Raw genomic sequence first — 144,179 nt, forward strand, 5'->3', positions numbered from 1 at the left:
AATTCACTTTATTTGTATTCTTATGGTTATATTCTAATAAATGTACTTTTCTATAAGTTTATCAGTCTAAACTCAGAGCCTGAATCTGTGGATATAAATCACCTTAAAGAAGGTCACCAGCACACTTAACCAGTCTCATTTGCTTCTGTTTTTCTGTGTGTGCATAATAAAGTCAACTGACCAAGTGACTATGAGGAGGACTGACTAGGGTTCCTGTCTTTTTTCTAGCAGCTGTTCCTCTTTATCTCTGACCATGTTACTGTGTGATTATCTCAACTGGGTTTCACTGAGACAGAAACTGAAGCTCTAGCAATGAACTATTTAAAACTAAGTTTATTGTTTGCAGTTCACAACAAAAACTCTTTGTTTTATTGCTTTACTAATTTGGTGGTGGTGTTCAGTCGCTCTGTTGTGTCCAACTTTCTGCAATCCCATGGACTGCAGCACACCAGGCTTCCCTGTCTTTCATTATCTCCCAGAGTGTGCTCAAACTCATGTCCATCGAGTCGGTGATGCTATCCAATCATCTCATCCTCTGTCATCGCCTTCTCTTCCTGCCTTCAATCTTTCTCAGCATCAGGATCTTTTCCAATGAGGCGGCTCTTTGCATTGGGTGGCCAAAGTATTGGAGTTTCAGCTTCACCATCAGTCCTTCCAATGAATATTCAGGAACAATTTCCTTTAGAATTTACTGGTTTGATCTCCTTGCAATCCAACTGACTCTCATGAGTCTTCTCCAACACCACAGTTCAAAAAAAAAATCAACTCTCTGGCACTCAGCCTTCCTTCTTTATAGTGCAACTCTCCCATCCATACATGACTTCTGGAAAAACCAGAGCTTTGGACCAGATGGACCTTTGTTGGCAAAGTAATGTCTCTGCTTTTTAATATGCTGTCTAGGTTGGCCATTCTTCCAAGGAGCAAGCATCTTTTAATTTCATGGCTGCAGTCACCATCTGCAGTGATTTTGGAGCCCAAGAAAATGAAGTCTGTCAGTTTCCATTTTTTCCCCTCTATTTGCCATGAAGTGACATCATCAGATGCCATGATCTCTTTTTTGAATGTTGAGTTTGAAGCCAGCTTTTTCACTCTCTTTCACTTTCATCAAGAGGCTCTTTAGTTCCTCTTCATTTTCTGCCATGAGGCTGGTGTCATCTGCATATTTGACGTTATTGGTATTTCTCCCAGAAATCTTGATTCCAGCCTGTGGTTCATCTAGCCCAGCGTTTCACATGATATACTCTGCATATAAGTTAAATAACCAGGGTGACAATATACTAATTTGGTAGAGTCAATATATTTAGGTCTTTAATAATTCTAAAACAAGTCAAATTACAAACTGTAAGATTTGGCAGATCATCAATTCACAATCATCTGTCTTAGTCTGTCTTCATGTAAATACTTTTATTATTTTAATAGCTCTAAGAGTTCATAAACTATATGTATATCTCTTCTATAATTCTTACAATGAATTGATGTTATACTAGATAATGACACCACATTATTTTCTTTCAATTTTCTAAAGCAGATCTGTATCCATAATTGTCTCAAAATTGCTATAATTCCACAAATTATCCTCATTCTTTGACCCTTCCACTAACTGATTTGAGCGCAGTCCAACAGGCATTATTGTAGAGTAATACTATAAGGTAAAATAAAGGAAAAAATAAGAAAAGAAGTTTTAAGATAGTTAAGTAGTTACTGTCAGCTGGAAATAGAAATAAACATGTTACATATTTTAAATACATAAACTCTAACACCAATAATTATTGGCAGTATAAAAACAGTGGTTTAATATAAAGCATCCTACATTAAGAGCTGAGATTCGAGTTCTGACTTGCTTAGGCGCTAACTCTCCCCATGACTTCATGTAAGACATTTAGTATTTCTAGCACCCAGCATATAATGTTTAATGAAAATCATTATATAATTAGAACCTCTCCCCTCACTACATGAAAAGATAGCTCTTCAGATTCAGTTATGTTCAGCAAACAATAGTGATTGTGTGTCCAATGCACTGGGCTTCCCCAGTGGCTCAGACAATAAAGAATATGCCTGCAATGCTGGAGACCCAGATTTGATCCCTGGTTTGGGAAGATCCCCTGGAGAAGGGAATGGCTACCCACTCCTGTATTCTTGCCTGGTAGTGAGAAAGACCAAGTACAAAAATAAAGAGCATAGCTTAATAATTAGCAAGATTTCTAAACTTGGATTCTGACTGGAACTATGTCACTTGAATCCAACAACTGAGTGTCCTCCTGTCTGTGCAAGTGGGAAAATGTCCCAGGCAGAGGAAGAGCGGGGGATTAGGAAAAAACACTGCATTTGCAAACAGAGATAACAGTATAGCTGTACTGAAAGTGTGGGGGTACAGGGGCAGAGAAACAGTGGCAGCAGCTGTAGTGAGAAACGCCAGAAGAAACTAGGAGCAAAGTTACACAGGCTTTGTAAGCCGTATGGGTAACTTTGGACCTCATTCTAAGAACAGTGAGGAATAATTAAAGGGTTTAAGCAATGGTATGACATGATTTGTTTTCCAGTTATGAAAACTCTTTCAGGCTGAAGTAGACAGAATAGATAGCCATGGACAAGACTGGAGACAAGGAAACCAATTAAGAAACAGTTTTGAGATGAAGGAGGCCTGAATTAGAAGGCAGTACAACAGTAATAAGAAGTAAGACTTCTAAAGTCATATGTGTGTGTATGTGTTAATTGCTCAGTTGTGTCTGACTCTTTGCGACCCCATGGACTGTAGCCCACCTGGCTGCTCCATCCATGGGATTCTCCAGACAAGAATACTGGAGTGGGTAGCCATTCTCTTCTCCAGGGAATTTTCCTGACCCAAGGATTGAACCTGGATTTCTTGCATTGCAGCCTGATTCTTTATGGTCTGAGCCACCTGAAGTTATTTGCCTGCATTCAAGTCTCAGATTTTTCACTTATCCAGTTGCTTACTCTCTATACATGTTTTCCTATCTATAACCCAGAGAAAAAAATCCTCACAGGGTTGTTGCCAAGGCACAAATAATACTTAAACAACAGTTAGCATGTTGCTTGGTACATAGTAAGAATGCAAATGTTTACTATCATTAATGTAAGGTTAATGGGATGGAGAAATGAGAATATAACAGGAAGATGCTTAGGAAACAGAAAATGACAGTTAAGGTACAAGAAAAAGGGGAAAGGAATGAGTGGACAAACTCTAGTTTCTAGCTTGCACAGTAGCACTATTGATAAGATGAGAAGCACAGAAATTAAACTGAAACATAGAAACTTTTTGAAGGTTTTGAAGGAGAAAATAGTGTTCACTATTTAATAAATTGATTGGGAGAGACAGTCATTCCAGTAGGCAGGTATATCTATCACTCTAAAGTGAAGGAAAGAGATCAAGGCTGAAGATCTGAGAATGAGAGAGACAGATGTAATTAAGTCCATGGGGGTTGATGAGAGCCTTTAGAGAGAGAATACACAGAGTGAAGAAATGCTGACAAGGTAGAAAGGTGAAACACCAACATGTAAATGATGGGCAGAGGAAGGGAAACCTGCAGAGGACACTGAGAGAAAAGGAGCAGAGGAGTAAGAGAACAATAGTGGGAGAACTCAAAAGCCAAAAGAAAAAAAGTGTTTCAAACTAAAGGGAGCACCCAAGAGTGTCAATGGAATTAGGTAAGAACTGAGTTTTTGCTGAATTTAGCAACAAAGTTATTCATTCACCTAATAAATAATAAATGTGTCAAACACTGTACCAGGCTCTGGAGATACAAAGGTAAATAAGACAGAACCTTGCACACAAAGACTCTTAAGTCTTGAAGAAATACAGTAAACTAATAAACAGATAAAATACTCATAGATTATAATAACATGACAGGATTGAGTAAAAGGCAGAGACCAGCTTTAGATACAGAGCTTGGGAGGGCATCTCTCTGAGGAAAGAACATTTAAACTGAGACCTAAGGTGGGAAAGGGTTTAGCTTAGTCAGAGAATTGAAAGACACCCTAAGGCTTCAGCATAATGATGGAAGAGAGACAGAGAGAAAAGCAAGACATGTTTGTAGATTATGCTAAGGGCATAGTGAGAAGTTTACATGATGACCTGTTGAGCATTAGTAAGTAGGGAAGCGAAGGTTACTCTAGCTCACAGCACTGATTAGTTTGCTTTTCCTCATTTATACTAGTCTTAATAATCAGAAATAGGACACTATACCACTCTTCAACCATTAACTGTTTATTATAATATCAGAAGAAACGTTTCTATTTTAATAGGTACTACATGATTACAGCATGTTACCTGTTACATTAATTCACCTATTTTAACCTTCTTCCATAGATACTTCTGATATCTACTTAATTCTATCACTAAATTATATTTCTCTGAGATTACTCATTTTTCAGAATTTGAATGTTTTATAACAAGAAGACTCAGCAAAGTGTTACTAAAGTGTTATGGGCCAATAATACACACACCAAAAAAACTGATGGGCTTCATCAAAAAAGGGAAAAAGGAGACTATATTCTGTAGTATTATTATATGCCACAGTTTCAGGTTCCTATTGCCTTAATCTATGCATTTATATACATGTATAAGATAAAGAAAACCTATACAGAAAACTTTGGCTTGATTCTGACCAGCCAAATTATATTTCATGTTGTTTTTTCATTTCCTTATCTGCAAGAAGGAGAATTCAGACCTCTTCCACATTTCACAAAGATATCAAGAGTATAAAATGCTACCACTTAATATCTACTATCAGACAGTCAGCTAGGCCCACTACATTAATTACTTTTTATTGTCCTCATACTCCAAAAAGTAGGTATTCTTCCAATTTTAAAGATGAAAAAACATGACCTCAGTGAGGTCAGGTGACTTGCCCAAGACTGCAGAGCTAGAATTCAAGCCCAATCCTATAATCTTGAAAACTCTCAGACTATTAACAGATTTGGGTTCCTTTAAAAAAACCTATCAGATATAAGGTATTAAATCATAAAGATGAATTTTTAAATGATAATAAATGGTTATTTTATTTAATTTTTAACAAACCATATATAACTTAGAAATACTTGCCATATACACCATTCCTGTATATTCCTTCCTTTGGCATAACTTGATAGTTTTTTCTTAGTAATAGATAAAAAGAAAATAGAAAAGATAACAAGAATTACTATTCTGGGTCGAAAAAATTGCCAGTTAGTCCTTAATACACATATTAAATCCAATGAACTACTAGTAATTAACTGCCTATTCTCACAAAACTATGTCTCTCAAAATTAAAAACTACAAATGGCCTAAGGTTTTCCTGAATCAGAAAAATCTAACCTCGGATTAGAACCTCTAAATGTCACTAATTCTCTGAACTTGAAAGGTAACAAATTTGAATAAAAAGATCATAATTTTTTCTCAGCATAATTTATAGATTTACTGAATCGTGAGCTCTTCCTACTAAGACTTTTCAGGCAGCTAAGTCATCTACCAAGCTATTGTCTGAAGAAGTCTAGATATTTAACGAAAAGAAATTGCTTCCAGATCATCTTTATTTTCCTTAACAAAATACACATACGAGCACAAAATTCACTTATAATAGCATTATTTTACAAATATAAATAATGTTCAAAATTCAAGTACAGTCAAGTGCAGAGATATTTCCTATATGTTAATATGTAAACATAAGCTAATTATATACATCAGGTACCTCTGGCCCAGCTGCAAAATAAGAGACATCAAAAGTAACACTGCACTTGACTGTTTGACTGCATTCTTACTGAGAATTCACACAAATGCCTATATTATTACTGTAATAACTTTCACACCTCTTAATGTAAATGCCTAAATAGATTTTTACCCCCTGGCAAATATCACAAGAGTTAAAATTCTATCCATTTTAATAATGAAGTATTAAAAATCTTAATTGAGTTTCATTCCTTAAAACAAATGCCATACATAAAAAAAAAATAAAATAAAAAATAAAACAAATGCCATTAGAACTTATTCCTAACCAAAGTTCTTCCTATGCCAAATGTATTTACACGTCACAAGAAGGAAACAAAACTTCTATTATATTTGTTTACTTTTAGAACAGAAAAAAATACCTAAACGTTGTCTGAACAGTGTGGGTTTCTGTACATTCAAAAGGATTTTACTTTACTGACACCATTTGCTTTTAATTTTAATAGCCAGTAGACGTAAGTCTGACATATTGAAATAGCTAGGCAATTTGAAATTCAAACGAAACCAAGCATGTCTTTGGGGGGGCGGAAAAAAAGAAAGTACCACCTAAAAAAGCAATAACTGACATCAGCAAGACTACAAATATCCAGTTGAAGGCACATGGAAGTATTTACTACATTGTCAAAGATTCTCCACTTAGTTCAGGATTAGGAACAGCACTAGCTCTGGGAACTGCTGACTTGTCTTCATTCATTGAGGTTTCTTCATTCTCGGTCTCTTCTTGTTTCTCCTCTGGTTCCTCTATGCCAGATGCTTGTTCAATCACTGGGTTTGTCTGCTCTGTATCTGGTATTTTGTCATCTGTCTGTTCTGTACTATTATCTAGAACATCTTGTTCTTCTAAAGATTCTGAAAAGATAAAGAGTAAAAACTTCAGGAATAGTCAATGTTAATAACTACTAAATAAGATAAGCATGTGCAAAGAAACTAAGAAACAGAAGAATAGTCTAACATTATCCTTAAAATATATCTTTTTAATGTACTTAAGTACATCATGCATGCATACTCAGTTGCTAAGTCACGTTGACTCTTTTGCAATCCCTGGATCTCACCAGGCTCTTCTGTTCACAGGATCTTCCAAGCAAGAATACTGGAGTGGGTTGCCATGCCCTTCTCCAGGGGATATTCCCAACCCAGGGATCAAACCCATGTCTCCTGCATTGGCAGGCAGATTCTTTACCACTGAGCCACTTTGGAAGCCTATCCCTAGAGCATACCATATATGAAATGGTATGAATGAAGGAAAAAACAATTTGGGGGAAACATACCCATAAACATAATTTTACCTAAAGCCCCATCGTTCACAAAATAAATGAACTATCATAATACTTAAGAACTTTCCTAAAGATGGATTTGAAAGCTGAATGTCTGAATATATCAAAATTAAAATAGAATTATGTATTATAAGACAACAGCCCAGGAAAAACAGCAAATGCACTAACTCCCAGATTATGTGTCCTGAAGGAACTAGTGTCTCTTGCGTCCAGGCAACACTGTGACCAATGAGTAAATGTGTACCTTTGTAGGGTGCATATGTGTGTTTAGGTGGTGTGATTTCCCACACTGATTTACATCTCTATTATCCATGACTGTGGGGGTCTGGATCCACCTTTTCCAAAGACAAGACAAGTCTTCCTTCATCCCTGTGCAAGACAAGTCCTTGGGATTTAAACCTCTGGGTCAGAATATGCTACATACCTTGAATGCTAGGGAGCGAAAGGGAAGAGTCTTTTGCCTCTGTCTCCATTAGCAGAGGCCAAGTAAAGGCATTGGTTCCTAATCTGAAAGTTTACTCCCTTCAAACTCTCTTTTGAGTGTCATTAAACTCATATCTCTTAATAATAATTTAATAATAATAACTTTAATTCTTCAAAGTTTAAAGAATAGGAAAGGGAAGGAAATGACAGGAGCAGAGTTTTGGGCCACTCAATTTCCAAATCAAAGATAAACACCTAACTTTGAGGTGTTTCTGTGTTTTGTTTCTGTAATAATAAATAGCAACTAATATTACTGCTAGGAGAAATATGGTTAAACTACATCAGCAAAGCAAATAAGGACATTTTCATACCCTCACAGATGATCCCTTATAATATATTACAAATGCTACTGATTCAAAAATCTGGAGGACAGGCCAGTTTACACTAGTAAAAAGTTCTAGTTTTGTTCCTTGTAGAATAGTAACCCACTCCAGTATTCTTGCTGGAGAATCCCATGGACAGAGGAGTCAGGCAGGCTATAGACCATAGAGCTGCAAAGAGTCGGATACAACCAAAGCAACTTAGCATATAATAAATGCCAGTATTTTGATAACAAAATTAATACTTTTTAAAGAAAATATGCTTACATGGAGGTTTTATAAATTCATGGTTTTATCATATCAGTTTTAATAAATATAAATTATATCACATACTCTAGGTGGATTTGAAAATAATTTTTTAACTTATTTTTAAAGATATTGTCGACTCTAGTTTATGGAATTAATCACAATCTCTTTCTCTCTTTTTATATATAGAACAAAAAGCCAAAATTGCATAGCTAGGGACATCTAAGTTAACGAGGTTTACTGTATGGAAACTTCATATGCTCACAAAAAGATGAGGAATGTTCACATGTCACAAAAATGCTATTTTTATTGTAAAAGGAACATAAAATGGCACTGTCACCACTTGGAATCTTACAAAAATCCAAAGTTGAAAAGCAGGAGGTCGAGTCATGTTGTACAAAGTTGTGTTATATCCAGTGGTCAAAGGAAAAGCAGAAAGTGAAATGAAACTCTATGGACATGTACAGACCATTTCTGCTACAAGGGCAAGCAAACTGTTCAGTGGAACACTTCAGGAGTCAATAAGTGAAAGTCACTCAGTCATGTCCAACTCTTTGCGACCCCGTGGACTATACAGTCCATGGAATTTTCCAGGCCAGAATACTGGAGTGGATAACCCTTCCCTTCTCCAGGGGATCTTCCCAACCCAGGGATTGAACCCAGGTCTCCCGCATAGCAGGTGGATTCTTTACCAGCTGAGCCACAAGGGAAGTCAATAACCATTTGTAATTCTACCTTCAAAGAATTTATCCAGGGTAGAATTTTAAGAGTCACTGTTTTCTACAACTCTCTGGCCATAGAGCAATACTTACTTGCCAAGAATTTTACAAGTGGTTATGATTTAGTAAAACCTCCAATAAAGTTACACGAAATGAAAAAACAAAAAGCTCAGAACTCAGGACTCAACTCATCAATAAGCATGCTTCAGTGAACATGGGCCCACATAGTTTGTTATCTGTTTTGATAGATTAACTCAGTATTAAACAGGAGAGGTATCAAAGTTTATGATTTATCATATTAAAGCTTTGTGATGTAATTATTTTCAGAAATAGACACATCGCCAGTCAAATACAATACAAATTTTAAAATTCTGGAATCTTAAAGAAGCAGTTAATACAAAGAGAAAAATTATAATACTTAATTTTGTTAACGTATATAGAGGTGAATTCTAAGATATACACGTGAATTCTACAAAAGTCAATTATTTTCATAACTAGAAAATAGCATTATACACAAAACCTGCTCATCAATACTATATTGTATTTCAGAAAATATACAGAAGACTAAAAAATGGTGAAATGATGAAAAGGGTTTGAGAACAAAAAGCGTATTAAATGACTACTTTTCTTCCCCCAGGTTAATCTGTAGAAAAGTAATATTAATAGCAGTTAATGTTACAAAAATTTGGTACGTGTCATGATACCTATAATGCAGATATCAGCTAGTCTAAACAACATAGATATTCAGTGTATGTATGTCAGTGTCTTTTTGTGAGAGGTCATCACTACAAGCTTCAAGTGAACTAGATGCACAAGATTAACAGAAATTTAATTACATACCAGTTTAATAACTAAACCACAGAACTTTATAAAAAGATAATTAAATATATTCCAAAAGTACTTACTTTATTTCTGCGGGAGAGTATCATTTGCCACAGAAGAAAACAGTAAATTTCTTCTGTGAAGCTGTAGTTTATATATAATAGTTGGTGGTATAAAATTCATTACAGTAGATGTCAATATTTGGGCATAAAATACCAAAAGAGAAACCATATTTCATGTTCACACTAATTAAACAGGTCTACTCTTCCCTGTGCAGCACCAGTTTAAGACTAAAATTAATACAAGGTTACTCGAATGACCTAATTCCATCTGTAGGAAAAATTTTTAAATCACCTTTGACATCTGTAATGCCAAGAAAACAATCTATCACAATGTGATAAAACAAAAATGATCCATGGGATTTGTTCCTTACCTGACTCCTTCCCCTTCTATTCTCCTACCCCAATATTCTTGAGAAAAAAGCTTTTCCCACCAAACTGTTAACAATTGGCTTCTGGTTGTTTGGGTAAAGCTTCAATTCAGCTAGATAGCTCAACCTCATAAAACTGAATGTAACTGTATAATGAACACTGCCACTGCCTCACCTATAAACCACAAACATGCAAAAACATTTAAGAAGACCACCGTCCATTTAGGTTTTTATTCTAGCTCTTGAAAGGATAATTCTCTAAAAAAATTAAAGAATAGTTAACAAAACAATTTCATACATCTCCAAAAGAAACACATAATTTCTGCAGCAAAATACATGAGTCTATTTATATTATGTATTCCAAAACTCCTAATATTTTGGTGATTTAGATTCTTACTTCTTACTCCTTTTTACAATAACTTTAAAAAAATTTTGCCTTGCTAACATATCAGAACCTACTATATGTACAGACTATAAAACTCACCCAAAGGAAATTTGTTAAATTAAAATGGACAATTTGTCTTTAACTCACAGATTTTCAAGTTTTTTAAAGATTTTTCTGCCTTAAGAAAAACAGCCAACTTATATTCAAGGACCAAAGACACAAATTTCATCCCAAAATGCAACTTACTGGCTCAATGAATAAAATTCAAATAAATGATAACCACCTATGAGAAAATAGCTCATTTTAAACATAAAGATATTGTGTAATTATTTACCATTTGTTAACAAATCCATTAGAAGAGTCATTAGAATGTCATTATTAAGCAATAATGTAAAACTATTAGATGAAGGTGTTTCAGAAAAGGAAACCAACAGGCTAAAAGATCTCTATGTCTAAAACAAGCATGAAAAAAACATAATATAGGCAAGTTTACATCTTGAGTAAGCTATACATAGCTAAAAATAAAGACATAAGTTTTTCTGATCTGATACATAGAATTCAATAAAATCTACATTATCAAATAGTACAATTTCCTAAAGCACCTAATAAGCAAAACTAAAAACAGAACTTTCCTTAGTTCAACATAACCTAATGGTAACAGTATTATTGTTGAAACAAAAGAAAGGGAAGAGCAAAAATCGGATTATCAAGATAAATTTCACCTTATATAAATTGTACTTGCTATTTTTGATAGTACTAAGTAGATGCCATGAGTTTTATTACTAGCAAGTTATTTCCAGTGAATAAAGCTATATTCTACTAAAAGAATTACATAAGATCTAACTAAATATAACTGAACAACAAAAACAATATTAACATTTTTTAAACATGCTAACTCCAAATCACTATACTGGAATATTAATAGTGTAGTAACCTTGTACTCTAATTATTATCACATCTAACAAAAAGAATACTATGAATCAATTATTTTGAAAAACACATTTTAAAAAGAAGAAAAACTGATAAACTGACTTTAACATGGCTTAGCAGACACTCAAATATTACTGTACTATTCATTTCACAATAAAAGAAACCAAAGAAACTAAAAACCAGCTCATTACTTTGACATACCATATCTAGCATGCTCTTAGAATAAAGTGACAATTTTAATTTTTTTGTTTTCTCTAATGTTTTATTACCAAAACATCCGTGTACACAGTTTTAGAAAAAATTTTAGGAATTCAAATGAGCAGTTAACAGGAAGAATTTCTTTCTTCTAGCGCTCCTTCTTTGATGAAAACTTTCCAAGGTTTCATGTGTTGTTCCAAGAGTGGTCCAAAAATTTCAAAAGCCTTATGCCTCACCCTAAATGCAAAATATTCCAGTAGAATGAAGATAAAATTTAAAGTCTTGCATCATAAATTGAAAAAAGGATTTCTTGTATTAATTCTAGATTCACATAAATGGTTATGAACTATTCTTTGAAAAAACATTAAGACGAAAGAAAGTTACCTTTTGGTTCCATCTGTAAATTCAGTAACACAATCTCAAGAAGCTGGTTCAATACTTTTAAAAATATATAAAAATTGAAACAGGAAAGTTTTTCTTTCAGACCCTAAGTTTTGTGTAATTTTTCTACACAGAAGTGTAGAAATCAGCAATCTAAGCCCTTCATCACTCTGGCTGTCAACAGAGGGAGTAGCTGATTGAGATGATATGCTCCTTACTTCACAGTTCAATTTAATCATAAAGGTACGCCACCAGTGTTTAAATAAATGCAGCTTTATCTCTTCATCAGAAATACTTTCTGCCATTTACTAATGGAATCCAGCTTGAAATTGATAACCGTATATCACAGTGTTGAGAGACAGGAGTCTTGGAAAAAATTTTGTCTTCTGACAAACCAAAGAAGTAAAACGATGCTCATAATAGCCATTTTGATGAATCCAAAAAGAAGAATGAAGAAGTTACTACTATAGTGACTATCTTAACCAAATGGAATTGTTGCTTCAGTTTCTAGCATTGTGGAGCTATCATACCCTGCCTCAATGTCTTCACCTATTAACGTTACCTTATTAGGGTTGAGTTTGAGCCAGTTAGACTTCATTCCGGAGGTTTCTGACAGAAAATGAGACATCTGGGGTATTGCTCCTCCTAGATTAGATGAGAAGGAAAGGTATAGCTGGGTGTGGTTTGCTAACTTTGCATCTTGACCTTAGTAGAAGATAAAAGCATGGGACTCATTATCAAGATATCTATTTTGCTGGCTGTTTTTTCTTTTTTTGTCCCAACTATTGGCTTTCAAATATTCACTTTAGCTTTCATAAGCAAAGTTACTCATGGCAGGGACTCCAATTTTTCCTCTAGGCATCTTCAGGTTGGAATTCTTTAATTTTCAGTTCCAAGAGGCGGCAATGGCAAGGCAGATGATTTGCCTGTGACAGCATGCAGCTCAGAGCATGACTTAAGCAAAAGATAAAAGTCTGACATTGTGTTTGGAGTTGACGTTGCAGACATGGAGAAGACAAATACAAAGATTCAGCGTTCAAGTACACAGACCTCTTTGTCATGGCTATCTGTATTCAAATTCATTTTGATATTTGTTAGTAAGACAAAAGCCAAGCCCAAGTCAACACACATATTTTAGGTTCATTCTTCAAAGTTAAAAAAACAAACAAACATAGTCAAATTCTCATACCAAACTTCAGATACGTGAAAATTCACTGCCTTGTATATTATTCTCAGTTAAAGCACTTTTTCCACTACTCAGTGATTTTATAAAGAAATCAAATATATGTAAATGATAACTTCTAGAAGTTAAAAGAATGAATACTGACTGCTACCTTAAACTATGTGAACGAAACTTCCCATGTGGATTTTTTTTTCTGTACGGGGTGAAGCACCAAAATATCAGGGACTGTGTCATAACTTTAGCAATCTTCATAATTCAGAGCTGCTTAACAAATAGTTCCTCACCCAACATTAATAACAAGAAATAGTTGGCAATTAATAGTCAGATCTTCCATCTCATCTTTCCATGAAACTTCCTCAGGAATTCCTAAAACAGAACTGAAAGATAAGTTCTAAAACTCAATGAATCCTGATAACTTCCATTTCTTTAAAATAAGTTTGTTTTACAACAAAGGCATTAATCAGCAATATTAAATCCTATGGACCTTGATAAATTGTCTGTTTCAAAGGAACACCAGTCCTGTCAATATAGTCATCCAAAGAATGTAAGGCTGACTTTTCAACTACAGAGTTTCCTGTTTTCGAGTAACTTGTAGTCATAGAAATGCTAAGGCACAAACCTATATTTATCAGCGTTAACTACAATTATTATAAGAAACTGACCCTTATGAGTAGTGGCTTCATAATTGTCTTAAATCTGCTTCATTTACATAAATTGAAAAGCAATTCCATGTATTACTAGTTAAATCTCCCAACAGTTAATTAAAAAGATAACTCCATAAATAATATTTACCAAGCTATTTCTAGATCCTGCTTAACACAATATATATTTTAAAACTCAAACACATCAAACCAACTGCATAGGAGGCCATAATATCAGAGCAATACCTGATAATATGCATGCTGAAAAATCTGATCCATTCTTGTCTAAAACAATTATGCTTTTATTGTTGAAAGCAAACATTATCAAGAGACAAAACTTCTAAATTAACATATTCATACCTTCATTGATCTGGTTCTCTGATGAAATTACACTTTCTGAGGGCAAGGAACCAACTGTATTTGAGACTTCCAATGCCTGCCTCTTTTCAAAACTAAATTCTGGAAGTCTTGGAGCCTGGGGTCTGGTTTTTCTAGCAGGATTCAAGAAAAAACAGTAGGCACAACGAAAAGCTGTAGAGAATTAAAAAAAAATAAAACCATAAACCAAATAAACTTTAAGGACTAATCAAGTAACCCTCAAGGTTAATTTTACAAAGAATCTTTCAAAAGCCATTTATTCATTGTGAAATTACACATGGTTATAATAATATTATGGCAGGTGTTCTAACCAAAGTTTATTTTAAAGCATATTTAAAAATTATTATTAGAATTATAATACCAATTTAAAGCAGAAAAGATAATAAGTTACATAGCAGGTTAACCAATAGCAAAACAATAATAATGATCTAAATGTATTACAGAAATTACACTTCTAGTCACCATGAGGTATCTTAAAAGCCAGAACTTTACTCATCTGCCCCCCAAAATGTTGCATGTTATATATATTTGAGAAGCATGATTAATTTAGTTCAATGTTTTTAAATAGTAGCTGCACATGAAAATATTCTGAAGAGCTTAAAAAAAATGCTGATGCCTAGGCCCCACCTCAGATCAACTAAAGCAGATTATTTGTAGGTGGAACCTGGGCATCATAATGTTTAAAAGCTCTTCAGGCTAATTCTGATGCACAGTGAAAGTTTAAGAACAGCTAGCCTAGAAGTTGTACACTGTATGAAGAAAAAATCTGAGTTGTCTTTTCTGCTTTGCTGTGTATTCTATAATATGCCTGAACAACATATACAGAGCAATACCTAAAACAAAATGGCATTACATGGCAATTGGCACAGAATGAAATATTTAAGAGTAAAATATTTAAAATCTAACTGCCAAATAATTCTTACCAATGTACTCAAATTCTTCTTTCAAAGCCATGCCATTGTGAGAAAAACACTGCTGACATATAAGGGCGTACCTACAGCAAAAGGAAAAATGAACAGAGTAGTTACAAATGCAGACAAAACAAGTGGGAGAAGCTACTTTAGCCATCACAGATAAAGTACACAGTTAGATTACATAGCATTTACTGTAGCTAGATGTGCCATAATAGATATTACTTTGTAAACAATAAACAATACTCTTTATGACAACAGTCAAATTTTTAATTATTTTAAAATATTATATATCAAATTAAAAATAAACTAAGAAGCAGTCAAATAAAATTTTCTTAGTAAGCAGAAATGTATTTGATAACAGAACACTTAAATTTTAATGTTTCCTAACACATATTCCTGGGGATGACAGACCCCAAATCTGTGGTCAGATAAAGAGTGGAAAAGATGAAGCCTCTTACAGATTCACAAATGAGTATTCTTAAAACCGCTGTGAAGTCTTGTAGTAAAGAAATGAATTTAATTTTGTTTAGTCCAGTCCAAAGGTTAATTTCTGTATATCATGATTTCTTAGCTATCCCAATTACACTTAAACATCTTCCACATTTTCTATTTATATACCCTTTCTGTTCTCTGAGTAAATACTTAATAAATACCTGGCCCTATCAAACAACATTCTATCTGTTTTGAAGAACGTATAATTTTTCACATTAACATTAAATTCTAGTCTCTTTATTAAGACAATAATATTAACCAATAACCTTGTCAAATATCTATTCTTAAAATACCCTAAGAATTACTTAAAAGTCTATACTATGACAATTGTTCTGCTCATATCATCCTTATAATCCTAGAGTTATTATAAGGATCAATTAAAATAACTGGAGAAGCATTTTGGAACTCTAAGTGTCAAATACATGAAACTGTCCTCACTGTTATTAAAATTTTCACTATCATTAAGTCCAGTACTCACATCTATAAAACTCCATTTCTTATAACCTACCAACTTTTCACTTTTCACTATTTACAAACTCTTCAAATTCAAAAGATTCAACAAAATGATTCAAATTCTCTAAAAATAATGTTATAGCAGCGTTATAACATACCAGTTACAATATTTTTTTGTTATATATAATATGTTTTAAAATATTTTATCCAAATACTTTATCTAGATAATCTACTACTGAAAAATAACTGAGTATGTACTCTTTTGCAGGGCCATAAAATACTGCATTATGTTCTAAAATCAGGAAACAACTACAAAATCATAGAACATTTAGTGCATGTGCACATGTGTGTTGGAGAAGGCAATGGCACCCCACTCCAGTACTCTTGCCTGGAAAATCCCATGGGCAGAGGAGCCTGGTAGGCTGCAGTCCATGGGGTTGCTGAGGGTCGGACCCGACTGAGTGACTTCACTTTCACTTTTCACTTTCATGCATTGGAGAAGGAAATGGCAACCCACTTAAGTGTTCTTGCCTGGAGAATCCCAGGGACAGGGGAGCCTGGTGGGCTGCCGTCTATGGGGTCGCAGAGTTAGACACAACTGAAGTGACTTAGCAGCAGCAGCAGCAGCACATGTGTGTACACACACACATACACACCCACTCTGACCAATAAACTTTCTTCATTTTCATTTAGCTACACCCTAGTAAACATTACCTGTTCTGTGGACCATCACCAACTAAATATTCAACAATTCTATCCAGAGCACCTCGTTCTCGAGGCAGAATGGGTCTTGCTAAAGGTGGACCAGGAGGATGAAGACCTAGTAAATAAATATACACAAAATTTATATGTGTAAAATACATCTAAATTTCAATTCAGTTGCCAAGAACTACTTATGCTCGTTAAGAGTTTTTTAATGATTTTAACAAAATAAAAATGATACTATCATCTCTGTATTCAAATTTTCATTAAAAACACTATACTACAAAAATATATTTATCTATGTGCTATATTAGAACCAGAAACATAATCTATTTCGGAATAAAACTATGTTGAGTTCTGTACAAATTAATTTTTTAAATGCTCAGACTCTTAAAAGTTTATGCAATAACAAACTAGGAGACTTCCACTGTGTACCATAATACAGTAATCAGAGTCAGATTTAATCTCCCACTTAAAACAACTAAAATACCATGTAAAATATACTATGCAATGGTTTTAGAGACACTGGATATCAAGTAATGTAGGATAAAGATCCCTGAAACACATAAAGTAAATAAGATGAGCCCTACAACTGCCCCAATTTATTGCCTGGAGAGTTTTCCAGGTAGCAATTCAGGCAGAGTAAATCCCGGTGAAGTTCATTAGTCTCCCTGAGTTGAAGAGAGAAAGCTGGAACGCTGGAGAGGCCAAGACAGGTTGAATTCACTGGGAACAGAGAGGAGAGAATGCCGAGAGCCAGAACACCAAAGATCTGCCCAGGATGCAAATGAGAAAAACTACCTGAGGACAAAGAAAGAACTGCCCCCAAAATACTAAAGGTACCAGTGCTCACATGGGGCCAAAAATATCACATGTTCCCACCAGCCAGGATGGAAAACTTCATAACTCACAGGTCACTGGGTAAATATTCAGAGAGGCCTTGTACCGTAATTTTAAAATATCCTGTACCCAATAAGGCAAAATTTACAATGTCTGACATTAGATAAAAAATTATTAGTCATGCAAATTGGCAAGAAAATAAAACCTATAATGAGAAGAATCAATCAAAAGTGACCCAGAAATGATGGAGATGATAGCATTAAGAGACAAACATATTAAAACACTTATTATGACTATATTCCTTAGGCTTGAGAATCTAGACAAAAACTGTAATATGTTAAGCAGAGACATGAAAAAAATTTATAAAAGATCCAAATTGAACCTCTACAGATGAAATCTACAATGTCTTAGATTTTAAAATTCACAGATGAAATGAACAGCAGTTTGGACATTACAGAAGAATTAGTAAATCTGAAGACAGCAATAGAAGCCATGCAAAGTGAAACACAAAGACTAAAAAGACTTTTAAATGAACAAATCAGTGAGCTATGTAACAACCTCAAGCATCTAGTATATGTATAATTGGAGTTCAGAAGAGGAGAGGAAAAAAAATTGACTCAAAAAAATAATGCACAAAAATTTTCAAAACCTGGAAAACCGAAAACATACAGACCCAAGAATATCAACAAACCCTAAGCACAAGAAATAATTTTGCACCAAGATACAGCATAATCAACCTTCTTAAAACCAGTGACAGAAAATCTTAAAAACAGTCAGAAAAAGATACATTAGTACAGAGAAACGATAAGAATGACAGACTATTCATTACAAAATAAGCAAGCGAGAAGACAATGAAACAGTATCTTTAAAGTTCTGAAAGAAAAACTATCAAATTAGCGAAATTATCTGTATTAGTGAAGACATCTTTTAAAAATGAAGGCAAAATGAAGACTTTTTTCAGACATACAAAACTGAAAGAATTCACCACTAACAGAACTGTACTACAAGAAATGTTAAAAGAAATCCTTCACGTAGAAGGAAAATGACACCAGACAGAAAGCTGGATCACACAAAAGAAAGAGTACCTGAAATGGTTACCATGTGGGTAAATATATAAAACATTATTTATACCGCTTTAAAAAACAATTGATGGCTCAAAGAAAAAGTAATACAGGTTTCCCTTGCTATCCAAAAGTTCCCATGAAAGCTTTCGTAAGCCAAAATGGCATAAAGTGAAGAAGCAATTACCTTGGGACACATCTTGCTAACGGATGCACAAAATAAATTGAGACAAAGCACAGATGCTCACAGACAAAGTTCAAAGCTATGGCGGCTTGCTGATGAGATGCTGAGTGTAGTTCCCAGGAAAGGAGCTTGGTGGTGCCACTCTTGCTGCTCAGGATGCACGCTGCCTCTACAACGGCTCGCTGCAAAACAAATGCTGAACGCTATTTTCGCTTTTCATCTTTTTTTGTAAAAGCGAAACCTTCTTCCGATTCTTTCAATTAGTGTAAACAGGCACTAATGCTATTTTCGCTTTTCATCTTTTTTTGTAAAAGCGAAACCTTCTTCCGATTCTTTCAATTAGTGTAAACAGGCACTAATGTAGGTCTTTCATAAAAGCAAAGTGGTGTAAAGTGAACTTTCAAAATGCGGAGGATATCTGCAATTCCTTGTGGGGTTTATAACACATGTATAAGTAAAATATATGAAAACAATACCACAAAGGCCAAGGGGAGAGAAACATTAAGTATACTGTAGTTTGATTCTTAATCTGTATGAGAACTGGTGTCATACCATTTGAGATGAACTGTGATAAATTAACGATACATACTGCAAAGTCTAAAGTACCCACTAAAATAACAAAAAAAAAGCACTATAGCTAACAAGGCAACAACAAAAAAAATGATTAAAAGCAATCATAAAAGATACTCAACCCACAAGAGGCAGAAAACAAGAGAGGTAGCAGAACAAATGGGACAAATAGAAAACTAGCACAATAAAAGATTTAAACTCAAACTAAAACATACCAATCATTACATTAAATATAAGTGGCCTGAGCACCCTCACTATAAGGCAAAGATTGTCAGAACGGATAAAAAAGCAAGACCCAACAGATGTTGCTTACAAAAAATCCATTTTAAATATAAAAACACAAACAGACCAAAGGTAAATGACAGGGAAAACTACATAAATACGCTAACACTATTCAAAAGAAACCTAGAGCACCTGTATTAATAGCAATCAAAGTAGATTCTAGAGCAAAGAATATAAACAGGGATAAAAGTGTAATTTCATAATGACAAGGAGTCAATTCATCAAGAGGACATAATAATCCTAAACCTATGATGTATGTGCATTATAACAGAGTTTCAAAACACATTATGCAAAAACTAAAAGAAATACAAAAAGAAATAAATACACAATTATAGCTGGAGATTTCAACAGCATTCTCTCAAGCACTGACAGAATAAACAGACAAAAAATCATTAATGATATGTAATACTATCTACTTAACCAACTTGATGCAATCAACATTTACAGCCATTCTACCCAGCAGGAACAAAACATATATTCTTTCCAAGTGAACACAAAGCATATACCAAGACAAATGATAGTCTGAAACATAAATCTCAATACATTCAAGAAGATTCAATAATACAAAGTATGTTTTCTGACCACAACAGAATTAAACTAGAAATAAGCAACAAAAAGACATCAGGAAAATACTCAAATATTTGAAGACTCAGTAATATATAAATAATCCAAGCTTTAAAGATAAAGAAATTAGAAAGTATTTTTAACTGAATGAGAACAAAAAACCAACATATCAAATGTATGATATGCAACTAAAACAATACTTTGAGGAAAATTTATAACACTAAACACCTATACTGCTAAACACCTACAAACGAGGATAGATCTAAAATCCATGAATTCAGTTTCTACCTTAAGAACCTAAAAGGAAAGAGCAAATGAAACCCAAAGTAAACAGAATAAATGAAATAATAAAGATCAGAGTGGAAATTAATAAAAATATACTAGAATAATAGAGAAAAGCTAGTTCTTTGAGAAGACCAAACTGATAAAGCTCTACTCAGACTAATCAGGATAAAAAGGAAAGATATAAAATATTAACAATGAGAGAAATGACATAAATCCAGATAGTAAAGATATTCATAGAATAATAAGGGTATATTATGAATAACTTTATGCCAATAAATTCTGTAAGTTAGGAGAAACAAATTCCTCAAGACTACCAAACTACCAAAACTTACTCAACAAGAAACAGAAACTTCAACTTGCTAAAATTTTGTTAAGAATTTTTGCATCTATATTTATAAGGATATTGGTCTGTAGTTTCTTTTTCTTTAAAAAAGTTGAATTTTTTTTAAAAAAAGAAAAAACCTTCAGCAAAGAAAACACCAGGCCTAGCCACTTCAACCTGTAACATTTAAATTTATTACTAAGAAATAATACCAATTCTATACAAACTTGTCCATAAAACTAAAGATAAGAAAACGCTTTCTCATACTGAGGCCAGCAATACTCTTATACCAAAACCAGACCAAAAAAATTACAAGAAAACCAAAAAAATTACAAGAAAACAAATAAAGAAAACAGATAAAACAAAATTACAAGAAAAAAAACAAAAAGCAAAAACAAAACAGACCAGTATCTTTAAGGAAAATTGATGTACACATTTCTAATAAAATTTTAATAAACTGAACCCTATATATAAAAATTAAAACATCATGACCAAGTCAAATTTACTTCAGGAAAGCACGGTGGTTTAATGTCTAAAAAAAAGTCAATGTTAAAAAAAAAAAAATCAATCAATGTATTTCACCATATGAAATAGTGATATTAAAAAAATATATAACTAAACTAAAACCCTATAAGAGCATCTCAATAGATGTAAAAAAAAGATTCGAAAAAATTCATCATCTGTTACTGATAAAAACCTTCAGCTAACTAGGAATGGAAGGGTATTTCTCAATCTGATAGAGGCTATCTATTTAAAAAAAAAAAAAAACCTATAGCTTACACTGAGTTGAATGGTAAAAAGGTAAATGCTTTCCTCCTAAGATCAGCAATAAGACAAGGATGTCTGCTCTCACCACTTCTATTTAACACTGCACTGAAAATTCTAGCTAGTGTAATAAGGCAAGAAAAAGAAATGAAAGGAATCTACATTTAAAAGGAAGAAGTAGAATTGTATTTAGTCACCAACAATCTGAAGCCTGTTTAGGATATATTATGGAATCTATATAAAAGTTATAAGAACCAGTGACTTTAGCAATATTACAGGATATAAGATCACTATACAAAAATCAATTTCTGTTACATTACCAGTGAACAATGGAAACAGTTAATAAAGTATTTAAACTAGGATAAAAACATGAAATAATCAGACGTACATTTAATCAAAAAAGGTACAAAAGCTATGAACACTGCAAAACATTGCTAAGAGAAACTAGAGAAGATCTAAATAAATGGAGAGATACATTGTATTCCTATAATAAATTAGCCAGTATCAGAGATGATGAATGGAGAGTCAGGAGTAGAGGAATAACTTAGAATTTAGTTAATATTACATTATATAAAAACAGTAACAAAAATAAAGTTACACATTCAAAATTAAGAATTGTAACTCCACAATCTCTGAAAACTGAAACAGAACTGTTTGCAGGAGATATTCTAAAATTAGAGACTACACAGAAGGCACTGAGAAGAAAGTTAGAGAATAAAATAAACAAGATGTGATGTTTGCCTTTGTAAATCAAGGCCAGATAAAAGTAAGATAGGCAGCAATGGACGTTTACATGGAGACCTTGTAGAAGACTTCCAAACAAAATGAGGTCTTGTTGAAACAAGCCCTGCAATACATGGATTAAAGGTCTTCAAAATGACTGTGACAAAACCTTTAAAGCATTAAAAAATGACTTTAGGGCAGCAATATGATATTACTATTCTAAAAGATAAGAGATTTGCATTGTAAATAGTCACAAATCTTAAGGCTGTTACCATCTTAAAAAGGGGGGAATGATATAGAATTATAGCTAGTAAATGAAATTAGGTTCTAAAATAAGTTTTCAGTACTAGGAATCAAGTGCATTTTTCATATCTCATTGGCTATTGGTATTTCTTTGGCTAATGTTAAGTACAGTCATACTTAACATTCAATCACTAGCATCAAAAAATAAACTTGAATGCAGACATTAAGTGTCATCCCTCATTATCAAACTTTCAACTTAAATAAGTACGCCAAATTAAATTCTGAAAGCATTTAAGCCAGCTTAACTTTTGCTGGAGTATTTTACTTCTACCTACTTAAAATGAAAATGTCCATAAGGGAATCTGGATAAATAAAACAACAGATTTCATAAAAATATCTTAACTCCCTTGCATATTAATAACTTTTAAAATAACACATCTTTGTATTCATGCTGTTACGGGTAACAGTAATTAATACAAACATCAAGAGCAATCATTGTAGGAATACTGGTCATTTTTACACAGCTTGGCAAATTATCAAGTACCTGCTGGTTATTAATTTTCAAACATATGGGAGCCCTGTGGTAATACACATTAAATTGATTCTCTTTCACAAATATGGCATAATGAAAAAATGAATTATTAATCTTCTCTATAAGAAATCACTTAGCTCACTCACATTTTTGGCAATGTACAACTTAAATACAAAGTCTTTTACACAGAAACTAATTAAAAACTTTAGTAAAATATATTATGTTTACATGATCATGAAATGGTAGGCTACTGAAACCCTGTTCTTACGTGTGCTATTATATAGTTTTTATTACTCTGTATAAGTTGATAAACTCTAATTTCTTTAAAAATAGATATACAAAATACATTCTTACAAAATTAGTTCTTCCATTAAACAATTAAGAGCTTTACAAGTCATGGGTATCTCAAATCAACCAGTAACAACTGAAAGACGAAAAATTTTCAACCAATTTACTCAATTTCACAAAATATACAATTGCCCTGAGTGACATCATTATATGTTAAGTTTAAAAGTATTTTTTCAATAATCAACAATTAAAAGTTATGATTTGTATTCATTTCATTTGTAGTTAGCTTTCATAATATATTTATAAATTAATAGTTTTTTAGTTTTCTAAAATCTTATGCTGTTTTCAAAGAAAAAGGAGGGGGAAAAAATCTACTGTATTAGTAACATTTAGATTGCTTACTGATTTTAGTAAGACTGTGTAAATGCCCTGAATATCTAATATCAACTTCTGACGAGGCTCAAAGTCATAAATTATATGTAATTAGTCATGAAATATGAAATTAATCTAAATTAAAATTAAATATCCTAAAATAAATAATTTATTATCATATTTAAGAATCTGACATGGGACTCTACATACAATAATGTGATCTGCTGAAGAAGAAGACTTTCATGTCCCAATCATACTCCAAAAGAAAGCTGCAGGGTAATATAATCTATTACACTCCTAAAATGGGATCTTCCCCTAGAGATCTACAAAACTGAAAAAGGAGAATCCAAAGAGATGAAATAGTAGTAAAGGCAGTATGTTAATTCAATAGGACTTTATGTTAAAGTACCTGTCAGAAAATATTGAGGCTCTACGGCTTAAAAAAAGAAAAAATCTACCAAGCTCACATTAACATTAGTAGCATTACACACTACAGTACATGAATATTCTTCCTGAAATGTTAATCTGTCAAGTTTAAAAATATATATGAAGGGTTTAGCAAAAAGCATGAATACATTCCCAAAATGTTCTCTTCTATCCTCATTTTATATAAATCTGGAGCCATTCTAAAGCTGAATATAAAGATACGCTACACTGTTGACTACAGAATACTACAAAGTTTTATTGCCATTTAAACAAAGAAGCCATAACAGTTAAATGAGCTCAAGAAATAGGTTTCAGTATCACAAGGTGCCAGCTGTAAAGAGTTATGGCTAATTGAATATGGAACTCCTGCTTAATCAGATAACTGCTCTGCTATTTCCAAATGAAATGCCATTTCCATACTGTCTGAAAATGGCCCGTTTTATTGGTAACCAGAGAAAACAATATAAACTGTAAATAACATTAAGTGCTCTGTTTACCCATTCCAGGCACTGAAGTAGCAGGGGATCCAAAACGTCTTGGTAACACATTTGATGATAAGGCTGGAGTAACAGTTCTTTCTGGGGGTCCACCAGGGGCTGAAGTGTCCTTTGGTGGTCCAGGAGAAACTGGAATTTGCAGAGGAGGGCCTTGGCTGGAGCCTGCTGGTGTTGGAGAAAGGTTTCTTTGAGCGGCAGTTCGCTGACGAATCTCTGAAAATAAGAATAAAAAGTATTTATTAGGTTTAACATTGAGCATACCACCATCAGTCAATATCACAAGTGACTTTTTACATTCAATAAAGCTTTGCAGCACTAGAAATCATCTACAAGGTCAAACTGCTTGTAAATAAGAAATCTGTACAATGTAACACTGAAAACTGACTACAGAGTACTCCATTTCTGAACCTAAAATTCAACTACATGTATATATTTACGTAAGTCTTGATCTAAGTGTACCTACTGATACTATTTTTCAAAATAAATTCAAATAAAATAAAATAAAATCACCCAATTATGCATATCTTTTTATAATCAATCCCTCCCAAGTTATGATAAAGTTTATCAGAATCAGTGAAAACTGCAGAATTGTTTTTTCAAGATAAAAAATGGTAATGCTAAGAAATGAGCTAATAAGTATATATGGAATTGTCATGTAATTTATGAAGTAATTAATCTAAGTAGTCATAGAAATGCTGAAGAAAGGTACCATTTCTATTCTCCTTTATACTACTATCTTTTGGGGTAAATTTTTTTTGGTCAATACATTCAACAGAGGAAAACTTTCACTCTGCACAAACAATACATTAGAATAACAAATTTTATCTTTTTGATGCAGAAATTACATGAAGTTGGTAAATGAGTCAAATCCAGGCTGCCGCCTCTTTTTGTAGTTTTTCACTGAAACACAATAACACAGTTCTTTACATATTGTCTATGGCTGTTTTAGAAGAGTCTGAGTAAACACACTAGAGACCATATGGCTCTCAAAGTCATTCACTATACTTACTATCTGTTCCTTTACAGAAAGTTTCATGATTCCCCTCTGTACTCAGTAACATAAAATTCAATCCTGTCATTCCCCATTCTCACCAATATCTTACTTGAATGTTGACAGTACGATCTCAAATAAAGATGCACCTCTAACTTTGTAATTCTACATATCACCTTAAATTATTACAAATCCTGAAATGGTAAGCTAAAGCTAAAGAAGTTATTAATAAATTTTAATTGGCATGATTGGTAAAAAATGCCGTTTCAGAAGCAAAATACTTTAGATTTGGACTCCATTTGACAGTTAAAGATTTTCATAAACAGCTCATTGCAATCACAACTTGAGCACCAGATTTCAGTTTACTACAACCTCTTCAACTATTAAGAACCTGGGTCCTGCGGTCAAAAAGGTTTGGTTAGAATCCCAGCTACAGCTCCATGACCCCAGATGGGTTAACTTTGTTAAGCCTCTATTTATTTGCAAAATTAGGATAATAATATCCTAACTCAGAATTGTTAAAAGAATTAAATAAGATAATGTCTGTAAGTTGACAGATCACATTTATTGAATACAGATTTCAGATGACAGTGCTTTCATACAATTAAGTATTTTCAAATCACCATTTAGCTGTAATTACTGGGACCAACAAATTTTCCATTGGTTGTTAATTTAGTCTCTAACCTGCTGCTAAGCTGCTAAGTCACTACAGTCATGTCCGACTCTGTGCGATCCCACAGATGGAAGCTCCCCCGTCCCTGGGATTCTCCAGGCAGGAACACTGGAGTGGGTTGCCATTTCCTTCTCCAATGCATGAAAGTGAAAAGTGAAAGGGAAGTCGCTCAGTCATGTCCAACTCTTAGAGACCCCATGGACTGAAGCCCACCAGGCTCCTCGGTCCATGGGATTTTCCAGGCAAGACTACTGGAGTAGGGTGCCATTGCCTTCTCCGAGTCTCTAACCTAGCCACTGCGATAATAAATTACAAGCATGTCATCACTATATAAATGGATATGTCCTTATATTTGGCTATTTTCCTTACAGTTTATAGAAAATTTTGAATATTTCCTAGATTAATTATATCCTAATTAATTCCAGCAAATTAACTGGTCACTTAATTATCTTTTATTCACAAGGAACTTCTTAAAAGATGGTTACACATTAGGAAAGCCATTAAATTCTACAAAAGGTACTGAAATCAGTGAAATCATATAAGGATCTGATTACTGGAATTATTTTAAAAAACAAGGCATCAACATTTTAAATTATTTCTTTAGCAGATTTTTAGGTAAAACGTAACTCCAAAGGGCTTCCCTAGTGGCTCAGTTGGTAAAGAATCTGCCTGCAATACAGGAGACCCAGCTTCCATCCCTGGGTCGGGAAAATTCCCTGGAGGAGGGTATCCTTGCCTGGAGAATTCCATGGACAGAGGAGCTGGGCAGGATACAGTCCGTGGCATCACAAAGAGTAGGATACGACTATGCGACTTTCACTTCACTTTCAACTCAAAAATGTATTTTTATTCCAGATAAATGCTTAACATTTATTAGACTACCTTAGTCTTTAACTTTTTGAACAAAGATTTGAGACCGTTTCCTCTGAGCGTGCATTTACCCAGCGAAAACTAACTAAAGCACACTTTTAACGTCACTCATATGCTACTGAAAGGTAAGGTCTATAACTAAAAGGAACACCATATCCAGCATTCCATAAAAGAGACTTGGCTTCATATTATTTCTAAATCTAAAACTAGGCAGACAAAAGGGAAAACTGATATAAGAGAGTCAGGAAAGGGAGAAAACACAGTTTCAGTATTTACAAAGGAAAAGAAGGTAACAAAGAGTTACAATGACTATGGTTGAAAACAGCTAGCAATACAATACCAAATCTATATTTGGTAAAGTACTATAAAATATTCTGGTAGTCTCAATGAAAAATAGCTAAGATTTATCTACTTTTAGCTATGTGCCATTTACAAATGCTTTGTATTATTAAATCTCTTAAAAAGTTTTTCTCACTCAACAAAATAGTCATATTGGATATATTGAACATTTCCCACATTCAAACGTAAAATACCATCCCCTAACAACATTTTCCAAGCACTCTACATAAGTCTCGTTAGGTACAAGGACTATCCCATAAAGTCACCTCTTGACTAGAGGATATCCTTATCAATGACCAATCAATAATTCAATAAAAATCACACTAAGTATGAGGACATTCGCTTCAGCCATGTCCGACTCTCTGAGACCCTATGGACTGTAGCCTGCTAGGCCCCACTGTCCATGGGATTCTCTAGGTAAGAATATTGGAGTGGGTTGCCATGCCCTCCTCCAGGGGATCTTCCTGAACCAGGGATTGAACCAGCATCTCTTAATGTTTCCTGCATTAGCAGGCAGGTTCTTTACCACTAGCACCACTTGGAAAGCCCAATTTTAAATTCAAAATGAATCAAATAGAATCAAAATGAGATCAAAAACTACTATTTTATGATAAACAAAAGGAAGAAAACAAAGTTTAAAGTAATGATACAGAATAGCTGTTAAAAACATAAATTCTGGAATCAAATTGTTTGGATTTAAATTTTAGCTGCTGCTGCTGCTAAGTCGCTTCAGTAGTGTCCAACTCTGTGCAACCCCACAGACGGCAGCCCACCAGGCTCCCCTGTCCCTGGGATTCTCCAGGCAAGAACACTGGAGTGGGTTGACATCTCCTTCTCCAATGCAAGAAAGTGAAAAGTGAAAGTGAAGTCGCTCAGTTGTTTCTGACTCTTAGCAACCCCATGGCCTGCAGCCTACCAGGCCCCTCCGCCCATGGGATTTTCCAGGCAAGAGTACTGGAGTGGGGTGCCATTGCCTTCTCCGTAAATTTTAGCTCCACCCTGTTTATTAGCTGTGTAGGAAGGCTTTTCCAAGTTGATGACATCTCTCAGTTCAGTTTCCTCATAATGAGAATACTTACCTCTTACAGTTGTTATAAAGAATAAATGAGATAAATCAACACAAAGAGCTTAGCCAGAGCATAAGAAAAGTACTTAATAAGTAATAACTATTAGAAGTGGTATACATTTAAAGGTTCCAGCTTGTACAATAAATCTAAAGCTGAGCAATCTAGAATTTCTAAAGTAATTATTAAAACAAAATATAGATATTAGTTTGCAAATTAAATGTTTTCCTAGAGTTATCTGTGAACTTGTTTAAATGCATTATATAAAACTTAAATCTATTACTCTAGCTTGCTATTAAATACTTCTTGAGATGAATGTTCTATAATACCAATAATTATCCCTTATCAGATTTTTAAATAATGATTCCTTATACATACAGGTAGAAGGTTTTGTCTTTGTTTTGGTATTAAGCTGTAGTAGCAAAAACATCATACAACAGTTAGGGGCCTATATTTTCATCCTAGCTGATACCACCATTTCCTTATGTGAACTAAAAGTCTTTTATCCACGCTGGGTTTCAGATTTCTTTAAAAGAGTGTTGGCAGAACTGCAAAGACAATCCTCATATTTTCCCTAATACTGGTTTAAAGGCTTTCTGAACTATCGTGTTCAGTCCTAAGCGTCATACAAAGAAATTTCATTGACTAGGATTTTAGCAATGAACAGAAAAAGGTCTTTAAGTCTATGAATGATTAGCATATGCAGATGTGGACACTCAAATTTAGGGGAATTTGGTTCTTTATAAATGTGACCATGAGATGCAGTTAGGTGGAACACAGAGATATATTTTCAGGAGAGTTTCTATTTTTGAATTTATAGAAATTCAGGTCTCTTTTGTTTAAATTGATATGATTCCTTTAAATAAAATAACAAATATCATACATCTGATATTTCCTCCTTTTACTTTCTAAATGATCTAAAGTCTGCATTCACTGTATCATCTTCTTCACATCCTACCATACTGCTAAGCTGCTAAGTCACTACAGTCTTGTCTGACTCTGTGCGACCCCTTAGACAACAGCCCACCAGGCTCCCTCCTCCCTGGGATTCTCCAGGCAAGAACACTGGAGTGGGTTGCCATTTCCTTCTCCAATGCACGAAAGTGAAAAGTGAAAGTGAAGTCACTCAGTCGTGTCCGACCCTCAGCGACCCCATGGACTGCAGCCTTCCAGGCTCCTCCATCCACGGGATTTTCCAGGCAGGAGTACTGGAGTAGGGTGCCATTGCCTTCTCCACCTACTCATACTAAGCTCCTTTAAATTCGGCTGCTGCCCTACTTTTCTATCCGATTTGTTTTCTCAATATGTCAATCGCCTTTTATTAACAAAAATGACTCCATAACCTTTTTCTTCCCATATAGGCAAAGCTTTAAGGGAAAAAAGAAAAGAAGAAAAACTTTCCTAACAGTTCATTCTTCAACCCAATGCAGTATGGTTTTTGTCCTCCTCCTTAGCTACCAAAGTATCACCTACCACTAGAAGTACTATTGCTTTGGTTACCAACTTATAACATCACCATTACTGTTATTATACATGGTGGCAATGGTTTCGTCACTAAGTCGTGTCCAACTCTTGTGATCCCATTGACTACAGTCTGCCAGGCTCCTCTGTCCATGGGATTTCTGTTATTATATATATATTTTATCAAATCCCTACTATTTGCTAGGAACTATATGAGGCATTTTACTTGCGTTTACTAATTTCATACAGTACTCAGACCAACTTTTTGTGAAAACTCCTATCCTGTTTTCAAAAGAAACCAAAGCTCAGAAGTCAAGTACCTTCCCAAAAGTCTTACAGTATAATAAGAGATGGAGCCAGGATTCAAATCCAAGGTTTTATGGCAGATACCCTCACTCTGTTATATATCCTGTCAGATTCAATGGACTCATTTCTCTTCTATCCACTTGACCCTTTACAGAATATGGCAGTGGGTATCATCCCTACTTATGCTTCAACTTTCTAGATGTCCATTTAGTTCTACTTTTAATTCTGATCTTTTTTTTTTCCTGGGATGCTCTTTCTCCATCTACCCTTAAATGCTAATGTTCTTGCAGGTTTTCTTACTCCATTTTCTCTCCCTGGAGAGAAAATTTCACTTGATTGCATAGTTTCAATAAATATCACTTATACTTCCCAATGACTCCTAATCTGTATCTATAAATTCAACTTTTTTCTAAGCTCCACTTGAAATAATTATCTATACCTTTTATTACCTGGATTTAACTCCCACTTAACAGATACAAAAGCAAATTCATTATCTTTGACACAAATCTACTTCAATTCTTAATGTTCCTTATCTTGCTTAAAATACTAACATCTAAACAGCTGCTCAAGCCAAAAACCTTTACTCCTCCTTCCACTCCACACTTTTCAAATCTAATCACCATCAAGTCCTGTCAATCTACTCTTAAGTCTGAATTCTCTCTTAAATCTCTTCCAACATTGTTGCAATAATCTATCTAGTGCAGGCCCTTATCTTTTACCTATATTAGCTGGTATTCTAATTCATCTCCATGTGTTCAGCCTGGCATTCTGGAATCCATTATCCATGTTACAAAAAAAACAAACAAAAAGGCTGTTGTTTCTAAAACACAAAGCCTCCAGTGGCTTTCCATGTTACATCTAAAATAAAGTCCCAAGCTCTGTAATGTTGCACACAAAATCTTTTCATAATTACCCCTTTGTTGCTGCTGTTATTCAGTCCCTAAGTCCTGTCTGACTCTTTGTGATCCCATGGACTGCAGCACGCCAGGCTTCCCTATCCTTCACCATCTCCTGGAGTTTGCTCAAACTCATGTCCATTAAGTCAGCGATGCCATCCAACCATTTCATCCTGTCATCCCCTTCTCCTCCTGCCTTCAATCTTTCCCAGCGTCAGGGTCTTTCCAATGAGTCAGCTCTTCTCATCAGGTGGCCAAAGTACTGGAGCTTCAGCTTCAGTATCAGTCCTTCCAAATGAATACTCAGGGTTGACTTCCTTTAGGATTGACTGGCTTGATCTCCCTGCAGTCCAAGGGACTCTCAAAAGAGTCTTCTCCAACACCGCCTTCAAAAGCATCAATTGTGCGGTAGCTTGTACAACCTGTTTTTATTCCAATTCCAAAGAAGGGCAATGCCAAAGAATGTTCAAGCTACTGCACAATTGCACTCCTTTCACACGCTGCTGCTGCTGCTGCTGCTGCTAAGTCGCTTCAGTCGTGTCCGACTCTGTGCGATCCCATAAATGGAAGCCCACCAGGCTCCCCCGTCCCTGGGATTCTCCAGGCAAGAACATTGGAGTGGGTTGCCATTTCCTTCTCCAATGCATGAAAGTGAAAAGTGAAAGTGAAGTCCCTCAGTCCTGTCTGACTCTTAGCGATCCCATGGACTGCAGCGTACCAGGCTCCTCTGTCCATGGGATTCTCCAGGCAAGAGTACTGGAGTGGGGTGCCATTCCTTCAAGCTAGAGTTCAACAGTACATGAACTTAGAACTTTAAGATATACCGGCTAGATTTAGAAAAGGCAGAAGAACCAGAGACCAAATTGCTAACATCCATTAGATCATAGAGAAAGCAAGGGAATTCCAGAAAAACATCTACTTCTGCCTCATTAACTATGCTAAAGCCTTTGTGTTGGTAACAGCAAACTGGAAAATTCTGAAAGAGATGGCAATTCCAGACCACCCTACTTGCCTCCTGAGAAACTTCTATGCAGGTCAAGAAGCAACTGGACATGGAACAACGGACTGGTTCAAAATCAGGAAAGGAGTATGTCAAGGCTGTATATTGTCATGCTGCTTATGTAACTTACATACAGAGTCAAAGTGAAAGTGTTAGTTGCTCAGTCATGTCCTATTTGTTGCCTGCTACATTGAGAATTTCAGCCTAATTTCAGGAGACCATACAAAAAAGCTTTCTTTTTCAAACATTCTCAAATATTATTTTCTAATAGTACATATGACATGCCAACATTTAGTTGAGTTCACTTTTTTGTTGCTCTGCTTTTTAAAGAACTATAAAGCAAAATGTACTTTCAATTTATCTAAACATTTATTTTTCTTCATCACCTTGATAATTTATTTCTAGTTCTCTCTTATCTCTCAACGTTAATCAACCTGCACCTTACAGTTCATCAAGGTCTCATTTGGTTAGTCACATTTTTTATAACATTCAAACAAAATTTGTGAGTTCTTTAAAAAAAAGTTTCCTTTTATTTCCTTTAACAACACATTTATTAAGCAACCACTATGAGTAAGACACTTCAGAATGGGAGTCAGAGTTGTGTATAAAAGTGGCAAGCAAAAATAATACAAAATTACAAATTACACTAACTCAAGGTAAGTGCCACAAAAAAAGGAACTAACAAGGTACTATGGAGGGTTCAGGAAGGAGGATATTAAACTCAAAGATGGGCTGAAGAAAGGTTTTGTGGTAATAGTGGCATTTAAGATAAACACTGAAAAATGAATAGGGGTAGAAATGCCTTTGTTACCTGTATTACGGTATATGTGGCATTTTTAAAATAAAAGTCCAAAATTATTTGAGTTGCCTCCATTAAAATGGAAGAAAGAGAATGTCTATGTCTCCTCCCTTGAATCTGTACTACTGCTGTTTGACCAAGAGAATACAGGTTCTAGTTTTCAAAACTACTTTCTGTCTCTTGGGCAGCTTGCTCTTAGAATCCAGCCACCATATTAGGAAAGTACAAGTGGCTCCACTAAAGAGATCCATGTGGAGAGGAACCAATGGCCAGCACCAACTTGTCGATCATGTGAGTAAGCCATCCTGGTAGTAGTTCCTCCATCCCCAATCAGGTAGTTCCAACCCATGTTGGGTAGAGACGAGATATTTCTACCAAACTCTGTCAAAATTGTAAATTCATGAGCAAAACAAATAAATGTTGTTTTCAGTTCAGTCCAGTCGCTCAGTCGTGTCCGACTCTTTGCGACCCTATGAACCACAGTACACCAGGCCTCCCTGTCCATCACCAACTCCCGGAGTCCACGCAAAGCCATGTCCATTGTGTAAGCCACTAAGCTGTGGAGTGGTTTGTAATACAATAAATAAAAGCACAGCTATAACATGTAAGAACACCCAAAAAAGTGAATTTGCTATTTTATGTCTTCCCAGATTTTGTTAATCAAATGTACGTCCCCTGAAACCTCAAAATATGAAATATCATTGGGTTTGCTAACAAAAGCAAAAAAGATTAATGATTTCTACTTTAATCTTCCATATATGCCATGGAACACGAGTAAACTGTAAAAACCTATTTAAATAAGTTGTAATCCATTTGCCAGAACCATTCAATTTTTTTTCAAAACTTTTTGATTTCAAACTTAGCTGTGGCACGATTTTGACTTCTGACTGACCTTCCTTTTATTAACTTATTTATTAACTAGTTATTATTTATTAACTAGTAGAGATGCAGGGTTATATACAAAGGTAAAAGAGAATGTATGAGTGCCTTCCTTTTAAAACAAATATAAGAGGATCTGTTAAGGGTTTATTTTCAGCTATCAGATGACATTCTCCAAAAATCTTATCAGCCTTCCTACTTCAGTCATTCACTGTTACGGTCATAACCTAGTTCTAGAACCTTGCCATCAAGTTCAAGCATCCCACTCTCAAATCACACTTACATTTCCTACTTCCTTCCTCTATGACTCTTTTAATTCCAAGGGGATCTCAGTTCAGTTCAGTTCAGTTCAGTCGCTCAGCCATGTCAGACTCTTTTCGACCCCATGGACTGCAGCACGCCAGGCTTCCCTGTCCATCACCAACTCCTGGAGTTTACTCAAACTCATCAAGTCAGTGATGCCATACAACCATCTCCTCCTCTGTCGTCCCCTTCTCCTCCCACCTTCAATCTTTCCAACCATCAGGGTCTTTTCAAATGAGTCAGTTCTTCTCATCAGGTGGCCAAAGTACTGGAGTTTCAGCTTCAGCATCAGTCCTTCCAATGGATATTCAGGACTGATTTTTTAGGATTGACTGGTTGGATCTCCTTGCAGTCCAAGGGAGTCTCAAGAGTCTTCTCGAACACCAGTTCAAAAGCATCAATTATTCAGTGCTCAGCTTTCTTTATAGTCCAACTCTCACATCCATACATGACTACTGGAAAAACCAGAACCTTGACTAGATGGACCTTTGTTGGCATAGTGATGTCTCTGCTTTTTAATATGCTGTCTAGGTTGGTCATAACTTTTCTTCCAAGGAGCAAGAGTCTTTTAATTTCATGGTTGCAGTCATAATCTGCAGTGATTTTGGAGCCCAAGAAAATAAAGTCAGCCACTATTTCCACTGTTTCCCCATGAAAGTGCCATGAAGTGATGGAACCGGATGCCATGATCTTAGTTTTCTGAATGTTGAGCTTTAAGTCAACTTTTTCACTCTCCTTTTTCACTTTCATCAAGAGGCTCTTTAGTTCTTCTTCGCTTTCTGCCATAAGGGTGGTGTCATCTGCATATCTGAGGTTATTTATATTCCTCCCGGGCAATCTTGATTCCAGCTCGTGCTTCATCCAGTCCAGCATTTCTCATGATGTACTCTGCATAGAAGTTAAATAAGCAGGGTGACAATATACAGCCTTGACGTTCTCCTTTCCCAATTTGGAACCAGTCTGTTGTTCCATGTCCTGTTCTAACTGTTGCCTCCTGACCTGCATACAAATTTCTCAGGAAGCAGATCAGGTGGTCTGGTGTTCCCATCTCTTCCAGAATAAGGGGATCTATAATCCATTAATTATTAAAGAGGTCAGCAAACTTTTTTAGGTAAAAGATCACATAGTGAATATTTAAGACTTTGTAGATAACATATGGAATTCTGTTGCATATTCTTAATTCTGTGTTTTGTTTTGGTTTTTCTGGAACTTTTTTTTTTTTTTTTTTTTTTGGTGTATGGCATGGGGATCTTAGTTCCTTTCCTCAACCAGGGATTAAACCCGTGCACCCTGCATTGGGAGCACAGAGTCTTAACCACTCAATGGCCAGGGAAGTCCCTTGGAACACTTAAAAATGTGTAACTCTAAGCTCAAGCACCACAGAAAACAGATCTTGGCCCAGATTTGCAGACTGAAGACTGCAAACCCCTGTATTATTAATACTACTACCAATAGCTTTTGACTGTCCATCATCCCCCTGTTATATCATTTCCTTTATGATCATCTCAGATTCTATAATTACCTCCTTGCATACAACTTCATCTCCTTGCCCTTTGATAATCCATTACACTAAAGCCCAACCCTGCTTAAAATCAACTCTCTGCCTACTCCAAGCCTGCACTCACACAGCTAAACTCAACTGGAAAACATTCAGACAACTATTCTTTAAATACGTAACTATTAACTTTAAAGTGGACATAAATGTCCCCTGGTATTCCTACATTCTGAGAATTATTTTATTCCTTCTCTTCAGGTCCCTCAACATCTTCCTCATCCTCACTCTCATTGAGAAAATAAACACAATCAGAAAACAATTCCAATCACCTACCTATAACTGCCTAAGTTCTCTGTCTGCCTTCCTAATACAGATGAAGTGAGCACACTCCTATCAAGAGCCCACTCCACACTTGTACACTAAATCCCATTCCTTCTTGTCTCCTCATGGACGGTTCTCCACCAACCGTCGCACTCTCTCCAAAATCAATCATCTATGTCTTCTAGGCCATTCCAAGTAGCACATAAACATGCTATCATTTCTTCCACACATCATGTTCACCCATACATACATATATACATCCATACAAAATGCTCCAGCTACCCATGTTTTTCAAGTCTCTTTACTCAAAAGAATTGTCTCTTCTCATTGTTTACAACTTCTCTACTCTCTTACTTTCTTAAATCTACTCTAATGAATCCATTCCTCCACCAAAACTGTTCTTTTCAAGGTCATCAAGTTCCTCAAAATTGCTAAAATCAATGGCCAATTCTAGATCTTCAACTTATTTGGCAGCAGTATTTATCACAAATGATCACTACCTAGAAACTCTTCAATAAGTGTTCAGGACACCACATACTTTTGGGTTTCCTATCTCACTGACCATTTCTCAGTCTCTTTTTCTGGTTCTTCTTCATTACTCCAAATATCTTAATGTTAGAGTACCCAAGGGTGGCCTTGGTCCTTTCTCTTCTTTCTCCACATTTACATCCTTGATAACTTCATCTAGTTTCATGGTTTTAATACAATCCACAAACTGATGACACCCAAATTTGTACCTCTAATCCAGATAATTTCTGTTTGCCAGACTCATATTCAACTACTTCCTTAGAATCCCTACTTGGACACCTGTCTAATAGGCATCTCAAAGATACATATCCAAAATCAAACCCTGTTCTTCATCACCTCATCTCAACCCCCATTCAAAAAGTGCTTCTTTTTTTTTTTTTTTTTTATTTATTTTTTTTCCATACTTAGCTACTTTTTTTTTTTTTATTCTTCCGATTTTATTTTATTTTTAAACTTTACATAATTGTATTAGTTTTGCCAAATATCAAATTGAATCTGCCACAGGTATACATGTGTTCCCCATCCCGAACCCTCCTCCCTCCTCCCTCCCCATACCATCCCTCTGGGCCGTCCCAGTGCACCAGCCCCAAGCATCCAGCATCATGCATCGAACCTGGACTGGCAACTCGTTTCCTACATGATATTTTACATGTTTCATTGCCATTCTCCCAAATCTTCCCACCCTCTCCCTCTCCCACAAAGTCCATAAGACTGTTCTATACATCAGTGTCTCTTTTGCTGTCTCGTACACCGGGTTATTGTTACCATCTTTCTAAATTCCATATATGTGCGTTAGTATACTGTATTTATGTTTTTCCTTCTGACTTACTTCACTCTGTATAATAGGCTCCAGTTTCATCCACCTCATTAGAACTGATTCAAATGTATTCTTTTTAATGGCTGAGTAATACTCCATTGTGTATATGTACCACAGCTTTCTTATCCATTCATCTGCTGATGGACATCTAGGTTGCTTCCATGTCTTGGCTATTATAAACAGTGCTGCGAGTGCTTCTTTTGTAACTTCTACCATCTCAGTGGGGCTTCCCTTGTAGCTCAGTTGGTAAAGAATCTGCCTGCAGTGCAGGAAACCTGGGTTCGATCCCTGGGTCAGGAAGATCCCCTGGAGAAGGAAATGGCAACCCACTCCAGTATCGTTGCCTGGAAAATCTCACGGACAGAAGAGCCTGGTGGGCTGCAGTACATGGGGTCGCAAAGAGTAGGGCACAACTGGGCGGCTAACACTTACTTACTTACTTACTTACTTACCATCTTAGTAAATACCTTACCAGTTACTCAGGCCAAAATCCTGGAAGTTATCTCTGACTTCTCTCTGACCCCAACCATACCCAATCCATCAGGAGTTCTTTTGGGTTCTAACTTTAAAATATATGCAGAATCTTAAACCACTCCTATGATACTAAAAGGTTCAGGTCACATCAATGCTTTCCCAGGTAACTGCACTCCACTTTTGTTTCCTTTGCACCCCCAACATAATCACCTTTCTTTTAAAATATAATTTAAATCATGTCAATCCTCAGTTCAAAACAAAAGACAAAAAAAAAACTTTTTTAAAAACTAAAAACTGAAGTTCTTGCAATGGTCTGCATTCTACAAGATCCCACATGACACGATCCTTTGCTGCCTCTTTTATTGCCTCTCTTACTACTGTCCCAATTGTTCAACCCAGTCCCAGCCATATTGGCCTCCATGCTATTTCTAGAGTAATCCAGGCATGCTTTGTATTCAATTTTTGCACTTAACGATCCCTCTGTCTGGAATGTAACTTCCCTCAGGTATCTGCATGACTCATCCCCTCACCTCTTTCATGTGTGTATGTGTGTTAGCTACTCATTCATGTCTGACTCTTTGCAACCCCATGGACTGCAGTCCGCCAGGATTCTCTGTCCATGGGATTCTCTAGGCAATAATACCAGAGTGGGTTGCCAGTTCCTTCTCCAGGGGATCTTCCTGACCCAGGGATTAAACCCAGGTCTCCCACATTGCTGGCATATTCTTTACCATCTGAGCCACTAGGGAAACCCTTTCATAACTTTGATCAAATGTTACCTCCTCAATGTGGCATTCCCTGACAGCCCTATGTAACATTAAAACCCCATTCTCACTCAAGACACTACCTATGCATTATCCTTTTATCATTTTCCTCCAACATTATACAAATAAATTGATAAAATTGTCTACCCCCACCAAATGCATAAAAGGTGATTTTTTTTTACTATATTTTGTTCACTACTATGAACTCAGGGCCTAAAACAATGCTTGGCAGTACATACTCACTAAACATTTATTTTAAAACAAAACAACAACAACAAAAAATCAGATTAGCACATACAGGTCAAATTTATTCCCCTATACCAATTAAAACTTTAAAAAGAAATTTTTCACTAGCCCCAAATATCTATATTAATTTATCCTAGAGAAGCTATTCAGGAATCCACACTATAGCGAATTCAGTTTTTCACTAAATCCAAACTTCATTACTTTTTAATCCAGTAAGGATATAAAATTCTTCCATTTCTCAGTCCATTTTTTCTATAGAACTAAAATAAATGCTGCACATCTAGTAACCATATAACTCTACTTAATACATATATGTGTATATATACACACGGGCTCCCCAGGTGGCACAGTGGTAAAGAATCCGCCTGCCAATGCAGGAGATGCAAGAGATATGGGTTCAATCCCTGGGTTGAGAGGATCCCTTGGAGTAGGAAATGGCAACCCACTCCAGTATTCTTGCCTGGAAAATTTCATGGACAGAGGAGCCTAGTGGGTTACAGTCAATGAGCCACAGAGAGCTGAGCAACTGAGCACACACACATATATACACATATACCTATTTTTTTGTCATTTATATTGGATTGGCCAACATGTTCATTTCCATAAGATATTATGGAAGTTTTTGGCCAAATCAATAACTTCATATCAAATGACAATACTGATTTTCTAAGATTAAGTACTCACTGATTAAAATTCCTTATTAAAAAAGAGTCAGGGTCAAACAGTTAAGATTATCAAAACCAAAGAAAAGTCCAAGAAACTGGCACAGCCAAATGAAACCTAATAAACATAACAACTAAATATATGTGAGATCCTGGATGAGATCCTGTAACAGAGAAAGAACATTAGGGAAAAACTAAGGAAATTATTATAAACCATGGACTTTAGGTTAATAATAGTGAATTACTGGTTCATCAATTTTGTTACTGGTCCATCAATTTTAACAAATGTACTACATTAATGTAAGACATTAATAATAAGGAGAAGGCAGTGCAAAGGTATATGGGAACTCTTTACAAAGCTATTGCTTTGTAAATTTTCTGTAAATCTAAAAATGTTCAAAAAGATTCAATCTACTAAAAAGGGGGAAGAGGGCCTATATCAAGAGTACAGAGTAGGATAAGCATGAGCTCACCTCCTCCCACAGGCACACCAAAATTACAACTACTTAGAGAGCAACCATCTCTGAGAATGACCAGAAGACAAAAAGAAAAGATTTCCCATAACTAAGATATAAAGAAGCCACAAAAAAGCAGGTAGGAGGGGCAGAGACACAGTCTATTCAGGACCCACCCCACAACCCCAGTGTGGCAACCCACAATGGGGAGGAAAATCACAACTATAGACGTCCTCCCCAAGGACTGAGGAGTCCAATCTGCACATTGGGCTCCCCAGCCCATGAGTCCCGTACCATGATAAGCCCCCAAAATGTCTGACTTTGAAAATCAACAGGGCTCACATTTGGGAGAGCCAGAAGGGTGTAGGAAACTGAGACATAGCTCTTTAAAGGTGCAGGAAAAACACACACACAATCTGAAATTAAGCACAAGGCAGCAGTGTGAAAGACGCCAGGGTCAGACCTGTCTGCTGATCTTAAGAAATATTCTGCTGGGACTCCCCCTGAGTACTGAGACACTGTCAGCAGCCACTTTTGTGATCTCATATTACCTTGATGACACTAGAAGTTGCAGGTATTTTGGAATCCTCTCTTGAGCTTATTAACACCAGGGGCCTGCCCCACCTACCAGTGTGCTAACAGAAATTGCATGGCAGCAGGCCTCTGAGCCAGATGTGAAGAGGCTGCATTGTCCACCAATGTACCCCTGGTAATAACATGAAGCAGGTCATCTCAGCTACCTGGGCCCAGGGGCCAGCTCCACATACGAGCAAACCTGTATCGGTTGGTCCTACAATAGAAAGGTGCATATAGTCCACAAGGGTACACCCCTGAAGCATCTTCTGATGGACAGAAGCAAGCATGCACCTGGACACCTCCTACATAAGACCACTTCTCCAGGATCAAGAAATGTAATGGGCCCACCTAACACAAAGAAACAAACAGAGAATTAGGCTAAATGAAAATGATCCAAATGAAAGAACAAGATACTCTTAGAAAAATGACTAAATGAAATGGAAATAAACTATCTGATAAAGAATTGAAGGTAATAATTATAAAGATGCTCACCAAACTCAGAATAAGAATGGATGACCCCAATGAGAACTTCACAGAGACAGAAAATATGCTTAAAAATCAGAGCTGAAGTACAATAACCCAAATGGAAAACATACGAGAGGGAATCAATGGGAGATTAGATGATACAGAAGAACAGACTGGTTATCTGAAAGACACAGAAGTGGAAACCACCCATGCTGAACAGAAAAAAAGATAAAGAACTCAGAAAAATGAGAATAGTTTAAGGCAGGGGGTCTCAAACCTTTGGGATCTAATGTGATGTGAGGTGGAGCTGATGTAATAATAAAAGAAAGAAAGTGTACAATAAGTGTAATGTGTTTGAATCATCCTGAAACCACCTCTCCTCCCCAGTCCATGAAAAAACTGTCTTCTGCACCAATCCCAAGGGCCAAAAACACTGGGGACCACTGGTAAGGGACCTGGGGGACAACATCAAGTAAGTGCACTAACATTCACATTACAGGAATTCCAGAAAGAAGAGAGACAGACAAAGGGTAGAGAAGTTATTCGAAGAAATAACGGCCTAAAACTTCCCCAGTGTGAGGAAGGAAACAAATATCCAGGTCCTGGAAGAACAGACAGTCCCAAAGAAAATAAACCCAATGAGGTCCACACCAAGACACATTATATATAAAATGTCAAAAGATAAAGAGAAAATCTTAAAAGCAAGAGGAGAAAAACAACTAGTTACCCATAAGACTATTGGCTAATTCTTCAGCAGAAACTTGGGAGGTCAGAAGAGTGGCACAATATATTCAAAGTAATGGAGGGAAAAAAAGAAACTTCAATCAAGAAAACTACCCAGCAAGGTTATCATTCAGAATTGAAGGAGAGATAGAGTTTTACAGACGACAAAAAGCTGGAGGAGATCACTACCATTAAACCAACCTTATAAGAAAAGTTCATACTGTTCATGGGGTTCTTGAGGCAAGACTACTACAGTATTGAGAACCCCATGAACAGTATGAACTTTTCTTGTAAGGCTGGTTTGATGGTAGTGAACTCCTCCAACTTTTTGTTGGTCCACTAGAGAAGGCAATGGCAAACCACTTCAGTATTCTTGCCTTGAGAACACCATTAGCAGTATGAAAAGGGAAAAGGACAGGACACGGAAAGATGAACTCCCCAAGTCGGTACGTGCCCAATATGCTACTGGAGAAGAGTGGAGAATAACACCAGAAAGAATGAAGAGACGGAGCCAAAGAGAAAACAACACCCAGTTGTGTATGTCCCTGGTGATGGAAAAAAGTCCAATGCTGTAAAGAACAATATTGCATAGGAACCTGAAATGTTAGGTCCATGAATCAAGGTAAATTGGAAGTGGTCAACAGAAGATGCTAAGAGTGAACATCAAAATTTGATGAATCAGAGAACTAAAATGGACTGGAATGGGAGAATTTAACTCAGATGACCATTATATCTACTACTGTGGGCAAGAATCCCTTAGAAGAAATGGAGTACCCTCATAGTCAACAAGAATCCGAAATGCAGTCCTTGGGTGCAATTTCAAAAATGACTAAATGATCTCTGTTCATTTCCAAGGCAAACCATTCAATATTACAGTAATCCAACTCTATGCTCCAACCAGTAATGCTGAAGAAGCTGAAGCTGAACAGTTCTATGAAGACCTACAAGACCTTCTAGAACTAACACCCAAAAAAGATGTCTTTTCATTATAGGGGACTGGAATGCAAAAGTAGGAAGACAAGAGATACCTGGAGTAATGGGCAAATTTGGCTTTGCAGTACAAAATGAAGCAGGGCAAAGGCTAACAGAGTTTTGCCAAGAGAACACACTGGTCTTAGCAAACACCCTCTTCCAACAACACAAGAGAAGACTCTACACGTGACCATCACCAGATGGTCAATACCAAAATCAGATTGATTATATTCTTTGCAGCCAAAGATGGAGAAGCTCTATTTGGCCAGCAAAAATGAGACCAGGAGCTGATTGTGGATCAGATCAAGAAGGTATTGCAAAAGTCAGACTGAAAGAAAGTGGGGAAAACCACTATACTATTCACGTATGACCTAAATCAAATCCCTTACAACTATACACTGGAAGTAAGAAATAGATTCAAGAGATTAGATCTGATAGACAGAGTCCCTGAAGAACTATGGACAGAGGTTCGTGACACTATACAGGAGGCAGAGATCAAGACCATCCCCAAGAAAAAGAAACACAAAAAGGCAAAATGGTTGTCTGAGGAGGCCTTAACGTAGCTGAGAAAAGAAGAGAAGCTAAAACAAAAGAGAAAAGGAAAGATATACACATTTGAAGGCAGAGTTCCAAAGAATAGCAAGGCAAGGTAAGAAAGCCTTCCTCAGTGATCAATGCAAAGAAATAGAGGAAAACAATAGAATGGGAATGACTAGAGATCTCTTCAAGAAAATTAGAGTTAGTTACCAAGGGAACATTTTATGCAAAGATGGGTATAATAGAGGACAGAAATGGTATGGACCTAACAGAAAAAGAAGATATTAAGAAGAGGTGACAGATTACACAGAAGAACTATACAAAAAAAAATCCTCATGACCCAGGTAACCAGAATGGTGTGATCATCCACCTAGAGCCAAATATCCTAGAATGCAAAGTCAAGTGGGCCTTAGGAATCATCACTACCAACAAAGCTAGTGGAGGTGATGGAATTCCAGTTGAGCTATTTCAAATCATAAAAGATGATGCTGTGAAAGTGTTGCGCTCAATATGCCAGCAAATTTGGAAAACTCATCAGTGGCCATAGGACTGGAAAAGGTCAGTTTTCATTCTCAAAGAAGTGAAAGGAATTTGGTCAGTTTCAATCCGAAAGAAAGGCAATGCCAAAGAATGCTCAATTTACCACACAATTGCACTCCTCTCGCACACTACCAAAGTAATGCTCAAAATTCTTCAAGCCAGGATTCAACAGTACGTGAACCATGAACTTCCAGATGTTCAAGCTGGATTCAGAAAAGGCAGAGGAACCAGAGATCAAATTCCCAACATCCACTGGATCATTGAAAAAGCAAGAGGATTCCAGAAAAACATCTACTTCTGCTTTATTGACTACGCCAAAGCCTTTGACTGTGTGGAACACAACAAACTGGGGAAAATTCTTAAAGAAATGGGAATACCAGACCACCTGAACTGTCTCCTGAGCAACCTGTATGCAGATCAAGAAGCACCAGTTAGAACCAGACATGGAACAGCAGACGGGTTCCAAATCGGGGAAGGAGTACGTCAAGGTTGTATACTGTCACCCTGCTTATTTAACTTACATGCAGAGTACATCATGCGAAATGCTGGGCTGGATGAAGCACAAGCTGGAATCAAGATTGCCAGGAGAAATAGCAATAACCTCAGATACACAGATGACACTACTCTTATGGTAGAAAGCAAAAAACTAAAGAGTCTCTTGATGAATGTGAAAGAGGAGAGTGAAAAGTTGGCTCAACATTCAGAAAACTAAGATCACAGCATCTGGTCTCATCACTTCATGGCAAGCAGATGGGGAAACAAGAGAAACAGTGAAAGATTTTATTTACTTGGGCTCCAAAATCACTGCAGATGGTGACTGCAGCCATGAAATTAAAAGACTCTTGCCCCTTGGAAGAAAAGCTATGACCAACCTAGACAGCATATTAAAAAGCAGAGACATTACTTTTCCAACAAAGGTCCATCCAGTCAAAGCTATGGTTTTTCCAGTGGTCATGTATGGATGTGAGAGTTGGACAATAAAGAAAGTTGAGTGCCAGAGAACTGATACTTTGGAACTATGGTGTTGGATAAGACTCTTGAGAGTCCGTTGGACTGCAAGGAGATCCAACCAGTCTATCCTAATGGAAATCAGTCCTGAATATTCACTGGAAGGACTGATGCTGAAGCTGAAACTCCAATACTTTGGCCACCTGATGCAAAGAGCTGACTCATTTGAAAAGACCCTGAGCTGGGAAGGAGATCGAAAGCAGGAGAAGGGGATGACAGAGGATGAGACAGTTGGATGGCATCACCGACGCAATGGATAGGAGTTTGAGCAAGCTCTGGGAGTTTGTGATGGACAGCGAAGCCTGGCGTGCTGCAGTCCATGGAATTGCAAAGAGTCAGACACGACTGAGTGACTGAACTGACAAGAAAAGTTAAAGCCACTTCTCAGGAGGAAAAGAAAAAAAAAAACTAGAAATAAGAAAATTATGAAGGAAAAGTCTCACTCGTAATGGCAAATATATAGTGGAGGAAGTGGATCAGTCACTTATAAAGCTAGTAGAAAGGATGAAAGGCAAAAGTAGTAAAATCATCTTATCTACAATAAGTAGTTAAGGGATACACAAAATTAAAAATGTGAAATATGACATCAAAAACATAAAATATGACGTGGGGGCTAAAAATGAAGGGCTTTGAGAAAGCATTTGAACTTAAACAAGATCATCACTTAAAACAGACAGCAATATATAATACATATACAGAAACAAATAAAAGTACAAAATACACACACAGAACAAAAAAAGAATCCAAACATAATGCTAAAGACAACCATAAAATCTCAAGAGAAGAAGAAACAGAGAAGAACTACAAAAACACCAGAAACAAATAACAAAATGGCAATACTTATATATAAATGGACAAAAATACTGTAATCAAAAGACAATGGATGGCTGAAGGGATTACAATATCAAGACCCATACATAAACTGTCTACAAGACACTTCAAATTTAAAGATACTTATAGATGTAAAGCAGAGGAATAGGAAAACATATTCCATACAAATGGAAATAAAAAGAAAGCTGGGTCAACAAGACATACATGAGAAAAAACCAGACTTTAAAGCAAAAATTGTAACAAGAAACAAAGGGCATTACACAAGGATAAACGGATGAATCTAACAAGTCATATCGCTTGTAAATATCTATGTGACCAACATAAAAGCATCTAAAAATATAAAGCAAATATTAACAGACATAAAAGGAGAGACAATAACACAATAATAATAGGGAACTTTAATGCCCCATTTACATCAATAGATAGAATAGCCAGACAAAAATCAATTTAAAACATTGGTCTTACATGACACATTATACCAGAAAGACTTTATATATAAATACACTAAGCATTCCATCCAAAAGCAGCAGAATACATTCTTTTCAATTGCACATTGAACATTCTCCAAGATCACATGCTTGGCCACAAAACAAGTCCCAATAAATTAAGAAGACTGAAATTATATCAAGCATCTTTTCTGACCACAACAGTATAAGACTAGAAAACAATTACAAGAAAAAAATAGAAAAATACAAACACACGGAGGCTAAGCAATATGCTACTAAACAACAAACTGGTCAACAAAGAAATCAAAGGGGAAATTAAAAAATACCTTGAGATAAACATACCTTGATATGTTTGATAAACATATCAAATCTATGGGGCACAGCAAAAGCAGTTCTAACAGCTAAGTTTACAATGATACAAGCCTACTTAAGAAATAAGAAAAACCTCAAGCAAACCATTTAACATTACACCTAAAGAAACTGGGGGAAAAAAACAATAAACAAAACCCCAAAGTTAGCAGAAGGAAGAAACTAAAAAAGATCAGAGCAGAAATAAATGAAACAGAAACTAAAAAATAATAAAGATCAGTGAAACTAAAAACTGATTCTTTGAAAAGATAAACAAAATTGATAAAACTTTAGCCAGACTCATCAAGAAAAAAAGACAGGACCCAAATAAATAAAAGCAGATAATAAAAGAAGTTACAATCAACACAACCAAAACACCACAGAAAGAATCATAAAAGATTACTATGAATAATTATAAGCCAATAAAATGCACAAAGGCTTCCCTGGTGGCTCAGTTGGTAAAGATTCCATCTGCAATGCAGGAGACCACCTGGAATGTAGAAGACCCGGGTTCGTTCCCTAGGTTGGGAATATGCCCTAGAGAAGGAAATGGCAACCCACTCCAGTATTCTTGCTTGGAAAATCCCATGAACAGAGGAGCATGGCAAACTACAGTTCATGGGGTTGCGAGAGTCAGACACAACTTAGCAACTAACCCACTACCACCACCACAAAATGCACAAAGCAGGAGAAATGGATGAACTCCCAGAAACATACACTCTTCCAAGACTGAATCATAAAGAAACAGCAAATACGAACAGACTATAGTTATCAATAATGAAATTGAATTGGTAATCAAACAAAACCCCAACAAAAGTCCAGGACCAAATGGCTTCACAGAGAATTCTATCAAACATTTAAAGAAGAGTAAATACCTATCCTTCTCAAACTATCCCCAAAAAAAGAAGGATCACTCCCAAATTCATTCCAACAGTGTTTCCTTTACGCTTATACCAAAATCAGATAAAAACACTATAAAAATATTATAAGCCAATACTCCTGGATAAACAAAGATGCAAAAATCTTCAATAAAATACTAGCAAACCAAATTGAAGAATACATTAAAAGGATCATACACCACAATCAAGTGGGGTTTATCCCAAGGATGCAAGGATGGTTCAATATCCAAAAATCAATCAATGTTATACACCATGTTAACAAGACAAAAGATAAAAAGATAAAAATCATGATTATCTCAATATATGTAGAAAAAGCATTTGACAAAATCCAACATCCATTTATGATAAAAACTCTCAACAAAATGGGTATGGTGGAAATATACCTCAATATAATAAAGTCCATATATGACATTCTGCTTATTTAACTTACATGCGGAGTACATCATGAGAAATTCTGGGCTGGATGAAGAATAAGCTGGAATCAAGACTGCTGGGAGAAATACCAAAAACCTCAGATATGCAGATAACACCACTCTTATGCCAGAAAGCGAAGAAGAACTAAAGACCCTCTTGATGAACGTGAAAGAGGAGAGTGAAAAAGTTAGCTTAAAACTCAACATTCAGAAAACTAACATCATGGTCTGGTCCCATCACTTCATGGCAAATAGATGGGGAAATAGTGGAAACAGTGATGACTTAATTTTGGGGGGCTTCAAAATCACTGCAGATAGTGACTGCAACCATGAAATTAAAAGACTCTTGCTCCTTGGAAGAAAAGTTATGCCAAACTACACAGCATATTAAAAAGCAGAAACATTACTTTGCCAAAAAAGGTCCACCTAGTCAAAGCTCTGATTTTTCCAGTAGTCATGTATGGATGTGAGAGTAGGACTGTACAGAAAGCTGAGTGCTGAAGAATTGATGCTTTTGAACTGCGATGTTGGAGAAGACTCTTAAGAGTCCGTTGGGCTGCAAGGAGATCCAACCAGTCAATCCTAAAGGAAATCAGTCCTGGTATTCACTGGAAGGACTGATGTTGAAGCTGAAATGCCAATACTTTGGCCATCTGATGCGAAGAACTGACTCAATGGAAAAGACCCTGATGTTGGGAAAGATTGAAGGCGGGAGGAGAAGGGGATGACAGGGGATGAGATGGTTGGATGGCATCACTGACTCAATGGACATGAGTTTGAGTAAACTCCAGGAACTGGTGATGGACAGGGAGGCCTGGCATGCTGCAGTCCATGGGGTTGCAAAGAGTCAGACACTACTGAGTGACTAAACTGAACTGATGACAAACCCACAGCTAAGACTCAGCAGAGAAAGCTGAAACCTTTTCCTCTAAGATTGGGAAAGAGACAAAAATACCCACTGTCACCACATTTACTCAACATGTATTGGAAGTCCCAGCCACAGCCATCAGACAAGAAAAAGAATCCAAATTGGAAGAGAAGAAATAAAACTGTCACTATTTGCAGAGAACATGATATTAAATATACAAAACCCTAAAGACATCACAAAAAAACTTTCAAGCCAACTTATGAATTCAATAAAGTTGAAGAATACAAATTTAATATATGGAAGTCTGTTTCATTTCTATACACTAATAATGTACTATCAGAAAGGAAAAAAATTAAGAAAACAATCACATTTATAACTGCATCAAAAAGAATAAAATAACTAGGAATAAATTTAAGTAAGAAGGTGAAAGACCTGTACTCTAAAAACTGTAAAATACTAATGAAAAAAATTGATAATGAAACAAATAAAAGGAAAGATATACCATGCTCATGGGTTGGAAGAATTAACACTCAAAATGTCTATACTACAAAAACCCATCTACAAATTCAATGCAATCTCTATCAAAATATCAATGGCATTTTACACAAAACTAGAAAAAATAATCCTAAAATTGATATGGAACCACAAAAGACTCCAAATAGGCAAAGAAGAACAAAGAGAGTTAGCATACTCCCAGAGTTCAAATTATACTACAGAGCTATAATAATCAAAGAGCTTCCCAGACGGCACTAGTGGTAAAGAATCCACCTGCCAATGCAGGAGACATAAGAGACATGGGTTTGATCCCGGGGTCAGGACGATCCCCTGGAGGAGGGCATGGCAACCCACACCAGTATTCCTACCTGCAGAATCCCATGGACAGAGGAGCCTGATGGGCTACAGTCCATGAGGTAGCAAACACTCAGACACAATTGAAGCAACTTAGCACGCATGCCAATGCAAGAGACACGGGTTCAGTCTCTGGGTTGGGAAGATCTCTTGGAGGAGGAAATGGCAACCCACTCTAGTATTCTTGCCTGGAAAATCCTATGGACAGAGGAGACTGACAGGCTGAAGTCCATGGAGTCACAAAGAGCCAGACACAACGAAGTGACTGAGCATGCATGCACACATACTAATCAAAATAGTGCAGTGCTCACAAAAGCAGTCACATAGATCAATGGAATGGAACAAAGCTCAGGAATAAGCCATGATTAGAGTCAATTAATCTACGACAAAGGAGGCAAAAATATCAAGTGGTGAAAGTCTCTTCAATAAATAGTGTTGGGAAAATTGGACAGTTAAACGCAAAAGAATCAAACTAGACCACTTTCTTATACCATATACAAAAATAAACTCAAAATCGATTAAAGACTAAAAATATAAAACCCTTGTAAGAAAACATAGGCAATAAATCCTGACAACAGTATATCTTTTTGTATCTATCTCCTCAGCCAAGCGAAACAAAAGCAAGAATAAACAAACAGGACTTATAAAACTAAAAACTTTTGCATAGCAAAGAAAAACAACAACAAAAGAAAAAGGCAACCTTTTTATTGGGAAAAGATATTTGCAAGTGATATATCCAACAAAGGGCTAATATACAAAATATACAAATAATATACACGACTCAATATCAAAAAACCAAGCAATCTGACTAAAAAATGGGCAGAGGAACAGAAGAAACATTTTTTCAAAGATGACACACAGATGACCAACAGAAACATGAAAAGTTGCTTAATGTCACTATCAGGGAAATGCAAATCAAAATCACGATGAGGTATCACCTCACACATGTCAAAATGGCTATTACCAAAAAGACAACAAATAAAAAGCATTGCCAAAGAGAAAAAGGAACCCTCTCATGTTGGTGGGATAAATTGGTGCAGCCACTATAGAAAACAATATGAAGGTTGCTCAAATAATAAAAAGAACAACCAGACGATCCTGCAATTCCACTCCTGGGTTTCTATTTGAAGAAAACAAAAACACTAATTTGAAAAGATATATGCACACCTATGTTCATGGCAATATTATGTCAAATAGCAAGATATGGAAGCAGACTAAGTGTCCACCCATAGATAGATAAAGAAAATATGGTATACATTTATGTATACAATGGACTACTACTCAGCCATAAAACAGAATGAAATCTTGCCATATGCAACAACATGAATGGACCTATGGGTTATTCTGGTAAGTGAAGTAAGTCAGGCAAAGAAAGGTAAAAACCAGATGATTTCACTTATATGTCATACCTATAAACCAAAACAAACAAAACAGAAACAGACTCAGATACAGAGAACAAACTGGTAGTTGCCAGAGAAATGGGGAGTTGGCAAATGGTCAAAATAGGTGAAGGAGATTAAAAGGTACAAACATCCATCCAGTCACATAATAAGTTTTGAGGATATAATATAATGTACAGCATGAAGAATATAGTCAATAATATGATAATAACTTTGTACGGTGACAGATGATTGCTATAGTTTCCAAGGAGAGCATTTTTAATGCATATAAATGTTGAATCACTATGTTGTACACCTGAAACCAATACTGTATGTCAACCATACTTCAGTAATTTTTTAAAAAATAAACACAAGAGATAAAAAGGGGGTAGGAGGCTGGCAGTCAGGTTAGTATTATGTCAGTAAATACTATATTCCTTTTAGTGCTAAACCTAAACAAATCAAAAAATACTATTCACAAATTTCATAATAAATCTTAGTATAATATACATTGTGTTAAGTCATTTCAGTCATGTTCAACTCTTTTCGACCCTATGGACTATAGCCCACCAGGCTTCTCTATCCATGGGCTTCTCCAGGCAAGAATACTGCAGTGAGTTGCCACGCCCTCCTCCAGGGGATCCTCCCGACCCAAGAATTGAACCCACGTCTCTTACATCTCCTGCACTGGCATGCAGGTTCTTTACCACTAGCGCCTCCTGGGAAGCCCATAATATGTATCATTTACACCTAATAATAAAAAATGAGAGAAAGCTATCTATTATACATGAATCTAAGTTCTGGTTTAGTAAACATTAAAGAAAGGTAGTAAAATAAGGACACCCCAATTAGATTCAGTTTGGAGAGCAGATCTGTTCAAGGGCCACATAATGTACATACAAACACCCTTTAGTAGTTTTTCCCCTTTCCTATTATATAAGCTCAGAAATAGGTGAAAGAAACAAAAGCGAAAAAAAGGAGGAGGGAAGAGAAAAGAGTAACAGGGAGGGAGGGAGGGAGGAAAAAAGGAAGGGAGGGAGGGACTAACAATGGTTTAAAGCAAAGAAATAAAGACAAGTTTAAACTCACAGAAACACAGAACTTAAACATAAATAAAATGTATGACTAAGTCACCTATCAAAATAACAGTAACAAGATCAAAGTAACATGAAAACTGTAATTCTCAATAAGGGGAATAAAGTTGAGATATAGTTTATAATTTTTTTTAAATAGGGGGGAAAATTCCAAATAGTAATTAATATCTACAGATATTAATAAAGTTACGAATAAAGTTACAAATACTAGAATAGTGTACCCCAGAAAAAATACTTTAAAAAATAGATTATAAGCTTCTTAAGGTCAAAAGCCATACTATATTCATCTCTTTATTCCCCCTGGTGTCTACACATAAGAGTTATTTAATACCTTTTTTTAAGTGAACAATTCATTTGTATTATAGCTAAATGTTAATTTTCCCTAAAAGAATATCCAAAAGTAGTGCTTCAGGAATCCAAATCAGAGAGACCAGAGACGGTTTTTCTACAGTTACAATATGACATCATAAGAAAAAAAGTTTGAGTTTCAAAAGTTTCTAAGGAAAGATAAGTTCAGATTCTTAAATGAATTAATGCTGCCTAATTATTAATAAATGCTTAAGAAAGTCATACATATGTTCTTTTATAACGAGAGAAAATAGATTTAAAGTAACAGCATCAGCTTTCTGCAAAATATCACATTTTAAAAATACATTCATGAAGGTTATTTCAAAAGTATTTTTGTAAAGTTAGTTAATAGTTATATAAGTAAAAAGTATAGAAACCTGGCCTGCAGGCCACAATATTTTTTATAATTTCTAGTAAGAAGTATAAATTGTAAAAATATTTAAACTGATTATGAAAGTAGGTGTTACACTGTAAAATAATTTTCTTTTCTTCAGCCATGCCATGCAGCTTGCTGGATCTTAGTTCCCCAGCCAGGGACTGAACCCATACCCCCTGCAGTGGAAGTACAGAGTCCTAACCACTGGACCACCAGGGAATTCCCTAAGATTAATTTATTTTAATCATCTTTAAACTTTAACATAACTTTTGATAAACTTCTATATTCATCAAAAGAGCAGGCTAATATTTCTATTAACCAGAATTCTACTTATGAAAGATGGCAGAGATGAGATCCTTTCCACATTCCTCCACCAATTAGAACACCTAAAACTATTAAGGCTTATTAATACCCCTGGTCACTGTGGAAATTAATAAAAGTACTGACTTCTCAAAGTTCTAAATACCACCCTAACTTTATAAACCAGGCTCCAATTCTGATGATTTATAAGAGTAAAAATTAAATACAGTATATTCTGTATTGCAACAAAAGCCTTACAAACTACAGACATACCTCATTTTACGGTGTTTCACTTTATTGTGCTTTATGTATACTGAGTTCGTTTTTTCTTTTCTTTTTTTTACAAAATAAACTATACAAATTGAAGGTTTATGGCAACTCTGCATTATCAGATGATGATTAGCATTTTTTAGCAACAAAGTATTTTTTAATTAAGGGATATACATTTTTTTCTTGACATACTGCTATTGCACACTTAACAGACTACATTATGGTGTAAACATTACCTTAATATATACCAGGAAACCAAAAAATTCATGTGACTCACTTTATTACGATATTTACTTTTGGGGTGGTCTGAAACCAAACCTGCAATATCTCTGAGGTATATCTATGTATTATTATATTCTAGAGACGAGAACAAAAAGGGAAGCCAGTGCAAACTCAAAAATATCTTTTCACACACTAGTCATGGGAATTCTTTATATAATCACAATAATATTTTTTAAATTGCGTAATATTTAATGATATAATAGTAATGGTTTCACTAGTAATCTGGCAATATAACCTCAAAAAGAAAGAGTTAATGCTATTATATAGCAGTAATTCAATATTCTTCTCATTTCTAAATTATTTTCCTCTTCGTAACTAAAAGTGTTATTTTAGAAGAAACTCAAATTTGACAAAAATCTTCATTTAATTTCCTCAAAAATAAATCAGAAAAATGTAGGAATTTTCATAATAGCAGACATTCCAGGAGGCTCTTATTTAAAGGGGGGGGAATTACAAAATATTGGTGAAATCACTTAAATTTCAAAAGACTGTAACCAATTATATATTTAATCTCAATAGATAACATCTTTAATGAAAAATGAAATAAACTTACTGCCATCTACTTTAAGTCATATCTCAAATAACCAAATACAAATTAATATAAAAGCATTTTACATTTTTTCAGACCTCTATCACACTTTTGAACTCACTTGGGTAAACAGGGATCTTTCCAACAGCAGCAGCAGTTTCTACAAAGTTTATTTACCTTGTCCAGGTCTTGGAGTTACAGTTGCTCCAGCAGACGGTGGCTCAAACTCCTATCAAACACAGTAATGTTATTACAGTGTCCTACTATAATGGGCAATTTATAATAAAATGGTGATATCACAGCCTTACCTTTGCTTTCTTTGAATCTGGATCAAACCTTTCAAGAATTAATTTAGCTGTTTTATAAGTTTCTTTTTCCATGACTTCTTCAAGCTGCAAACAAAAATTTCCACAAATTGTCACATTTTAAAACATTCATACACTACATATTTTTATAAGTCCTATTCAAAAAGTATTCAAGTACAAGGCTTAAAATAAATAGCACATAATACATCCAGATAGCACGAAAGACTTCCTACATTCAAATAATAAAATTCAGAATTTAAAATGGCTTCTGACCTCTAATATGCTACTTGTATTCAACAGCTTTACTACAAGGAAATACCAAATATTGCTAATTGTTTACGTATAATGAGGAGAATAATTACATGCACCAACTTCAATAATGGAATGTGCAAAAATCTATCAGCCATCATTATTGGAAGTTATTAGACATGACAAGCAAATGACAGGCAATTCCTCAGATTTATTTCCTCATAGCACTTAATGCTATTAATTTAAAGAAGGTCGTTAGCCAAGAGCTTTACAAAATAAAATCTCTGTGCCAATTAGCTGCTGTCAGCATCGATTTTAGATTATTTATTAGCAGAAGCAATTAGCTTGCTGCAAATTCAGTGAAAACTCAGTAACTGGGAGAACAGCCATGCTCTCTCATGGAATTTCCTCAAATGACTTTAAAAGGTGAAGCTCTCCCTTTTTTACTTAGATTCAAACAACTTTAGAGGTAAAAAACAGAACACAGTAAGAATTTAAGTAAAAAAATTTTACTGAGTTCTATGCTCACACTAGTGACTATATTTAAAGCACTTCATTATTATAGCATTTTATTTACAATTCACTCAAGTCACTTTATGGCTTAATATGTGGGTTTAATTTCAAAAGTAATCACTAGTAAAGCATCATTTTAGCAGTTAAAGCCCAATATCAGAAAAAGTTTTACTTTAATACAAGACAGTCATAATTATGACAGATAGCTAATATACAGAATGAAAATTCTTTTGCAAAACTTGAAGAGGAATTTTCCTTTTCAGTGACCACTGACAGCCACTTAGATTCATTAAATGTCATGTTTATTACAAAGGACATTTATTTTAAAATGCAAAGCAGAGCACATTTACCAAGTTAAACTATAACTAAAATATGCTGCCACAATAGTAGTTAATAGATTTCTCATTAAAAACTCAATATAATATTTAAGAAGTAAAAGTGCTTAGATGAATGATTTATTATTAATCTTGGTTTAGTGAAACTACAACATTTTTCTAATTATTTCAAAATTATCATAAAGTCTTAAAACAAGCACATCTAAATTTCTGATGTAAAGAAAATGTTTGTAACATTACTTCTTTGCTAATGCTAAGTCGCTTCAGTTGTGTCTGACTCTGTGCGACCCCATAGACGGCAGCCCACCAGGCTCCCCTGTCCCTGGGATTCTTCAGGCAAGAACAATGGAGTGGGTTGCCATTTCCTTCTCCAATGCATGAAAGTGAAAAGTGAAAATGAAGTCGCTCAGTCGTGTCCGTAGCAACCCGATGGACTGCAGCCTACCAGGCTCCTCCGTCCATGGGATTCTCCAGGCAGAAGTACTGGAGTAGGGTGCCATTGCCTTCTCCGAACATTACTTCTTTAGGGCTGGGGAAAAACTGGGAATGGGGACAGAAGGCAAGACATGATCTATCCCCAAATGAACATAATCTACATGAAATAGCAAAGAACTGAATCCCTGACCTTTACAAATTGAGTTTTGATAGTCCAGACCACTGTTATAACAACAGAATTATATGTAATAATGAAAGTGGTTTATATGTACACAATACAATAGCTACAATACTATATGTGATAAATGATCACTTAAAATATTGCTTGTACAACTAAGGAATTCAACTGTAGCTTTTATTCTACTTTGTACTCAGTCACCCAGTCATGTCCAATTCTTTGGGACCCCTTGTACTGCAGCCTGCCAGGCTCCTCTATCCATGGGATTCTCCAGCATGAGTACTGCAGTGGGTTGCCATTTCCTCCTCCAGGGGATCTTCTTCCTCACCAGGGACAGAACCTGCATCTTCAGCATCTCCTGCACTGGCAGGTGGGTTCTTCACCACTAGGACCACCTGCTGCTACTGCTGCTGCTAAGTCGCTTCAGTCGTGTCCGACTTTGTGCAACCCCATAGACAGAAGCCCACCAGGCTCCCCCTGGGATTCTCCAGGCAAGAACACTGGAGTGGGTTGCCATTTCCTTCCCCAATGCATGAAAGCAAAAAGTGAAAGTGAAGTCGCTCAGTCGTGTCCGACTCTTAGCGACCCCATGGACTGTAGCCTACCAGGCTCCTCCGTCCATGGGATTTTCCAGGCAAGAGTACTGGAATGGGGTGCCATTGCCTTGTCCACCTAGGAAGCCTCTTTATCCTACTCCAAATAACATAAATTTTAAAAGCTACATGGGTCTAGTGGCTGATTTGCACAGCACAATTCTAGAGTAAGACTACAGCTAGGTTTAAAAAGAAGATTAGTTACAACTGTGATCTTTAAAACAATACACAAAACTAAAAACTAAAATGCCACTTTAACAAACGATTGTCGCTCCTAGTACATCATTCAGCAAATATTCATGCTTATGCCTATGTACATTAAAGTATCTTAAAATCATTCTAAAAAGCAAAAAATACAAATCCATTCTCTTTTGCATTTCAGTTCAGTCGCTCAGTCGTGTCTGACTCTTTGCGACCCCATGAACTGCAGCACACCAGGCCTCCCTGTCCATCACCAACTCCCAGAGTTTACCCAAACCCGTGTCCATCGAGTCAGTGATGCCATCCAACCATTTCATCCTCTGTTGTCCCCTTCTCCTCCTGCCCTCGATCTTTCCCAGCATCAGGATCTTTTCAAATGAGTCAGCTCTTCACATCAAAAATCTTTTTTCTTGTAATAGCTTAATTAACACATTTATTCCTACTACATTTTAAGCAAATAATCTGTTTCATATAGAGAGACATCTGATCAGTGGGAAGAATACAAACTTGAAACCACAGCATGAGAAAAGATCTAGGTTCAAAGTACATTTCCATTCTTAATTAGCTATAGAAAGACTTTAAGCAAATCTGTTAGCCCCAGTTTCTCCTTTTGTAAAGCTGAAGACATAATATTATTTTCTCATAACACTGTTGTGCAATTTAAATAATATAGGAGAGTCTACAATAGCACCTAACACAAAACACACAATCTTCAGAGATTACATCAATTTTTCAGAGTGGATCTGAAACAAGGTTTCAAACACGTTTTCAAGTCCCGACATATTAATACCAGGATTCAGGAATGAGAAATTGAATTCTCAGAATACCCAAAATTATAAATTACTCTGTATTCTTCAAAATATTTTACATACTTTAAATAATAATGAATGATGTAACAAAGAATGGATTGCTTTCCTGTGATATGATTATATTGAAAGTTTCAGAGTTTTTTATTTAATATAGAGAGGGAGTCCCTGGTTCAGTTCAGTTGCTCAGTCGTGTTCGACTCTGTGCGACCCCATGGACTGCAGCACGCCAGGCCTCTCTGTCCATCACCAACTCCAGGAGTTTACTCAAACTCATGTCCATTAAGTCGGTGATGCCATGCAACCATCTCATCCTCTGTTGTCCCCTTCTCCTCCTGCCTTCAATCTTTCCCAGCATCAGGGTCTTTTCAAATGAGTCAGCTCTTCACATCAGGTAGCCAAAGTATTGGAGTTTCAGCTTCAGCATCAGTCTTCAAATGAATATTCAGGACTGATTTCCTTTAGGATGGACTGGTTGGATCTCCTTGTTGTCCAATGGACTGTCAAGAGTCTTCTCCAACACCGCAGTTCAAAAGCATCAATTCTTTGGTGCTCAGCTTTCTTTATCATCCAACTCTCACATTCATACATGACCAATGGGAAAACCATAGCTTTGACCTTTGTTGGCAAAGTAATGTTTCTGCTTTTTAATATGCTGTCTAGGTTGGTCATAGTTTTTCTTCCAAGGAGCAAGCATCTTTTAATTTCGTGGCTGCAGTTACCATCTGCAGTGATTTTGGAGCCCCAAAGAATAGTCTGTAACTGTTTCCCCATCCCTGATGCTCTGTGGTAAAGAATCCACCTACCAATGCAGGAGATACAGGTTTGATTCCTGGTCCAGGAAGCTTCCACATGCCACGGGGTAGCTAAGCCCGTGCACCATAAGAACTGAACCTGTGCTATAGAGCCGGGAGCTGCAACTACTGAGCCCATGTACCACAAATACTAAAGCCTGAGCCTGTGCTCCTCAACGAGAGAAGCCACAGCAATGAGAAGCCTGTGTACTGCAAGTAGAGAGTAGCCTCCATTTGCTACAACTAGAAAAAAGCCTGTGCAGCAACAAAGACCCAGCACAGCCAAAAATTTAAATAAACAATATAAAAAAGAGAAAAATAAACACAAGATTGCTTATTTATTATGAATCAACATTATTTTGCCAAGCTTATATATTTTGAGAACATATAAATTTATTTCTACCTGATACAGAATTTCATCAGAGAACACTAAAAGAAGGGAACACTAACACAAAATGTCAATTTTTTTTTATTTTGAGAGATAATTCTTATAATATTTAAATTATAATTCTTGAAATAAAATTTTAAAACACACAAAGCATTAATTGCCCTATCCAATATTCTTGATGCTTATTTCTTAATGAATATTCCACACGTAGAAAAATGTCTTTTGGGGTTTCCCTGGTGGCTCAGTGGTAAAGAATCCATCTACCAATGCAGGAGACACAGATTCAATCCCTGAGTCGGGAAGATCCCACATGCCTCAGAGCAACTAAGACCATGTACTACAACTACTGAGGCTGTGTTCTAGAGCCCAGGAGCCACATCTACTGAGCCCACATGCCTTACAGCCCATGCTCCATAACAAGAGAAGCCACTGCAATGAGAAGCCTGCATACTGCAACTAGAGAGCAGCCCCCGCTTGCCATAACTAGAGAAAAGCCCGCACAGCAACAAAGACCCAACGCAGCCAAAAATATATTAAAAAATAAAATTTTTTAAAAGAGAAAAATGTATTTTGGACTTCCCTGGTGCTCCATTTGTTAAGAATCCTCCTGCCAATGCAGGGGACACCAGTTTGACCCCTGGTCTGGGACGATCCCACATGCTACAGAGCAACTAAGCCGAAGCACCACGACCAGTGAAGCCCACAAACTGCAGCTACTGAAGACTGCATGCCCAAGAGCCCACGCTACACAACAAGAGAAGCTACTGCAACCAGAAGCCCACACACTACAATGAAGAGCAGCCCCTGCTCACTGCAACTAGAGAAAGCGCACACACAGCAAGGAAGACTCAGTGCAGCAGAAAATAAACACATAACATTTTCTTTAAAGACGTCTTTTGTTTTGCATTGACTTTGGTCAAATTATTAAAGAGTGTGCCCCAAAGCATCTTCAATTCACAGCTTTAGGGTACATGTTTCACATTTAAACACATATTTTTAAAATGATAAAATAATGTCTTGCTGTTGTTGTTCAGTCTTTCAGGCATGTCCAACTCTTTGCAACTCCATGGACTGAAGCATGCCAGGATTCTGTCCTTCATCATCTCCCAGAGTTTGCTCAAACTAATGGCCACTGAATCAGTGACACCATCCAACTATCTCATCCTCTGTCATCCTCTTCTCCTCCTGCCTTCAATCTTTCCCAGCATCAGGGTCCTTTCCAATGAGTCGGCTCTTCTCATCAGATGGCCAAAGTATTGGAACTTCAGCTTCAACATCAGTCCTGCCAATGAATATTCCGGGTTGATTTCCTTTAGGATTAACTGATTTGATCTCCTTGCTGTCCAAGGAGCTCTAAAGAGTCTTCTCCAGCACCACAGTTCAAAAGTGTCAATTCTTCCACATTCATCCTTCTTTATGGTACAACTCTCACACCCATACATGACTACTAGAAAAATCATACCTTTGACTATATGCATCTTTGTCAGCAAACTGATGTCTCTGCTTTTTAATACATTTCTAGGTATGTCATAGCTTATATTTCAAGGAGCAAGCATCTTTTAATTTCATGGCTGCAGTCACCAACCACAGTGATTTTGGAGCCCAAAAAAATAAAGTCTCTCACTGTTTCCATTGTTTCCCGATCTATTTGCCATGAAGTGATGAGACCAGTTGCCATGATCTTCATTTTTTGAATGTCAAGTTTTAAGCCAGTTTTTTCACTCTCCTCTGTCACCTTCATCAAGGGGCTCTTCAGTTCCTCTTTGCTTTCTGCCATTAGGGTGGGTGTCATCTGCCTATCTGAGGTTATTTATATTTCTTCTGGCAATCGTGATTCCAGGTTGAGCTTCATCCAGCCTCATTTCACATGATGTACTCTGCATATGAGCTAAAAAAGCAGGGTGACAATATATAGCCTTGACATACTTCTTTTCCAATTTTGAACCAGAAAATATTGTCTGCTTATCCTGATTTTAGTTTTGCTGTTGAAATCAATATTTTTTCTAATAATTCAGATTTTAAATTATTTTTTGATTTCACATAGGCATATTTCACAATAACACTAACTTCTCTCTCTGTATTTCTTCTGTTAAAGTATTTACAAAGATATGTAGCCTATAGTGAATATTCAAACACTGGAAAATGCCAGCAAATATTACTGGGTAATATAAAAATGTAACATTTGAAACTTCTAGTGAGGTTAATAGCCCCACACAGAATCATATGCTAAAATTGTCAATTTAAGGACTTCTTTTGCTTCCAAAATTTATTTCATGGAATGTCACTTTGTACAGGATTCTGTGCAGAGTATACTACAGTATACTGTGAGTGACATTCCATGAAATAAACTTTGGAAGCAAAAGAAGTCCTTAAAAAATAATAAATAAACTTACTAACATTTATTTGTAAGAATAACTCACTATTATAAGAGACAAGGCCCATAACATACTTGTAACATGGCCACAAAAGCAAGACTAAGTAGACTGTGCCACTTCTATGTGCTCTGTCCTGTCACCTGAAACGTCCACATTAACCTACAGCTCAGCATGTCAGCCGCTTTTGCTCCTGCTTTCAATTGGCAGTGGATTCTTTTGAACCAGTAACATTTGTAGTGATTGTTAAGTTTTAATTCTCAGAGAATTATAATACTTCTTCCCATGTTCCCAGTTTCTCAAACGATTCTCCTCAGGACTTGGAAAAATATAAATTGCCTGAGAAATGCCAGGAAGGACTTACCACACAGAAATACCTGTTCTACTCAGAAAAAAGCACAGAATTTTCATGAAGCCACTTAAAGAGGTCATTTTGACTCATGTTTTGCTGGATTTTGACTTTGAACTGTTTTAATGGAATGCTCATGGATACAGACGGATTATCTGTTGAACAGTGATTTTTTTTTTAAACTAAAAGTTAAAAAAAAAAAAAGACCACAAAATATGTGAGTGGCAAAATGTTCACATCTAGACTTGGGAGAGTTTTTAGGTAACTAAAGATTAATTCCTAGCTTTATTTTAGTAAGTAAATACTTAGATTAAGTCCTTAGATTTAAAACATTGTTTTAAAAGATTGTTCTTACTCATTTTCCTTTCTAAGTAATTTTTAATCAATTGATAATTCATGTTTACTATTACAAATTACACTTTCACATATTACAAATTACATTACAGATCTATCTAGATTAAAGAGATGCATCCCTGAGAAAACCACCTTCAATAAAATGTCAAGTAGTAAATACAATTTATATTAATTTTTTTAATGAAAGAGTTAAGAGTTGAGTAGTTTTAAACTAATAGGTATTTGTCATGTCAGTATATTTAAAGCTATAAATGTAGGGTAAAACATATGGTTACATTTTGTTTTTGCTGAAAAGCAATGTCCCTTCTTTCTCCTCTCATTACCAGTACAATCATTAGCTAACACTGTGCTCCTTACAAATTCACCCTTTAACACCCATTGTTCTAAACAAAATATAAAGTACTTCTGAAACAAAGCAGCTCTGGTGAGGGCTTGAGCATTAAAGACAAGGGACTAGTTCCCAATAGCAACAGTACTGTAACCTCTAACAATCAATTTAACGTAAACTGTGTTCCCTTAGAGTGCAGCCAACTTATTTTTCTCTAATCATACTGCAAGAGAAATGCCATTCTGAACTATTCTGTAATACTGATGCCTCATAAACCATTTATACATACAAAACAACTGAACTTTTAACTGAATTTCCCAACTGGCAGACCTAGATGCACATTTTCTATTTTGCGATTCCATCAAGGGTTATTTAAGAAGTAAATAGCTTAGTTTGCTCTCTCGTAGAATTGTCTAAGTCTGTTCTGTTCCTCTACTGATAATTTTTCCCCAATCATGTGTTCTCTAAGATTCTGTTTTCTGGTCATGTAATTCCACTGACATTGAATCAGCTTCTCATCACTTAGAACTTTTTTTTTTTCCTTTTTTCTTTTGTCTTCCTCTTTGCCTTTTCTATGTTAATCAGTATTTCTCCATTTTGGTACAAGTAGGGCTTGGCTTTCATCAACACTATCAGATATTCTTCATCACATCAGCAAACCAATCATATCACAACTTCTATATTATTGAGAATCGTTGGCATTTCCTCATTTTGAACTTCTGGCTGTTCCATAACATGCAAAATGCCAGAAATATAATAAGATACAATGGGAATATGTTTACAACTCAATTTAGGACCATCAAAAATGTCAATGCAATTTTGATAAATACCTCACAGAACACTGAGAGACATCAAACAAAAAAAGATTAAGGAATCCTTTCAAAATTAAAGCTTCTTTATTTTTCAGGTACGTAAATCCCTTGACTAGTGTTGTCTTTTCTTATCAATTCACAGAACAATTTTTAACATTAACCTTAACCTTCATAACTTTTATTAGTTTCATCCATAATTGTTACTTATTACATTGTTGTTGTTGTTCAGTCGCTAAGTAGTGTCTGACTCTTTGCCACTCCATGGACTATAGGACACCAGGCTCCTCTGTCATCCACTATCTACCTGAGTTTGCTCAAATTCATGTCCATTGAGCCGGTGATGTCATCCAACCATGTTCTCCTCTGACACCCTCTCTCTTCTCCTTTTGCCTTCAATCTTTCCCTCAATCAGGGTCTTTTCCAATAAGTCAGTTCTTCGTATCAGGCGGCCAAAGTATTGGAGCTTCGGCTTCAGCCTCAGTCCTTTCAATGAATATTTAGGGTTGATATCCTTTAGAATTGACTGGTTTGCTCTCCTTGCAGTTTGCTCTCCTTGCAGGGACTCTCAAGGGTCTTCTTCAGCAACAGTTTGAAAGCATCAATTCTTCAGTGTTTAGCCTTCTTTCTGGTCCAACTCTCACATCAGTACGTGACTACTGGAAAAACCATAGCTTTGACTACACTGACCTTTGTCAACAAAGTGATGTCTCTGCTCCTTAACAGGCTATCTAGGTTTGTCACCACTTTTCTTCCAAGGAGCAAGTATTTTTTAATTTCATGGCTGAAGTCACCATCCGCAGTGATTTTGGAGCTCAAGAATATAAAATTTGTTACTGCTTCCTCTTTCTCCCCTTTTATTTGCCATGAAGTGATGCGGCCAGATGCCATGATCTTAACTTTTTTTAATGTTGAGTTTCAAGCCACCTTTTTTACTCTCCTCTTTCATCCTCATCAAGACGGTCTTTAGTTCTTCTTAAACTTCTGCCATTAGAGTGGTATCACCTGCATATCTGATGCTGCTGATATTTCTCCTAGCAATCTTGATTCCAGCTTCTGATTTATCCAGCCCAGCATTTCACATCGTGTACTCTGCATATAAGTTAAATAAGGAGGGTGACAATATACAGCCTTGTCATACTCCTTTCCCAATTCTGAACCAGTCAGTTCTAACTGTCACTTCTTGACCTGCATACAGGTTTCTCAGGAGGCAGGTAAAGTGATCTGGTAATCCTATCTCTTTAAGAATTTTCCACAGTTTGTTGTGATCCACACAGTCAAAGGCTTCAGCAGAGTCAATGAAGCAGAAATAGATGTTTTTCTAGAATTCCTTTGCTTTCTCTATGATCCAACGGATGCTGCCAATTTGATCACTGGTTCTTCTGCCTTTTCTAAATCCAGCTTGTACAACTGCAAGTTCTCAGTTCACATACTGCTGAAGTCCAGCCTGAGGGATTTTGAGCATTATCTTGCTAGCATGTGAAATAAGAGCAACTGTATGGTAGTTTGAACATTCTTTGGCACTGTCCTTGTTGGGATTGGAATGAAAATGAACCTTTTCCAGTCCTGTGGCCTCTGCTGAGTTTTCCAAATTTGCTGGCATATTGAATGCAGCACTTTAATAGCATTGGGTTTTAGGATTTTAAATAGCTCAGCTGGGACGTTAGACTAAATTACATTAAACTGATTTTGCATATGATTAAATATCATTAAATAAGTTTCCATATAACATGATACTCCTGTCAACTATCATTTTTATATTTCAAAAATAATTATGCGAAAAAAGTATATATAAATTCAAGTCAAACACCAAGTTCAATTTACTTAGTAAAACTAATAAATATCAACCTCTAAATATCTGAAGTCCTTCCTCTCTCTTGGTCCTTGTCTTTCCAACCCATCTGAAGGATGCATTTAACTGGCCCCACAATAGATGCCCATGTAATTAGAACTGCTGATAGAATGGACAATGACACAGAACGACAATGGAAGAAATCAAATAAGAAATATTCTCTTCCCCACCCCCACCTTTTCTTTAGGGTTATTTTTCTTTTTTCATTGTTAAATTTCTTTTATAGCCAATCCTCTTGATTCCCCTCTCTCTCAGCCTTATTATGTCAAAAAAAATCTGAGAACTGACATGATGTTTGGTCCTTTTTTGGCCCTAATAATAAATCTAGATATTCACCTTTTTACCCCTCTGCCTCATTTAGTGCTCCAAAATGATTCATTTACTAACTTCTCAGCTTCCAACTGACATGGACTCTGAGAATCTCGTAAGTCCACCTAACTACTTTTTCCTGTCAATCATTATTTACTAGCAAAAATATTCATAATTTAGCTTCACCATTAAATTGCTATTTAAAAGCATACGTGTTCCTTGGAGAGTCATTACTTACAGCATATAAACATTAATTATTCAGTCCTTAATTCATTAGCTTTATACAAATTAACTTAAATAAAAGTTAACTTACTATTTTTTTCTTCTGGGATTTTAAATCATCCAATGCTTCATCTAGAAAACAAGATTTAAACCAAAACTAAATCAGATACTAAGATGCTCAAGATACAAGAAAAAAATCACGTCAAATGATATACATTAAGCAACTGCAAGAAAACATTCTCATTTTAGGATTTTTCACTGATGTGTACAAACAGAAGTTATCTCATCTTTACCCACATATATTTTATATGTTTGCCTATATTATATACTACAAGCTCAGCTGGGAAAAAATGGACTTTACATAGAATAAAACACTTTCCCCAAATGTAAAAAAATATATATTTTTAAATATTTTCAGAAACATTACTTTCTATAATTTCTCCTTCCTTTCAACATCCCACTCACTGATTCTCTTTTTATACATTGGTTATAAAAATGTTCTTTTTATTTATAAGGAAAGAACATTTTATTAAGCTATTTGATCTCAAGAAAATGAGCACTAAAAAGAAAACCTTTGCAAACCTACAGTATTATACCTGAGGAGGGACTTGAAAAGGAAGATGATACTAATTACTTTTCAAAAATTAAACTTTTCCAAGATTTGCATGCTTAGTTAGGTTGCATTGGTAGAACATAAACAATTATTTCAAAGAATATAATTTATGTAATTTATGAACATCAGTATCTGCTTTACAAATTTATTTTAGGTTTCTAGTTTTTCTCTAGAAATATTGAACTAGCATAAATAGGAATACTATCCCAGGGAGAAAGAAGAGACTTAAAACTTGATTTAAACATTTTACCACCATATGTAAAATAGATAGCCAATGGGAATTTGCTGTATGGCTCAGGAAACTCAAACAGGGGTTCTGTATCAATCTAGAGGGGTGGGATGGGGAGGGAGATGGGAGGGAGGTTCAAAAGGGAGGGGATATACGTATAGCTATGGCTGCTTTAGGTTGAGGTTTGACAGAAAACAACAAAATTCTGTAAAGCAATTATCCTTCAACCAAAAAATAAATTTTTAAAAATTTTACCAAATAGAATTTAAATAATTGTTCTTAATTTTTCGTTAAATTTACTTACAAAATTATCTCTTCATTGAAGTTTTGGAGTAGCAAACATCTAAATATCAATTCAAATAATATTATTTACATACAAATTCAAAGAAATATAAACTTCTGAAAAGATGATTTTACTATATTTTTTCCAAAATGTATTAGGTAGTCTTTAATGTTATAGCTGACTTATTACTGAAAGGAGAAAAAAACTACTGACATCTTTAAAGAGAACAATCATCTTTACTTAGATAAAGTGAAGTCGAAAGTGAAGTTGCTCAGTCGTGTCCAACTCTTTGCAACCCCATGGACTGTAGCCTACCAGGCTCCTCTGTCCACGGGATTTTCCAGGCAATAGTACTGGAATGGATTGCCATTTCTTCTCCAGGGGATCTTCCCGACCCAGGGATTGAACCTGGGTCTCCCGCATTCCAGACAGACGCTTTACGGTCTGAGCCACCAGGGAAGCCCTTACTTAGATAAGACCAAGCCAAATATTTAGCCTCTAATGCAGAGATCAGCAAACTTTTTCTATAAAGGGCCAGACAGCAAATGGCTTTATGGACCAAAAGGCAAAATTAAGTAGGCAATTTTAAAGCAAAAGAGTAAATGAATTCCCACAAAACTTTTAATGACAAAATTCAAATATAATAATAATTGTGGTCAATTGTTCATAACATAGGTCTACCAATGAAAAGAAAAATTTTAGGAGGTAGGTGGGGGGATAACATTTCACTTAATTGAGATTCAAAATTAGTATCCCCTACCAACAAAAATGATTGCAAAAGTCAATCTGTTAGTTTATCTGTAATGAGATTTCAAACATTTTATTTTTGAAAATTTTTTCACATAGATAGGTGCTGCTAAATATTTAAATCAATCGATAACCACATGATTTTAATTGAGCATATTCACTGTATGAAGGGCATTTATAAAATTCTTTAGATTCTTCTCTTGATATTTGTCTTTATTATGTCACTGCAAATTAATCACTTTCAGTTAAATGGATTTTGAAATATGGAAATTTCCTTTGTACTTGCATGAGGTGTGAAAAACACTGCTGGAACTGCAGTTTGAGCTCATATAATATAGCTGCTACAAATCTGTGTGGGAATGGAGATCTTCTTAACTTTTCATAGCACTTTTTAAAAAATTACTTTTTGTCATTAAATTGTTATTTGCTTTCTAAATCACTTTTATAGCACTATAGGTTTCACATATGAGGACTGTTTCACCTTGTAATCTTAGGCTGAGTTCATTAAGAACCATTATCAAGTCTGCAAGACCTAATTTCCAAAGCCCAGTTCATTCACAATGATTAAAGGCAGTTTGCCTCAGAAACATTTCGATCCTGGTCGAGCTCAAAATATCATAATAAAACTTTACTACTATTACTAATCCATCCAACTGCTTCTATTTCTTTTATTTATTTGACTGTGTCAGGTCTTAGTTGTGGCACGCAGGATCTTCACTGCATCATGGAGGACCCTTTTTTGCGGCACACAGACTCCCTAGTTGTGGCTTGCAGGCTTCGTAGTTGCAGTGCATGGGCTTAATTGCTCCGTGGCAAATGGGATCTTGGTTTCCCAACTAGGGATTGAACCTGCACCCCTTGCATTACAAGGCAGATTCTTAACCACTGGGCTACCAGGGAAGTCCCCCCACTTCTATTTCTGATAAAAGATCATATAACTGATGATGATGAAGTCTGTGAGAGCACATGAAGTTCCCCACTGACTATATGAGTTCAATAACCCATGACAGGTTCAAATATGCTCTGCAAGTATTGATACCTGCTGTTGAGTAACAAAGTAAATAACCACGGAATTTAAACACCTCACAGTTTCATGAGCTTTGTAAATTAACCCACTAAGCCTTTTTCTGCTTCACACATATTTTTACCACAACAGTTGTAAATGAATCTCGGCAGAGTCCATTTCAGGTTGTATTAAATTAGTGCTTTTTCAACTTCTTTAAAAAAATTCTCTCCCAGCATGTTCTCCACAGACTGTTTACAGAGGCTAATTCTTGCTGTATCAGTAACATGTGTCAACTCATCAAGAACCAATGACAGGGAATTTCCTAGCAGTCCAGTGGTTAGGACTCAGCACTTTCACTGCAATGGTCCAGGTTCAATCTCTGATCAGGGAACTGATCCCACAAGCCAAATAGTGTGGCCAAAAAAGAAAAAAAAGAGCCAACTGACAATCACTTGAAATCATCTGTCTTGTTTTTAAATGTTGCTATGTTTAGGAACATATTGGAATTATGGACATAATGTTATATAACATATTCATCCATATGAATATATGAACATGATGGAACTATGTTGCTTCCAGTGTTCTTAACTCTTCAACCAATTGTTCTTGCTAAAAAGGCTACTAGCCAAGTAAGGATTTTCCCTAAATACGTGTTTTTCATCTGCTGCAATTACATAATTTAATTAACTCACAACTGGTAAATAGCTATCTTTACTTCAGAAATAAGCCACTGAGAAACTTACTTTGAAGTTCCATTTTCACTTTTTATTTTTATGAAGAAATTCTTCTATGATGAGATATCCCATTTTAAATGTTCTAATTTTTCTAACATTGCTTTTCTGTGTGTTGGGAATATCATGATGAATAGTTAACATGGTAGTCAATATATATGTGTATTCTTTTAGTATAATTATACCGTCAATGCATAAAAAGTACAATGCTTTGTGTTTTGGTAATAATACATTCCACACTACTGTGAGACTGAAAGGAATAGACGCAACTAATAGAATAAATCAAAAGATGTTTAACTATATTTTACTCCCTAATAACATAAATTTTCTATAAAGATAACCAGTATAATTTCTCTTCACCTAAAGAAATGACTTATTTTGTGTATTGAGTAAAAAAAATTCTAAATGGACAAGACAGAAATAATACAACTGAAAAATAGAACCAGTTTTATCATTCATAAACTTTCTTATGCTTTAAAGTGAACAACTTCTCAATATTTACCACTGTCATTTCAGTATACCATTTCATAACCTGTCATTCAATTACAAACCAATGCACCATATAAGATGGGTTTTTTAAATGTATTTATAAAAACTTCAAAATTAAACTTACTATTTCTTTCTGTTCTCTTGGAAAAGAAGAAAATAAGCACTGTTCTTATGCTCCAGATGCTATAGAAGAAGCAAAAATCGGAAACAAAAACCATAATTAGGAGACATGGATTAGAAGCCACATTAAATGAAAACAAATACACATTTCTAATTACAGTCAGAGACAACGTTTCCCTTTGTATTTTGAAAATAAAAAAGCACTCCTTTCAGAAGCCACCAGAAATCTACCTGTGCTTTCAAAGGAGGAATTCTCAATCTAAAATTCACGGACCTCCTGATGGTCCCTCCAAATTGTGAAATTGCCTTTGTGCACCTAAGTGCCTTTCTCTGGAGGGACCGTTGCCCTTATCATTCTCAAACGGATCTATGAATCCTCCAAAAGATTATGAACAAATTATAAAATTCCTTCTTACTAGGTAAACATGAACTCTAAAACTTTATCTATTTCTATACATTAGGAAAAACACATTTTACAAATCCAGAGCATTATACAAATGTAAGTTGATACTCCTTCCCTGTTATTGAATATTAGAGGGAACTTTACCAAATAAGCTATCTTGAGAAAAAACAAAATATTACAATCAAATAAATAATTGACAAGTAAATTCAGCTAAACATCTCCTTTCATAAATTTTGTGAGTAATTCTTTAGGCTTTACATTAGTAAGACATCAAATGATATTAAGAGAATTAAAAGAAAATCGAAGAATGATCCTCATCACAGACTTGCCCAGGTCATCTCTTAAATTCAATGTAAATAAACCAAATTCCTTTCTCCATAGAACATATCAGAATAAGTATACAAACATTATCATTTTATAAAAGAAATACATTGTATCTATATGTAAATTCAAATAATAAGTATGAAAACTAGTTCTTCACTCTGAAATACATCATTGCTATTCCTGGAATCAGCCTTCAAGGTCACCACCAGTGAACTCTGTCTCCTGGTATTCACAACTCTGAACTTTGTGTAGCCCTCTCTCACCAGCGTTGGTCTGTGTGACCAATAGCATACGACAGAAGTGATAGTATGTCACTTCAAGATTAGGTTATAAAAATACACAGTTTCCATCTCAGGCCTCTTCAGCTTGCTATCTTTCTCTCTTGGATTACTCACTCTGAGAGAAGCCAGCTGCTATGACATGAAGACCTTCAGGGAACTCTACAGAAAAGCCCATTTCATGAGAACAGAGGTCTCTGGCAAACAGCCAGGAAGGAGCTGAGTCCTGCCAACAACTACATGTGTGAGCTCAGAAGTAAATTCTCTAGCCTTAGTTAAGCCTTGAGATGATGATTGTAGCCCCAGCCAATAGCTTAACTGCAATTTTTATATGAAAAAAGACCCTGGGCCAGAACCATCCAGCTAATAAGCTGCTCCCACATTCTGCCCCTCAAGAACTGAAAGAGAAAATAAACATTTGTTAAGCTACAAAGTTCTGGGGCAATTTGTTACATAGCAACAGATAACTAGTACATGTTTTTTGTATTATGACAATTTATTTTTATGATATGAAAACACCAAAATAACCAGCAGCAGATTCCTGCATAGTACTTGGACAACTACCCTAGTACTAAAAAAAAAAGACACTGGCCTTCTTTATCCAGGGAAGGGAGATGAAAAAAAAGGTTAAACATACAACTCACAACCCTCAAAGATTCTACAAGAGTAGAAAAGTCCCATAATATTTCCCCACTGCAAATCCACTGAAACAGCAGCAAACTGAGAGATGATTTGGGGGTGGGGAAAAAAAAAAAGTACAGAGGAAGAAAACAAGACACAGGAGAAGGAACTGCAGAGATAAAGACTAAAACTCTGTAGGAAATCTATTAATTTTCTTAAATGGTAGATATCTGTAAAAGTATATGTAATTTTCAAAGTGTAAAAGTTGTAAGAATGAAAATACAGTCCCTTACTTCATAATAAAACTTACTAATACCCCTTTGTGGACAACAAATTCTTCTTTTGGTTTTTATCAGAACAACTGGTGGAGAAAAGGAGCTGTCAAACAATACACATTTCTAACTGTCAAGTCTTTAAGACTTAAAAAGACAGACTATAATACAGTTAGCTATTTTTTAAAGAGAAGTTAAATGAAATTCTTTTAAATAGCTAATTCTTTAAAATAAAATTTAGGAAAAGAACTAAAGTACTTCTGGAATATGTGTTCTAGTTATCCCAATAAAGATGTTGCACTCCCAATAATTAAACATAACTTATGACAATACAATAACTTGTTTGTCAAGATATTAAGGATATTTCTACTGACTCCTATACTTTGAGAATAGTGGCATAGTCTCCATTTGCCCCTTCTCGGAAATCATCCAAACAGAAGGGAAACAAAAACACAAATTCATTTTCTGATAAAATTAAGATAAGCTAAAACTCATCTCTCAAAATATGTGAATGGGCTCCCCAAAACAATAGAGATCATGCTGGGGCTCAAAAGAATAAAAGCAGAGAAGGAAAACTGCTTATCTCACTAAAAGACAGGAAGATAAACTTCTCAAAGTGTAAAGGTTAGAACTCATGTTTATTACAGTGAGAACAAGATACACATGCTACAGGCAGAAATTCCCCAGTTTGGTTCCAACAGTGAAACAGAAAAGTCAGGGCTTAAAGAGAAATCACTCATAAATGCCCTATTTACAAAGAATATTCTGTTTCTATGGCAGCATGGCAGAGAAGTTTGAATTATGAAAAATTTTATACACAGTTGCCTAACCTTATTAGCCAGAGACAAATAAAAGCTGAACAAACTAACATACTAAACCCTGGATCATATGGAAAATTATAGATAGCCTAAAATGTAGGAAGACTTGCCTCTATACTCTCACATAAACCTCTTACAAATAACTGGACGAAAGTAAAGTAAACATACCACCTACCTATAGATTTTGTTTGTAAGTTATAAAAACCAAAATCAAAATAGAAAATTATGTTTCAAAACTTAGACCAACATCTTTCATTTAAATGAATGTAAATGAACTAAGCTCACCAGAGCAAAAGAAAAAGACTTTCAGACCAGATCATAAAATAAAAACCAACCCTATAATGTAAACTGACACCTAAAACTAAGTTTTTTGAAGGTTGAAAATTAAACAATGGACAAAAAATATAGTAGGCAAATACACACAAAATAAGGTTTGATCATAATATGACACAAAATTAAATTCAAGACTACCCCCCCCAATCAAACAAAGCTTCAAACTAGAAAAAGGTATTTTATAGCATTAAAAAGGATGAAGTTTCTTTCCAACAAATACAGCTGAAGCAACTGAGCATCCACAGGCAAAGAAAGAAAGCAACAGACAGGATCTCAATGGAACCTCACATCTTATATTTAAAAACAGGCTCAAAATGGATTATGAACTTAAATGTAAAATGTTAGAAGGAAAAAAGCACAGCAAATAAAGAAGAAATTCTTCAAGACCTACAGCTACAGGGCAGTTTTTTGTTTTTAACTTTTTATCTTGCATTGAGATATAGCCATTAACAGTATTGTGATACATTCAGGTGAACTGCGAAGGGACTCTACCATACACATACACATATCCACTCTCCCCCAAATCCACCCTTACCATCCAGGCTGCCACGTAACACTGAGCAGAGTTCCATGTGCTATACAGTGGGTCTTTGTTGGTTATCCATTTTAAACACAGCAATGTGTACATGTCCATCCCAAACTCCTGAGGTATCCCTTCCCCCGTCCTTCCCCCTGTCAAACATAAGCTCGTTCCCTAAGTGTGAATCTGTTACAGAGGGGTTCTTGATAACGAATGCACAATCCATAAAAGGAAAATTGTAAATAATAAATTTGGCTCTGTGAAAAACCGTTTATAAGGATGAAAAGACAAACTACAGACTGGGAAAAAATATTTTAAAACCATATATCCAACAAAAAACTTCTATCTAAAATACATAAAGAACTTTCAAAACTCAACAGCAAAAAGACTAATAATTCAATTAGAAAATCAGACAGCAAACATGAATAGAAATTTCACTGAGAAGATGATACAAATCGAAAATAAACTCATGAAAATATGTTCAACATCACAGCCATCAGGGAAATGTAAGTTAAAACCACAGTGATCTATCAATCCACACCTATCAGAATGATCAAATTAGAAAACAGTAAACGCTGGCAAGGATGCAGAGAAACTAGACCACTTAAACATAACAGTGGGAGTGTAAAAAGGTACCTCTACTCTGAAAAAAAAAAAAAAGCCTGTGGCTCAGATGGAAAAGAATCTGCCTGCAGTGCAGGAAACCCAGATTCAGTCCCTGGGTTGGGAAGATCCCCTGGAGAAGGGAATGGCAATTCACTTCAGTATCCTTGCCTGAAGAATTCCATGGACAGAGGAACCTGGCAGGCTACAGTCTATGGAGTCTCAGAGAGTCGGACACAACTGAGCGACTGAATACACACACACTCTGAAAAAAAGTTCAGCAATTTCTTATAAAAGTAAACATGTATTTACATGTGGCTCTGACATTACACTCAGGTATGTACACCAGAGAAATGAAAACTTACATTCAGACAAAAACCTGTACACATATATTCATGGAAGTCTCATTTGTGAGAGCCAAAAACTGGAAAACATCCAAATGTCCTTCAATAAGAATATGACTAACAAACTGTGCTACATTAATGCCATGAAATACTACTCAGCAATAAAAAGGAATTATTGTCATACTTAACATTTTGAATGGATCACAAGAATATAACATTTTGGATGGATCTCAAGAATATGCGGAGTTTAAAAAGCCAATTCCAAAAGGTTACATAGTATGTGATCCGATTTTATAATATTCTTGAAATAAAATTATAGAGATGGAAAACAGATTGGGGTGGCAGGGGTTAGGAATGGGGCAGGTGGAAGAGAGCTGTTATGACTATAAAGGGGAAGCAAAAAGGAACTCTGCACAATTCTGGATCTAAATTGTGGGATAGTTATATGAAGCTACACATATGATAAAACTAAACAAATATAAAATACATACACACAAATGAGCATATGCAAAACTAGTGAAATCTGAATAGGCTCTATGAATTGAACCAATAACGATATCCAGCTGTGTTATTTAACTATAGTCATGCAAGATGTAACCACTGGGGAAGCTAGGTGAAGGAGAAATAGGACATGCTTGTATATCTGTTTTTTCCAATTTTCTATGAATCTGTGATTATTTCAAAGTAAAAAGTATTTTTTAAAGGATGTGCTTTCAGTTTAGGAATATCTACTCATCAAATAAAAAAGTATCAACACTCATATAAAGGAAAACTAAAGGAAATATAGCAAGAAGTAAAAGTACATTGTTACTAGGATACAGAAGACCTATATAACACAGCAAGGTCATTTTCACTGATACTATCAAACTCTGTGTATGTGGGGAAAAAAACACTATCTTCAGGTATTCATGAAACACAGCAAGTAACCAAACAGCATGCCACCAAAAAGTCTCAATAAGATCAAAGAAGTAGAAATATTATTAAACAACATTCTCTGAAAGAAATACATTAAAACTAGAAATAGGGTCTTGGTTCAAAATGGCGGAGTAGAAGCATATGTGCTCATCTCCTGCAAAAGCACCAAAACAGCAACTAACTGTTGAACAACCATCGACAGGAGGACACTGGAACTCACCAAAAAAACAGATACCCCACGTCCAAAGACGAAGAAGCCACAGCAAGACAGTGGGAGTGGAGCAGCTCCATCAATGAAACCAAACCCACTGGGTGGGTGACCCACGGACTGGGGAACTGTAATACCAAAGAAGCTTTCCCACTGTTGTGAAGGTTCTGAACCCCATGTTAGGCTGCACAGCCTGGGGATCTGACAAAGGGACTGGGAATCCCCAAGAAATCTGGCCTTGAAGGCCAGTGGGATTTGATTATAGGACTTCTATTGGACTGGGAGAGAGACTCCAGTCTTGAAAAGCACAAACAAAATTCTGCATGTACCAAGACCCAGAAGAAAGGAGCAGAAATCCCACAGGAGACTGAACTACCTGCTCGTGCTGAAGGGTCTCCTGTGGAGGCCTGGGTCGGCAGGAACTTACCGCAGGGACACTGGCAGCAGCAGGCCAGGAAGGTCCTTCTTGGCATAAGTTCTCTAGACACCAGGGCTGGGTCGCCTCAGGCCAAACAACTACCAGGGAGGGAGTGCAACCCCACTCATCAGTAGATAATTTAATTAAAGCTTTACTGAGCAAGGTCCTGCCCACCAGAGCAAGACCCAGTTTTTCCCATTGCCAGTCCCTCCCATCAGGAAGCTAACATAAGCCTCTTAGCTTCATCCATCAGAGGGCAGAAGGAAGAAGCACAGTTCCACAGCAGCTAAAACAAAAACCATATTATAGAAAACTAACCATGATGAAAAAGCAGAAAGTTATATCCTAGATGAAAGGACAAAACCCCAGAAAAACAATTAAATGAAGTAGAGATAGGCAACCTTCCAGAAAAAGAATTCAGAATAATGACAGTGAAAATGATCCAGGAGCGTGGGAAAACAATGGAGAAGATGCAATAAATGTTTACCAAAGACCTACAAGAACTAAAGAGCAAACAAACAAAGATGAATAGTATATTGAAGAGAAGTGAAGTCGCTCAGTCGTGTCTGACTCTTTGCAATCCCATGGACTGTAGCCTGCCAGGCTTCTCCATCCATGGGATTTTCCAGGCAAGAATACTGGAGTGGGTTGCAAGGAATCAATAGCAGAATAACTGAAGCAGAAGAACAGATAAATGACCTGGAGGACAGAATGGTGGAAATTACTGTTGCAGAACACAATATAGAAAAAAGAATGAAAAGAAATGAAGACAGCCTAAGAGATCTCTGAAAGTGAAAGTCACTCAGCTGTGTCCAACTCTTTGTGACTCCATGTCCATGGAATTCTCTAGGCCAAAATACTGGAGTGGGTAGCCTTTGCTTTCTTCCAGGGGATCTTCCCAACCCAGGGATCGAACCCAGCTCTCCCACATTGCAGGCAGATTCTTTACCAGCTGAGCAACCAGTGAAGTCCTAGGGGACAACATTAAACACATCAACATTCACATTATAGGGATCCCAGAAAGAGAAGAAAGAAAGAAAGGACCTGAGAAAATATTCAAAGAGATAATAGCTGAAAACTTCCCTAACATGTGAAAGGAAATAGTCAACCAAGTTCAGGAAGCAGAGTTCAGGCAGGATAAACCCAAGCAGGAACACATTAAGGCATACAGTAAACAAACTGACAAAAGTTAAAGACAAAGATAAAATATTAAAAGCAACAAGGGGGAAATGACAAATAACATAAAAGGGAACTCCTATCAGGCTATCAGCTGATTTCTCAACAGAAACAAGCCAGAAGGGAATGGCACAACATATTTAAAGCAATGAAAGGGAAGAACCTACAACCAAGAATACTCTACCCAGCAAGAGTCTCCTTTAGATTTGATGGAGAAATCAAAAGCTTTCCAGACAAGCAAAAGTTATGAGAATTCAGCACCACCAAACCAGCTTCACAACAAATGCTAAAGGAACTTCTCTAGGCAGGAAACGCAAGAGAAGCAAAAGACCTACAGAAAATAAATCCAAAACAATTAAGAAAATGGTAACAGGATCATACAGATCAATAATTACCTTAATTGTAAATGGATTATATGTATCAACAGAAAGACACAGATTGGCTGGGTGGATGAAAACATGTGCATGTATGCACTTTCACTTACATCACTCTGCTTGATCTTCCAAATTGTATGTAATTATTTTATACTGTTAGATTAATCATGTTCCCATTATGGCTTGCAACTATGACTATCTTTTATTTTTCAACTATTGATTGTGAAAACTGATAAATATATTTTATTATTGTAAAAAAAAAAAAACTGCCAATAATAACTAAGCCAAAAAACCAAACATACAAATACACCCTGCCATCTAGAAATAACCCTTAAATTATAAAAACTTATAAAAAAATGCAATGATGTCTTAAAAAAACCAAAGTAAATACACATCACCACATATTAAGTCCTGTGGGATAAAACTAAAACAGTCAGAAAATACCATGGCCTCAAATATATGCACCGTGTATTGTGTTAAGAAATAAGAATGAAAATAAATATATTAAAGCATTAATTTTGAGTAACAAGAATAAAGTAAACCTAAGCATGAAAAAATAATTAATAAAAAGAAGTCATTTTTTTAATCTGGTTCTTTGGAATAAAACAGCTAATAAAAACAATTCAATCAAAAAAGAATTACAAATATACAAAATAAGAAACAATAAGGAAGCAGCAATCATAGCTACAAGGAAGATTTTAAAAATCAATTAGAGACAGTGATTACTACTATTACAACACTGCAAATATATTTTAAAACTGCAGAATGATTAACAAAAGTAACCTTGGAAGAGAGAGAAAGCCTAAAAAATTAACTACTATTGAATTTTAAAAGTTGTTAAGAGCTAGCTGCTATTAAAAAACACAAAGCCCAAAAGATTTCAAATGGAATACTACTAAACCTGTAAAGGACAAATACTGCCAGTACTATTTAAACTGTTACAGACCATTTAAAAAGAAAGAAAAGCTTTCTAATTTTTTACAAAATGACTGCAACTAAGAAAGTAGAAATTTTCCTAGAAATCAACATTTTAGCATTTGAATTCAATATTTAATATGATCTATCATATAAAAAGGTGTAAGATGAAAAATTATCTGGCTATCTCCATAGATGATGAAATAGCATTTAACAAAATTCAATAATCTTTCTTTAAAAAAGCTAAACAAAATACAAAAAGCTAGAAAATTCCTTAACATAAAATATATGTCTCAAACCAAAAGTCAGAATAATGCCCAATGGGGAAATTAGAAGCATTCCCAAAGAACAAGTCAAGGATGACAACTATCTTCTCTGTAAGTTAACACTGTCCTGCAAGCATTAGCCAACAAAATTAGGAAAGAGGGGGAAATATTCTGAAAAGAGTCAAAAAATCTAAAAGGAGGTGGTAAAATTATTGCTGTTTACAAATAATAAGATTGCATACTTGTAAACTCTCAAAGAATCAACTAAAATATTTATTAGAAACTGTTCACCTGAAACTATCACAATATTGTTAGTAGGCTACACCCTAATACAAAATAAAAAGGGTCAAAAAGTAAAATTTTAAAAAGAAACAATAAGACAATTATTATGGTTGAATACAAAACTAGTACAGAAAATCAGTTAAGTTCATATACACAATCAGTTCTAAGATAGTAATACTAAGACATACTAAAATCCCTTAACTCATATTCATTAAATTATTTCTGTTGTTCCTTTCTGAATGAATCTGATGTTATTTGAAAAGTAAGTCAGAATGAATTTCTGTTGAATATTATCAGTGACTTGCACTGTAAATTTATAAAGGTGCTCTAACATGAAAAATTGGAGTTTCAATAAAACAGAACTACACCTTAGATTCAGTAAACATTTTAAATCCTTCATAGTAAGTGTTTTTACTATACTGAATTTAAAAATGATAAACGTTAAAATGCAGCAGAATGTCTAAAACTCAAACAACATAAACCTTCCTCATTTTTACTGAAGGATTAACATTCCATAAATCTCTGATGATTTTTTAGCAATAATCATATACAAAGGAGTTTTTACTTATTTGGTCCTTTTTGCCAAATTTAAGTGCTTTCTTTCTAACAACTGCACAAAACCCATCCAATTTATTGAAATGTTTTAAGATGAGACTTAGCAATATATAAAGCTAAAAGTGAAAAAATACAGATCTCAGTATTTATAACTATGTTGACTATTTTGTCAGTTTATTTAATCATCAAAGGGTTTAGCAAGAGTTATTTTTTCACATTCAAACAAAAATAATTTATATTGGTATAATGAACAAGCTTTATTTTTTTAAGAAAATAATTTTTTTATTAAACAATGTTGAGTAGAATTATTTTTTTAATTAACTAATTGGAGACTAATTACAATATTGTGGTGATTTTTGCCATACATTGACATGAATCAGCCATGGGTGTACATGTATCCCCCCTCCCTCCCCATCCCATCCCTCAGGGTTGTCCCAGTGCCCTGGATTTGAGTGCCCTGCTTCATGCATCGAACTTGAACTAGTCATCTACTTCACATATGGTAACACACATGTTTCAATGCTATTCCCTCAAATCATCCCACCCTCGACTTCTCCCAGAGTCCAAAAGTCTGTTCTTTATATCTGTGTCTCTTTTGTTATCTCATATATCGGGTCATTGTTACCATCTTTCTAAATTCCATACATATATACAAGCTTTATTTTTTTAATTTTATTTTATAATGGAAAGGGAGATATAACTCAATACCATTTTCCCCCAATGAGTTGAAATGTTATCTTTATCATGTATAAAAACCATATGCAATAAAAATTCCTTTGGAGATTTATTTCTGGATTCTTGTGTCTCTCTTCCTTTGGTCTGTGTCTCTATTTAGACCAAACTTTTACTTAATGAAATTTTATAATACATCTGAAGCCTGGTAGACCTCTGCTCCTTTTCTAGATTTTTCAAGACATTTTTATTTGCTTACTTTTCCATTAAAAATTATGGAATAAGTGTACCAAGATTTTTAGTATTTTTATTGTGATTACACATTTTTAGATTAATTTAGGGAGAACCAATCTCATTACAATACTGAATCTCCCTATCCAAGAATAGGATTTGTCTCTTAATTATGTCTCAGTACATAATTCTTTAAATACAAAATTATATCAAGTGAATATCTATGTTTTAATAGCTATCAATATTATAAAAGGGATGCCTGCAAAATTATTTTCTTACCTACAAAAACTAAGTAGTCTCCTTGAGTAAATATCAAGAGGTGTTCAGATACCTTCTTCTTTACAACTATAGTTGATGAGAGATACTTTATTATATTGACTATGCCAAAGCCTTTGACTGTGTGGATCATAACAAACTGTGGAAAATTCTTAAAGAGATGGGAATACCGGACCACCTGACCTGCCCTCTGAGAAATCTGTATGCAGGTCAAGAAGCAATAGTTAGAGCTGGATATGGAACAGACTGGTTCCAAATCGGGAAAGGAGTACATCAATGCTATATATGGTCACCCTGCTTATTTAACTTCTATGCAGAGTACATCATGAGAAATGCTGGACTGGATGAAGCACAAGCTGGAATAAAGACTGCCGGGAGAAATATCAATAACCTCAGATATGCAGATGACACCACCCTTATGGCAGAAAGCAAAGAAGAACTAAAGAGCCTCTTGATGAAAGTGAAACAGGAGAGTGAAAAAGTTGGCTTAAAACTCAACATTCAGAAAACTAAGATCATGGCATCTGGTCCCATCACTTCATGGGAAATAGATGGGGAAACAATGGAAACACTGACAGACTTTATTTCTGCGGGCTCCAAAATCACTGCAGATGGTGACTACAGCCATGAAATTAAAGAGACGCTTGCTCCTTGGAAGAAAAGCTATGGCCAACCTAGACAGCATATTAAAAAGCAGAGACATTACTTTACCAGCAAAGGTCTGTCTAGTCAAAGCTATGGTTTTTCCAGTAGTCATATATGGATGTAAGAGTTGGACTATAATGAAAGCTGAGTGCCGAAGAATTGATGCTTTTGAACTGTGGTGTTGGAGAAAACTTGAGAGTCCCTTTCACTGCAAGGAGATCCAACCAGTCCATCCTAAAGGAAATCAGTCCTGAATATTCATTGGAAAGACTGATGCTGCAGCTGAAACTCCAATACTTTGGCCACCTGATGTGAAGAACTGATTCATTGGAAAAGACCCTGATGCTGGGAAAGATTGAGGGCAGGAGGAGAAGGGGACAAAAGAGGATGAGATGGCTGGATGGCATCACCAACTCAATGGACATGAGTTTCAGTAAGCTCTGGGAGTTTGTGATAGACAGGGAGGCCTGGTGTACTGCAGTCCATGGGGTCGCAAATAGTCACGACTGAGCGACTGAACTGAACTGAACTTTATTATACTCGATACTTTATTACTAGAGTTCATGAAACAAACTTTTAACTTTCCTCAAAAGGCTACAAATTATGTCTGTTAGCTATCTAGATGGATTGAGGAAATATATATCACAAGCTGTTGGGAGAAGATAAAGTGGGAAAGAGGCATGAAAATTGTATCAGTATAAGATCAAAGCTCTATCCTCAAACAGCTTTCAAGCAGAAAACTAAGAAAACATAGCAAACAGCACAAAACCACCTTCCTCAGCTACTTTGCTTAAATTCTCCCCTTCATAAATTCATTTTAAGAGGAAAACACACATACAGGGAAAGAAAACATGGTTAAATCCTATGGGGAAGTCAACATTTTATGCTAATTGGTCTCTGAAATGATCTTTTGAATGGAATTTCTAGAAAGGTTTAACTAGTAAGAATAAGGTATCCAGAAATAAAAATTTATAAGGTTGCTCAAAGAGTTAGATAAGGATAGAGATGAACTTTACGGTTGTTCACTCAAAAAATGAGCCAGCTCCCAAGGTAATGCATGTATCAGCCAGCAAAATGTAGAAATATAAAAATTTAACTGTAACCCAAACCTTCCCTCACTATGGAGCACACAGTCTTAATAATTCCTATGAAATCAGTTCACCTTAATTTCAGTTTTAGTAACAGTTAAAGAGATCAGAGAAATATAAATATATTATCATATCTGAAAAGCAGAAAAACAATAGATTGGAATCTCACCAAGTCCCTCCATATTACATCCTAAAAAGAAGACATAATAAAATATTCTATAATAAAAGATAATTGGGGAATAGTTATGATTAGGCAATATATGCTCAGTCCAAAATCTATAACTTCTCTGCCAGTAAAAGCATTTGGGAAACTTGGAATGCAGAGGCAGCAGTCACTTCTTGTAGTTATTAGGTAGATGTCTAAACTTTACAATCAATGTAGACAGTGATGAGAGTGAAGCAATGCATTTTATTGCTTCTTCTGCCTCCATTTCTTTAAGCAAAACCTGGTTAAGACCTCAAAAAAAAAGTTTCCAAAGGAAAAAAACCTCAAAAAAAAAAAAAAGAAGTTTCCAAAGAAAAAAAGTCCAGGGGTAAGCTTGGGCAACAGCTCACATTACACTCAAAAGAAACTGTCCTGTGGTGAGTCTTCTTTCTATTTACCACATTCACTCTCAGGTTGCTGTATTTTATTTCATGCTTTTTTGACTGTCATCAATCAGAAGGACAATTCTATTCTTTGTTGGATAACTGGGCTATGCTTCCAAAAGTGACGAGCACACTGAAATAGAAACTGCAGCAGAGAACCAGGTCACAGATGTGAATGAGAGAGTGAGAAATAGCTCTGAAGTGTAACATGCCAAGAAATACTAGATGTAGCTGATGCAGAACAAGCAAAAGGACACAGTAAGGATAACAAAGTTCCATACTCAAAGAGTGGAAAGATCAAATGGAAGAAATAACAAACATTTTTAAAGAAACTAAGTATTTTTTACTTTTAAAAACAGTGTATGATTTATTTGGGAAAAAAAAAAAAAAGTCTTCTGAGTCAAAATAGCTGATGACAATCTATGGATAGGCACTGGAATTAACACAGTAGAGTTCCCTGCCAGGCGTTCTTTTACAACTAGATAAAAAATCTTTTATAAGCAGAAAATCAATTTTTATATGGAAATGGATGTCAAGTGAAGTTTAAGTATATAAAGACACTTAAATCAACTAATATTTCCACTTACTCACTTTCTAAATTTTTCTCTCTTCATTTAAAGGGAAAAAAATAGGAAGGAAACAAGGGAAAGAAGCTCAGCGTTATGAAATCTGTGACTACATGTGGGGTTAAGAAGCATTCCAATAGATTTCAAAAGAGAAGAAAAAACTTTTAAATGGCAGAAACAATTATTTTGTAATATGCATGCACTCGATTTTTGGCTCTTTAACCTACACACAAAGTTAAAATTGTATCAGCTCCAGGAGTTCCTAAAGACTAAACCAAACATGTTTACTATAGAAGTCCCAAAGAAAAAGATCCTACCCACCAAATGTCAAAGCAAAAAACTTGTTATCACCCTGATTCCTCCTTTTCCCTTACCTTCCATTTCTTCCCATCAAGTTGTCTCAGTTTCACTTCCAAAATATTTCCAAATCATTGTTCATCTCTACTGTCACTGGGAAGTCCAATCCACCTTCATTTTTAAATTAAACTTCTATAACAGCCTCTGAGCTGATCTCCTGGTTTCTACTCTTGTCCTCCTCTTACTCCATCTCCCTACGACAGCACACATGATCTTAACTTAGATATCACCATGCCATTTTCTACTAAAACCTTTACACATTTACCATTTCACCCAAAATGAAATTCAGACTCCTCTCTGTGATCTCCATGACCTAGACTGTGCAAGCTCACTTTGTATTGCTCTTCCTCTCCATTGCTCATCCTCTCCTCACACATTCCAGATATACCTATGTTTTTGATTCTCGCCTAAGTAATACTCTCTCATACTTCACAGCCTGTGCATTTTCTTTTGGAAAGATCTTCTTGGAATTGTGTTTTTAATTTGAAAAATACATTGATATTAAAAATTCAAATAACACCAAAAAAGCAAATGGAAAGAAATGACTACTTAAAATTCCAAAGCCTAGAGAAAATTACCATTATTATTTTGAGGATAATCCTTTCCTATATCTCTCTGTGGGTATACATGCTATTCTACATTGTGTATATAATCTTCCACATACTCCAACTGTTTCCATACTGGTTCTCTCTCATACTTTAGTTCTCACTTCAAATACCAGGTCCTCAAAAGAGGCCTTCTGGACCATCCTGAAGTATCCTACTCCTCTCTATCACATCACCTGTTTATTTCCCTCATTGCACTTATCTTTCTCTAAATTAACTTTGTTTGTTTACTTGTCTCTCATTTTTTGTCTGTCCAACCCCAACAGAATGCAAGCTCCATGACGACAAAGATCTTATTGCTGGGGGCTAGCTCCAAACCTAATACACTGCAGGTACTCAATATTTACTGAATAGACAAATGATGGCTTTGACTAATATTTATATACTTCCAAATCCTAAATTTGTACCTTCTATTCAAATTTCTCTCCTGAACTTCATAGTCATACTTAACCATCCTACTTGGCAGCTCTATCTGGATAGAACACAAGTATTTCGGTCTCAGTGGGTCAACTACCTGCTCGCTCTCATGTTGTTGCTTATTCAGATGAATGACACTACCATCAGCCAAATTTCCCAAGCTATGAACTTCAATTTTATCCTTGATGCAATTCACCCCCCCAACCCCATATCCAACCAATCACGAAGAACCTCTCCATATTACCTCAATTCTACCTCCTAAATCTCTTCAACCCATCCACTTCATTCAGACCATCTGTTCCTCTTCAATGCTGCTACCACCATTCAAGTGCAAATTACCACTATGTCTCTCTCGGACAGCTACAATAACCTTTTATCTTGCTGCTCCAGATTCATTCTTCAGTTTAGTTCAGTTCAGTGGCTCAGTCGTGTCCGACTCTTTGCGACCCCATGAATCGCAGCACGCCAGGCCTCCCTGTCCATCACCAACTCCCAGAGTTCACTCAAACTCATGTCCATCGAGTCGGTGATACCATCCAGCCATCTTATCCTCTGGCGTCCCATTTTCCTCCTGCCCCCAATCCCTTCCAGCATCACAGTCTTTTCCAATGAGTCAACTCTTTGCATGAGGTGGCCAAAGTACTGGAGTTTCAGCTTTAGCATCATTCCTTCCTTCTTACTCCCTTCTAATTTACTCTCCATGCTGTAGCCTCAGTGGTATTTTCAAGATAACAATACAATCATGTCATACTTCTTAAAAGTCTTCAGTGGCTGCCCACTATTCTTAGATTAAAAGCTAAAATCCTTATCATGGACTATAAGGCCCACAAGAAATATCCTTCGCCTAACTATCCAGATTTTTCTCCACAATCCAGTCTTCAGCTTTCTTTCACTTCTTTAAACCTACATGCTCTATCTTCCCTTGGCGTCTTCACACATGCCATTCCTTCTGCCTACTACACTACCTACCATATCACACAACCCTTGCTACACATATTCAACCTTCAGATCTCAAATTCAAACATCACTTCCTCAGGAAGGCTATGGTAGGCAGAATTCCAAGATACCCACCCTCTCTCTCCAACATTTCCATTCTCTGGTTATACAAACAGTTATCTAGGTACTGCTATGAAGGGGCAGACCGCCTGACCTGCCTCTTGAGAAATCTGTATGCAGGTCAGGAAGCAACAGTTAGAACTGGACATGGAACAACAAACTGGTTCCAAATAGGAAAAGGAGTACGTCAAGGCTGTATATTGTCATCCTGCTTATTTAACTTCTATGCAGAGTACATCATGAGAAACGCTGGACTGGAAGAAGCACAAGCTGGAATCAAGATTGCCGGGAGAAATATCAATAACCTCTGATATGCAGATGACATCACCCTTATGGCAGAAAGTGAAGAGGAACTAAAAAGCCTCTTGATGAAAGTGAAAGAGGAGAGTGAAAAAGTTGGCTTAAAGCTCAACATTCAGAAAATGAAGAGCATGGCATCCGGTCCCATCACTTCATGGGAAATAGATGGGGAAACAGTGGAAACAGTGTCAGACTTTATTTTGGGGGGCTCCCAAATCACTGCAGATGGTGACTGCAGCCATGAAATTAAAAGACGCTTACTCTTTGGAAGGAAAGCTATGACCAACCTAGATAGCATATTCAAAAGCAGAGACATTACTTTGCCAACAAAGGTCCATCTAGTCAAGGCTACGGTTTTTCCAGTGGTCATGTATGGATGTGACAGTTGGACTGTGAAGAAGGCTGAGCGCCGAAGAATTGATGCTTTTGAACTGTGGTGTTGGAGAAGACTCTTGAGAGTCCCTTGGACTGCAAGGAGATCCAACCAGTCCATTCTGAAGGAGATCAGCCCTGGGATTTCTTTGGAAGGAATGATGCTAAAGCTGAAACTCCAGTACTTTGGCAACTTCACGCGAACAGTTGACTCATTGGAAAAGACTCTGATGCTGGGAGGGATTGGGCACAGGAGGAGAAGGGGATGACAGAGGATGAGATGGCTGGATGGCATCACTGACTCAGTGGACGTGAGTCTGAGTGAACTCTGGGAGTTGGTGATGGACAGGGAGGCCTGGCGTGCTGTGATTCATGGGGTCGCAAAGAGTCGGACATGACTGAGCAACTGAACTGGACTGAGCTGAACTGAACTGAACTGATGAAGGGGCTTTGCAGATATAATTATTACTCAATTGATTTTAAGATAGGAAGATTAACGTGGATTATCCTGGTGGATCTAATATAACCAGCTAAGCCATTAAGCAGAAGTTTCTCCCAATCAAGGGCAAAATAGGAAATCAGAGGCAGAGAGAGCAGAAGTCAGGCAACACCTCGTTTGGGCCTAGAAGCAGATTCTTCCCACCAGAGACTCCAGGCCAGCTGATAACTGATTTAAACCTGTAAGACCCTAAGCAAAAAGTCCAAACTACCTGGACTTCTGACTTACTTCTGTGATATAATAAATGGTATTACTTTAAATCACTAAATTTGTGGCAGCAGTAATAAAGAAAACAAAGGACTGACCCCCACCTCCACCTCTCTGACCCCCACCTCCACTCCAGACTGTGTTAGGGATCCTGTCAAATGCTCCCAGACCATTTGACACTCTCATAATACTCATTATACTTAAGTTAATGTATGCAGTCTAAGATCTATGGACAAAGGTGTAGTGTTTTTGTGTACCATACACCACAATAATCCAACATCTACACAATTGGTACCTATAAACATTTGCTGACTGAACAAATTTTTCACTCAACTTTCTGTCAAAATTTTCAATCATGACTCATCTCCTGTAAAGTACTATATTACAAAATATTTCTATAATAAGAGTCAATTGCTTTATAGCAGTTACTAAAAAGAGGGGAACAGCAGGAGAATGGAATACATTCAGAATCACTGGAGCAATTGTTCTTTTTGTTTTATAAGCATTCCCTCACTTACCATTACCCACAATCAGAAATGCCCACTCCATGCCCAATACTCTTAGGAAGCATGACCATCTATTAGAGAATCACAAAAAGATTACCATATAGAACCATTATTACAAATGTCACTGGGTCATATTCCTCAAGTACACTGGACTGTAAATAAAAGTTTAGAACAACTGTTCTACTTTTTTAAAGAAACAGTTTTCAAACTGCAAAAAAAAGGAAATTTATTCAATCTGCAACAGTACTATATTTCATAATAAAAAGAAACTGACTATATTAAAACTATCTAGTCAGAAAGAAGAAAAGTCAACAAAAAGAATATTTTACTTACATTAACGGGAAAGCAAAAAATGGGAGTGTCATGGCAAGTCTTGCTGTAAGTTCATCCGGAAGATACCATAAGTATACAATTAAACATGTAAATAGATAGAGGACTGAAGAGTACAGAATTAATCTTCCAACCCATAATTTTTGTAATCTCTGATTTTTTTCCCTAAATTCTTCCAATGCTTGAATTTCCTGTGAAGAGAAAAATTCATAAAGAAAGTAAACTGTTTAAAAAAAATTTAACATGATAGAGAAGTTACAGAGAAACAACCCTTAAAATTCAATGAAATATAATACCTTGATATTTGAAACAGAACATAATATGAAAAGACAATTAAAAATGAAGTTTAAAATATATTAAAATGCCTATAATGATTTGACAAATCTTTTTATGGAAGATATTTAAAAATAATATTTGATAACCTATCAAACTAGCAAAGCTCAAGAGGTATAAAATTGGCATCAATATTCAGTATTTGTTAAAACAAACAAGTAGTAACTCTCTTTGTATAAGGCCAAACAAAAAGTGACTATAAAAAGGATTAATAAAAATTGAAACAGTGATCCATACTAGATTCCCTCAATCTATTCATCATTCTCAATATTCCCAAGGAATAAGTATTTTTTATGATAGAAACTGTAAAAAGCTGTGAAGTTTGCAAGCTGATATAAATAGTTTCAGACTATTTTATAATCTACTTATCTATGATGGTGTAACATTGATTTACACTATTACTTGACACAGAGTTCTTAAGTCACTGATAAGACTTTGGACTTTACCATGAACGTTCTCAGGCTTACTGTATATCACCTCTAAATTCCCATACCAGATCTAGTCTCCAAAGTAATATATACTAAAATAATATTTAGATAACACCCCAGAGCCAAAGAACATACCTTATCTATATTTTCCAGAACCTCTACAGTTGAAGGTTTCATCTGTTATATAAACAGAAATAGGAGACAGCATTAAAGCTTGTTATCACTAACTTGGAAACACTTTGACTTTTTTAATCATAAAAGAACATTTTAATCCAAAACTAAGTTTTTTCAATATTATCAAGCAATATGTATTCCTGTTTATTTACAAATGAGATTTAGATTTAAATAAAAATTATAAGTATAAACAAAGTTACACAAGACTAAAGAAATAAGATGCTCCTATTTAACTTATTTTTAGGCCCAAAAGTACTTTCAACTCTGTAGCTCAATTTTTACTCTCGTTAACCCCAATCAAACATACTTAGAAATTATTGAGAGATAATTCATTTAAATTTTCCTTTAAGGGAAATTTTCTTAGATATGATTATTCAAAAGAATTATATTATTATTATAAATTATTAATTCTAAATAATTATATTAAATTATTATAACTATAAATTCTATTTAAAAATTCAAAACTAAAGATGTTCTGATCTACTATTGCTATAAGTTCACTTAGGATGCTGGGGGTCAAAAATCAATAAGCTACCTTCATTCTGAATTCCTAAAGTACTTTTCTGAAGATCAGATTTTTAAAGGGCATCTAAGAATACTTCATTACAACAGAGCTTGTTTTTCAGAGACATTTTTTATATCACCTAGAATAAAAATCATCCAAAATGGCTCACATAACACTTGAAAAAATAATTACTAATTACATACTCAACCATCTAACAGGGTAATGATAATCAATTCATTGCAGCACCCACAGGAATTGTTAATATTAGATTAAACCATATGAAATTGCTGTTTATGGAGTCAGAACTGTTGAAGACTGATAATTTCATATGGTTCAACCTAACAAGAAAGATAAAGGAAGAACAGATAAATTCAATTATCAGATTTTAAAGGGGGGCGGGGTGGACAGTATCAATAAAACGTCAATCCAAAGCAAAGCAGTTCCAGCAATAGTTCAAAAACTAAACTGTATATCAAGTACTGCTAGATTCCGTTACTACGGTAAAAAGGAGTAAAAAAAATAAGCAGTTTGTCCTAGACTACATTACCTTCCCTTATTTTAAAGAAGAGCATTTACCAATATATTTTATAACCCTAAATTTAAAGACTTAGCCAATAAAATAAAACTATTTTTAATTGTGTTTAACCTAGTAATTCCTAAAAGTACATCTAGTATCACTTCAGTAAATATTTGTGATAAGCTTTAAGCAAAAAGATACAACCTATAAAAACATTAAGTACTGCATAGAATAATTTCAACTATCTTTTAAGTAAGACTGAAATTTAGGTGCTATGAAAACAATAAAAGATAATCATTTGTACATGAAGGTATAAAGAGAGAAATAAAAATAATTCGTAAGTCAAAGTGAAATAATCCTGTTAAACAGAGACATGAGACACCTATAAAGCAAGTATAACCATTAAAGTCCAAATAAAAAACAAATTCACAAGAAGGAGAAAAAAAATTAAATAGAGTTAGGGATAATATTAAACTACTACTCAAGTTTACACCACAAAGATCTTTACAAATAACTTGATGGGACACTTTTACATTAGACTAGGAACTGTTGTAAAGAAAACTAACTTACCCTCCATCGAGAAAATAATCCACCCATTTTTCATTTGTAAAAACTGGGCACAATAATAAATATCATCAGTTGTCCAAAGGAATTCACAGCTAGAAATAAAGAAATTATTTTTAAAGTTTAAGTTAAATATACAGCATACTCACTATAAAATTTAAATGTTGCAATACTATAAAATAAATAAAATACTATAAAATATTAATTTCCTTGGATTTCACTTATGTGAGATTTTAATTCAGATAGACTTGCAGATAGTCCACCTTTTAAAAAATCTTTCTTTCAAGGCAGAACATATTTAAAAGTGAAAATAATGCTGGAAGGACTTTTTAAGTGGCAAGGCATTTTAAAAGTGTATATTTATACCACTTTGCAATTTTCTGTTCCTTAAAGTAGGTCCTCTATGTTGTTCTTACAAGAAAAGTTCTGCTATACTTTTATTCTACATTCTTAAATACAGCCATATCTATCATTTAGCTGTCTCCCAACTAAACTAGTTATTTGGAGTTAGGGGTGCTCTACAATGTTCAGAAATAACATCACTTTACAATAATAGAAAGTCAACTGGATTCTGAGTAAGAAAATAAGGGTTACAAGGCTACCTGTGACAATGAGCATATCATTTAATGTTTCTGAGCCATAATTTTCTTTTCTGTACATTAAAGTTAATAGTAGTATCACTTTTCACAGGATAATCTTCATTACTACCATTTTACAGATAAGAAAATTAAGTAGAAAGAAATCAAGTCATTTGTCCAATAACTCAGAAGAAACATTACCCAAAGGAACTCTATCTTCAGACTTCTGATCTGTCCAGAACCAGTCAACACCCAAATAAGCATTTCTCTCTGAAACTCTGTTTGAGTCCCTCAAGTTAGTTAAAGAGTCATGTCAGGCAGTTGTATCTCCTATCCCCATCTTTTGGTTGTTTTTCTATGAGTCTCAAATGTATGCAATTCTCCAGGCAAGAATACTGGAGTAGGTTGCCATTTCCTTCTCCAGAGGATCTTCCCAACCCAGGGATCAAACTGGCATCTCCTGTGTTGCAGGCGGTCTCTTGAATTGCTGGTAGATTATCACTAAGCCACAAGGGAAGCTATATTAAATATTACCATACATTTTAAAAATGTATCAGCAATATTATAACCTAAATCAATTTACCAGTCAATAATTATATAATTTTTAATTCTTTTAAATTCAAATAGTTGAATTATATTTTCAAACTTACATATTTTTACAAGGTTACAGTTATATTCTACCAATATAAAACTGCTTCATTTCCATGCAAAAAAGTTAGGCCATAATTCTTACATTTTTTTAAACCCATAAATGTAATCACAAAATAATGCCAGTACCAAGTAAGTACATACACTCTGAAATACTATTTTTAGGTTGGAATTAGCATAAGGCATGCCTACCTTGAACTTTCTTGGTTACAGAAGTAACAAAAAATCTAATTATAAAACATACAAAGTGACTTTTATGGACAGAAATATCTATCATCTATCCTAAAAATTTCTGCAGTTTATAAATGTAATCAATGCTATAAAGTCACATTTAAGTTGCAATCTAAATATTATTATTAATCTTTCAATAGTAACTCAGTATTCAAATTTCTAAAATGTGGTTGTAGGAAACGCAGGAACTTTAATGAATAAAACTAAAAATTTCTAAGCTAAGACATTAAATAGATCTTAAAACCATATATGCTAAAAATCACCAAGACATGTGACTGGGGAGGGAAGATTCAGATGAACCACTTAACTTGTATACTTTCAAAGTATACATTATCCCACGTATGCATAGTGTATAGGACAGTGATTTGTATACAACTGACCTACACATTCTGGTTTGAAAGAGTGATGTGCCTCCAAGTTTATAGCTACCATAAACTAGATTTTTTAACATTTGAAATTAATGACAATAATATTTAAACGCTTAGTACTCAATCTTCTAGCAAGCCATAAAACAAATGTTTTTCATAAATTTTGTCATTTAGATACTATTATCAATCTGTTTTACAAATGAGGAAACTGAGGCTACAGAAGTGAAATAATTTACTAAGTTCCCAAAGACAGTAAGTACTAATAGAAGACCCAGACACAGTATTTCACTTTTGATTTTTTAAAAAGCAACAAGTTAGGGGTAGGGGATTAAGAAGTACAAACTACTATGTATAAAACAAATAAGTTACAAGGATATATTGTACAGCAAGGGAATATAGCCAACATTTTATAACTATAAATCGAGAATAATCTTTAAAAATTGTAAATCACTAAGTTACATACCTGCAATTTATATGATATTGTAAATCATCTATAGTTCAATAAAAAAGGCCAAAAAAATAAACAAGTTATTTCCAATAACTCAAAATCAGAAATAAAATCTTTCTGTAGATTACACTGAATTATTTGTACGTAAAAGCACCTCAGACATTCTCAAACATCTGGTAAACGGGCTTACTGCAGTGGAAAGTTATAAACACAAGATCCAGGATTGGTACAGTGTATCATGTAGCCCAATTCCTTTATTTGATTAAATTTGAATGCTTAAGTCTATACGGAAGAGAAGCTAAATGATGTGGCAAAATCATGTACCTCCAGGTAGGGGCAGAACTGGTACAAGAAGTCTTCAGTACTACTTCTACTTGTTTACTGCATATCACTTTTAAAATACATGTCATATGAAATATATGCATAATACTACAATTAATACCAACTTTCACATCAATTATTTGCTTGAGAATTGTTTTGGTATTAATGAAACATTAACATTACTATGAAACCTTGGGCAAATGAAGTACTTAACCTCTCAGTTACTCATTATCTTCATCTGCAAAACAGTGATAGATAAGAATCCTCTCAAATGTTAAAAAGCATTCTAAAGGATTTACAACAGTGTCTGACACATCCTAATTTCTCAACACAAATTGTTTTTTTACTGCTGTGGGTGTTGCCTTTCTCCAGTCCATCTCTGCTTCCTTTCAACACAGGGAAAATACATGAGAATCAAACTACTAGCATTTTTTTCTGAAGCATAAATCGATTTGCTTGCCCTTGAGTGGACAGATGGTTCAATCTCAACTGGCCTATTCTAAGAACTCTTCTATGAACATGTACAAAGAGTCTCCTTCCACTTTGATATAATGGGACCTGACATGACCATAAGAGCTGGGTGCATCTAATGTGTTTTTCAATAAATAACAATGCCCACCATACTATTCGAATGCTTTCTACTAACTGCTATTCACACTCAGGTTTAGGTGTCAGAATTTAAAATCTTGAGACATGTTATTCTTAAATTTTCAGCTTACTTCAAGTCATATTGAAATAAGGCAATAAAAAAGGTCTGGATTCAAAATATGACTCAACCACACACTAGCTATGCGATCTTGGATAAACTAAACTCTCTAAGCCTCAGCTCAGCATTTGTTTAGCCGTGAAAATACACTTCACATAATTGTTGCATAAGTTAAATGAAATCATACATTATTTGGCACAGTGTTCAACAAATAATGAAGTGTATAATAAACTATAGAACTTATTACTACTATTACCAGAAAACACATGTAGTACAGCAGTACTTCTCATATGGAACACATTTCTTTCTACTTTCTTATAAAGAAACTGTTTCATAATTTTAAAATTGGAAAACAAAATTAGTTTGCATTTTAAACTGAAAGTGTATTGCTCTCGTTTCCTCCAATATAAAAAATAAAGCAAAATACTCTAACAACTCTTCCATTAAAATAACCCTATAGGGCCTTTAACAGCAAAGGAAGTTTAGTTTTATCAAGTTCCAAACTTAAGTAAAAACTATTCAGTCACCATCAATAGAAACCTCTATAACACACTGGACTATTCAACTTGAGATTAAAAGGGTTTGTTCTAGAACTCTAACTTCCAAATATCCTAACTGAAAGGACAATTCTGAAATATCCCAAACCACATTTATTGCTCAAAAATAAAATTACTGAAAAGAAGTACACTTCTAAAAGTGTACTTTTATTATTTAATGATTAAGTTCTAGTCTTCACGGTAAGTCAATAGTCATTCTAAACTAAATACTACTCAAAAAATGACTATTTGATTGGAAAGATTTCTATAACAAATCATACCTGTTGTAAGCCATTTCTTCCTTATATTCTTTCAAGTTAATAATATATGAACACCAAGGTTTTTAACAGTATTGGGCTCATCCCAGTAGATGACAGAAAAACTGAAATTCTAATTGTAAATGCATCACTCGTTTAAAAATGTGTTCAAAATCAACTTGATTCTCCTAAAACTAAACTACGGGGGCTGCTGAGGACAAGAAATTAGCATTCCTTGCCAGTTTGAACATATCCCTGAAACGAAGCTTACTCACAACCACACAAACTGCTGTTGAATTTTGTGTGGTGACAATTTTGTCAACAGTGACACCCAGGCCACAGAGAAAGGAGAAAACAGTCGACAATGGGCACCACAAACCAGAAGCCTACTGGGAAAAACGGAAAATGGAAAATTCAGTGAGTCATAGATTTTACTTAGTACAGCGAGAGCACCATCAGCAAAACTGAGAGCACCAATCCCAACTTTCTCTTAATCCCCATACACAATATTCAGGAATTAAAACTATTGATGCGGTTTAGAGTTGCTCTTCTTCTGCCAGGCCTATGACACCCACGCAATCTCGCCCTTCCCTTCACCCCACCATCTCTCAAATAAGTACAACGGCAGAAGAGAGGCTTCTCTAAGCAGCACATAATCCACGCCCACAAGCCTGGGCCGAGCAGTATGACACTGACAGTTTTCGGTCCCTCCCGATCTCTCCCACTCGCGGCGCCTCTGCACAACTCAGCAAAATATGACAAGGGTAGAACCCACGCAGAGCGATGGCTTACTGTAGGACCTTCTGACCCTTCGCTCGGACAGAGAGGTGGGCCAAAGGGATGGTGCTCCGCTCAACCCAGCCACGGCACCACCACCCCCGCCTCGAATCTCTGAAAAAAGGCTGGGGAACCAACTCCCCTCCGGGGACAAAAAGGGGTCTCCAACACTCCAGAGCCATCCCAGCCACTGGACCGGGAAACCAAGGGGATCAGGCGGTGAGAAGAGGTCAGCACCCAGCCGGGCAGGAGCTCGACTAGCCGCCGCCGCGGAACTGGTAGGCCACTCGGCATAAGGCGGAGGCGCCTGGGAGAGGCAAGCGAGATAATCGGCAGCGTATTTCCCAGGGAAAAGCTCAGCGCGCCTCCCTTCTGCCGAACCTTCCCAATGACCCTCATTTTGAACCCTCTACCTTCAAGTAGAAACGGGCAAAGCCCGGCGCTGGCGTCCACCTCTGCCAGTTTCAGCCACCACCCCGCAGTCCGCCTCCAGAGCGGACAGCACCAGCCAGTGACAGAGATATGGGCCCGGCCAACTCCTTCCCATCAAACCCCGCGCTCCCTCCGCCGGCCAATCAGCGCCGTGGCCGGCGCGCGCCGCTCCCTCATCACGTGACCGTGACTAGGGTGGGCAGTTGGGGGAAGAGGTAGACAGTTGGCGGGAGGCGGTCTGTGCATCCCTGTGGCTTCCGCAGCCAAATGGGGTGCTCGTCGTCGCGTCTCACAGGTGGAGAGTCATTTGTTTTGACTCTTACCAATAATTACTTCTTACTCCTCCTCTGCCTCCTGCTTTTCTTTTGGAACCTGTTCTGCAAAGTCTCACTGGCTAAAGAAAACCCCCGAAATTGGTCTGGATGGCCCTAGACCGCCGCGAGAGAGAGGAGTGGGTTTGACGGTGGAGATAGGTGCACCTGGACACGAGCCCGCCCTGAAGAGTGCGGGATCAGCTGTCATCCAGCCGGCAACGGAGCCAGTTAACTACACAGCTTAGGAGAGACGGGTTCCCAACCAAGCTAGTGACGAAATTCAGCCTGGACTCCAGGAGTGCTTGAGACTTATGACTCATGGACTTCAAAAAGGGTCCTTTGATGACTGGGCCGCTTACCTCACCATTATGTGGTAAACGTCAACTGCCCGAGGATGTTGCTTTCAAACCGGTGGCTTAACAACATAAACTGAGTTTTCTATCTTAAAACGCTTAAGAACACTTCCTTGGCAGGTCTTGGTACTAGGCCCACGAATAAATCACCTAGGTTTTATTTGCCTCAGATTTTAAACGTTGGCTAAAGCACATTAAATTTACTAGTCAACTGAGAGTGACAAGTCTCAATAACAAATAGTACTTGAATCACACAAGGTAATGTTGGAGAAGCATAGAGAAACTTCAGCATAAGCTCTTGTCACGATTTACGCCTGTGTTCAAACATTTTTCATGGGATTTCTATTTTGTTCAGTTATATACACATTTTAAGTGCCCATGGTATTTTAAAGAGTATAATCGTTGTATTATGCTATGTTTAAACTTTGACAACCAAACAGGTAAATTATGAAAAGAAAGCAAAGTATTTGGTTAGTAAGAATAATTTATTATACTGGAAGCTACCAGATAGTTCACTGTAGAGTTGCTTAACTGCTAAAATGTTTAGTTACAGATTTGTAAATGTGAAGGGAAGGAAACCAAAGTTTCTTCTTATGCTCTGGGTAAGACACATTACATATCTAAAAGAAAATGAAACATTTCACTTATTTTGGTATGGAAATTTAAACATTTTGTTTTTCATCCTTTCTTATTTTAAAGTTTAAAAAAAAGGCAACTTAGAGAATGAACTTTTGGTTACCACAGGGGAAGGGTAGTGGGGAGAGACGGTTAGGCAGTGTGGGACTGACATGTACACACTGCTATATTTAAAATGTATAACCAAAAAGGACCTATGTATAGCACAGGGAACTCTGCTCAATATTATATAACAACCTAAATGGGAAAAGAATTTGGATATGTGTATGTATTTAAAATAAATAAATGAAAGGCCTGTGCAGTTTTGCAAATACAGCTCCTCACCTCAGAACAATCTCTCTAAGAGAACAAGGAAGAGATACTTTCTATTTGCTAATGATTTGTTTTCTAGTTTTAATTGATCCATCAAGACTTACTGAAAAGAGGACAAAAACAGGTGGGGGAAAACAAAAGAGCTAACTGGGTACAAGAAATTCCAAAAACCTAATCCTGAGACAAAATACCTTAGGTAGTTGATATAGAACAGGAGAAATTTGACCTGACAGGCAGAGACAGAGGAGTACTAATTAGATCATTAACTTTTTTAACCTTTCCAATAACCTTTTAAGGTAATTATCAGTTTTCAAATGAAACTGAAAAGAGAAAGGAACTGAATAAAAATTATACATATATTGTTGAAAGTAATGCTATCCTCCTCTATATCACTGCCTCCTCTGTATCAAGTGGTAAGAGTTTGTAGGCAAAGTGAGAGAAGATATTAGAAGCAGAAAGATCAGCATATGCACTGTATGGCTGAACTAAGGCTCCAACAGTCATTACAAATATTTATTGAAGACAAGACCATGTGTTAAGTGCTGAGAATACAGAGATAAGTAAAATAGCTGCCCTAAAGCCACTGACCGGAGAAGGCAATGGCACCCCACTCCAGTACTCTTGCCTGGAGAATTCCAGGGATGGGGGAGCCTGGTGGGCTGCTGTCTATAGGGTCGCACAGAGTCGAACACAACTGAAGCGACTTAGCAGCAGCAACAGCAAAGCCACTGACACTAGAGAGAGAAACCTTTGAGAAAACAACAACAACAAAAAAAAAAACACAATATAAGGTAAATAAGTGTTGTGGTAGAGGCAAATGTTCAAAAGATCGGAAAATGCTAAGGCAAGAACAGCCAGAGGTGTGTTTTAGCTGTAAATACTAATACTAAAAATTGTCCTGCAATAGATACTAAGGAAGTGAAAAGCAAAGAGACGATGAGCAAGGAAACAAACTGTTCTAGGCAAAGGAATTTGTAAAGATCTAATTCAACAAATAAGCGAGCCACGTTTATTTAGATAGATAAATGAAAGTTGCAAGAGATGGGTGCTCTGAGAGCTTAGAGTCAGTCACTGATCTGGTCAGAAAAGTTAGGTAAGGCATGCTTGAGGAGGTCGCCTGGAATACAGATCTGAAGGATGAGAAACTGAAGAAAGGAGAAAAGAAAACAGAGGGAACAATATATGTACAGCCTTTTGTCAGGAATGAACAGTGCAAGCCCAAGGGTCTGAAAGGAAGTCATTGTGACTAGAGCCCTGTGCAGGGAGACCAGACTAAGCAGGACTTGCTTGGCCATACTGAGAACAAAATGGGGTAGGGATTTAACCTGATCAGATCCGTGTTTGGAAAAGATTATTCCCGCTGCAGTGTGGAGATATGAACAAGGTCAGTCTTGGACCAAAGTAGTTCAAGTGGATTGGGATGGGCACAAGGAGATGGAGAAAAGTGGGGGAAATGGAACAATTTAGGAGGTGAAATAGGTCTAGAGAATGGATTTAGGTAAAGTAGAGGAACGAATGGGGATTGAAGGAGAGGAAGGAGTCATGACAGGATATCTGGCAGGCACAGTAGATGGAAAGCAATGTTCACTGAGGTGTGGAGAACACTGAAAGAGTCAGATTTGGGGGGAGATGGTGATTTCAATTGATTTCAACAGGCTGAGTCTCAGATATTTTCATGACTGCAAGGAGAGATGTCACATAAACAGATCTATGGGTCTGCAGCACTGAGAAGTCTGAGTTAGAGAAAAAGTGTTCGGGTTTGTAATATGTTCTTTTCCACAAAGTACTTATTTTTTCAAAATGCAAATATAAGTATTGTGGTAAAACAAAAAGTAAAAGTCTCTAAAGCTGTTTTCCTTTCAAATTACCTGGGGCCTTCATTTAAAAAAAAAAGTTCTCTAGTATGAGGCATCAAATTTTGAATTTTAACAAGTGCCACCAGTGAGTCTTCCTCTCAGGGAGTTTCTCTGGAAAGTGGTACTCCAGTGCCAGCAGCCACCTGCATGAGAGTTACCCTAAGTGCTTATTAAAAGCACATCCCTCTAGGGATGGAAGGATGGGAGAAAGGAAGATGATGCAGTACCAGGTAGTCCAAGATTTCACCCTCCATCCTTTACAGAACTGTCCTACGTGCTCCATCAGGCAGTTTAGAGGAAAGCTGGTGTCCTTTGTTGAATGATGCAAATGTAGGCAGCAGGCAGCCCTGACAGGCTGCTGTAACAGCTTCCCTGGCTCCTAGCCCAGGCCTCCTGTCCTGTCCACTGAAATGGTGCTCAGCCTACTCCAGTGCTCTCTTTTTCTACCACTCGCATCAAACCCTGTCCTTCCCTCACTGGGGAAGGTGTTATGGGTGTTATGCTCCATATACTCCTACCAATTCAGAGGTTTCTTTTAGCTAATCTGGCCAGGGTTAAGAGGGAAATAGGTTCGAATGCTATGTTTCACTCTCAACAAATTCTCAAGAACTTACATTGTAAGCATCTTGTTTTTTAAAGACTGAATTGCTTGTTCTCTGTGTAGTCTCACTGTAACATCTCTTTTTCTCTATGAAGCACTGTAGATGTAGAGGAAGAATCAGAAAGTAAGGGGGGGAAAGAGATTAGAATTATTTTTTTAATGGGTAATATAGCAAACAGATGTATACTACTTAAAGACTATAACCCAAAACACTCATGTAACCCACACTGAGTCAAAAAGTAGAATGTTACCAACACCTCAAAGGCCCCAAAGTGCCCCTTCCTTTATAACCCCCAAGCACCTAGAGTTAACAAACACTATCATGATTATTAAAATATTGACTTCCTTGCTTTTCTTTATAGTTTTATTGCTTAATTACTCAAACAGTATATTTCATGCCTGGTTTTTAACTCAATGTAAATTGAATCATAAATTTTTTTTCATGTCTTTATTTCTTTTACCCAAAGTTACGTCTTTAAGATTCATCCATGTGGCTGTAGGTTTTTATTCACATTTCTTTAATTGTGGGTATTAATTTCAGGGAGAATAATATCCTTCAACATGAGCCTCCCCTTTCTGGCTTATGGTATGACTCCACATTTGTTCAGGTATTCTCATGTGTTTTCCAAAAAATTTTTTCATTTTCATCACATGAATTTCATACCTTTATAGTAGGTAGAATTCTAAAGATGGCCCTCTGAGATTCCCATCCCCTGATCAATCAATAAAACGATAGTCTAGGTACTGCTATGAAGGACTTCTGCAGATGTAAAAGAGGTACTCTGAGCTCTAGAGAATCCAGTGGAGAAGGCAATGGCATCCCACTCCAGTACTCTTGCCTGGAAAATCCCATGGACGGAGGAGCCTGGAAGGCTGCAGTCCATGGGGTCGCTAAGAGTCGGACACGACTGAGCCACTTCACTGTCACTTTTCACTTTCCTGCGTTGGAGAAGGAAATGGCTACCCACTCCAGTGTTCTTGCCTGGAGAATCCCAGGGACGGGGGAGCCTAGTGGGCTGCCGTCTATGGGGTCGCACAGAGTCGAACACAACTGAAGTGACTTAGCAGCAGCAGCAGCAGCAGAGAATCCAGGCTCCAGGGACTACACCTTGAAGGGTGTGTTTGGGTTGGAGGGCCCATGTGTGGACCAGGAGGTGAGCAGGCTCCACTCTAAAACTAGCCTGAGGCTGTTCTGTGCATCCTTGGTGGACACAGGTGGCAGATACTGCCATGCCTGGGCCCTGCACCAGGCTAACCACATGCTGTTACTGCACAATAGCTGCAGCGTGCCTGGATTCCTGACCTACAGAACTGTGAGATAATAAATGAGTATTATTTCAAGATGCTAACATTGTGGTAATGTGTTACAGCAGCAAAAGAAAATTAATATGCACCTTTCTTATTGAGCAGAAATCTTGGTGGCTTATCAAGTTAGCCTTCACTTGAAGTAGGACGATAACCACAGAGGTCACACTACTCAAGACCTGCAGCTGAGATTGCTTCACCATTTAGAATTCAGACTAAAAATGCACCTGTATTTACACCTGCCTCTGAAGCTATGTTTGATAGATAGACAGTACTTGGGAGGAAAGGGACGGCAAGTCAGGGAAAGCACGGCACCAAAAGCCAAGCGCTTAGGGTGCCACAAAAGGAGCACCACAGCTCCTCAGCGTGTTTGCTCATATTACGTTCAGATGAGTCCAGCCCACACTCCAGAAGCAAATGAGCACTAAATGTGCTTCCTGTGTTTCAATAAAAGAGAGGCAACAGAAAGTCTAGATCGCTGTGAAATAACTGAAAATAAATATTGACATCAAGTCTAACGCTAAAGATTCCTATTATCATAAGTAATGCATAATTCCAGAGACCAAATGTGTCTGAAAGGCATAATTTAAAATTAGAATACAAAGTATCCTGGCATGTAGATAATTCCATGTAAGTCTAAACTAATTATTGTAAAAGGAACATTTCCTTCTTGAAAAGAAAAAAAAAAAAAAAAAACTTTGCTTGTTCTGGAAAATATATATAAACTAAGGTAAAATAAATTATTGGCTTTCTGTCCACTAAGTCCAAAAAAGATGGCATTCTAATGCTTCCTGAAAAATGAGGGTACACATGGCAAATCAGGGATCTGGTGAAACTTGAGTCTTCTCTTGTATGCATGTAAAGCTTACACATAAAACAAGGAAGATATAGCTTTAGCTAATTCACACTGAGATTTATTTTTAATAGGAGTCATAAGAGTACATGGGGTTTTACAAAGCATAAAATATGGAAGACAAATTTTCTGCCTTGAGCTTAGTAAAACACGTGTAGGTGGTAGCTAACAGGATAAATACTGAGTCATGATGATTTACAAGTGATCACCAATGGGAGACTAGATATATTTAAGAAAAAAAAAAAACATGTCTTATAAAAACAGAGAATTGGGACATGCCAGGGATTTGAAAAAAAAAAGCTTGAAGGAAGAATAAAAGATGTGAGAAATTAAAGCCAAAGTTCTAAGAAATGAGGAAGGAGAAAAAAACTGAAGATAAAAATAGAAGAAAAGACTTGCTGCTGTGAGGCATGAGCAAATACATGAGAAAAAAATGTAGGATTGATTTGCTTGGCAGAACTCTGAAAACAGACAACTGGAAATCCTAACTATACAATTCATTTCTTAGAAAGGTTAAGAGCTAAATTTCCCAAACAGTAGACACTAAACCAGACTTCTTGCTCAAACCATATTATTCCATCTGTAACATTTGTATATATAAATAAAAGTCCATACAACTCTATGTGCAGCTGAATTGTGAACAACTTCAAAACTTATTAATATTTTTGAGCTATAATGCACAAGAAACTTCATGTTAGACTATATATTCAAAAGCACTAGTTTTCTTAACATATACGTATGTTCTAGAAAAGTCCGAATGCTATGGCAATACTAATATCAGACCCAATATTTCTCTCCAAGATAAAGGCGACTGTGTAGTGTATGCAGAGCACAAACCACCTCCCTGTGCTACCTTTGTAGATACAGCAGCTCTATAGTTTTCTGTTTATTATCCAAATAGGTCATACTCAGGAAATTATCTGTTCAAAACATTTGCCATTTTTAAATGGCATTATTTGTCTTTTTATTAATGAGTTTACTATACCTTTACAGTGGCTTGGTGGTAAAGAATCTGCCTGCAATGCTGGAGACCTGGGTTTGATCCCTGCCTCGGAAAGATCTCCCGGAGAAGGGAATGGCTACCACTCCAGTATTCTTGCCTGGAGAATTCCATGGACAGAGGAGCCTGGCGGGCTAAAGTCCATGGGGTCCCAAAGAGTCCAGCACATTGAGCAACTAATACTTTCACTTGTTTCACATACCTTTACAGTAAACAAATGAGGTGGTGTGAGTCCTCCAACTTTGCTCTTTTTAAAAATCGTTTTGGCTATCCTAGTTCTATATGAAGTTTTAAGTAAATGTATCAATTTCTAGGAAAAACTTTGCTCTGGTTTTTATTGGGATTGCATTGAATACATAGAATAGCTTGAGGAAAAGTGGCATATTAACAATACTGAGTCTTCCAATCCAAAGACAGAGTATTTCTTTCTATTTGGATATTCTTTGATTTCTTTCACCATTATTTTATAGTTTTCAGCATACATGTCCTGCATATTTTTGTTAGATTTATATCTAAGTATTTTATGGCTTTGGTTCTATTTTAAATGATACTGTGTTTTAAAATTTGATTCCCAAATGTTTGTTGGCAATATGTAGAAATAAAAGATTTTTATATTTTGACCTTTTATCCTGTGACTTCTCTAAAATGGTTTATTAGTACTAGGAGGTTTTTATAAATTTCTTGGTATTTTCCATGTAGAAGAATCACACAGTTTTGACAGAGTTTTTTTTTTCTTCCTTTCTAATCTGCTTTTTTCATTTGTTTCTCTTGCTTTCTTGTACTATGGTACAATATTGAATAGAAGTAGTGAAAGCAGACATCCTTGCTTTGTTCCTAATCTTAAGGGGAAACATTCAGTCTTTCAATTTTAGTATATTAGATGTAAGTATTTTGTAAATCTTTTTATTATATTAAGGAAGTCCCTTCTTCGTTTGCAGAAAGTATTTATCATGCTGTTGAATGTTTATATAGTTAGGATTTCCAGTTGCCTAATTTCAGAGGTTTACCAATCAAATCAATCCTTTATTTTTTGTAGGAATTCCATTTTTGTATGGAATTTTATTTGTATATACAAATGTTATAGATGGGATAATATAGTTTGATATTCAATGTATGATTGAATATTGAATTTTGTCAAATGCTTTTTCTGCATCTATTGAGATGATCACATAGTTTTTCTTCTTTAGTGAGTCAATATGATTAATGATATTGATTTTCAAATCTTGAATCCTATAATAAGCTGTAACCACAGGCATAATAATCGTCAATGAGTTCTGAATGCTTTGAGTGAATTATTGAATGTGAATATACATTGGTGTCAGAAGTCTAGAGCGCTGAACCCTCAAATTTCACAGTTTGACCAACTCTAGGTAGCATACAATCAACATATTTACATTCAAGAACACAAGTTTCATCTCTTCTTCTGTCTTCACTGTCTGTAGGTCATGGTCCCAATATTAGTTTGGGGGGGGGTCTTTTGATTGATTGATTAATTTTTTTAATTTATTTGTAGGCTATTTTCTATTTTCTCATGTACCACTTAAAAGTTAGTGTGAGATTTGAGATTTGTAGATCCATTTACAAAGACTTAGCTATATAACTTGGTAAATACATGGTAAATATATGGTCCCACTATGGTAAAATATAAAATATACATTTGGGCTTTGTTCCAGGTTCTTGTCATAGAACTCCTAAAACCTTGGAATCTCGTATATAATAAGAATGCATTTGATATGTTGATGAGCTGATTCTTGGCTGAGGGGCTCCTAGATAATTTCAGAATGGGAGCAGATCACCAGAAAGACAAACCTTGATTAGAAGCTTAGAACTTTCAGACCCATCTCCTGACTTCCAGGGAAGGGATAATGGCTGGAGATTGAATTAATCACCAATGGCCAAGGTTTAATCAATCATGCTTACATAATGAAACCTTCATAAAAATCTCTAACCTATGAGTTGAGAGATCTTCCAGATTGGTAAACATGTTGAGGTACTAGGAAGAGGGCACACCTGGAGAGGGTGTGGGAGCTCCAAACCACCCACCTTCCCCATACCTTGCCTTATATGCATTTCTCTCATTTGGCTATCCCTTTCTAATAAACCAGTTGTTGTTGTTCAGTCATTCAGTCACGTCCGACTCTTTTGAGACTCCATGGACTGCAGCACGCCAGGTTTCCCTGTCCTTCACCATCTCCAGGAGCTTGCTCAAACTCATGTCCATTGAGTCAGTGATGGCATCCAGCCATCTCATCTTCTGTCATCCCCTTCTCCTCCTGCCTTCAGTCCTTCCCAGCATCAGTCTTTTCTGATGAGTCAACCCTTCACATCAGGTGGCCAAAGTATTGTAGTTTCAGCTTCAGCATCAGTCCTTGCAATGAGTATTCAGGATTGATTTCCTTTAGGATTGACTGGCTGGATCTCCTTGCAGTCCAAGAGTCCTTGGAGACTCCTTGCAGACTCAAGAGTCTTCTCCAAAACCACAGTTCAAAAGCATCAATTCTTTGGCACTCAGCCTTTTTTATGGTCCAACTCTCCTATCCATACATGACTACTGGAAAACCATAGCTTTGACTATACAGAACTTTGTTGGCAAAGCAATGTCTCTGCTTTTTAATATGCTGTCTAGGTTTGTCATATCCTTTCTTCCAAGGAGCAAGTATCTTTTAATTTCATGGCTGCAGTCACCATCTGCAGTGATTTGAAGCCCAAGAAAATAAAGCCTGTCACTGTTTCCACTGTTTTCCCATCTATTTGCCATGAAGTGATGGGACCGGATGCCATGATCTTTGCTTTTTGAATGTTGAATTTTAAGCCAGCTTTTTCACTCTCCTCTTTCACTTTCATCCAGAGGCTCTTTAGTTCCTCTTCACTTTCTGCCATAAAGCAGAAATAAACTAGTACAAGTGAGTGAAATATTTTCCTTAGTTCTACGAGTTGATTGAGCAAATTATTAAACCTGAGGGAGGGAGGTTATAGGAACCCTGATTTGTAGCTGTCAGATAGAAGCATGGGTATCCTGGGGACCCAATTGTTTTGTGACTGGTCTGAAGGGAGGGCAATCATCCAGGTGTGCATGCATGCTAAGTTGCTTCACTTGTGTTCAGCTCCTTGTGACCCTATGGACTGTAGCCTGCCAGGCTCCTCTCTCTATGGGAGTCTCCAGGCAAGAATACTGGAGTGGGTTGCCATGCTGTCCTCCAAACCCACATTTCCCATGGCTCTTACATTGCAGGCAGCTTCTTCACCACTGAGTCATTGTGGAAGTCCAGTCTTCCGGGACCTAGCCCTTAACCCTGTGCATCTGATGCTAATTTCTGATGATTAGTGTCAGAATTGAATTGAATCGTAGGACACTCAGTTGATGTCCAGAGAGTGGGAAAATTGGTTCATTTGAAAGGAAGAAAACCACGTATTTGGTGTCAGATGTATTGTGAGTAATAATACATCTCACCCAAACGTGTGCAATTCAGTGATGTCGGCTGGCATTATGCTGGTTTATCACAGATTTGGGGGAATCATCTTCCCTAAGTTTCTCCCTTCCAGGATTTCCCTCCCATTCTCCAGCCCTCTGAAGCCTTGTTTCCTGATCTTCTGGCCAGAAAGGTGGGATTTCTCTTGGATTTCTAGATGTCCATTTTGCTGCCAGTTTCCCGCAACTGGGGCGACCCACTGGGCAAGGCATTGGGGGGCGGGGAGAAAGGTTTTTAAAAAATGGAAATGCTCCCTACCTTCTCTGGCCCTCAGCTCCCCTTTCTCAACTCTTCTGGACAGAAAGACAGGAAACCCACTGCTTCAACTCCACTATAGGTCAGCCCTCTGTAAGACACAAACGAAAAAGGAAGTAAAATAAGAGAGAGAAAAGAGTGCTACCCCCATACTCTCTGGCCCACAGGGATCCCCTTTTCTGGTCTTATGGACAGAAAGATAGGATTTCTCTGAGTTTTAGCTGTCTATAGTACTGATGTGCCAGCTGTACCAGGAGCCTACACTTAAGACCATGAGCAAGAAAAAGGCAAAAATATGGGAAATTCACTGCCATACAGCTCACTTCCCCAGGTTTTGACTTCTTTCCCCAATCTGCCTGCTTTTCTTGACTTTCCAAAGTTCTAATAGAGCTGCTTTTTTGCATTTCATCTAGTGTTTTTAGATGTAATCAGCAGAAAGATAGGCTTTAGTAGGCTTATAATTTGACCACATCAGTTCAGCCTGCTAGTTTCTCATTGACTCTTTATGTGACAATAATTTTATAATATCATTTTCTATAAAGAGTGGAAAGATAATCCAGTCTTTTGTTGATTTAAATGGTTTGCATTATTGATTGTTTAGGAAAACATTTCAGCTTTCTGTTAATATGTAAATTTTAAGAATGGCTATCAAGTGTGGGAAAAGTGCTACCAGATTGCTAGTTTTTTTCATCTAGACACCATAAAATGTCAGAGTTTTCACGTTTCTTTGTGCAGTAATTAATTAAAAATAGTCTTTGAATCAATAACAGTTATTACTCATTCTTGATGTCTTTGTTGCAGTAGCATATTACGAGTTTTATATTACTTTTTGCAATGTAATCATTCTGTGTCAAATCAAAGAGTTATAAATCCTTTTCTATTGTGTTCACATGATTCTTTCCTCTCATTAAGTGCATGATCAAACTATACAAAAGCCTATTCATCAGTTCTATTTGAAATATATCTCTTCCATTGGTTAATTCCTGCCTTTGGTGATGATTTCAAATCTTTTTTGTTGTTGTTACAAATACTTCTTGATGTCAGAATAATTTCTATTGGCTTAATTGCTTACCTTTTCCACTTTTGTTTCATATTCCATTAATTTTTATCTGAATTTTTTCTCAGTTTTTTATAAATAGATTTAAGGATGAAGAAAGATGGTCCCCTTTATATAATTCAAAGATAGTGACTGCAATTTCTTAAATATCATATAGAAACATTTTAAAGTGTCTTTCTACATTACAGTTATAGTGATGTATTTGCTGGGTGTCAATTTTTTGAATAAACTTTTTGGTTTACTTTTGTAGTGGGGGTTTCCTTCCAAATCTTTGAAAAAAGTATTTTAGGGCCTATAAAATTTCCTTGACCCGTGTTGCAAAGCTTGAGCAACTTTACAGTGGATAACCCATTGTATTACCCTTAGACTTTTTTTTAAATCCAAGTTGATATGTTTATGTAAAATACTCCATTTATGAGAGGAAACTGAAATGAAAATGGCTGTTGTAAAATGCCAACATGGTTAACAACTGTGGAAGCAGCTTTTTCTCTTATAGATTAAAGGAATAAACTGCACGTGGTATACATCCTGCATACTTATTAATATCTTTAAAGAGTGCTGGGAGCCCTTTTCCTCACCTATGTCTAGACGGACAATACTCCATGAATGTTTTCAACCACAGGTTACTATTTCCAAAAGTTATTTCACATTGTTGAATAAAGCCAAAGGCTGGTTTTCAGTTGGTGAAAAATGTCAAAACCATATATAGAATTTTCAATCACAGCAGTAGAGCACAACAATGGCCAACTAATCAGTGTCAGACACATCCGGCCTAGAATCTACAAAAATGGAGTAACATTTGGTTTCTGGTTTATTTATCTGTTAACCCTTCTATTATATATTTTCCCATTACTTCTTTTCATTCTTCATAAACTGTTACTCCCCACCCCCCCCCCAATTTTGGGCATTTTTCCAAGTTCTCATGCAAAGATGAATTAAATTTAATAGTTATTTCTAGGATTCCCATTAAATTTCTGTTATATGAATGATTATATTTCATCATGACCTCTGAAAGTCCCCTTAAAAATGCAATAACCTCAACTACTTCTGTTTCAGCACTTCAAAATAATTTGGAATGTTCTTACTCAGCTGGTTTTTGATTTATGGGTAATCTAAGAAAAGATAGTTGTCTTGTGCTCCATAGAATAGTCACAGCTTTTGAGGGCTATCAATAAATTCATTTAGTCTGAAAAACCATCCAGTGTAAGTAATGTCTGTCTTGTTGAAAATAATTTACAAATGAAACAATATTTATCATCTCTTTTTGCCTTGGGATAAACTAGCCAGAATCTCATAAGAGTGTGACTCTTTAGAACTTTTTTCAAAATATCTTTTTGAGAAACATCTCTCTTGCTCATTTTATGTTCTGTTTGATTCTATATAAATATTATTGGACTCACAATTTTGAAGGAGAATTTGTCTTTAATTAAAATACTGAGTGACATTATTACATTTTAGCGATAGGGCCATAATAAAAAAAACCACAGTTCTTATTAAAGTCAATAAAGTCATAAACATGAAGCTGCTGCCAACATTTGCTGACTATACAAACTGTATTTTGCTTGATTATTTTCTGTTTCTCCAGATTTTTCATTTCCTCTTTGGGAGTGCCCTGAGTCTCATAATCTTTATCTCTTCCACTGTCACTATATTTTCTTGCCTCTAATGAATCCATCCTTTTCTTTATGATTTTGGCATTTTTAGCATGTATTCCAAGATAATAAGAAATCTTTTGGTATTTTGACGCTTTTGTGAGTCTTCAGTTTAAATTTTTGGCTTCTAAAAAGGACACTTTCTTAATGAAAATTCAACTTTCAACTCATAATTTTACTCATCTGATGATTGAAAGAATTTTCCACAAACTGTCTTCTAGTCCATACATTTCAAACCTTGTTTCTCCTCCACTAACAAGCCATTCCCATCATCCAGATACCATTCATCTGGCAGAAGCCCCTGGCCTTTGCACCTTCGTATCACCAGGTCAAGTGAGTTGGCAGAAAGGGCAACTGAAGTATGCTGAGAGGTTATTCTTATCCTGAGATGGTTAGCAATAAGCACAGGAGTGGCTGTGAAACATGTAAATATATCCCACAAACAGAAAACACAGAAGAACTATACAAAAAAAATCATCATGACCCAGATAACCACGATGGTGTGATCACTCACCTAGGGCCAGACATCCTGGGAAGTCAGGTGGGCCTTAGAAAGCATCACCATGAACAAAGTTAGTGGAGGTGATGGAATTCCAATTGGACTATTTCAAATCCTAAAAGATGATGCTGTTAAAGTGCTGCTCTCAATATGCCAGCAAACTTGGAAAACTCAGCAGTGGCCACAGGACTGGAAAAAGTCAGTTTTCATTCCAATCCTATCCCAAAGCAAGGCAATGCCAAAGAATGTTCAAAGTACCAGACAACTGCAGTCATCTCACACGTTAGCAAAGTAATGCTCAAAATTCTCCAAGCCAGGCTTCAACAGTATGTGAACTGTGAAGTTCCAGATGTTCAAGCTGGATTTAGGAAAGGCAGAGGAACCAAAGATCAAATTGCCAACATCCAATGGATCATAGAAAAAGCAAGAGAATTCCAGAAAAACATCTACTTCAGCTTCACTGACTACCCTAAATTCTTTGACTATGTGGATCACAAAAAAACTGTGGAAAAATTTTTAAGAGATGGGAATACCAGACCACCTGACCTGCCTCCTTAGCAACCTGTATGCAAGTCAAGAAGCAACAGTTAGAACAGGACATGGAACAACGAACTAGTTCCATATTGGGAAAGGAGTATGTCAAGGCTGAATATTGTCACCTTGCTTATTTAACTTATACACAAAGTACATCATGTGAAATGCTGGACTGGACGAAGCACAAGCTGGAATCAAGATAGCAGAGGGAAATATCAATAACCTCAGATATACAGATAACACGACCCTTAGGCAGAAAACAAAGAGAAACTAAAGAGCGTCTTGATGAAAGTGAAAGAGAAGAGTGAAAAAGTTGGCTTAAAACTCAACATTCAACAAATGAAGATCATGGCATCCTGTCTGATCATTTTGTGGCAAACAGACGGGGAAACAATGGAAACAGTGACAGACTTTATTTGGGGGGGGGCCTCCAAAATCACTGCAGATGGTGACTGCAGCCATGAAATTAAAAGACACTTGTTCCTTGGAAGAAAAGTTATGACCAACCTAGACAGCATACTAAAAAGCAGAGACATTACTTTACTGACAAAAGTCTATCTAGTCAAAGCTCTGGTTTCTCCAATAGTTATGTATAGATGGGAGAGTTGGACCTTAAAGAATGCTGAGTGCCAAAGAATTGATGCTTTTGAACTGTGGTGTTGGAGAAGACTCTTGAGAGTCTGTTGCACTTCAAGGAGATCCAGCCAGTCAACCCTAAAGGAAATCAATCCTGAATACTCATTGGAAGGACTGATGCTGAAGCTGAAGCTCCAATACTTTGGCCACCTGATATGAAGGGCTGACTCATTAGAAAAGACCTGGATGCTAGGAAGGATTGAAGGCAGGAGGAAAGGGGGATGACATAGGATGAGATGGCTGGAAGCCATCACTGACTCAGTGGACATGAATTTGAGCAAGCTCAGGGAGTTGGTGATGGACAGGGAAGCCCGGCATGCTGGCAGTCCATGGAGTTGCAAAGAGTCGAACACGACTGAGCAGCTTAACCGAACTGAATGGAGGAAAGTCAGAAGGAAAGACACTGCAATCTTCACTGGTTGGAGTTAAAATATCTTACTTGGGAAAATTTTGCAAAAATATGTAATTTTGAGAGCACCATCACTAAAGTTCCTATCAAGAAGCTTTATTAACATTTTATTCCAAGGAGTCTTGACATATCAACCTCCTTAGTTTCTTGGTAAATCTGCCTCTGGACATTACTTCCAGGCTTTCTCCACAATTTCCCCAACTGCCTGCAATGTCTTGTCTCTTTTTCTACTCCTAGCAAATCCCTACTCTTCTTTTGAGGCTTAATTCAAATGTCAATAATTCCCTGAGAAAGAACTCAGTGTATTGGAAAGAATTCGGGCTCTGGTAAATGACAGAAAAACGGTTTCAATCTTAGCTGAGCCACATGTTTTTTTGTATGCCCAAAGCAAAGTACTAACATCTTTGAGCCTCAATTTCTTCATATATAAAATATGGAGAAAATATACATATCTTGCTCACTTGTAAAAATTTTTTAAATTTAGGATTTCATCAATTCTATTTTTTCTCATTTTAATATCTCTCCATAGAATATTGGGAACATTGAGGAAATGGTACATAAGAGAGGCTTTAAATTATTTTTTTCTCTTCTTTTAACACTATTTTATTATTTGAGTGATCAAAAGAACTAGATGAAGTGAATGAGGCATTTGCATCAAGTCCAAACTATAGGGAGGTGTCAAAAAACTCAGTAATCAACACAAACTTTATACTTGTTAAGATCAATGCAAAAAAAAAAATCTGTAATTAATAAAATGTCAAAAAAAATTTAATGGAATAAATATTGTATATTATTCCTATGCCTTAGGCTCCAATATGATTAGCATTGGTAGTGGTGATCAAATCTTGATGAAAGAATTTAGAATATTACTTTTTTATAACAATTCATAGCAAATTTAAATTATTGTTTTTATATTCAGCTGTTTTTGCACATGCCATCTTTCAACACCTCCAGTACTAATTTCTCTGGCATTAAACTTTGACCCTCCATAACAAATTATGAGCAAATTATCTTTTTTTTATCCTAGAAATATCGTTTGTGTTATTGAAAAGTAGGTTACTGTTTTGGAAATCAATTTCTATTAGAGATAAATTCACTCTAGAATTATCTACTCCATTTTTTTCCTACACTGAAGCTATTTAAATTTCACTCTCAACCTTTTGCAAAATGGCTCATTTCAGAGTATTTCAGAGATCTTATGCTTCCTTTAGGAATTCTATTTTATACCAGTAAGTTGTTCTTATTTTCCATCTAAATTATTTAGCCAAATTTATTTATTTGTCCTTATTTCTCTGAGGTGATTGGAGAAGGGCATGACAGCCCACTCCAATATCCTTGCCTAGAGAATTCCATGAACAGAGGAACCTGGCAGGCAGTGGTCCATGGGGTCGCAGACTGAAGCGACCGAGCTCGCACGCGCGTGCTGAGGTGATGGAGTGAAACGTGTCAAATAGTCTACCTGAGATAAGTTCTGTGATGTGTACTGTCATACACTGTGGGTGAACGTGTAAATCGGCCCTTGCTTAGGTCAGTTTTAAAATAAACACCAAATTTGAAATATGCCTGGCATATCTTACTTTTATAATTAAAATAATAATTTTTTACAAAGTAATTTTGTCCTGTTTTATCTTTCTAGGTGAAAGAGTACAAGATCCTTGGCTTCAAGGACCTCATACTTTAAGGATGAAGGCAAAATGAATAATGTTGGTCTTTATATATGGCAATATATTAAAACTGTTTCAAAGTGGGTTTTCATATTATAAATAGTAATTATAACCCATAAATATAGCCCACATAGAAAGTACAAGCAGAGTCTAAAAAAGTTTGATATTGCCATAATTCTACACTTTGAAATTAAAGATAATTCTGTGTTAATGTAAACAAATCCTCAAACTCAGAATAAATGAATTATTCACAATATTTTTCTTTTTTAATAATTTTGTTTATTTTTTGAATAGGTAGCACACACATATGATACAAAATTAAAAGATGCACGATACTGGATGCTTGGGGCTGGTACACTGGGACGACCCAGAGGGAGGGTATGGGGAGGGAGGAGGGAGGAGGGTTCAGGATGGGGAACACAGGTATACCTGTGGCGGATTCACTTCAATATTTGGCAAAACTAATACAATATTGTAAAGTTTAAAAATAAAATAAAATTAAAAAAAAAAAAGTTGCAAAAGGGCATAAGGTGAAAATTGTCTCCTATCCTGTTCTCAGCACTTACAGGTCCCTTCCCTAGAAACAAACACTATTGCCAGTTCAGATATCTTTTGTGAATATATGGATATATTTCACTCACTCTTTTTTTTTTTTTGGCACATAGATTAGTTCATCCTATACACTATTAAGCATATATCTTAAGAATGGCAGTCTTTTTAATAACTGTGTTATATTCAATTAAAAGGATGTAGCATTCTTCATCATCAATATTTAGGTTGCTTCTGATCTTTTAACAGTTACAAGCAATACAAAAAAGCCCATAATCGTTTATATGCGCCATTTCTTTCTATGTCATGTACATCTGTAAGAAAGAATATTTAGAAGTAGAACTGCTGGGCTAAAGGGTCTAGACAACTATACTTTCAATAGATATTGCCAAATTATCCTCCATCGAGGTTGTACTAAGTTACATTCCCACCAGAAATGTCTTTCTCCCCAACCCTGGCCAACACAGTGTGTGATAAAAATGGTATCTCATAACACTGTAAGTCAAATATACTTAAATTTTTTAAAATGGTTTCTCATTGTAATTTTGTAGTTTTCTAATTATGAGGGAGGTAAGGAAATGGCGACCCACTCCAGTGTTCTTGCCCGGAGAATCCCAGGGATGGGGAGCCTGGTGGGCTGCCGTCTATGGGGTCGCACAGAGTCGGACACGTCTGAAGCGACTTAGCAGCAGCAGCAGATTATCACTTTATGTATTTAAGAGCAACATTTACTTTCAAAACTCATTACATTAAGAGCAGTCAATATTTCTTTCCAAATATGACTAGATTTTTTACTTTTAATGAAGAAAAGACTCCTACTGAGTTGTAACTTTACAACAGCTACCATTAAAATAAATGAATAAATACATAGAAACAAATAAATAAACAAACACTAAAACACCTTAGAATTTAAAGGGGTTTCCCACCTTTTCTGGAAGAATTCAAAAGTATATCTTTGGATTGTAGCAAAAATGTGAAATTTCACTAAGATTATTGAATTGCTTTTGTAGCCGTGATATTATTCAGTAATAAAAAAGTCAACTTCTGAGACTTAGGAATTCCCTCTTCTAATGAAAGCTTGTCTTTAGGGAACTTCTAACATTATTATTGATGAGTGACATAAGTACAGTTTAAATTCAATGCAATATCATAAATAGCATTTTTACATTGTTGCTAATGTTGCAAAACAATGTAAATAAATATAATGGAATGTCAATAGTAACATTTTTCTCTATTCTATGTCATTTCACTGTTGGTATTAAACCACTATCTTTTTTAATTTTTAAAACTTTTCATTAGAATGTAGTTGATTTATAATGCTGTCTTAGTTTCTGTTATACAGCAAAGTGAATCAGTTATACATATATCCACTCTTTTTTAGATTCCTTTCCCATATAGGTTACTACAGAGTACTGAGTAGAGTTCCCTGTGCTATACAGTAGGTCCTTATTAGTTATCTATTTTATATATAGTAGTAAACCATTATCTTTCAATCATTGTAGAAGTTAATCTTTTTAAATAAAATCTAGCACTTAAAAGGTATAAAAATCTTAGAACTCTTCTAGTTTGAATTGATAGTATGGAAATCACTTAGTATCTTAGAGTTGTAGGTGCAAACTATACTTTTTCATATCTTTTTAAGGGAAGGGAAAATTTGTTTTCTTATTCTCTACTTTCGACCCACCCCATCATCCCCAGCCAGAGAAATAGTTCTCTCAAGCTACAGATAAGAGATGCCAGTTAATCAATCTGGCTGGTCACTGGAGTGAAATATGTCACTGCCAGATCCCCTGATACCTTGTATAGTGGCACAGACTCCTGGAATTGAAAGGGAGCCGGCTCAAGGAGTCATTTAATCCAGACCTCTCTCTTCCTGCAAGGCTCTGCCTGAAATGTCTAAGACAGATGGTTTGTCCTTAAAATTCACCAGGGACAGAGATTCTACAATATTACTCTGGAGCCTTTTCTAATGTTTAATCACTATTACTGTCAGGTCAGTTTAAGCTCTTTCCTGAAGTTTTTCCTCTGCAGACATGGAAAACAGTTGGTCAGCAACCTCTTTATAATCACCTTTCCAATACGCAAAGACAGTTATCAAGGTGCCCTTCAGCCTTGTTTTTTCAAGTTTACACGATATATCTGCCATCCATTTTTAATATATCAGTATGTGTATCTCCATATCACTATTTTATCTCATTAAACATTTCGATTACTTTTCCTTAAACTCTTTTCATTTCTTTTATATCACTCTGAATTTAGTTTTATAGAAGATTCTATAATTATAATGTAGTTTTAAAATTTTTAATAATTATAGGACAAGGTAACTATGCTTTTGATTATTCACTAAATAAATACTTATTGAGTATTTTATGACAGCAAGAAAAAGAGAGATAAAGCTCTTGCTCTCATATAATATATATTAACAGAAGAAACCAAGAATAAGCAATTAAAATGAATCTATAATATAATGTTACTATAAGAATAAAGCATCTTGTATTAATTAGAAAATAGCTAGGCTGCTGTGATGAGTTGTTGTTGTTGTTGTTGTTTAGTCACCAAGTCCTGTCTGATGCTTTCGTGACGCCATGGACTATAGCCCGCCAGGCTCCTCTGTCCGTGTGACTTCGCAAGCATGCTAGAGTAGGTTGCCATTTCCTTTTCTAGGGGATCTTCCCAACCCAGGGATTGAACACGCAACTCCTGCATTGGCAGATTCTTTACCACTGAGCCACCAGAGAAGCCCTCGCAGTGATAAAGACCCAACAATAATTCAGTGGTTTGAAGAAGAGGTTTGTTTCTCCCCTAACAGTCCACCCTGACTGCTCTGGATCATTAAGAAGTCTTCCAGGGACTCCAGCCCTTCCATCATATTGCATCACCAAACCTTAGGTCATTGTCATTATTCTTATAGTATAAGCTGGATCACCCAGAGTTGCAGCCAGCAGAGAGGAGAAAGATAGTATGGGTGAAGCTATCCTAGGCCCAGAAGTGGCACATATCACTTGCACTCTGTTCCATTGAAGAGAACACAGTTACAGGGCCATGCTTGGCAAGGGAGACCCGCTAACTATGTGCTCATGAAGTAAAGGAGAATGGGTTTGGGGGGAGTGCCCAGACAGGGTGTTGCAAGCACTGCCGATGTTTCTCCCCAATAGCCTCAGATCCTGTTTTACCTGTTTATGTTTTTCTGCTTTCAAACTCGAACACTGGACTGTTTTTCAGAAGATGTCCTAGGAACACTGGAAAGTCTTAGGAATTTACTTCCCCCCTACTCTACCTCACCCAGGGGGCACTGATGTGTGCCACAGTATGAAAGACCAGCCCCCTTACCCTCTGCTATTAGGACAATCCTGAGGTTTAACTTACATTCCAGATTCCCCTGCAAATCACAGGCTGAACCTACTCTCTATCGGAGTTGGCCTGAGATTCATCCTTGCTTGTATGTCTTCTCTTTCCTGTCCTGCTTTCCACATCCCCTTCTTGGTTTCCCCCAGGAGTATTTTCTTAATGAATCACTTGCACATGAATCCTCATCTGATGGTCTGCTTCTAGGAAGCCTGATCTAAGACACTAGGTAAAGGGCTAAAGGTACTGGGTCATTTTCAGTGGCTTCCCATATAAGACCAACACATGTATACCTGTGGTGGATTCATTTTGATATTTGGCAAAACTAATACAATTATGTAAAGTTTAAAAATAAAATAAAATTTAAAAAAAAAGGAGTATCTGGAAAAGTAGGGAATGACTTAACTCGCAGCTACCACTATTACTATGGGAAAAAAGAAAAACTAAAATGTGTATCTCTGTTGCTAGGGGCACATTCATATATATAAATTTAGCTTTTGTGATGTGGATATCTACAATCTGTTCAAAAAGTGAATGAATCTGTATCTTGTGTATTATCAAATTGAACTTCATAAAAGCAATCTTCTAAGTGGATCTTCGAAGATAAAGGGAATAAAATTACTAGAATGGACAACAGAAGTGCTCAGTGACACTTCAGCACTGGGTAACCCTCAGATACTTAAGAGTCTTTCCAAATACAGAATGTCATGGATTCTAAAGCACTGACTTCTTTTGGGGGGCCAAATATATTGCCTGTCATTGTTTTGAATAAGGGTAATGATTGCTGAACTATATGGAAAAGGGGGTGGGGGGTGTTGGGTGTGAGGAGGAAGAAGGACTGCAGAAGAAGCAACTGGCAAAAGATTAGCTGATTTAGTTTTGACTTTACTAATTGTTACCATCTATGATTCTCTTCTATGATCCTAATTAATAAATTAACACAGAAGTTTATGTTACACAGTAGTTTTATAATAATACTAAAATATGTAAATATTAGACTTGTGTATTGCAGAATTAATAGGTTTTGTATGAGTAATTAACCCAGCAAGATAAAATTTTTAAAAATAGATTTCTAAGTTAAAGCATCACCTTTGATAAATACAAAAATCAGGAAATACAGATGTTACTTAAAGTAAAATTCTCTTTCGCTCAGGCCCATGGCGCCAGCAGGATGGGCAAGTGTCGCGGTCTTCCTACTGCCGGGAAGCTCCGTAGCCACCGACAAGACCAGAAATGGCATGATACACAGTACAAGAAAGCCCACTTGGGCATTGCCCTGAAGGCCAACACTTTGGGCGGCATTTCTCACACCAAGGGAAGTGTGCTGGAAAAAGTAGGAGTTGAAGCCAAACAGCCAAATTCTGCCATCAGGAAGTGTGTCAGGGTTCAGCGAATCAAGAATGGCAAAAAAATCACTGCTTTTGTACCCAATGATGGTTGCTTGAATTTTATTGAGGAAAATGATGAAGTTCTGGTTGCTGGATTTGGTCACAAAGGTCATGCTGTTGGTGACATTCCTGGAGTCTGCTTTAAGTAGCCAATTGTCAAAGTAGCCAATATCTCTCTTTTGGTTTTATACAAAGGCAAGAAGGAAAGACCAAGATCATAAATTTTGATGATGAAAGCACAATAGTAATAAATTTTCATATACCAAAAAAAGTAAAATTCTACAAGTTCTACCCTGTCAGAGCCCTGCAGACTCTTCTAAGACTCTGTGTTTTACTCATAGTTAAAATTGTATATCTATTATTGTGCTTATTTGATTAATATCTATCTCCACATTAAACTATAGATCCGCGAGGGCTACTTTTGATCATTGTTGTATCTCTAGCATCAAATACAATGCCTAACACATAATAGGTACTCAAAAAAATTTTTTGTTGATCCAAAGCAATTAATAAATATATAAATAAAAATAATTTATATTAAATTTCAAATAATAGAGTCTTTACCATCTAAAGTACCTGGTATAAGAATTCTCATACATTACTCTATAAATTATAGAAAATGGATAATGCAAATGATTCTTGTCCTTAGAAATGCAAATAAGTTATATACAACAGAATGCCATTGATTATTGCCCTATGCATAGATCAGTTTTGCATCATTTGCAAATATATTTTAGCTTTCCATATTGCCCACATGTATATGGTTCTTTGAATTCTTCTTTGAATTGCATGTAACATTATACAGTTTCCTTCATTAATCACTGCATTAAGTATTTGATAGGTCTTTGTATTTGTATGAGTCATGACTACTTTCTTCTAGAAAGTATGCTTTAACACCTTAAAAACATCTTAAATAAAGCTAATAGTCTATTTATGTATATGAAGATATATGAGAATAAACTACATGAGCAGTATGCTGGGCCTAAGCTGGAACTGACTATACTTCTTTAAAGAATTTTATTAGTCAAGCTACAAAGAGAGTACTAAAGGAACTTTTTTATCACTATTTTGCTTTTTATCACTATTGTTAGTTCATGTAACAAAGTACCAACACTGCACTGTATCATTCAGACTCTTCCCTAGCTTCCTAGGATTTTCATACTAGAGAAATATTTTACAGAGATCATCCGTACAAGTATTTCAAAATACTTGTCCTGGTTTGCAGTTAAATTTGTTCTTTTATTTTCTGTTTTCTTTTGTTGTCATTATTTTGCTCCATGTTATATACTTTAAAACTGAAGAATTTTCAAAATTGTGAAAAGAGACAGCTCAAACTTTGGAATTTCAACTCCATACATGTTTGAAGAGTGCAAAGGTTGTATTGGGGGTGGGCAGCAGGACTAAATTACATATGATTTTTTTCAAACAAATGCCAAACTGTATCTGCTAGTAAGTTTTACCTAGCTTGGAAACCAAACTCACATAGTATGAGAATGCCAGATATACGACAATAAATATTTTTGGCATAGTTTCAAAGCTACATAATGCCAGACATAGACATGTAAAAGTAATGGCAAGAACTACAAAGATTATAAAAGAAATAAAGTCACAGTTCGTAATTCATACGATTATGTTCAATAGCAGACTTAGACAGCTTTTCACATAATAAGATCCACATGTAAAAGCATCAGCTTATTTTACTCAGAAAAAGATAACAAATATTAAAATGGCTTTTAAAAGTAAAATTTTGTTGAGAGCTTGTAAATGTATGTTTGCGAGCTGAAGGAGAAAAACTTAAATTGTCTTTTTGTTTCTATTTAGATACCCAACTTCTGCTTCCCTTTTTGTAACACAGAACAATTGAATAAGAAAAGAAAATGGAGTTTTAAAGATTGGACTGTCTCTGAAATATTGTCACTGTAATCTGAATATTACAACTGGAAAAATACCATTCTTCTAAAATTAAATAAACTGTGTCTTGCATTTAGAGAAAGGATGAAGGAAATATAGTTGTCAGATGTTCAAACTCTGATTTGACTACTGGGTACAGATTGTAGGGCTCAAAGCCAAAGTTAATAAAGTAGTCCAAAGCAATTTCATTACATCCTCCATTGCAAGGTTAGTATCTCAGGCTGGTTTTTAAGTGCAGGCTTTCTAGCAACATTTTGTGCTACTTGTGATATCTTGTTTTGGACCTAAAGAACTCCAGCTAAATTGCATTTGTGATGGGTTTGATTTCCAGAGATAAAAGAAGCATACTTTTGTGTTTTCGTTTTGTTTAATTTATAGATTAGAAGTGGCTGGCCATCAGGGTGGGCTAATGAAAAGCAAGACTAAGGGGAAATGCTAGTGAAAGAAGGATGGAAGAAACCGTAGAATCTGAGATAAACTGTCAGTCCCTTAGGCAAGATAAGCCAGAACACCACAGTGCCAAGAACAACTAGCTCGGGTTTCAGTTCTCAGTCACAAGCAACACTGCGAACCGAAGTTCAATTTTTAAAAAGGAATTTTACCAGGATGGGAAATAATAATTTAGTAGGTGAACTGAAAATAGTCACATTTTGAGATTTCATAGTAAGGGCAATAAAATATTTCTTAAGACTATAGGTCTATATGGTATTGATTTTTTATTTTGTTGAATAAAATGTAAAAAATATTTTTGCTTCTTTTCAACCCAGTGAAAACTTATAATGTAGAATAAGTTATATGGCATCTCTTATCTACCAACTATTATAAAAGGGAAAAATGTTTTGCAGACATATTTTCCTTAGTTCCAAATTTTGCAGGAAATTTTTAAATACCCCTCTAGTGATGCACTATTTGTATTGAATACATGTGGAACGCACTGGTGGTGATGGGCACTCTTTCTTAGATGTGGGTGAAAACATTTGTTACAAAAAGACACTTTCAAACTGAGTTCTATCCCCATTTACACATGGATCCCTTTAATGGATGTTGAGAGACTTGATTTAGAACTTTTAATAGGCTCGTTTACATTTTGCAAATCTCTACCTTTGAAATAAAAATGCAGTGATCCACCCATCTGCAGACAATTAAGACCAGCAGCCAAGTATAAAAGGGTGGAGAACTTTTAATAGGTGTTTATAGATTGGAAGCATCGACCCGCTTTTAAATGAAAGAAGCCTAAGAAGAAATAGTAAGTGTTAAGGATAACCATGAAATTCATTTAACCCCCCAAGCAGAAGATCTGTTATCAAAGAATTGGCAGGATTCTACACCTTCCAACTTAAGGTTCTTAGCTTAAGTACTCAGCAAAAGTACTTAGAAAAGAAATATCTTATTTAGAAGTGTTTTGATTATAAATTCTTAACTGCTTTAAGGTCAAAAACACAAGCCCACAGGAAGACCGACAGTAAGGTATGTGATATAAAAACAAATATTTCCATAAAATCTTTGCCCTAGCAAAAAGGGAAATTCTTAGTAGGTTCAAGGTGGGAATTTAGGGAATAGTATTTTTTTACAGGAAGTACTGGTTAGGCGTTTTATATAGGGGTTCTGCATTTGTGAAAGGATAATTTGCTCTAAAATATGTGGGCAACCAGCCTAAATTCTCTAATTGAGTAGTTTGCTCATAACCCCAGGCCATTAGGTGAATGTAAACTGTTACAGGCTTAGTAAGAAAATAGTCCCATTAGGATTTTTGTATTTGTATGTGGTTGTGGGTTAGAGTAACTGTTTCCAAAATCATGGATTAATGAAAAGCTCTTTTTTCTGAGTTTGCAAATACCAGCTTTGAAATGCTCAAACTCAAATTAAGCCAAGGATTCTTTTTTTGCTGTTTTTTATTTTGTTTTTTACAGTTAAAAATTTTTTTACAAGATCAAGTCTGAGCTATAAGTTCCACTGGAAGTTATCTAAGGAAAATTAGAGATAATTGACTGGTTGTTAATAAAGGAAAACACTCAAGCTTTCTTTGATACTGTCATTCAAAAACTTTGCTCATATCCTAAAATTCTCCTCATTGGCCACTGCCAAAGAACTTGACAGAAAATGGGTATGACTTTTAGCAACTAAAGACTAGTGCAGAAATTCAAGGAATGTTGTGAGCATGTGTTTCATTTAGTACACGTGGGGTAGGTAAGCTCGGATTTCTGTGAAGGAGAAGACAACTTTATGTGCTGCTTCTTGCGTCCAGTCTTGGGCTCCTCTCTTGTAATGGATCCCTTCAGTTACATAGTCTACTTCTTTTCGTGTTCCAGGATTCTTGTTAACTCATCACATTGTTTCTTCCTAAGCATAGTATATTCGCATAGCAGAGCAAGGAAGGAACCCAAAAGAGACTATGTAATGCTCCTTTGAATCAATAACTATAAAACGCAGAAGAAATTCAGTCAAAGGAGGAAAATACCTGACCAAATATATTAAATTGACATATTCAAATTGAGATAATCTGTGTCTTGTTCGTGTCTCCATTTTCCCACTGAAACTGGCTCTAGTACTAATAAGCTTGTGGATGCTAGCTTTATATCAAACCTTCTTTTAAAAACTGAATTACACAAGACTTTTTCTTCACAATTAAATAAATAACAAAATCACAGAGCCCAATACCAATCTCTTAGGCCACCTGGGGCAGTGCTAGGTGTTTTCATAGGCTGGTTAACTTTTTACTGTCTAGTTTCCTTTTCGCCACTTAAAATGTTCCTATTTCAAAACATTATAACAGTACAGCCATATCACAAATATATGTTTGTCTAAATCCTTTAGTTGGAAAAATCAGAATGATATAATATGGGAGGAAATACAAAAATAAAAAGAAATCCTAAAAAGAAGATACCAAAGCAGAATTGTTCTGAAATAATAAGAAATGAAAAATTAAGCTCATATACAGGAGGATGTGAAGAAGGAATTTTAAGAGGGCTGTGCCCTACTGTGAAAGTACATGTAAACGCCATCCCTTGAAAGAATTCCAGAATAGTTGGATAGTTTTGAATAGCTTTCTTAAAAAATTTCTAAGAGATATAACAAAGAGATTGTATTTATTATCTTCTTTGGATTGAGATTGAAGCTAGAATACTTGAATAATAAATTCTGGACAAGTTGGGAGATGAGATTTGCTGAAAGAAATAACGATAAAGGAAATATAAATTGACTCTAGTAACAACCAAATGGAGAGAAAGGATTTATCTTCAAAATTCTTCCCTTAATTTATCATTTTCAAAAGTAATAAAATAATACTATAGAGAGGAAAGGCAGTGATTCATCAGATTCTTTCACATACCAGTTTACCAATATTTTTAATACCAGTATAACTATGAATTGTGTTAAGAGCAAAATGAAAATACATATGTAGGTATTTTCATGGACAACAATCCCACTTGGAGTGCCCAAAAGATGATAAAATGTTAATGAGAATTGAGACCTAACAGAGAAAAAAAAATCCATAAATATAAATATAAGGTTAGAAACTATTTGCATGTAAAGATGCTTCAAGAGGATCCTAGATGATTTTTTAGAAGATAGATGGGTGGAATTTCTAAAGAATAACTGTCCAATCTTTCTTAGTTTCATCTTGCACATAATTAATGAATATTTGTTAGATGAATGAGAAAGAGAGAAGAAAAGTAAGCCTATTACAACGCAATATCTATTTTGTGAGAAAGAAAATACTATAAATCTAAATATTTGCTCTTTCAAGTTTACTAAAATATATTTTTAAATGGATACATGGTAGATAACTATTAGAGTCAGATGAAGTATTTTCATTTTCTTCTCTTCTATAGGTTTGAAATCTTCCATAATAAATATTTAAAAAATGAAAAAGTGTATTCCTCAGGATTTGCAGAGTAAAGTGGCATATACAAATTCATATTTAGTAACCAAAACTTGGAGATTATTATGGAATTTCATCTCAAGGAAAGACTTGTTGGGGGAAGGGATAGCAACATGGGGTCTGCTCTGCCCAATGACAATGAAACAAGAAGGTGGAATGAAGCACGAAGGGAAGCCAGAGGGAGGGGCATGGCAGTCATTTCAAGCCTGGTGGCTATTTTAATATTACAAGACTTTGTTCTTCCGATGCTTCACCACCTCATTAACCTATATGTCATTCTGAAGCATTTTGCCATGCTCTGATGATTAGAGACTTGCTCGCTAACAACACAACATTTTAAATGCAAGCTCTTCCCTGGAGTTGTGGTGAATTAATTTTCAATTAGTTTTCATTAATGAACTTCATTTTATGGGTTCAATTGCTGTCCCAGCTTCAGGAAATCCAGCAAGTACTTTGGTGGGGTGGGAGGGGGCAGCTGGAGGAGTCAGGAATATCCTGGGCCCTTTGCATGAATCCTTACTTCACTTATCAACCAAAACAAAAAATTATAAATTAAACACTACCAATAGAATCCAGGCATCTTTTCTGGGATCTTTAGAGGTAAGTTTTATTGCTAGTTTCACCTGGTTTTTATCTCATACCCCAAAACCAGGCTCCAAGAAGGGGAAAAAATCGAATCTGAATAGAAAAATGCTCTGGGCAAGTCACTCATTCTTTCTATACCTTCACTTCCTCTCATGGAAAAAGGTTTAGTCCAGATTGACCAGATTCAAGAAATACGCACCTATAATAGTTGGCAAATGATCACAAACACATCTAACACAGAAAGACAAACCATGTAGTAAAACCAAAGTTCTTGGGTTGCTAATGAAGGACTAGTAGCCTGGGTAACGCTCCCACAGGCCGAAACTCTAGCTATTCCTCAGGGCAAGTGGGATGCTCCTATGCCCAAATACTATAAAGTTTCCATGGTCGTACCATTTCCATCTTAAGAACCTATAAGAGAGAGTTGTGATACATTCACACCTTGTAGCAGAAGACTTCACCTTAATAAAATTTAATAAACATTTTTTTCTTCATGATTTTTCTATAAAAATTGCTAAGTGGGCTGATAAATTAATCCTTTGGTGTTTGCTCTTAAGGAGGCACGTGTTTTTTTTAAGTACACTGGGATTTTAGAATTATAAAAAGGTATTTTATTCCATCTTATTTCTTTGACTCACAAGTAAAGCTTATTTCTGAATTAATGGAGTTAATTTTTCCCTTCACACATAAATGATTAATTATTCTTTTAGTAGGCATTTACTGAGTGCTAATTTAGTCATGATACCAGGATCTTCAGGATCATAATCTAAAAAACAAAAACAAAAAACTAGAAGACGGGGTTCTGTTCCAGTGAAAATGTAAAGTAGTTGAAATGACAAAAGAGGAATGTATGAAACTGTAAAAAGTGACAGAGCAGCAGATGAATAAGTGAAAATAATGGAGTCGAAATTAAAGGGAAAGTACCCAGGGATGATGACATAAACCTTAGTCGATGTTTAATTATCTCTATTTACTTTCTTCATCACAGTTTCTCTGTGTTACTGGTTATTTTCTTGTGAAAACAAACTCAAATTTTCGTTCTTTTTAAATGAGTAGTGTCTTATAGATAGAGCCATTTCTTAACATTTGGTTCCTTACTATGTAAGGATATAAGGATGAAATTGGGGATCTTATATAATGATGTAAAGAAAATGACTCCCCGCAAAGTCAGCAAGAAACTAAAAATGTAAAATACCTTCTTTTGTAAGTCACTGTTAAAGACCTGGAACATCACAGTACAGATTAGAATCTAGTCTGGAAAAACCAGAAAAATATAAAAGAAACAATAGATCGTAAAACTCAATTAGTGACGTACAGGAACAAAACCAACCCTCAAAAGAAATAGGTGACCCACCTGATAGTGCAATGAAGAAAAGAGAATTTGTCAAAGCACTTAGAGGTGTTTAATCTTTCATAAATTTATGTGTCTTTCACAAAATATGATGTATGTATTTTGTTATGAACTTAAGGTCTGGAGTCTGATGACAGCATAATAGGAAGAGCTCAGATTTTAGACTCAGAGTTGAATTAATACCACTTCTGACATTTATGAACAGGTTCTTGGACAAATATTTTAGCTTCTCTGAGTCTCAGTTTCATTATTGGTAAAGTATAAATAAAAATAATGCCAACATTATAAGGATTTTGTGAGGATTAAATGGGAAAATTCACATAAAATGTTTTGCACATGGTATTCAGTCAGTAAAAATGAACTATTGTTATGATATATGGAGAAGGCAATGGCACCCTACTGCAGTACTCTTGCCTGGAAAATCCCATGGATGGAGGGGCCTGGTGGGCTGCAGTCCATGGGGTCGCTAAGAGTGGGACAAGACCTAGCAACTTCACTTTCACTTTTCACTTTCATGCATTGGAGAAGGAAATGGCAACCCACTCCGGTGTTCTTGCCTGGAGAATCCCAGGGACGGGGGAGCCTGGTGGGCTGCCGTCTGTGGGGTCGCACAGAGTCGGACACGACTGAAGCGACTTAGCAGCAGCAGCAGCAGCAGCTATGATATATACTCAGCTAAACATTTGGAAGTAAGCAAAATTCTCTAGGTGGATAGAAAGTTATCTTACAAAGTCATCTCATTAGTGGAGTCCATAAAATATTTTTATTAAAACCACTAATAAATTTGGAGACATAACCAAATGAGAATTACGTGACTGCCATTACTTAGGTTGCCTGGTGATCAATTTAAAAAGTTGAAGAGATGTCACTAGTTTCCAAATCTCAACTTCTGGCACAAAAATCAAGTATTTAATATTATTTTGCCTTCATAATTCCACAAAACACCAGATTATTAGGTTCTGCCTTTTGTCCTAAACTCCCCTAAGTTATATCAACAATAATGTACACGTCCTATGTCTTCCTTTGAATAAAACATAAGTGGATAAATGTGGTTTTATTAGGTCAACTGGGAAAATAAACTTCCGTGCAGCCATCCACCTGTTTTCTACATATTCCAATATGGGAAACGTCAACTCTCTTTGAAAGAACTGGTGTGAAACTGGTCTCTAAGTACATTTTTCTAAACTCAACACAATCATGCTTTTTAAAAACATGATACATGTTTTTTCAAGTATTAAAGGACTTATCCAGGGTTCTCTAATCTTTGTCACAATGTTATCATTAAATGAATGATTTTTGCTACTTTTTCAAGAAATAACCATACTTAGTAACTGAGTGTCAAGCAGTAATTCCAGAAAAAAGCAATGAGATAGAACTGAGTGAAATTCTAATTCTAATTCTGCAAGCTACTTTTAAAATAAAGAGGGTATGTGTGTGTGTGTGTGTGTGTGTGTGTGTGTGTGTGTATATAGCTGATTAACTTTGCTGTACAACATAAAATAACATAACATTGTAAAGCAACTATACTCCAATAAAAATTTTTAAAAATAAGCCATTTTAGGTACAAATAAACTTTTTTATGAAACAGAAATAGAGTCACAGATGGTAGAAAACAAACCTATGGTTACCAAAGGGAAAAAGTAGTGAGGGATAAATCGGGAGCTTGGGATTGCCATATACACACTACTATTTGTAAAATAGATAATAAGGACCTCCTGTATAGCACAGGGAACTCTGCTCAGTACTCTGAAATGACCTATATGGGAGAGGAATTTTAGGAAGAGAGTATACAAGTATCTGTATAACTGATTCGCTTTGCTGTACACCTGAACACAACATTGTAAACAACTATACTCCAAAAAACAAACAAAAAAAGGTTTTTAAAGGCAAAAAATCCACTTTACCTATATTAAATAATAGAATATTATTGCCCCCATTCTGGCCTAAAAAATATTAATTATTTTGTTTTCTTTTTTTGGAAACAGTAATATATGTACATAATTTCAAAAATTGAAAAGTTTGAAATGATATAATACCTCACTTATCTCCCAATTAAACTTACTTCTTAAATTGGAGGCACTATGCAGTCATGTATATTATAAACATAATTTTACATTAATTTTCCTGATAGAAACTTTTACTTCTGGCTTAATATATGTAACATATATTATATTTTGTATTATAATATTAGTTAATAATATAGTATATTAAATCAGAAGTAAATTAACAAATAGGTCATAAGTTACTGCAAGTCTCTTGTGACTTGTAGTTTTGAAGAAAACATCTAACATAAATACTCTATTGTACTGTAAAAAGACTATTAAGAGAAGTTCTAAAAAACATTTCGCTTAAGGTTCTATTTATATGAAGTCTAAAAGAGAACTGAGAAAAATACCATAAGCTCCCATTTAGCCAGACCCAAATAACCAGAATTCTTTGTAGTCATAGGCAATAATTCATGTTCCTATAGATGATCCTATGACTCTGCAGGATGAAAGTGCCTTCTGAAGCACAAAGCATTACAATTATGTACTGCTTGACTTAGTCTCACTATTAAAGTCATCGTATTATTTCCTTGAAACGTATGATCCAGGATTAAAAGTTTCATGTATGTGGCAATGTCTTTATTATTCAGAATATTAAATTAATCATAATATTTCATTATCCTCAATTTCTTTTAAAAAGGAATTTCCTCTTAGTTTAATGTGGAAATATGAGGACGTGTGGAGAAAAGGGAAGAAATCTTAACCTACATCACGTTATGAGTAAGACCTCTGTCCTCATTCTTGAGTTCATTGGTATTAATATTGCCTTAAAGTATGCTAAGAAACTTCATCTTATTTTTAGTTTTTCCTAATAAATTACGTATAATCAAACATTCAGATATTTTCTTAATATATTTTGATTCCATAAACACAAAATTTTAAATACCTATGCAATTATTTTAAATGATTAAAGTGCAACTCTTCAGATATTTTCTACAAGGAAAAGTACCCTCTGTAAATATAAGTTATTGTGCTAAGATATCATAAATATACACTGAACATTTATGGTACTTAATTTTATAAGTTAACAATTTAATGCCATTTACCAGGGCTTTTTTTTTTCTTACATAATTTAACTCATTTCTTCAGAGCTAGTTACGTCTATATTTTACATCATTTTAATAATTATATATTGTGCATGGTATGAATAACCACCTTAAAACCTCACTCCCTGAATCCAATTTAGAAGATAAATTGTTAACACAGAAAACTGTTTTTAGAGATTCCTATGGAAAAATTTTTAAATATTTTATGTATCCTTTGCTTTGAGTTTTTAAAATATTTGGAGCAGGCTAAATTGTTCCATTATTAACTATTAAAATTTTTGTATTTATATGCATAACATTAGAATATTTCTATTTTGACAGACACAAAGGAAAGGAAGCAAGGAAATGCACAATTACACCAGAAAGATACTGTGTCATCCAATACTCAAACACCGCAGGATATGCTAAGAGAGTCATTAAAACAGCATTCGGCTGTGTTCCATTGACATATGGTAGGCTTCCAAAATTAACAGAGTATTTTGCTGCCTACTGGCTTGTATCACAGTCTTGATAGTTTTGGGGGTTTTGTTTTTGGTTTTGGTTTTTGTAGAGGGGGGGGCATTTTAAATGTCTTTGTTTTGATAGGTACTTTTGAGAGCTTATGAATCATTAATCTCTTTAGATGTGTGATTCTGGTTAAGGAAACAAAGATCATATTTCTTCCGTTTTCTTTGCAATTCTCTCCTCTACTATGTGCCTCTCTCTCCTCCTGGTGCATTGGGGTAGCCTCTCTGTTCTCTTCCTCTGAGCCAAACTGCCATTTTTAAAATATATTTTAAAAACATATTCAGGAAGGTATAAACTTGTTTGGCTGTGGACTTCCCTGGAGGTCCAGTGGTTAGGGCTCTATGCTTCCCCTGCAAGGGGGCAGGGGTTTGATCCCTGGTTGGGGAACTAAGATTCTGAATGCCTTGCAATGCAGCCAAAACAAAAAGAAAATTTTTTAATTTATTCGGTTGTGATATCTGTTTCTCATGCCTGACTGAATAGGTTGTAAGTTCCCCTTGAACTTTCACATGCGCAGCAGCGTCTCCAATTTTGTTCAAGACGTATGGGGTTAGCTCTGCCTCCGCACACCCTTGACACCCACAATGTAACTGGAGTCACTCTTAACTTCAGCTTGGTAAAATATTCAGTTTATAGCCCAGAATGTGTTCACTTTATAAATTATATTTCAATAAAACTCCAAAACAAGGAGTGTATTTCTAAACCGTAAGGAAGAGCAAAGATCTACTCTCAAACTCCACATAGCCAGGTCACTCTGTAGCACTGTTTTCAAAATGAAATGAAGGTTTTCAGAGTCATATAAACTCAATCTCAATGTCCATGTATACGCTTTCTAAATAGTAATTAGGATATTCTGCGGCTTTGATAAAGGAGAAGGCCTCTTCCTCCAAATTTCCACCACCATCTGTGTCTGAAGCATCCATTGGCCATTTGTTATGCCAGTGTCAAATTTCTTTTTGAGAGTGTTACACGGAGATTTCTGAATGAGATGGCAGTATTACTTAGCTCCTGCTTAACCCCTGCTTACTCCCAGAGGGATCAAAGGGCAGTACCTATTTTGAGGTCAATTACTCTGTCTCTTTAGTTTAGAAAGATCTTAATTATGCAGTCTCCAAGACACAAAAGGTAAAGGAATTTTCCTGCACCCAAAATCACTGACACCACATGGTGAGAGATTCCAGCCCTGCCAAATTCTTCTTCAGTGGTGTAACACAACACAGCACAGGCAGGAATACCAGGCAAAGGATAGCTGGAGGGATATTCAGTTGAGTTCAGTTCAGTCGCTCAGTCGTGTCCGACTCTTTGCGACCCCATGAACCGTAGCATGCCAGGCCTCCCTGTCCATCACCAACTCCCGGAGTTCACTCAGACTCACGTCCATCGAGTCAGTGATGCCATCCAGCCATCTCATCCTCTGTCGTTCCCTTCTCCTCCTGCGAGGGATGTTAGTTGCCTTTAACTGATTTTCTGCCCCTGGAGCTAGGTGAAGATTCAGACTTAGCATGTTTAAGAATACACGTATTAGGTTTAGGTGGCCAGGATTCGAATTTCATACGTTGCTAGCTGTGTGACTTTGGACAAGTTAATTATACTCCTTTATCCTCTATGAGAGTTAATAACAGCATCTATTTCATAGAGCTTCAATGTGATGATGCATATAAAGTGTCTAGCCTGTGGTGAGCATTTGGTAAGTGTTAACTATTCATGCATTCATTCATTCAATAAACACTGAGCACCTCTACAAAGCATTTTATGGATGAGGAAACTGAGACATGGAAATCTTGGGCAGTCACCCCAAATTCCTATTGAAATAGGACTGGGACCCTGATGTCCTACTGTCTGTTTTCACCTCACCAGGGTGAGCTAGTCAGTCCTCGTAACGGGATATTAAAAATCCAACTTAGATTTGGGAAACAGCCAGGAAAGTCTCAAAAAATGAAATATTTCAAAGAAATGCCAAGTTCCTGTTTCAGTTTTATGAAACATGTAATGATTGCAAACTTGTCTAAAATGTTTTCATGAGCAGAACAAAATAAGACTGAGATATAAGTGTGATTTACAAAGAGAAAATGCCAACAGATCCTGAAGCCATACAAAAATCCGTCTTACTTTTGTTGTATGAGCTGAAAAATATGCCTTGTTGTCAAGTGAGGGCCTGGGATGTTTAGTTCTTGTGTGTATTGTCTTTATTTCTTCATATAATGAGATTCTTATAAATTTTAACCAATACTATATATAACATAAGAAATAATCAATAAGGACAAACAATGGGTGAAGGGAAGGAGGAGATGATTTGAACTGACAGTTTATTTTCTCAAATGAGTGCTTACTCCCAGAGATTACACAACAAAATGAAGTTATTATACTAATAGGTTAGCCCACATCCACCCTACCAAATGCTGACTTTAGATTCCCTATGGAACAAATACTACCTAAAGCTTTAATTTCCATATTACTACTACTGAATTGAAAATGTCAGGCCCTATAAACCCAAAATAAGTTAAGAATACATAAAAGGCTGGAATGAAATCAAATTAAATATAAATTTCTTCACATATTCTGATAGGAATCTAAACATACAATCAGATCAGATCAGATTAGATCAGATCAATCAGTCCTGTCCGACTCTTTGCGACCCCATGAACCGTAGCATGTCAGGCCTCCCTGTCCATCACCAACTCCCGGAGTTCACTCAGACTCACGTCCATCGAGTCAGTGATGCCATCCAGCCATCTCATCCTCTGTCATCCCCTTCTCCTCTTGCCCCCAATCCCTCCCAGCATCAGAGTCTTTTCCAATGAGTCAACACTTCACATGATGTGGCCAAAGTACTGGAGTTTCAGCTTTAGCATCATTCCTTCCAAAGAAATCCCAGGGCTGATCTCCTTCAGAATGGACTGGCTGGATCTCCTTGCAGTCCAAGGGAGTCTCAAGAGTCTTCTCCAATACCACAGTTCAAAAGCATCAATTCTTCTGTGCTCAGCCCTCTTTATAGTCCAACTCTCACATCCATACATGACCACTGGAAAAGCCATAGCCTTGACTAGATGGACCTTTGTTGACAAAGTAATATCTCTGCTTTTTAATATGCTATCTAGGTTGGTCATAACTTTCCTTCCAAGGAGTAAGCGTCTTTTAATTTCATGGCTGCAATCACCATCTGCAGTGATTTTGGAGCCCCCAAAAATAAAATCAGCCACTGTTTGCACTATTTCCCCATCTATTTGCCATGAAGTGATGGGTCCAGATGCCATGATCTTCGTTTCCTGAATGTTGAGTTTTAAGCCAACTTATTCACTCTCCTCTTTCACTTTCATCAAGAGGCTCTTTAGTTCTTCTTCACTTTCTGCCATAACGGTGGTGTCATCTGCATATGTGAGGTTATTGATATTTCTCCTGGCAATCTTGATTCCAGCTTGTGCTTCTTCCAGCCCAGCGTTTCTCATGATGTACTCTGCATATAAGTTAAATAAGCAGGGTGACAATACACAGCCTTGACGTACTCCTTTTCCTATTTGGAACCAGTCTGTCCTTCCATGTCCAGTTCTAACTGTTGTTTCCTGACCTGCATACAAATTTCTCAAGAAGCAGGTCAGGTGGTCTGGTATTCCCATCTCCTTCAGAATTTTCCACAGTTTATTGTGATCCACACAGTCAAAGGCTTTGGCATAGTCAATAAAGCAGAAATAGATGTTTTTCTGGAACTCTCTTGCTTTTTCGATGATCCAGCGAATGTTGGCAATTTGATCTCTGGTTCCTCTGCCTTTTCTAAAACCAGCTTGAACATCTGGAAGTTCACAGTTCACGTATTGCTGAAGAAGAATTTTGGCTTGGAGAATTTTGAGCATTACTTTGCTAGCGTGTGAGATGAGTGCAATTGTGCGGTAGTTTGAACCTTCTTTGGCATTGCCTTTCTTTGGGATTAAAATGAAAACTGACCTTTTCCAGTCCTGTGGCCACTGCTGAGTTTTCCAAATTTGCTGACATATTGAGTGCAGCACTTTCACAGCACCATCTTTTAGGATTTGAAATAGCTCAACTGGAATTCCAGTAAAATAAGCAGCCTCCAATTAAAATAAATTGATTAATTTTTTTTTAAGTGAAGACAAAACCAAGAAAAAGAGCGGGAAAAGATCAATCTTCAGGCAAAAAAGTTCAGACAGAAGGGAAAAGAGAAGCAAAAGGAAAACAGGTGGCAGTGTCCAACCAAGAGACTATAAGAAGACCCACTTGCAGGAAATGAAGAGACTAAAAATAAGGAGAGCCCAGCCTCTGATGAAGCAGAAGTGAAAGAAGCTAATTCTGATTAATATCACACACCCAGTCCTGTCAGGGGTCCCTTCTTGTACAATCAGAGGAATATTTTTATCAATTATTTTGTAAATGCAAGTGTTTTAGTAGCTCTAGAAACATTTTAAAAAAGGAGGGAATCCCACCTCCTCCCATTTTTTAAGTGTAAAATGCCTTTTTTAAAGAGGTGAAATCATTTGCTGGTTGTTTATTTTTTGGTACAACCAGAAAATAGTGGGATATTGAATATGAGAGGCTTTGATTGTCTTGGCTGTCAGCTTAACATTCCATAGATGGGGGGTAGCTTTTATATCCTATAACACAAAGCATACTAAATGGCAATTTGGAGTCAGTTGCACGTTTAATGTTTTGAACACTTCATATATTTTTTTTGGAACACTTTAAATTACTTCTCTTTCCGTATTGTTTTGGTAGAATTATTTCCTACAGCAAACCACTCACTCCTTGATCTTGGTTCTCCTGGCTAGAATTTTGTGCACTCTATAACATCTGGTCCTGGTAGTCTAGTTTTCCTAGTAACCTTGTTGATGTGCTGTGAATGATTGCAGCTTGAGTATGTAGTGTATATGATACTAAATTGTGAATCAGTGGGACTTATGATGTAACAGCATATCAATATTTGAAGATATTGGTACTTGATACCCTGTTAAGGAAATTTCACCTCCAAATTTTAAGCTAGAAAGTCACTGGAATAACTGTTAAGAGAAGAATCACAACTACATGATTTTTTAGATTTTTAGTATGTATGTGAAGAATTGTGTACAAATTGAAATGTCTGTGTACTGATCCTCAAAACAACCAATAAAAATCTCAATTATGGGGGAAAAAAAAAAACCTATGAGCCTGAGATCCTGCGGTTATATAAAGTAGGGGTCCTTTCTGCACTGGGAAGAACAGGATACTTACCTTCTCTAGACTCAATACAAGTGTACTTGAGACCCACCCATAAATTGCATACTTTTTAAAGAGCTAATTTACTTAAATTACTAAAATTATCTCTTCTATTAGGAATCATTTTTCTCTATATGAAGTAATCAGATGATAGTAAAGAATTTTGCAAGTAATCAGAAATAGTGAGTGACCCTCCAAATCAAGCTTGAGAGGACATATTGTCTTCATTTTCAAAGAGGACCTATCAAACTGATGGTGATTATGTTCTAAGATTGAGAGGACTGTCTCTACCAATAAGAATTTTTTCTAAACAGTGTTCTCCTGTAAATATGGTGTCTTGGCTTATTGCAGGCAGCTTGATGCAAGAAAAACATGAGCTTTGGTATCTCCCAGGCTATGGAACCACATGCAGAATGCGGAGCATCAGTTTCCTCATTTGTAAAACAGGAAGTAGGAGAAAGTGATGCTTACTTACATGTTTGCCTATGAAAATCAAATAAATATAGTCTATACCCATTACAAAGAATGAAATAATGCCATTTGTAGCAACATGGATGGACCTAAAGATTATCATGTTAAGCAAAGTAAGTCAGAAAGAGAAAGACAAATACCATATGATATCACTTCTATGTGGAATTTAAAATACAACACAAATGAACTTATCTACAAAGCAGAAACTGACTCACAGACATAGAGAACCACCCTTGTGGTTGCCAAGGGTGAGAGTAGAGAGGGAAGGGAAGGACTGAGAGTTTGGGATTAGCAGATAAGCTATTATATGTGGGATGGATAAACAACTAGGTCCTACTGAATAGCACAGGGAACTATATTCCGTATCTTGTGATAAACCACAATGGAAAAGAATATGGGAAAAGAATATAAGACTCAGTCACTTTGCTGTACAGCAGAAATTAAACACATTGTAAATCAACTATATTTCAATAAAATTATTTTTGAAAAATGCTGTTTAACCACTCAGTTGTGTCCAACTCTTTGTGACCCCATGGACTGTAGCCCACCAGGCTGCTCAGTCCATGGGGATTCTCCAGGCAAGAATACTGGAGTGGGTTGCCATGCCCTCCTCCAGGGGATCTTCCCAACCCAGGGGTTGAACCCAGGTGTCCCACATTGCAGGCAGATTCTTTACCATCTGAGCCACCAGGGAAGCCCAAGAATGCTGCAGTACATAGCCTATCCCTTCTCCGGGGGATCTTCCTGACCTAGGAATCAAACGGGGGTCTCCTGCAGGTGGGTTTTTTTACCAGCTGAGCTCCCAGGGAAGCCCAGTGAGTCTCATATAAAACAACCAGCCCTGCATTTGGCATATAAAAGACACACACTACAAATGCTCAGTGCCTTTTCTCCTCACCCCACCACTCCCCCTTTGCTGTATATTTTGTATTATGGATTTAGCCACTGTTTGCAGATCTATTGCTATACACAACTCTTTGACTAAGACTTTGATCCAGAAAACCATATTCCTCGTTCCTTTGCATCTGGCTGAGATGTGAACTTCTCTATGTCTTATCTTCTTGCCCTTCTGCCTCAAAACTCCAAGACTTTTCTTCAGGCCCTCTTCAGCTCCTATCATAACTGTGTTTGTGTGTTTGCTGATGCTGTTTTTAATCTTATTATAATAATGGTCATTAAGCTGAAGTTATTTCTCTGTCCCAGTGAGTAAATGACACATGGGAATACTTCTAGGCAACAAATTGCCTTGTACTTAGACATTTTCTATATCCTAATTCTTGATCAATTCATCTTCCTTCTTAAAAACAATACTTTGTTCAAGCTAGAAGAGAAGTCAGAGGACATCCCCCAAGAGAGGCTGGTCAGCCAGTTAACAAGAGAGCCAAAACTGAAACCCAAGTCCCCTGCCTCATCCCATCATTATAAAGCGGATTGGCTAAATGATTTTAAAAAGCAAGTAACTGTGCTCTTTATCATAATTAAAGATCTCTAAAATGTATAAAACTCCCATGGTGAAGATTTTTATGGGTGACAGCACTTCAAGACCTCAGGAGAAAAGAAGTCATATTAATCCAAAGTTGTAGCAGCATTCGTTACTATTGTTATAGCTACTCAAACAATTGAGTTCTTTTAGTTCATTTTAATACTGTCTCTATTGGATTAAAGATGGTCACACATTTTTGCTAGCCCTCCCCTGGAATCTGGGCTGACCTTGCTGGCCTACCTGATCTATGAAATAGAGTAGAAGTAAAGTCCTAGGCCTTCTGAAGCTAAGTCATAAGTCTTGCAGCTTCTACCTTGGTCTCTTGGAATCCTCTTTCTGAATACCATGAGCTTGGCACGTAAGAAGTCCAAATATACAACTTAAAAACAAAATAATTCAATTTAAAAGTGGGTAAAAACAACTGGTGCACTGCAGGAGGCTAGTGAAGTGTAACTGTTTGGTTTGTTGGAATATACTGATCTGTGTGCCATTCTCACTAAGAGAGTCACCATCATGTCCAAAGACATCCAGTTGGCTCTTTAGATGGATGGGGTTGGGGTAGGGGGAGAGCTTTAAGTGAAAACAGTTTTTATGGTGTCTTGTAGTGAATTCTGTAACATACTTTGGCTTAGCTTGTGGCTCCTTTTGGTAAGAAATTATCTATAGTATGTTGCATTTGTATTTAAGTCATTCCATCTTTCACTCAGGATGAATGCAACAAGAGCTTGTTCACAGACTTTAGTGATGTGAGCACTGTTTCTCAGGAGTGACAAGTTGCTGATATGCAGAAGGGATGGGTGATGTTTCCTGCTTCTCATGATGCATGTTTCTGTATGTTAATGAGTTGTTGGGTAGCTATTATGGTACTAGAATGATAAACATGTACAAGGTCCTTCTGCAGTAAAACTGGTTATAACTTTTGATTCAAGTGTTAAAAGTTGGGGCTATGAAGTCTGACCACACATCACTGTGATAGAATGTGGGCTTTTTCAAGGGGTGAAGATACAAGTCTTAACCACAGTGTAACTTACGGTTTCCTTTAAAAAAAAAAAAAGAAAAGGCAAACTTGGCAGCTATAGAATACACTGTGTACATTTATAATAGCTATTTTATATATTGTAGTGTCAAAATCTTTAAATTAAATATTTCACATTGAAAAAATAAAAGTGGGCAAAGTACTTAAATACACATTTCTCCAAGGAAGATATACAAATGGCCAATAAGTATATCAAAAGATGTTCAACATCACTAGTCACTGGGAAAATGTATATCAAAACCACAACGAAACACCACTTTGCACCCATTAGAATAATTCTTGGGTTTTTTTTAAAGCAGAAAATAAAATGTTGGTGAAACTGTGTAGAAATTAGAACACTCACGCACTGCTTACAGAAATGTAAAATTGGTGCAGCTGTTATGAAGAACAGTTTGATGGCTCCTCAAAAAACTAAGCATAGAATTACCAAATTCTGTCACCCAGAAACAGATAAACTGTTTCAGAGCATGCTTCCCCTACTTGCTATCCACCTGATGGTTCTAATGACGGACCTACAAGAGTGGCATCAGTAAAAATACCACTCAGTCAAGTTTTAGGAGGTTTGGAGAAGCATTTGGTGGGTGTGCAATGCTGGTCCCCCTCACCTAGGGCAGAGACCACAACAATCTGCCTTCTACATTGTATCCTAAGGTTGCCGATAAACATCCTTTACAAACAAAGGCCAATTCAGTCATAAATTTAAAAGGTTACAGACTGCATTTTGTTTTCATTTGAAATTTAGTTACTTTTATTAAGTCCCACGGGAGGAGTAAATGTCTTAAAAAGTAAGATTACTCCCTTTACTAAAACGTCAATGAGCAAAGTGATACTACTTTTCCACATAAAATATTACTATTTGAGAAGCAGAATGATGAAAGCTGCTTTCTAATAACTTGTCCTAAAATTGAAAGGTGAGCAGGCTTAGCTGTACCCTGCTGAACTGGGGCCTGCTCCTCACTCTTCAACGGAGAGGGTGTCTGTTTGAGGCAAAAATGACTAGTACTACTCATATGCTATGAATAGGATGTTATAACAGATGCCAGGGGGCTGAGGCCTTTGTTCGTGTCCACCCACCATATAACATGAACAAGATGTGTGACTTCTCTGGAAGCCAGTTTCACCATCCGCAAAAATCAGCGCTCTGGAATCCGCAATCTAGGACAAGATACTTGAAATCTTGATATCCAGGCTACACCCCAGGTCAATTACATGAGAATCTTTGTGGGTAGGACTCAGTCCCCCAGAGTTTTTAAAATTCCCCCATACTTTTCATTAAGGCTGAGAACCACTGAAACAGAGGAATAAGACCTGGAGAAATCCTAAAAATTCCCTCCAGCTCTAAACATTTTATACTTTAGCTATTTTATCAGTGCCCTAGAAGAAGCTTGTCCTCTTTTCATGCTATGGCTCTTGGTCTCAAGAAGCATCTGAAGCATGCAGCAGCTGAAGCATCTTAGCACTGTACTAAGCACAATATTCATGAGTTCCGGGACTTCTATTCACACAAGTAAACTGCCTCGGAACATTCAAGGACCATAACGTGACAGGTCATTTGGATTTGTTCCATGTGGTCCTGCGTTAGAACTAGGATCAACGAGTGGAAGCCATAAAAATACAGACCTCGACTCAACCAAAGGAATAGCCACTAAAGAGGCTATGCTAAATGGATTGAATGACTTCTGGACAAAGTAAGTTTTCCACTTTTCAACATTTCAACACTTTCCTTTGTAGATTTTTACTCCCAAACTACTTAGAGATTAAGAACAAGGGGCAAAGATAGAATTTAAAGAATTCTGATTCTTTTGTTGTTGTTCAGTTGCTAAGTCATATCCGACTCTTTGTGACCCCATGGACTGCAGCACACCAGGCTTCCTTGTCCTTCACCATCAGTTGCTCAAATTCATGTCTATTGAGCTGGTGATACCTTCAACCTTCTCATCCTCTGTCATCTGATTCCTTAAGAGTTTGTTATTCCGCTCACTTACAGATAAGTCTCTATTTCCTACAAAATCATCAGGCAAAAAAAACATGAGAGAGAAGCTCTTCACTCAGATAAAATATAAGCTTCAACAAGTCAAGCACGTTGAGTTCAAATGGGATATGCAAAAGTTAGTAAGGTATACTTCACAAAACTCTGAGACAAAGTGATACTTGAAGCTTCTGCTCCAAGCTCAGTCTCCTCTTCTGCTTGTAGAGCTAGACTGGTGCCCAGAGTGCCAGTTCCAGCTAGCAGTCACTTGCCCAGGTGGGTTCTTGTCCCTTGCCATCCATCTAGGGAGCCCACCTACCCATGTGCTTTTGACTCTGAGCCTCTTGCTTTGACAGATGGTTTTAATTTCGATTTACAAATAATTTTCTCTCTGGGTACTATATCAGTCCGTAACTTATGTTTAACATTTTAGGTAATAGGCTGCCATTCATCATCTTAAGCAATTTACAGATTTAAAATTATACTGTATATATGCATGTATCTATAAGGAAAAACATGTGTGTTCTAACACAAATAACTTCCTGTTTCATGATTTTCTCATACAACATCCTGAAAGAGGAAGCCTCCAGTGAACTGAGGATTCCCCATACTCTTAGCACCATTACACCACACTTGAAGGACTGCACAACTCTATAACTTGTAGAAATGATGAAAGGCCTCCAAGTGCTAGGTGGGTAGTGGAACTAGCACCTGGATTACCTGGAATTGCTCACCTAAATCTAAGTATCTGTAATTTTCTGATGATTAACTTGAGTTGAAATCAGCCTTGAATATTAAAAAAATTAAAAAAAAAAAAGAAATCATCCTTGAAATGGGGATATTTCCTATATCTGTCTTTCAGTCACAAGTTATAAATCATCATGTTAGCTCACTGAGATCAGTGAGAACCAGGGAATGAATGGGAGGATCAGAACCCAAATGAGGTCATTGATTGATATTTGGTTGCAGTAAAGATCACAGAAATGGTTCTACGCCCAGGAAATTCATATCCTAGGGGAAACATAGCCACTCCAGGCTACTTTAGAACAATATGGCAAATAAAGTGATTTTAAAAAAAGATGTGTTCAAGGTGTCATGGGACCACAAAGGGCACCCTTTGGGTTGTCCTTAATGTGGGTTAAGTTGCAGAGTCTGGAAATCAGATGGAAGAGTTGATTACTAAAGTAGATCCTAAGTGGATCTTAAGGGAATTCCCTGGGGGTCCAGTGGTTAGTACTCAATGCTCTCACAGCCAAGGCCCCAGGTTCAATCCCTGGTCAAGAAACAAAGATCCCGCGAGCCACAAGCCACGGCCAAAAAATAAAATAAATAAAATGGATCTTAAAAGTAGGACTTCTATTGGCATGTAAAGAGAGATATCAGCATTTTGGCATTGAGTTGTGTTGTGTATGGAGGGGAAATTCTACTTTGGGAACAGAGCCATCAAGTCAAGCGTGAGTGAGAGATGGGGCTGGAGAAGACATGAGGGGCCAGATCACAAAAGGCTTAAATACCTCATTAGGGCATCTGGGCTTTACCTTGTTGGCAGGTGAGAGCCGTTGTTGAGTCTTAAGCAGGAGAATGACATAGTCAGATATGCCTTTCAGATAACTCTGGCATGACTTTGTAGAAAATTGATTTCAAGAGACAAGACAAGGGGCAGGCAGTAGTCAGGAGACTCTTGTATTAATCCAGAGAGGAGATGATTAGGGTCTGAACCTGAGTGTTAGTAGTTAGGGGAAAAAATAAAGTTGAGAAATACTACATGGTGAAATTGGAACGCTCACAAGATGGTTAGGCATGGGGAGTGTCCAATAAGGGTGGATTAGGAACAATCAATTTCCATGCATCTACCTACCATCACTTTCTAAGAGAGGTCTTTCTTGGCCACCCCCATAAAAACTACAACATCGTTCTTCCTAACATTCCCTATCCTCTTTCTCTATAGCTTTTTGACACATCATACAATTCTATTACCATCTATCTCCCCCCATTATTTTATATGAGGGTTTTAAGGGCAGAGATCTTGTCTCTTTGTTCACTGCTGCATCACCAACACCTGGAGCAGTCACTGGAACCCACTGTGGGTTCAGTAAGCATCTGCAGAATGAATGAATGCACAAGGGTAGCACTGAGAAGCTGAGAAAAAGAATGTAGGAAAAGGAACAAACTTAGAAAAGAAAATGTTGAGTTCAGTCTGGGAATTTCTGGACCACTCCAGGGAAGGCTCTGTAGAAAACATAAAGCTCTACAGAGTCTCAGAGTGTTAGATCTGACAGATGCCCCAGAAGACTTCTATACAGTTCCTTCATGTAGGGAAGAAAGAAACTGAGGTCCAAAGAAGAGAAGGGCCTTGTCCATGGCAACACTAACACTAGCCAGATACTGAGCCCAATGCCCAGCCTCCTGCTCCCAGCTCCCAGGCCTTTAGTGTTGTGCCTCACATTGTCTGGTTTCTGCTGATCAGAGAGATGCCTAAAAATCACTTGTCTTTGACCTTCAGCCAGAGCTTAACCAAACAGTTAAATGACTGTTTCTTTAGGGCCTATATGACCAGTTGTTTCGAGAAAGAAAACTTTGAGCCTGAACCAAATATAGAAAGATCTCGTCATGGAGGGCTCATCTCCCCAGGGATCCTACCAGGCTGAAGCTGCCTTAGCAGCTGTGCTAAAACAACAGACAGCTTTGCCTCTATGCCTCACACCAGGCAAGAGGTTGCCTGAACCACTTTTATTTAATATTTTTAAATAGAAGCATAATTTACACACAGTGAAATGTACAGATATTAAGTGCACAGGTCATGAATTTTGACAAACATATACACCCCTGTAACCACCACACCAGTAAAGATCTCTCCTGCCCTACTCATTCAAAACCCCTTCCCAGAGGCAACAATTTTCCTGATTTCTAGCACTACTTCATAGAAAAAATGCACTATAGATTCTTCTATAGCACTATAGACTTTTACTTGGTCTTTTAGCATCATGTCTGTGAGATTCAGCCATGTGACTGCTTTTATCAGTAGTATTTTCCTACATATTGCTGGGTAGTATTCCATTATACAAATATACCACACATTGTTTATCCATTCTATTAATACATATTTGGGTCATTTCTAATTTCTGGCTCTCATGAATAAAGCTACTAAAAACTTCTTGTTTAAATCTGCTTATGGACCTATGTTTTCATTTCTTTTAGGTGAATATCTGGAAATAAGATAGCTGGGTCATAGGGCAGGTATATGTTTAACTTTATACAGAACTGCCAGATAGTATTTCCCAATATGATTTTACATTCCCACCAGCAATGTATAAGATTTCATTTCCAATTACTTCATATCTCCACCAATATGGGTATTGCCAAGTGTTTTCATTTTACCCACAAGAAAAGTCAAACAAACACAATACTTTTTCAGTCTCTGCTAACACTTTGGAATATTCTATTATTATGGGGAATTTTATACATTCACTAAAGCATTAAAAGTACCCATTCCTCAGCTTCAGTAATTATCAACTCATGGCAAATCTGATTTCATCTCTGCACACACCCATCCCCTCCTGCCATATTATTTTGAAGCAAATTCCAGATATCATGTTACTTCATCCATAAGTATTTATTATATATCTCTAAAACATAGGGACTCTTTTTGAACCTAAAACGCTTCCCTGGTGGCTCAGATGTTAAAGAATCTACCCGCAATGCAGGAGACCTGGGTTCAATCCCTGGGTTGGGAGGATTCCCCTGGAGGGGGTCATGACAACCCACTTCAGTATTCTTGCCTGGAGAAGCCCATGGACAGAGCAGCCTGGCAGGTTACAGTCCATGGGGTCCCAAAGAGTCAGACACGACTGAGCGACTAAGCACAGCACAGCACAGAATGCTATTACATTTATTTTTAAAACAGTAGCACTTTAATATCATTAAATATTCGGTTAATGTTGTTGCTCAGTTGCGAAGTCGTATCTGACTCTTTGCAACCCTATGGACTGCCGCAAGCCTGACTTCCCTGTCCTTCACTCAATGTGCAAATTTCTAATTGTCTCAACAACGTCATAAATTTTTTGTCTTTTCAAACCACAATCCAAATAAATATACATATTACAACCAGCTAATATGTCTTTTGAGTATCTTTTAATTCAAAGGTTCCTCCTCCTTTTCTTCTTTTCTCTGCAATGTTTTTGTTAAATAAATTGGATTGTTTGTCCTCTC

The 144,179-nt window shown here is 36.2% G+C and overlaps 1 protein-coding gene and 1 pseudogene across 14 annotated transcripts; one reads left to right on the top strand and one right to left on the bottom strand.

Moving 5' to 3' along the window:
- Positions 1-4,209: 4,209 nt before the first annotated feature.
- LNPK (lunapark, ER junction formation factor) lies at positions 4,210-95,880 on the bottom strand. Of its 13 annotated transcripts, XR_015147976.1 has the most exons (16): positions 95,778-95,880; positions 90,501-90,589; positions 88,870-88,911; positions 87,977-88,164; positions 69,638-69,696; positions 65,507-65,547; positions 54,332-54,415; positions 54,201-54,252; positions 24,628-24,840; positions 18,762-18,940; positions 16,686-16,791; positions 15,036-15,106; positions 14,095-14,265; positions 13,245-13,470; positions 12,473-12,555; positions 5,512-6,571 (listed from the first exon to the last, which is right to left on the bottom strand). XR_015147976.1 is itself a non-coding variant. In XM_086359327.1 (14 exons), the coding sequence occupies exons 2-14, from the start codon at positions 90,525-90,527 to the stop codon at positions 6,563-6,565; spliced, it is 1,146 nt and encodes a 381-aa protein (XP_086215453.1). In that variant the 5' UTR covers positions 90,528-90,589; positions 95,778-95,880; the 3' UTR covers positions 4,210-6,562. The 13 variants fall into 13 exon arrangements, 7 of the variants coding, with proteins under 7 accessions (XP_086215453.1, XP_086215433.1, XP_086215507.1 ...); XR_015147972.1 differs by lacking the exon at positions 18,762-18,940 and having other exon boundaries at positions 4,210-6,571; XR_015147970.1 differs by lacking the exon at positions 18,762-18,940 and having other exon boundaries at positions 13,245-13,459.
- Positions 95,881-118,242: 22,362 nt separating this feature from the next.
- On the top strand, positions 118,243-118,780 carry LOC147378594 (small ribosomal subunit protein uS12 pseudogene; annotated as a pseudogene). Its single transcript, XR_015148010.1, has one exon. The product of XR_015148010.1 is annotated as a small ribosomal subunit protein uS12 pseudogene (transcript).
- Positions 118,781-144,179: the final 25,399 nt, after the last annotated feature.

The sequence above is a fragment of the Bos grunniens genome, chromosome 2 (assembly GCF_055505025.1).
Source record: "Bos grunniens cultivar Pamir isolate PY7600 chromosome 2, Bosgru_T2T1.0, whole genome shotgun sequence".
In the NCBI taxonomy this organism is placed as follows: domain Eukaryota; kingdom Metazoa; phylum Chordata; class Mammalia; order Artiodactyla; family Bovidae; genus Bos; species Bos grunniens.

What these genes read in the sequence shown, in the direction of transcription:
- LNPK (XM_086359381.1), bottom strand. Translation starts at nt 90,534, where the DNA reads ATGAAAAATGGGTGGATTATTTTCTCGATGGAGGGTAAGTTA. An exon ending in AACTCCAAGACCTGGACAAG is followed by an intron (nt 24,841 to 54,200) that starts GTAAATAAACTT and finishes TCTTATTTTCAG; the next exon opens with AGATTCGTCAGCGAACTGCC. An exon ending in AGAGAACCAGATCAATGAAG is followed by an intron (nt 6,572 to 14,094) that starts GTATGAATATGT and finishes TTATCTTTTCAG; the next exon opens with AATCTTTAGAAGAACAAGAT.